This window comes from Mustela nivalis, assembly GCF_964662115.1.
Source record: "Mustela nivalis genome assembly, chromosome: 2".
Lineage (NCBI taxonomy): Eukaryota > Metazoa > Chordata > Mammalia > Carnivora > Mustelidae > Mustela > Mustela nivalis.
This window is the reverse complement of record NC_139021.1, coordinates 40,867,781-41,011,959: the sequence shown is the minus strand read 5'-3', so window position 1 is coordinate 41,011,959 and position 144,179 is coordinate 40,867,781. Positions and strand designations below refer to the sequence as shown.

The following is a 144,179-nucleotide window of genomic DNA, read 5'->3' as shown; positions in this document are numbered from 1 at the left end:
AGACCATTGCAAAGGCGTCCGGGTTGCATTCTGGTGAGCGCACTTTGGAACAGCACATTCTGCCTGAGGTGACCTCAGATCTGTAATCTGCTGGGTTTGCAGACACTGCAGACATGGGCTTGAAGTCAAAGGGCGCTGGTTTCCATTACTAATTGTGTAAAGGAATTGTTTGGTCTCTGCTTCCTCATTTTGAAAATAGAAAGATGATGATTTCTAAACTGATACAGTTTGTAGATGGTGGCCCTCAACTGGTAAGCCATGGATCCACTCTGAGCTTTTTGCAAACACATGTGCCCACGAAAAGGAACAGAGCAGTGACACACGCTGCAATATGGACGAACCTGAAAAGCGTGAGGCTAAGGGAAAGGAGCCAGACACAAAAGACCAGGTACTAGGTCGATTCTGTTCTCAGGAAAGGTCCAGAAAAGACAAATCTATACACATAGGGAGTCGATTAGAATTTGCCTGGAGCTGGGAGGTGAGTGTGGAGACAGGAATGAGGTTTCTTTTTGGGGTGATAGAAAGGATTTAAACTAAGATTGTAGTGAAGGCCACACAACTAATACTAATAACCACTGAACTGTACACCTCATTTTTTTTTAAAGATTTTATTTATTTATTTGACAGATAGAGATCGCAAGTAGGTAGACAGGCAGGCAGAGAGAAGGGGGGAAGCAGGCTCCCTGCTGAGCTGAAAGCCCAATGCGGGACTCCATCCTAGGACCCTGAGATCATGACCTGAGTCAAAGGCAGTGGCATAACCCACTAAGCCACCCAGGCGCCCTGAACTATACACTTTAAATGGGTGCATTTTATGGCATGTAACTTATGCCTCAATAATGCTTTTTAAAAGCACACATGCTTTTAAAAAGTACACACACATCACCCCCACTGCAATAGTCCTTGTGGGGGGTAAAATTCCGAAAGAATTTCTTCCAGGTATTTTTTCTACCTATCTTCCCTACCTCCACATAAGAATCATTGACACGAGGCTTTGCCCCTCCCAGAGGGGTCCATAGCGCCCGCCCCACTGGCTATCCCCTAGGAGCTGGTTGGAAATTAATCAGAGGCCCCACTGCAGAAGTATGATTGTGGCTTGAAACTGGTGAGCATATGAACCTCGAGAAGCAACTGCTGTCCCTGCAAACAGTAAGAGTTATGCCCTTGCAAGATCTTTTCTTTTGTCATGACTTTATCCTTTATGAATCCAACATTTGCTTAAGGAAAGTCCTCTCGCTTAAGGAAAGAGAACATTCTTGCCTTTCAGAAACCAGGTAATGTTTTGGGGGAGTGGTGGTGGAGGGACTCTTTTCAAATGAAGGTAATTCATTATTGGTTATCAACAACACTAACCAATGTTGCCTGCCTGCCTCAGAGCCTTGCCCAGATGTTTACCTGGGGTTGCCACCAAGGGCGGAACACCAGGCATCTGAGGAATGCAGGTTCTCATCTCTGTTTCTGGATGTACGTTAGGGAATCCAAATGCCCATTTGTTGTAGCGGTGAGTCTCCCCACAATCTGTCGTGTTGGTAAACTGCCCCACTGGTGTTTCTCTCAGTAATCCCACGTAGCACCGATCTCAGATGGCTGGCATCGCGCACAGGAAAACAGCCGGAACACGAGCAACATTTCCATATTTTGGAAATGTTGTGAATGATACAGCAGGGGCCTGCTTCCTAATTGCTCTGTTTCTGGCCTGGAGGACAAGCAGAAACTGGGTTTTGGAAGCTGTTTTGGGGCACTGTTAGTTGCAGAAGCTAAAGGCTGCCCATCCCCCCAAAAGACATTGGCATTATTTACATAATAGAGACTTTTCCTTGCAATTTCTACTTGAAAACATGAGAGACATTATCAGTTATGTTGGAGGTTCTGATAATCACTAAACAACAAAACCGTTTGGAAGCCATCACGTCCTTTAAGCATGATCATTTAAAGAGTCCTGTCCCCACTCCGTTATGCAAGGTGGCAATCCAGCCCGAAATTCACTCCTGCCTTTCTTTGGTCCCGTGGGTGTCTTCATTTTGACCAGTTTTTTCCTCATCAACACAACCTCCAAAAGAGGATCCAGAGACGGGAAAGATTACCAAGGCTGGGTTAGTTAAGTCCCTGTTCTTTTGAAGGTCTGGGGACAATAGTGGACTATATTTCCATTTTCCCTACGATGTTCCTCGAGTCAGACAATTCAAAATCACAAGAGAATTCAAGGTAAGATGACAGAAGAATTTTGAGCCAATTTTTTTTAAAAAAATCAAACATTTTAGAAATTGATACAAAAGTACATTGGCACTCTTTCCAATAGTGAGAAGTGCAAATAATTTTCTAAACTCTGCCCAAGTGCAAAAAGCTTTTTTCATGTACTGCCTTATTTATGATCGATGTGGGCAGAGAAACAAGAATGCATTCATGGCTTCTGTGGCTCTTGGGCCAAGGATGTAGAGACATAGCTTCAAAGGTGAAGGAAGAGGGGAGACAGTTTAGAGCTGGGGCAGGCTGACAATGTCTGACCATCTGTGGACATTGGATGAGGCTGCTCCAAATACAGCAGCCAGAGAGCAGCCTGATGATTTAAGGCCCTTGTGATGGCTTCTGCACACCATGAAAAGGACATGGTGTGCCTCTCATGGCCTAGTTTCATTTCCCAAGATCTGATAAGATACACACTTGTATGATGATGTTGAATGAGTGAGAGGTCTAGCAACCCAAACTCCCAGCCCTAAGAGCCCTTCCCTTTTTTTTTTATTTTTAGCATTTTTATTACTTTTTTCTTTTTTAATTTCTTGTAGTAGTAAACATACAGTGTTATGTTAGTTCCAGTTGTACAAGATAGTGATTCAACAATTCTGTACATTATTCAGTGCTCATCACAAGAAGTTTACTCTTAATCTCCTTCACCTATTTTACCCATTACCCTACTCACCTCCCCTCTGGCAACTACTAATTTGTTCTCTAAAGAGTCTGTTTTTTGGTTTGTCTTTTTTCTTTGTTTCTTAAACTCTATTTATGAGTGAAATCATAGGCTGTGTTTCTCTAATTTATTTCTCTTAGTGTCATGCCCTCTAGATCCATCCATGTTGTTGCAAAGGTCAAGATCTCATTCTTTTTTCTGACTAATACTCCACGTCTATCTATCTATCTATCCCACATCTTCTTTATCCATTCATCAATCAATGGACACTTGGGCTGCTTCAAGAGTTTGGCTATTATAAATAATGCTGCAATAAACATAGGGCTGTGTGTACCTTTTTGAATTAATGTTTTCTTATTCTTTGGGTAAGTATCCAGTAGTGGAATTACTGGGTCATATGTAATTCTATTTTTTTATTTTTTGAGGAAACTTCATACTGTCTTCCACAGTGGCTGTACCAGTTTGCATACCCACCAACAGTGCACGAGAGTTCCTTTTCCCCACATCTTCACCAATACTTGTTGCTTCTTGTATTTTTTTATTTCAGCCATTCTGACAGGTGTGAGGTGACATCTCATGATGGTTTTGATTTGGGTTTCCCTGAAGATTAGTGATGATGAGCATTTTTTCATTTGTCTGTTGGCCACCTGTATGTCTGTCTTCTTTGGAGAATTATCTGTGTCTTCTGCCCTGTTTTTTTTTTTTTAATTGGATTATTTGATTATTTTGGTGTGGAGTTGTGTAAGTTCTTTATGAATATATAATTTTTAAGATTTCATGTTTTTATTTGACAGAGAGAGATAGACAGACAGAGAGGGAACACAAGTAGGAGGAGTGGGAGATGGAGAAACAGGCTCTTTGCATAGCAGGGAGCCCAATGCAGGGCTCAATCCCAGGACCCTGGGATCATGACCTGAGCCAAAGGCAGACGCTTAATGACTGAGCCATCCACGCACCCCAGTTCTTTATATATTTTGGATACTAATCCTGTATTGAATATGTCATTTGAAAATATCTTCTCCCATTCAGTAGGTTGTCTTTTAGTTTTCTTGGTCATTTCCTTTGCTGTGCAGAAGTTTTTTATTTTGATGTAGTCTCAATAATTTACTTTTGTTTTTATTTTATTTTATTTTTTGCTTTTGTTTCCCTTGCATTAGGAGGTTTATCCACCTAACAGCCATTTCTTCTTTTTTTTAATTATGTTATGTTAGTGACCATTAATTTTTGATGTAGTGTTCCACAATTCATTATTACATATAACACCCAGTGCTCCATATAATACGTGCTCTCCTCAATACCCATCACCATTTCTAGCAGAGTCGGACTCTACCACCACCTATGTATTATTATGAAAAACAGTATTAAACCTATCAAAATCGATCCCAGAGATCACAACAATTACCAAAGATTTAAAAATAACTACACCCAAACCAGGGATGCCCTGGGTAATTTAAAAAAAAAAAAAAAAGTTTATCTACATACCATCAAAACCACATCCCATCATAAACCAGGTTTAGGTGATAGGTCCCACTTTAGTTTTATCTTCCTATAAGAAACATGGTACAGGGGCCTGGGTGGCTCAGTGGGTTAAGCCTCTGCCTTCAGCTCAGGTCATTGTCTCAGGGTCCTGGGATCAAGCCCGGCATCAGGCTCTCTGCTCGGCGGGGAGCCTGCTTCTCCCTCTCTCTCTGCCTGCCTCTCTGCCTCCATGTGGTCTCTGTGTCAAATAAATGAATAAAACTAAAAAAAGAAGAAGAAAAGAAAAGAAAAAAAAAAAAGAAACATGGTACATTACCATCTGTACCTGTTTAACATTATATATTTGACAACCAAAACCCGTAACTCTGAAGCAAGACAACAGCTTGGTAATTTATTTGCACATTGTCATTTCTCCAAGGTTAAGTGGGTTTGGTGGCACATAATGCAGCTGAAAAATTGTGGGGGAACATCTGCCGTATTCTCCATGATGAAGACAGGGAAAGAGTGTATTGATTAGTGACTACACTGTTTGTATTGGAAGCTTGACTTCCAACTTGGCCCAGAAACAGAGTTCAGATTCTAATTGGCCAGAACCAGACACACCTGAAGCCTGCTGTAACCACCCATAATATAGCCGGGGGCCAAAGCAGCAGCAGCTGGCAACGGAGGGAGCCTTTGGAAGGTCGTGAGAGTCTTCTCTGAGCAACTCAGAAGAGAAATGAACTTATTGGAATTTGGGGAGAGATAATAAATTGAATGTCAGTATGATGGAGTAAATAAAGGAACCTTACTGGGGCAAGTAGGTACTGATTATAACTAGAGACGTGAGGAGAAAACAAATTGCATTTGGCAGCATGAAGAGAAATGACTGTATGTGTCAAGGTTAAAGAAAAACCTGTTTGATGTGGGGATTTGCACTGGAACCTGAAGGGGGGCTACTACCTGGGTAGGAAAGAGAGAACATTATGAACTTAGAGAGTGAATGATCCCAGCTGAAAAAGAGAATTAATGTTGGAAACAATGAGAAAGCGGCTACGCAAGTGGGACCAGACTGAGGAGGTTGGCTTTTTATCTTCTGGTTATGATGATGTGAAAAATTTTATCGGGCAGGCCAACTTCATTTGCTAGGGAACGTCTGCCTAGAACACTAGGTGAAGGATTCTAAAGCAGTGTTTGGACTTTTGAGAAAGAAGCCATGATCAGGTGGTAGTGTCTGCCCTGGGAGTTGGATGTGAGGCCCAAGCTTCCTGTCTGCTGGCTTAGTCCTACAAGAAGGAGCACCATGAGAGGTTTGAAAGCAAAACTAACTCAATTAAACCAAGAGATAGTGTTGCTATCCACTTGCCTATTACAAGAGAAAATTTGCCCCTAAAATCTTAAATTTCAAAATTGTTTTGAAAAAAAAAAGATGCAATAAGGATTATTACCTTGCATTTAACTTGTTTATTGATTCATTCAGTAAGTATCCTTGTGTGCCTATCAGAAGCTTGGCACCAAGAATAAATTATAGGCAAGATGAATGTTTCTCTGATCCAGGAGTTCGCAGTCTAGTAAGGAAGATAGACAAGTAAACCGGTCTGAACTACAGAGGGATAAACTGAGGATACCACACAATAAGTTGAAAATGGCCACCAAAAGATATCCACAACCCAATCCCCAGAACCCGAGAATGTCAATTTATGGGACCAAAAAAAGGGGGGTGGAGTGGGGCTTTGCAGATATAATTAAATTAAGGATCTTGAGATGGGGAAATTATTATGGATTATCTGAGTGGGCCCTAAATATAGTCACACATATCCTTATAAAAGACAGGCAGAGGGAAATTTAACACACACAGAAGAGAAGACCATGTGGCCAGAGGGACGGAGACTGGAGTGACACAGCCACAAGCCATAAATCATGGGCTGACGAGAGCCATCAGAAGACAGAAGCTGGAAGTAGCAAGGAAGGGATTCTCCCTTTCTGAGGCAGCAAGGCCCTGCCAACATTTTGATTTTGGCTCAGTGATACTGACTTTGGACGTCTGGCCTCTAGAACTGTGAGAGAATAGAGTTCTGTTGTTTTAATCCACAAAACTGATGATAATTTGTCAGGAGAGCCATAACAAACGAATAGACACCCTGGGAGCTCATGAGAGAGTGGCTCATCCAGGCTTCCTGGGTCAAGTTTGGGAGCTAATCTGGTTGATTTAGGCAAAGAAAAAGTTTCCTTGAAAGGCTGTCAGGGGGCTTTCACAGGGGACTTGTAAGATCTAGAAAAGCTGGAGGAAGAAGCTCAGTGAATGGGAAGCACCTCAGAAGGCTTCAAACACCATGTGGGAGGAAAAATCCTTCCAAAAGGCAACGACACCCGCCACGGGAAATAGGAAATGACTTCTAGCCATCTCTTTTGTCTCTGTGTCAGTCACTCAATCCAAAATTCCAGAAAATAGGATCTGATTGGATAAGACTCGGACTGCCAAAGGAAGGGAGAGAAATCGTCCCCCATTCAGCTTCTTCCATGAGAAGAGGAAGGAATCCCACAAGTACTATACATTTGGGGAACTCTTCCCCAAATTCAGTAGGGGTCTTGGGTATTAACAACCAGGAACAACAAATATTCATACCAGGAGATATCTAATTCACTCTTGGGAGGCTCTGGGGGACAAGTGGTATTTAAAGCAGAAATCTGGGGCGCCTGGGTGGCTCAGTGGGTTAAAGCCTCTGCCTTCAGCTCAGGTCATGATCTCAGACTCCTGGGATCGAGCCCCACATCAGGCTCTCTGCACGGCGGGGAGCCTGCTTCCTCCTCTCTCTCTGCCTGCCTCGCTGCCTACTTATGATCTCTCTCTGTCAAATAAATAAATAAAATCTTTAAAAAAATAAAATAAAATAAAGCAGAAATCTCAAGGATCAGAAGAAGTTAGTCATGTGTGTTCGTAGAGTTAAATTATTTCTCTCCCCCCACGCCACACACACAACCCAAATTTGTTCCTGTCTCAGCTAACAGACCTACTAAGCACTAAACAGCACATCAGCGCCCTCTCCGATTCTCACTTCTATTTCACTCCTGATTACAAAGGGACTGCAGAAGGAGTATGGAAAATATGGGGCTCAAACCAAATGATAACATGTCTGAACCTTCCAGACCTCACTATACCTGTGTCCTCAGGACGTTAGCTTGGAATCCCCCCTACATCACAGCGCTGAGAGCAAACAACACCATTGCTGCTGCCATGAAGTGTGTATCACATTGCTTAGCAACCCCTCACTGTTTGTGTGACGAACTCTTCGCCTGGGCACATATGAATACATTTTGGCTCCCTGGGGAATGTAACTGAGTCACAATTCTGCTTTTATGAGATCAGGAAAGAATAAAAACATTATTTGCCTACGTGGTTGCCCACAACACAGCTCTAAGACCTTCAGGTGAGATGACTCAGAAGACTGAAAGAAGGATAATGGGAATGAATGTGAATGACAAGTGTGAAGAACAGGCTAGAAATAAATTTGATTAACATCATCCTTCTAAGGAGGCAGAATAAATCCAGGAGGGGATTTCTGTCAGCTAGGACACCCGTGATGTGAGCACCCAGGGTGGAGACAGTCAGTAGAGTCAGTAAGATTTATGTCAAACACAATCTCTGGCCATTGTTCTTAAACTGAGGTTTTATACCTCGAGGTTTCCTGGGAAGATGTAATACCCATGACCTATGGGTAAGATTAAAAGTGAATTTACTGAACATTTAGCTGAAGCACGTATAACTATTTATATACATCCTATACTACTTTTGCTATAAATGAGCCTCTAAGCAAGCAATTCCCATTTAGAACCCTCCCTTCACACCACAGCTGTTCCTGGTCCTCTCAGTCTAGGTCTATCCCAGCCTTGCCCTGACACCTTGTTTCATCATCAAAAGAAGTAAGGTCAGAGATGGGGGTCAAATGACCATTGTGCCACTTGTGGTTGTATACCAAGCAGCTATATAGCAGCTCTCCAAATCCCAGATTCCTTATATGCAAACTGGGCAAAATAACAGCAATTCATAGGGTTGTTCTGGCAACTAAATAAGATAAGCCTGGGTGGTTCAGTGGGTTAAGCCACTGCCTTCGGCTCAGGTCATGATCTCAGGATCCTGGGATAGAGTCCTGCATCGGGCTCTCTGCTCAGCAGGGAGTCTGCTTCTCCCTCTCCCTCTCCCTCTCCCTCTCCCTCTCCCTCTCCCTCTCTCTCTCTCTCTCTCTCTCTCTCTGCCTGCCTCTCTGCCTACTTGTGATCTCTCTCTGTGTCAAATAAATAAATAAAATATTTAAAAATAAATAAGATAATACAAATAAAGCATTCATCACCGCCTGAACGCTCAATAAATGGTAACTATATCGGATTGGAATCCTAGCTACTCCGCTTACTGTCTGTTGACCTTATATAAACAACTTCATCTTTATGAGCTTGCATTTTCTCCTCTGTAAAATGGTGATAGCAAAGCCTACCTTACAGAATTCCTGAGAGTATCAAATATGACATATATAAAAGAGCCAGCACAGAACAGTCAATAGTCCTTAATCTGTAGTAATAATGTTCCTATTTCTACCTATTGTTCCCTTTCATGTCGATTTAGCTAACGTTTGCATGGTTGGGGTTATCTGGCTCTTTCCTCCAAAAAAGATAAATTTCTCTAAGTTACTAAGACTTTTATAAGCAACTTAAAGAGAAAGACCATTTCCTCTATAGCTTGGTGTCCTTGACGCCTAACACAAGGTAGATACACAATAAAATTAAATTTAAATTTAAAAAGAATTTTTCCTCTGTCCCTGACTTCTTGCCTATTCCACAGCACTGTTTCTTGAGATTTTATTTATTGGTTTTAGGAGATCAGGGGTAGTGTCAGAAAGCACAATATTGATAACAAACATTAAATTCTGAAAATTATAGATCATTTCTACTCCCATGATTAGGATTAAGAAAATATTTAAAACCTCTTGCTTTAAACTAGTCAACTATTTAAAACATTATGTGAAGCTGGTGGGATTGGTTGGGGAGGGGAATTCATGTATCCCTAAAATATATAAGTTGATCCATTAGAGTATGGGAAAAAAAAAATATAAGAACTTCAGTTCAATTAGTCCAGTAGTAAATGTATATAGTAGTACATAAATAAATTCCACATCATAGGGGTACATACTCAAAAACTGTGATGGAATTACAACTTAAATAATCAAAAATGTTTAAAGATCATTGACTTAAGTTGTGTACTTAATGTCACAGTTTGCCATTAATCTTATATCCGAAACTTACCATAACATTTAAACTTCATTACTTTGGATGTGTAATTAGAGTTACCCACATGAAAACTACATATGCAGCTTTAAAAGTTCCTCTACCTTTATTTTACTAAGGGAGCAAGGGAGGGAAGGGAGGGGAGGGGAGGGGAGGGAAGATGAGGGGAAGAGGAAGGGGGGGGAGGGGAAGGGACCAGAACGGAAAGGAAGGCAAGGGACCAGCAAATTGAAATTTTTTTTTTTTTTATCTCAAGAGAATAACTTAAGCACTTCATGCATCCTGCTAGCATTTTTACAACTAACACCCAAGTGTTAGCCACTGTAGAACAATACACAAACAAAACCCAAGTTTTGTCAGCCAGGGTAGAACAATACACAAATACTTGGTCCAAACTGAGTCACCAGAGACCAGCTTTCTCCCACAGTAACAAAACTCAGTTGGTCCTGGCCAGATGTCTGATGTGCCCCACTCTGCCTGCTGGCCTCTAACCTGTTCATGGTCCTGGACCTGTGGCTCCTAAAGTTGTTTGTGATGATCTGCCTTATGGCACTCTGATGTCCATTCTTTTTTTTTTTTTCAGTGTTTTGTTTTTTAAAGATTGATTTATTTATTTGCCAAAGAGAAAGAGAGAGAGAGAACAAGCAAGTGGAGCCACAGAGGGAGAGGGAGAAGTAGGCTCCCCACTGAGCAAGGAGCCTCATTCGGGGCTCAATCCCAGGACCCTGGAATCATGACCTGAGCCGAGGGCAGACACTCAACCAACTGAGCCACCCAGGTGTCCCTGATGTCCATTCTTTAAAGTTTCGTGGGGTTTTTTGTTTGTTTGTTTGTTTGTTTTTTATCTGACAGATCACAAGCAGGCAGAGAGGCAGGCAGAGAAAGAGGAGGGAACAGGCTCCCTGTTGAGCAGAGAGCCTGATGCGAGGCTTGATCCCAGGACCCTGAGACCATGACCCGAGCCGAAGGCAGAGGCCCAACCCACTGAGCCACCCAGGTGACCCCTTGATGTTTGTTCATTAAAGAGGTATTAAATCATGGCTGCCCCAAGACTGCCCCAGGCTTATGTTGGGCAGGAGGCCATTAATTCAAATTGCCTAAACAGAGCAGTTAAAGGACACTCTCTTCTTAAACGAATGTTTTTTGTTCAATATTAAATATTTTTAAAACTTCCTCCATTTCATTATTGAAGCTTCTCATTCCCCTGTCTAGTCGTACAGCTATCAAAATTTCAGTACAGTATCTACTGTCTACAACTGCCTAGAGTGTGGTCGACACCCCCACTCCCATGGGCAGTTCTTGCCCCAACATTCAGGGCTACCAAGGCCTATTAAGTTGGTTTCTAGGCACACTCATCATCTGGGAAGTATTCCCTTTCTGTTAGCTGAATAACCGTTTATTAATAAAACAGGCCACTAATGAGTCACTCTCAGTCTTGATTGTTTGGGCAAGTCATGACTGACTAAATCACTTCTCAGACTTGTGACCCAAGGGTTCAGTGCCAACGTGGAATAATTGCTTTCTCTATTTTATCACTTCAGGGCCAAAGGCTTAGCCAGCTGGAATATAAAATTAACTAGTAAAAGAGATGAAATATAACATCATTTTTCAATACAAATAAGGTTTTTCATCTAAATGAAATTTCAAATTTTACATTATTGTTCAAATGCTCTTATAACTATTCAACAGTTCATTGAGGTTCTTCTTAACGACCTCCATATGTTCTCCTAACCAACCTCTTACACTTGGATTCACACTTTTCTAGAACGCTTCCCCTTTCCTCTGACACCTTGAATCCTGAAACATCTGATCCACTTGTCCAAACCTACAGTTGCTGAGGTCTAATTCACATCAAACATCCTCCTGAAGCTTTTGCTGAGGTTTGTAGCTCACGTTGATCTTCTTAACTGTAACAGCCTCATGTACAACCTGTCATTTATGTCACTCTGTGTTGTTCTCCAGTGATACAGGGAGATCCTGGATGAACTGAATAATTATAAGCACATTTGCTTTCATCACACTATAAAACTTAACATTCAATATCATAGTGTTTATGAAGCTATATTCAATATATTGAATATTGAAGCTATATTCAATCAGCAAATTTAAAACTTTGACCTTGAGGTTGCCTGTTTCTGTGTTAATCAGCGGAGATTACTCCCATGCAAAGAGACTTGGTGTGAAGGAAAGTCATTGTTCCTAGGAACAAAGCATGTCAGATTATTGGGTTATTAACCTAAACCTCCATATATATATATATATATATATATATATATATATATATATATATAGTATTTTTAAGTTTTTATTTTAATTCAGGTTAGTTAATATACAGTGTTATATTACTCTCAGGTGTACAATATAGTGATTCAACACTTCCATACATTACCCTGTGCCCATTACCAGTGTCCTCGGTAATCCCCATCACATATTTTACCTATCCCCTACCCACCTCCCCTCTGGTAACCATCAGTTTGTTCTCTATAGCTGTCTGTTTCTTGCTTTGTTTCTCTATCTCTCTATTATTTTTTTTTCCTTTTGCTTGTTTTTTTTTTTAATCTCTTAAATTCCACATGAGTGAAACATGTATTTCTTTATTTCACTTAGCTTTATCTCTAGTTCCATCTATGTCATTGCAAATGCAAGATTGCATTCTTTATGATGCTGAGTAATAGTCTATTATATAGACCTAGATTACATATCTACACACACACACACACACACATACACGTGTATGTGTGTGTGTGTGTGTGTGTGTGTATCACATATTCACAACATATCCGCTCATCGGTGGATGGACACAGGCTGATTCCATATCTTGGCTGTTATAAATAATGCTGCTACAAACATAGGGTGCAAGTATTCCTTTGAGTTAGTATTCTTGTGATTCTTTGGGTAAATACCCTGTAGTGTGAGTAGCCCTGTTTTTAACTTTTTGAGGGCCCTCCCTACTGCTTTCCACAGTGGCTGCACTAGTTTGCATCCCCACCAACATACACAAGGGTTCCCTTTTCTCCACATCCTCGCCAACACCTGTTGTCTCTTTTATTGTATTTCTAGTCATTCTGACAGGTGTGAGGTGATATCTCATTGTAGCTTTCATTTGCATTTCTCTGATAATAAGTGATCATGAGCATCTTTTCATGTGTCTGTTGGCCATCTGGGCATCTCCTTTGGAGAAATGTCTGTTCATGTCTTCTGCCCATTTTTTCATTGGATTATTTGGTATTTGGATGTTGAGCTGTAGTAGTTCTTTATATATTCTGGATAGTAACCCTTTATTGGAAACGTCATTTGCAAATATATTATCCCATTCCATGGTGCCTTTTAGTTTTATTGCTTCCTTTGTTGTGCAGAAGCTTTTTATTTTGCTGTACAGAAGCTTTTTATTTTTATATAGTCCCTATAATCTTGTTTTTTTCCCCTCACCTCAGGGGACCTATCTAGAAAAAATGCTATGACCAATGTCAGAGAAATTATTGCCTGTGTTCTAAGACTTTTACGGCTTCAGGTCCCACATTTAGGTCTTTAATCCATTTTGAATTTATTTTTGTGTATTGTGTAAAAAAATGGCCCGGTTTCATTCTTCTGCATGTTGCTGTCCAGTTTTCTCAACACCATTTGTTGAAGAGATGTGTCTTTTTCCCATTGGATATTCCTTTCTACTTCATCAAAGATTAATTGACCACATAGTTGTGGGCTTATTTATGGATTTTTTTTCTGTTGCATTGATCTGTCTATTTTTGTGCCTGTACCATACTGTTTTGATTACTGTAGCTTTGTAAAAAAAAAAAAAAAAAAACTTGAAGTTTGGAATTGTGATGCCTCTAGCTTTGCTTTTCTTTTTCAAGATTGCTTTGACTATTCAGGATCTTTTGTGGCTCCATACAAATTTTAGGATTGTTTGTTCTAGTTCTGTGAAAAATGCTGTATTTTGATAGGGATTGAACTAAATGTGTAGATTGCCTCGGGTAGTATAGACATTTTAATGATATTTGTCTTCCAATCCATGAACATAGAATGTCTTTCCATTTCTTTGTGTTGTCTTCAATTTCATTCATCAGTGTTTTATAATTTTCAGAGTACAGGTCTTTCATCCCTTTGGTTAAATGAATTCCTAGATATCTTATTATTTTGGGTGCAATTGTCAATGGAGCTGTTTTCTTAACTTCTCTTTCTGTCACTTCATTATTTGTGTATAGAAATGCAACATATTTCTGTATGCTGATTTTTTTATCCTGAAACTTTACTGAATTCACTAAACCTCCTTATATATTAAAAAATAACTAGTTTATGGGGCGCCTGGGTAGCTGAGTGGGTTAAGCTTCTCCCTTCAGCTCAGGTCATGATCTCAGGATCCTGGGATCAAGTCCCACATCGGGCTCTCTACTCAGCAGGGAGCCTCCTTCCTCCTCTCTCTCTCTGCCTACTTGTAATCTCTCTCTGTCAAATAAATAAAATCTTTAAAAAAAAATAAATAACTAGTTTATTGAACTTCTAAGTTTAAATATGATGGGTAATATTATAATACCTGCCATGTTTATTTCAGATTGAATTTTAGAGAAATACAATGTTAGAGGGGTACTGGAAATTCTTTTTTTCCCAGTCCCATTACTCTCCCTTCCGGGCCATTGGCAACTAATATTATAAATTTGTGTATCCTATGTTATGTTCATTACACATAAATTCACTCTCTCTCTCTCTCTCTCTCTCTCTCTCACACACACACACATACATACACATACACACACGGTGGTTCTCTGTTACATTAGTGGCCTATAATGAGCCATACCTCCCAGAATTCATATCACTGAGTAGACACCCTCCCTAGAGCTTGAGCTGGTCTGTGATGGCAATGACACTGGGCCAGTCCCATGCCTAGGCTTTGTCTGCTTCTCCTTGTGTACTCTTGGGAGCCCTGAACTGCTATGTAAGAAACACAGTCTATGTGAGAGACCATATGTAGAGTCCACATGTAAAGGCTACATGGGAATGAGAAGTCCCAAAACAACATGTAGAAGGAGAAAAATCCAGCTGTCCCAAGTGCCGCTGATGCCGGCTCCAGATGATGTATCGGCCAGCCACCAAGCGACTAGCAAAACCAGCAGAATTGGCCAGCTGAGTTGAGCCCAGATTGCAGAATTTTAGGCCAAAAATAATTTTTGTTGATTTAAGCCCTAAGTTTTAAGCTGGTCTGTTATGAAGCAATAGATAATCAAAACATATATATTCACAAACATTATATAGTAATATTCCATGTGAGTTTTTAAAATTCAACATGAGTGTCATCAGTGTGCATAACATTGTATCATTTGTTTTTTCTTAGTCAATATTATGCTCTTAGGTCTATTATTATTAAAACCATAGATCTAGTTCATTCATTTTAATTCCTGTATATTCCATTGTATGACTAATACAGCTTATTTTAAAAATTGGGTTGTTTCCAGTTTTTTTCCATTGCAAGCCAAGGAGCAATAGACATTCTCACAAAGGTCTCCTGTGCTTATGTGAGAGAATTTCTTTAATTTAAATATCTTAATGTTATTAAAGATTTTCCATGCACCAATATTATCCCCACTTTACCAGTGAGGAACCTGAGGCTCAGAGAATTTAAGTGACTGGTTTAAGGGCAGACAGCAAATAAGTCACAGAACTAGGATTAAATAGGTTTATTTGACTCTAAAGCCCACTTCTTCAACCTCTATACTGTTCTGTATACAAGTGTCCTACAGAGCTATGTCTGCTGATTTTGTTTCCCCACCAGAATTCTAAATCCTTTGAGGGTTTACAACTATAATTCATAATAATAGCTTAGTGTTATAACTTAATAGCTTAATAACAACTTGTTATATAACCACTATGGGCCAGATGTTGTACATAACCTTTAAAATATTATTTAATTTCATTCATTTAATCCTCATACAACCTGATGATTCCCATTTTATAAACAAGGAAACTGAAGCACAGTGAATTTCAATAGCCTACCCAGAGTTACACAGATAGACAATGGTCAAGATAGGAAGAGATCCTAGTTTTGCAGGGCTTAAAATTTATCCAGGTTGGATTAGGGAGGCTCTCAAAGAAATAGAATTCAAATATACAAATATAAAAGTAGGTATGAAAGTGACTATTCCAAATGAAATAGAAACCACCACTGGTTACTTGACTCTTAGATATGCAATTCCCTGTCTTGTGAGATAGATTTAGACAGTTCTTTTGGAATGCTTATATAGAAAATGTGTCCTAGCTGCTACTGGCTTTCCATCTCGAACACTCTGCTGCTTCCTTCACTCACAGGGCCTATGCAAGGGAGGGGCTCTGAGGCTGAAGCAACATTAACTCACGATAAATCTGCTTCCAGGCAGACCTAGGATTTAACCTAGACAAACATAAATGTTTGCCTTAACATTTGCCTTCTCCAAAGCCCATCTTAGGCACCATTTTGGATTCACACAGTCCAAAGGGCCTGGCACTAGCCCTCAGTATGTATTAGGGAGCCATGATCTTGTATACAACCCACCTCAGTCATTCTCCCTCATCTTACACCATTAATTTTCTTCACAGTATCTATCACTACCTGCAATTATCTTGATTGTGTGTTTGTGTGCTTATTGTCTATCCCACTTGAACATACAGCCCATAAGATGAGAAACCTTGTCTATATTTGTTCCACATTTTATCCTCATTATCTACAACAATGCCTTGGCCTCATTCATAGTATCAGTGAACATCTATGGAATAAATTAGTAAACAAATTCTAGCTGAATGAAGAAATTAAAATACTTTCACATTAAGATAGCTCAAAGCTTAGAGAAGTCATACAGAAAAAAAATTTATAACGGAGTTTGCAGTATTTGAAACGAGTTCATGCAATCTTCTTAAAACCAAATTTATATTTTTCACACATCAGGCATTATATTAAGCTCATTTTCTTCTGAAAATGTTAAATATTTAAATCCCAGGTACAATCCACAGTTCTTGAGCAAGAGTTATCCTTCCTCTATAGTAATTATAGTAAGATTGCAATAGAAAATAACAATACTCAAGAACTATCTTTATTAATGTGGTAATCAAGAAGTTCACACTGCATATACTGGGAATCAAATCTAAAAGAACTAACAGCAGCAGCTTCTTTTTTCAGTGAAGAAATGCAAATTTTGTCACTTCGTGGATGATTTATCTTAAGTTGGGAAATTATCAGGAAATTAAAAAGAAAGAGAAATGTTTGTTTCTTAACTATGAATCATATAAGAGAATTGCACCAAGTCTGTGTTTTTTACATTTTCACACTAGTCTACTTGAAAGACTATTTCATTTTTTAATCCTCATTTCTTGTCTAACATTATTAAAATTCAAAATAACAACTTTGTTTTGTTAAATTTCATAATTGTTATTGAGGAAAAAGTACAGACTACATAAAGTTATTGTCTGAGATAAATATCTGAGATTAAAATGTCTTTTGTTTTCTGTTCTTCTATTAAGTATGGCAAAAAAAATCCTCAAAATAACCATAATTAATGTTTCACTTGGGAATGGTTCACTTCCCTGTTGCCTTTCCAAACATCCCACAAACCTCTGTTTCTGTTTACTTTGGTTAATAAGATTTCCAAATCTTCTTCCAGCATTCTAATGAGTTTAAAAGTATGCTTTCAGTATCAATTTATTTACATTACTGCCAAATGTAAGGGATTAATGGTATTGGGACAAGTGACTAACCACCTAGAGAAAAATAAGTTAGATACCTCACCCCTTACTCCAAAAGAAATTCCACTGGAATCAGAAACTTAAACAGAAAGAAAGAGAAAGAAAAACAAAACAAAACAAAAAAAGAAACCGCAAACATACAAGGGAAAAAATATAGGGAACTTCTACTTCTTATAATAATAAGTTAAGTAATACAAGTGACTATCCTACTGAGAAAAACAAGGCAAAATATTTTTAAACACACCCCTACCACAGGATCCAACTAATCCATGCCTAGATATTTGCCAAAGAGAAATAAAACTTAAGATAATTATGCTGAAAGAATCCAGGGGGAAAAAAAGCAAATATGCCCATGCTTTCATTTATAGAGAGTTCTTAGAAATGCAAACTAGCTTACAGTGAAGGTAGATCAGTTGTTGCCTGTAGATGGGGAGTCGGGATGAAGCAGAGGGTAGGGAAGGAGGATTACCAAGAGACAGAAGGAAACTTTTGGGAGTAATAAATATGTTTATTATTTTAATTTTGGTAATGGTTTCAAGGTTATATACATATGTCAAAACTCATCAAACTCATCATATATTTACATATATGCAGTTTACTGTGTATGGATTATACCTCAATAATTACCTCAGCGATATTTACGACTTCAACAATATACCTCAACAAAGTTAGTCTACTTGAACTATTTGGAGATTGTAAGGAGGCTGTGAAGACTGACACAGCCAAGACTCAGGAAAAACACTCCAGAGGCTGAGCCTGGTATTTGGGGGCAATTTCTTTCTTTAGGAAGCCCTATAAATGTTTGCCTTAAAAAAAAATACTGAAAATGAATGGACAAAGTATTCAACTTAAAAGGTTAGAAAAAGAACAGAGTAAGCCCAAAGAAACAAAGATTAGGAAGTAAAATAAGAAGCAAAATTAATGAATCCGAAAACAAGAAGTTAATAGCATAACCAACAAAACCAAATATTGAGTGGTTTTCTTTTTTTAGACTAATAAAATAGACAGGGGACCCCTGAGTGGCTCAGCCAGTTGGGTGTCCAACTCTTTGGCTTCAGCTCACGTCATGATCTCAGGGTCGTGGGATAGAGCCTCACTTTGGGCTCTCTGCTCAGTAGGGAGTCTGCTTAAGGATTCTCACTCTCCCTCTCCCCCTCCCCCAGCTCACATGCTCTCTGTCTCTAAAATAAACAAAGCTTTCAAAAAAAATAGACTGTGGCAAGATTTATTAGGAAAAAAATAAAAAAGCAAACATACTAGGAATAAAAAAGGGGATAAAACTACAGAAGAAGTAGATATTAAAAAGCATAAAAATATACAACTTTTTGCCAATTACTTGAAAATGATCTATATTTGAAAATGAATTATAGAGAAATATTACTTACCAAACTGACTGAAGGAGAAATTTTCTAAACCTAAATAAACCAATAACCATTAAAGAAAGTGTTTCAATGTTTTAAAAATTCTACCCCTCTTAAACACACACACACACACATACGTGTGTGCCATCAACACCAAACCTGAGAGTTTCACAGGCAAATTCTAGCAAATACTCAAAGAAGGCAATCTCAATCTTATGTCCAGAGCAGAAAAAAATAAGACAAATTCTACAGTTCATTTAATGAAGCTAATGTAACCATTATACCAGAACTAATGAAAGAATATGACAAAGGAAAATTATAGACTAATCCCATTTATGAACATAAATACAAAAGTCTTAAAAAAATGTTTCTTACAAACTGAGGGCTGTGGAAAGGGAAGGGGGATGAGGGGTAGGACAACCAGGTGATGGGCATGTGATGTGATGAGCACAAGGTGTTATATGCAACTAATGAATCATTAAACACTATATCAAAAACTAATGATGTACTACTATATGTTGGCTAATTGAATTTAAATTTTTAAAAAAGTTTCTTGAAATCTGAATATGTATAGGCGCATGCCTAGGTGGCTCAGTCAGTTAAACATCCACTCTTGTTTTTGGCTTCGGTCATGATCTCGGGATGGTGAGATCAAGCCCTGCATGGGGCTCCATGCTCAGCACAAAGTCGGCTTGAGATTCTCTTCCTCCCCCTCTACCCCGCCCCACTAAAATAAATAAAATCTTTAGAATCTGAATATGTAAAAAATTCCTCTTGACTAAACTGTATTTATTCTAGAGAAATAAACATAGTATAATATTAGAAAATCTATTAATGTAATGTACCTCATTAACAAAGCAAAGAGGGTCACCTGGGTGGCTCAGTGGGTTAAAGCCTCTGCTTTGGCTCCAGTCATGATCCCAGGGTGCTGGGATCGAGGCCCGCATTGGGCTCTCTGCTCAGCAGGGAGCCTGCTTCCTCCTCTCTCTCTGCCTGCCTCTCTGCCTACTTGTGATCTCTGTCTGTCAAATAAATAAATAAAAATAAAAATCTAAAAAAAAAGAAAAACAAAGCAAAGAAAGTAATGCGGCTCTTTCAGTAGTTGCAGAAAATGCATTTCCTATAACTGAAAATACATTTTTTTGATAAAGAAATCATATTAATAATAATAGAAAAGAATATCCCTAACCTGAGAATGGGAATCAACCAAATACCTACAGCAAGTATCTTATTCATTGATAAATATTAGCTCCATTCTCTTTAAAGTAGAAAAAGGAAAGGATTCCCAATATCCCTGATTCTATCCAAAGTTGTACTGGAAGCCCCTGCTAACAGCAAAAACAAGAAAAAAATGATACAAGAGTTACAAATGAGTAACCAAACTGTCATTACTCATGGATGATATAACAACATAGATAATCCCAGAGAATTATAAACAATTAGAATTCAACAAGTTATTAGGATACAAGATCAACTGGCACAGATCAACTACTTTTCTATGCAACAGCAAAAAACAAGTAGCAAACAGTAATCTCTAACATCATGTCTTTCACAAACAATAAATGCTACCTGGTGCCAAGGGCTAAATCTACAATTTATGTGCAATATTTTTATGGGAGAAAAGTCACAAAACATTATTGAAGGAGTACATAAATGGAGAAGTATGTGATGCTTATAGATGGGGAGCCCCCTATCACCAAGAGAGCAAGTTTCCCAAAATGAATCCAGAAAAGCTAGTGCAAAGGCAAAATACCAAGAATATCCTTTGTTGGAACTTCACAAGCTAATTCTCAAATTGATAAGTAAATGCAAAAACCAAAAAATAGCCAATGTATTTGGAAGAAGAACACATTTGGACATTAAGCTATAGTGATTAACAACAGCATGGGACTGGTGCACAGATAGCCAAGTATATCAATGAGAGGTAGCAGAGAGCCTAGGAACATGAACATAAATATAAAAACTTGATATTTGTCAAAGATAACACTAAAAAATCATGGGAAGAGAATTAACTAGTCAGTGAATGGTGCTGGAATAAATGGTGACCCACAAAGGAGAAAAGAAAAATCAGATCCCTAGTAAACAACATGTATGAAAATAAATTTCAGGCAGATTAAATCCTTTAATATAAAAACGAAAACACTAAAATACAAAAAAATGTATTTATGACTTTAGGATAGGAAATAATTTTTTAACCAAATTAAAACCATAAGTAAGGTCTAAATTTAAAAACCTCTGTACACCAACAGATACTAGTAACAATGTGAAAATACAAGTCACTTGAAAGAAGATATTTCCTATTACAAAAGATTAGTATTCAGAATATGTAATCCTTATGTAATAAGTATTTATTGATATAATAAGTTTATTATTATTTATATATTATTTATATGTATTATATATTATGTTTGTGTTGTTATTATTATGTATATATTATTTATATATATTATATATTATCTCTATATAATTTATAATTAATAAGTATAATTACATATATCTAATGTAATTAGTATTCAGAATATGTAATTCTTATGTAATAAGAATTCGGATCAAAAAAATTGTTAAAAGGAGAAAGTACAATTTTACATTTAAAATGTTAAGTGGATTCAAAGTTTAAAGTAGATAATTCTCTGAGGAAAAAGTCTGAATAGTCAATAAAAATAGGATAATATACTCAGTTCCACTTGTAGTTAAAGGAATGCAAAGTTAAGTAACAATAAGAACCATTTCACTCTCATTTAGATTGATAAAAACCACTCTGCAGAGCAATTTTCCCATAAAGATGGACATATATTATAGCTGAGTGATTCCACTTTGAGAGAAAGTCTTGTTAATGTGTACAAAGAGACATGGACAAAAATAAATTTGGGAACATTGTTTATAAGAGCAAAAAAAAAAAGGGAACAACCTAAATGTTCATCAATAGGAGAAATAACAAATTGTGGTGTAGTCACACAATTGAATACTACTCGGCAACTAAAATGAAAAACTAGTGCTACTTGTGTCAGCATTCATAACTTTTTTTAATATGTAAAGTAGAAAGATTAGGTTGATATAAAGTTATATAAAGTTTTACAGCCTGTAAAACAACACTATAAAAACTTTATGGACAAATACATGTATGGTCAAAATATAAAAATATGTACAGACATGGTCAGCACCAAATTTAGGATATTAATCCTTTCTGGGAAGAAGAACGAGGTCAAAAGAGGGTTTACCATATTTGTTAGGTTTATTTCTTAAGGAAAAAAGATTTAAGCAAACACAGCAAGATGTTATGACTGTGTAAAGTTGTATGAGATGTACAGACCTATTACAATGTTGTACTATATACTTGGTTATGTTTTAAAGTATTTCATGATTTTAAAAAGGAAAAATTGTACCCACAAATGCTGAATACTAGTCCAGGGACAGAATGAGTGTTACATTTAAATCCCATTCTTTGTATTTATGGGAGAGTTCTCTCCAGTCCTGGAATCATGAAAGGTCTTTACACAGGTATCATTCATCAGCTCTGCAAGCTTGGAACCCGAATAAAAAGTCTCTGTTGACTGAGATTTTTGCTCATGGCCATAGGGCATGGCAGTGCTTCTCAAAATGGGGTTGATGGCACAGAACTCTAAAATTTCCGACTGAGTCAGTGGTGAAGGAACACAATGTGGCAATGCTACATGAAGGAGAAAATTGGATTCTGTTCTGGCTCCAATGAAATTCATTCCAAGGGAGACACCAAAATCCTCTCTGAGAGGGAATGAAGCTGAGCCAATCTGATTATCGGAACACTGAGAGTTCCCAGTAGAGACAAGTATAAAGCTGGGTCCCAGCAGAAGAGCACAACACCCCGCCCCCCAAAATTTGAATTCGGTATTTTCCTAGAAACATTTTGCCAGAACTTGTTTGTCTCCAGGTTCCCATGAATTTTATCCACATTATAAAGTATACTCCAAACATCATTAAAACTGCTTTTTTTTCTTTTTTCTTTTCTTTTTTTTTTTTTTTAATTTACTGGAGAAAGATACTGACACTGACCTGGACAGAAACTCCTAGAACACAAAACTACCCTGTCAGCACTTTAAGCAAAGTAGACGTTCTAAGCTTTTCTCTGGCATTTTATAGGTGTGTTCAGCTAGCAGGCTAACAGTCAAAGACAACAAAGTTACAGCATCTTACAGATGGAGAAACTTACCTTCCTGTCCAGAGAAAATGAGTAAACACTCATCCGAGATGTTAGGTATCTCAGAAACACTGACATTGTTTCACTCAAGATTTGAGAAAGACTTAGGTAGACCACACTAGGCAGAAAGATTACATAATATGCAGCTCAAAAGAATAAAACATCACAACATGATTTCAACTACAAAGATTTGGGGATGAAGAACATTGTGGGCTATTTTTAGAAAATCTCTATTTAAATAGCTGTAAACTCAGATTATAATTTATAACACATGGTGGGGCTGAGCTATTAGATGTTCAAAGATTGACTGAAGCAGAAGGAAGAAAAGAAAGAGGGTCAGAGACAAGTGTAGGAGTAGGGAGAAGAAACTATTCCAGCCAAGAAGAGATTACCAAGCTTATCATTAAAATATTAAGATTTAGGGGTACATGGGTGGCTCAGTTGTTAAATGTCTGTCTTCAGCTCAGGTCATGAATCAGGCTCCCTGATGGGCAGGAAGCCTGCTTCTCCCTCTCCCTCTCCCCCCACTTGTGTTCCTTCTCTCCCTGTATCTGTGTCAAATAAATTTTTAAAATCTTAAAAAAAAAAAAAACCCTCAAAACTTTTAGAAGAAATTATAAAACTTCCTTTATGACTTTGGGGCAAGAGGAGTCTCTTCAATAAATGAGTGAATAAGCAAGCAAACAAAAAAATCACATCCTCAAAAGAAAACACACATTTGGCTACATTAAAATTTAAGGATACTATATATAAAGAAATATAAATTGCTGGAAGAAGATACATTTGTAATTCATAAAACTGACAATTAATAATTAATCTAATCAATTGAACTTATTAATGTTGTTTATTAATTAGGGGCACCTCAGTGGCTCAGTGGGTTAAAGCCTCTCTTCTGCCTACCTCTCAGCCTACTTGTGATCTCTGTCAAATAAATAAATAAAATCTTTTAAAAATATATTGTTTATTAGTTAAATCAATAATAATCAATAATAAATTAAATCAACTATTTAAAGTCTTTTTTTTTTAAGATTTTATTTATTTATTTGACAGAAAGACACACAGCAAGACCAGAAACAGAAGCAGGAGGAGTGGGAGAGAGAGAAGGCCTCCTGCAGGCCTCCACCAAGCAGGAAGCCAGATACAGGGCTAGATCCCAGGCCCCTGGGATCATGACCTGAGCCAAAGGCAGATGCTTAATGACTGAACTACCCAGGTGCCCCTATTTAAAGTTTTATATATCAGTAACAGCAAGAAAAACAAGGAAATGGACAACGTGAATGAACAGGCAATCTATAAAAGAGGAAATCCAAACATCCTACTTAACACATGAAAATATACCTACCCTGACTGATAATCAGGAAAATTAAAAAAGTTTAGAAAAGGTTTCAGTTAAAACCCATTACATTGGAAACTTCAAAGTCAATGCTATTAACTGAATGTTTGTACCCCCAAAATTCATAAGTTGAAATTCTAACCCTCCTGTTAGGAGATGGAGCCTTTGAGAGGTGATTAGGTCGTGAGGGTAGAGCCCTCCTAAATGGGATCAGTGCTCTTATCAAAAAGACCCCAGAGTTCTCTGCTCTCCTTCCTGTGAGGATATAATGAGAAGTCGGTAGCCCACAGCCCCAAAGAGGATCTTCACCAGAAACTGACCATGCTTGCACCTTGATCTCAGACTCCAGAACAGTGAGAAATAAATTTGTTGTTTAGGGGCCACCCAATCTATGGCACCTTGCCATGGCAGCCTGAACAGACTAAGAGAGTCTCTCAGCACTAAGTGTTGTCAAGGATGTGTAGCAAGAAAAATTCTCAGACCTTGTTGGGGTACACCTACTCCACAGAGAAATTTGGCAACACCTAATAAAGATAAAGAGGTATAGCCAATCCACTTTCAACATGTACTAGTATTTTCAGTGCAGCAATGTATGTAATTGCAGAAGAACTGGCAACAACCTAAAAGTTCACCAGTAGGAGAAAAACAAATTGTGCTTATTTAGCCAGTATTAAAATGAAAGAACTAGCAATACAGATGTCAGCATGAGTAAATCCCTAGAATCTAATGCTGAGTGAAAAAAGATAATTTGTAAACATATATATGTATACATAGTCACACACATATATACATTTACTGATATTCTTACATACATTCTCCATGAAATAAACAAGAGCAAACACACCTGAAACTAATGTAACCTTGTGTCAACACAGTGTTTTCAATAGAAAATAATAAAATAAGAGCAAACATTTCTATATAGTGTTGATATTATATAAATATGAAGCAAAAGGACATGAACATTTATTTAAAAAAAAAACTTTGAATGTTGACTCAAAGAGAAAAGGAAGGAGAGGATTGGGGATAAATACAAAGCAGCCTTCAACTCTATCTATGTTGTTTTATTTCTCTAAAAACAAATCTGTAACAGATATGGCAAGATGCTAAAATTGGAAAGGGATGGGTGGTAGACACAATTTGGCCAACAAACATTCACACTAGAATGTGCCAGGCAGTGTTGCGAGCTGAAGGTACAACAGTGAATAGGATATCCAGTCTCCTCCCACACAATTCTGGTACATTCTACCAGTAGAGAAAGATCATATACAATGTAAAATAAATATTTACGTCCGTGAGTAAGAGTAAGTGCTATAAAGAAAATCAAAACAAAATAAAGAGTTATGGGGAGGGAGGAGGAGATGCTACTTCAAGAGCAAGGTTAGGAAGGCATCTCTAAGGAGTGAGGAGTGAAGACTAAGGGGAGATATGAACTGCTAAGGGAATCACCAATGTTCAGTGTTTTCTCCCATATAAACAAAACAACATACTTCCTAGGAACATAGAAGACACGACTATCTAGAGAGAAAGCCCATATTCCTGAATGAATACTGTAAAGATATCATTTTTTCCCCAAAATCAATTAGCAAGATAATTTTAGTTCACCCAAAAAATAATGGATATAGAATAACCAGTGAAATATTGAGAAAGAAGAGTACTATAGGGAAATTTGATCTTCTAACTACCAATAAACTTTGTAACTACATAGTAATTAAAAAGAAAACATAAAAGTCCAGAAATAAACCTACAGGATATGGGTGACATCGCACATCAATGGAGAAAAAAAATGGATTAAGTGTTGTCCCAACTGGCCATCTATTTTCTAAAACTTAGATTCTACACTCATTCCTCACACCAAAATTATATATGGCAGAAACTGCAGAAATGAAAATAAGCATCTCTGAATCTAGGTGTTCAACAAAAAACCTAGACTATCATAAGTTTTCAAAGCATGTAAGGAAAAATGAATGAATGAATGAATAAAACATAGAGCACCTTACAGAAGAAATGAAAGGAGTTCTCTTATATTCTATTATTTGCCTTACTCGGTCATCTCTTCATTTCTTTCACATGTGTTGAGCACTTGTCTGGTGCCATCAACACGTCAGGATATAGGAAGGATTGAAGGCTTAACATGAAATGCCAAGTCGATCACATTTTTCCTGTTAAATGGCTCCATCCAGATCCAATTCAAGCAGATCCTTTTTGCCTGCAAGGTACTCAAGGTCCTCTAAGCCTCAGTGTTTGTTTCTCTCATCAGAGGAGCCTAGGTGTGGTCTGCTGACTCAGTACAAATAAAAAAGTGGCTCTATTCTAGCCTTCTTCCCCAGCAGCACCACAATCAGAAACCAGGTTCAGGGGCGCCTGGGTGGCTCAGTGGATTAAGCCACTGCCTTCAGCTCAGGTCATGATCTCAGTGTCCTGGGATGGAGCCCCCCGCATCGGGCCCTCTGCTCAGCAGGGAGCCTGCTCCCCCCTCTGTCTCTGCCTGCCTCTCTGCCTACTTGTGATCTCTCTCTCTGTCAAATAAAATAAATAAAATCTTAAAAAAAAAAAAAAAAGAGAGAGAGAGAGAGAGAGAGAAACCAGGTTCAGGGGTGCCTGGGTGGCTCAGGTCATGATCTCAGGGTCTTGGGATAGAGCTCCCTGGGAGGAGTCCCTGCTTCTTCCTCTCTCTCTCTGCCTGCCTCTCTGCCTGCTTGTGATCTCTGTCTGTCAAATAAATAACTAAAATCTTAAAAAAAAAAAAAAAAAGAAAGAAAGAAAGCAGCCTCAGAGATACGGAAACTTACAGGACGAAGTCTCCCAGCAAGGAAGCAACACCCAGGTCAAAGTTTCACATTCTGACCACGCGAATCTTCTACACCTGGGCATCCGAAGACATTGAAGGGAGACAGCTCCTATTGCTGACCTGAGGCTTGCCTTCATTAAGGCTTAGAAACTGTAAATTTATTTATTTCTCTTTATGAACACTTCTTCAGGCATCAATAGAAAAACCAAAACATTCATTTGTCTTCTAGTGCTTATGGAACAAACATTAATGTTTCCATGTTTTCAAAGACTTCCGAAAGTCAAAAAATTCCTAAATAATGTTTTATGGAGAAAAACTGAAAAATCATTCTTGGAGGTCTCTCAACACATTCTCCATAAAACAAAAAACCTATCATCCTGTGCAAAAGTCAGTTTATGAAACCTATCTTCATCTTACCAAAAAATGGTAAGTTAATAACTAAGGTGGTGTTACTGATTTCAGTGGTCTAGTCCATCAGTTTTTAAAAGGCCTGCTCACTTCTCATTTAATTGAAAATTGAATACCCACCCCTTTTTTACCTCTTCTACCCACATCCTTCTAACCCTTGGGGTGGGTGGGGGAGGAACTCTGGTAATTCAAAATGTTCTGGAAAATAATCCTGTCAGTCATAGTGATAGCTGGAATGATTTGCCAATTTTTATAGCTATCATAACAGCAGCCTGTGATTTGAAATCTTATAAAAACAAGAAGCTCTGTGCTCTAAGACGTGCCTGGAATTCCAAGCCCAATAAGGGAAACTGCTGTGATCTGTTGCTGCCACCAGCAGGTCACGCTCACAGAATGACATTTTCCCCTTTGTTTGATTCCCAGCTCATCTATAGGTATTTCTTGACCACCAAATGCTTTAAGGACAAATGATTAGATCAAATAACAAATCTCATCATGGATATCCTCCATAACAATCCTTTTTAAAAATCTATGACAGGTAGCCGTTACTCTTAGAAATAGGCGTTATCTTTTTGTCTTCAATTCCTGTTTGCATTTTTTCTTTTTAATTATTATTTTTAGTTTTCTTTTATTAACATATAATGTACTATTTGTTTCAGAGGTACAGGTCTGTGAGTCATCAGTCTTACACAATTCACGATGCTCACCACAGCACATACCCTCCCCAACGTCCATCACCCAGCCACCCTCCCTCCATTCTTGCAGTCCCCCTGTCCCCCCACCACTCCAGCAACCTCCAGTCTATTTCCTGACACTAAGAGTCTCTTATGGTTTGTCTCCCCCTCTGGTTTCATCTTGTTTCATTTTTTTCCTCTCATAAAACCCCAAATTCTTGCTTTTTGAGATTTTTCTGATAAATGTATCTTAATCTGAGACTTAGTGATCCTGGCATGAAATGTAGAGGCCCATAGTCCATCACACTCATTACTACTACACAATATTCCTTAAATTTTCATTTAGCTTACACATTTAAGGCTGGTGCATACAAGTGAGTTCTAAGGCCACACTGACCTGGGATTAGATCCAGTTTCCACCACTAACCAGCACTGTACTCTTGGGAAGTATTTAACTTTTATAGGACTATGTCCCCCACCCCCAGTGGGGATAATATATTTGTCTTAGGATTGTCAAGAGGAATAAGTGAAATAATCATATAGAGCATTTAGTAAAATGTCTAACCCATAGTAATCAATAAATTATTCATTATTATTATTACCAGAAAGTGCAAAAATTAAGTGACTTCCATACCACCAGAAGCCAAATCAATAGGAGCATCTGACTAGAATTTCTAGATGGCTGATTCTCAAGCCAGAGCTCTGACAGTCACACTACAATAATACTGACTTCATATTTGCCCAATTAATATTAAGGCTCTGGATCCCTTGGGATAGGCACAAATGTATTGCAAGCATTATTTTTTAAAAGCGAATTCCTTCCTAAGCCCAGAATTATACCAGCCCTCTGGATGTCCCCCTAACACATGACACCAACTTTCTTTCCGATGGATGACAGAAGTGGTGTTTCCATGGCAATAGTTCTCATAAGAAGCAATTACATGTGATTTCTCTCTAAGCTCTGAAATTCCCTTCCTTTGTGGAGCTTCAAAGAAAATAAAAGAAGCTGTCTACTATTTGTTTCTCTCAGATGACACTATTAAATATATACATGGAGGAGTGTAACCATGAGAGTTGTTCCCCAGTGCAATTAGTGGAAATGGTCTCTAGTCTAGGCCAAGACAGTAACCAAAGCCATTGAGTCTCTTTGCTTAACGCTGACTGGAACTGAATCATTGGAGATCTCACTGAGGAGCTTTTGTGCAGCACAAGGCAGGATGATTTGAATTCTCATCTAGCCATGCTGCTAACAGTTTGTGGATTCAGGAGCGAGGGAAGACAAGAAATGCCAAAGAAGGTTTACTCTGCTACAGAGAGAATCAATAAGTCTCATTAAGTCACACGTGGGTATCTTTAAAATGGTCTCCTATGATTAGATTCTCATTATTTCTCTTTCTATTTGAATAGTAACATTCTAGAGTCACTGTCTCATCAAATGTCAAATTATTCTTATATCTGCACTTTTTTTTCTAAAATTTTATTTATTTATTTAAGAGAGAGCTAGTGAGCAGGTGTGGGAGGGGCAAAGGAAGAAGGAAAGAGAATCTCTCAAGCAGACTTCCGGCTGAGCACAGAACCCAACTCAGGACTCCCATCTCACTACCCATGAGACCATGACCTGAGCTGAAATCAAGAGTCAACACTTAACCAAATGAGCCACCCAGGTACCCATGCAAATACTTTCTAACCAGGGATCTCCAAAGGCTTTTCCACACTTTGGAGATGAGCTTACTGCATGGAAACTAAATATGGAGGTGATTGAGTTCTAGGACTAGGAAGGTAATTAACAGGGCTTGCCTCCCAAACTAATCTCATTAGACTAGAGAAGTTTATAACCAAAACTCGGGCTATTTATCTCAGTCCCATCCCAGCACACAGGCAACAGAGTCTTCTTGATTGCTCAGTATGTTTTTTAAGGTTCTAGTTCTCCACAGTTAGTAGTAGGTCCTAGTGTATGGAAACAGATGAACATCAGTGTTCTTTGGCATCTGGCCAAACTTCTCAGTCATATAGTGCTTTCTTAATTATCTTTGAAGAGTATACCACACCTATGAATTTTGTCTCCAGTAACAATATGGCAATCTAGAAGCAATTCTCCCAGCACCTTCATTACAAAGAAAGTCTTGGAACTCATCAAATGGCTTCTTCCTGTTCCACATTTCCCCTTGTTTCCATAGAAAATGTTAGATACCATTGGCCACTCCTTCCTTCAAGTTCCTAACCAGTTGCTGGCAGTCTATAGGCTAGACCCCATGGCACCAGGACAGAAGCATGCTTAGCATTCAAGGAACAGCAAGGGGCACTGTAGGAATGAAGTGTAGTTGGTGAGGGAGAGATGAGGTCATAAAGATAATGGTGCCAGAATATGTCAAACTGTAGGCCATTGTTAGGACTTTGACTTTTTCTTTTTTAAAGATTTTATTTATTTATTTGACAGAGAACTAGGAGAACACAAGTAGGCAGAACGCCAGGCAAAGGAGAGGGAGAAGCAGGCTCTCCGTTGAGCAGGGAGCCCGAGGCGGGACTCAATCTCGGGACCCAGGATCATGACCTGAACTGAAGGCGGACGCTTAAAACGACTGAGACACCCGAGGCGCCCAGGACTTTGACTTCTATTCTCAGGAACAATGATAAGGTTTAGAAGGAAAAGATAGTAATTTTTTTTCCTTTGATAAGAGCTAAATTACCAAATGATTAAAAATGGATGCCTCAGTGTTAACTACAATGTCTCCCTCACCCTGGGTATTGTCACAGGGGCTTCCACAGATACCACCTGGCACTATAGCCTTGAGTCAAAAGTTTAGAAAGGCCCAGAATCTGCTCTTATAAATTAGCCCACAGACTGGAATCTAAACAGGAGCTTTGGCCCCACACATCACCTCTTTCTTGCTTTCTTAATCTTGCCTACTCATCCTTCTTTCCCTACTCTCAGCTCCATAGGCTTCTCATCAATGATGAGAGGGAGCACAAGAGGGGCTGCTCTGTGGGATGAGCAAAGTCCCTTAGTCTAGCTGAAATGCCAGTGCCCTGGGCCCCTCCTCACAGCCTATGAACCCTGGTGTCCCTGTGAGCTATCTTAACCTAACTTTGTCTCTGAGTATAGAGAGCATAAAGGTCAGGAAGAAAGAAAAACATGGCACCCACAGCCGACTTCATGCGACCTTTCTTGCTAGTCCCTGAATTAGAGACTGTTTTCCAAAGCCAATCCAGGAGGAAAAGATGGCTACATCTCCCTCCTGACCCTGTTTAATGAGGCTTTATGAAGAAAACACGAAGCTGCTCCTTAATGGTTTTCCCCTACAGTAGAGGATCTGAGTGGGTAAAGTGAGAAAGACAAAAGAAACTGGTTTCATATAATAAAGCTAGCAGTGTCTGCTCAATCAGTGATTGAATTTTAAAATATGAACAGATTCAGAAGAGAAGGGTTAATGTGACACCCTGCTGCAACGGTTATTGCTAACAGTAGAAAATAGTCCTTAACATTTCCAAGTGCTGGTACAAGCCACAGGCTGTTAGTATTACTGCTGTTCTCGTTATGACAGATTAAATAGCCATCATATAAATAATCACACTCCGTCCAAAACTTGAAAATTCAACAATGCCTAAAAAGAAAAAAAACGCAGCTTATATGTACGTCAGCCCTTTTTTTTTTTTTTTTTTTTTTGCAAAGTCCTCTTATAAGTTACTTTTCCACAGTTTATTGGATACCACATTTCCCACCCTCCCTAGTTACTTACCGAATGGCTCTACATCTGTTGATGTTCATTAAGATTGTGCAGACTACCCATGATTAGGGGGCTGTGCTTCTTCCCCATCATTCCAGTGAAGAGAGCCCCAACTGATGTAACCCCTGGCCTCCCTCTGCCCCTTTACTCGCCAGAGCCCTTGGGGGAAGGACTGACTTACCTCTTCAGTACCTTTGTCAGGAATAGCTCCACCTTGGCATATGACTAGTTCTAGCCAATGGGATGGAAGTAAAAGTGGGTGTGCAATTTCAAGGCTAGGCCCTTAGGCAAAGGCAGGCTTACCTCCTTCTGGTCTGCTGAAGTGCAGAAAGGATTGCTAGAATAAGTCTGCAAGTTGCAAGTTGCCTAGGCTAGGCACCTATCCTGCAAGGTGGAAGCTGCCTAGTAAGAACAGAGGAGCAGCAGAGAAGCTGGGAGCCTGGGTTGTTGGTGACTAAAATTAGCACACCAGCCTACATGGCCAACCCAGACTTTTACTTAAGAAATAAAGCTAAGTATAATACCCTCTAGTTTCATCCACGTCGTTGCAAAGGGCAAGATAAAAATACATTATATGTTCATAATATTTTTTTAAATTAATTTTAAAAAAGAGGGGGCAATATTAAAAAAAAAGAGAGAGAAAGCTATGCCAGGGCTATGCCAGGGCCCTTGGATGGTTCAGTTGGTTAAGCAACAGACTCTTAATTTCAGCTCATGATCTCAGGTTTGTGAGATCAAGCCCCACACTCAGCACAGAGTCTGTCTGAGATTCTCCCTCTACCTCTGCCCCTTTCCCCGGCCTAGGAGATTATATATATATATATATATATTCAGAAAATGTCTTCAGTATTTTGTTGGCATTTCCTCAAAAAATAAAAATAAAGGAGTTGTTTGTTTTGGCCTGCTTTGTTGAATTTTCTCTATCTTTGTACTCAAAAAGGGATTTATGGGTATTATTAATAATCTAAAAAATTTCTTTATAAAGATTAAATTATACTTAACACTTCAGGTTTTCAAGTAAGTATAACAAACTCCAACAAATTGTTCTATGTCAGTAAGGATTATTCTTCCCCAGTTTTTGTTTGTTGGTTTGTTTTTGTTTTTAACTGTGAAGTTATATTCTGAATCGGTATTGATTTGGGGGACAATGAAGAATCTCAGGGATGAAAGTTTGTAATGGTGTGAAGCAACAGGCTAGCTATAGAAGAATGCCACAGGAAACTAGTCTAAACCAAAAAAATCCTGTAGTGTACAAGGCAAGAGGAAAATAACATCCCTTTGAGTCCTTCCTTCAACAAGAATAGCCTCGTCTACAAACCCCTCTAGGACCCAATAGCTTAATTTGGGACGAACTCGGAGAAACAGTGCCATCTGCTGATTATATATACTATTTGCTACAAATCACAGAATTTCAGTCTTGCCAATATACTACAATATTAAATTGCCCAGGCATTGTGACGTACCCAGGACTGCACCACTCAGAGAACAGCAGCAGGGTTTTTTGACTTGTGCCATTATTGTGCGCCCTGCTAAATGGACAAACAGGCTGTTGGCAAGTTGAATTCTGCTGATCGGAGCTGCTTGCATTTTAATTCATCGGTGGTGATTTGGCCCTAACGAGAGTATGGTTAAAATGTATTCATATTATCGTTTAAAGCCATAACATTTTCACATGAAGATGTGTCAAACGTTTATTTGTGTCATTAGAAGTGATTAAATATGTGACTCAAGCCATACCCATCGCATGGAGAGATTTTGTCAGCTCCTGCAGACTGAGATTTTCTCAGTCTTCCCATCACACTAACTGGCAATAACATTCCTCCTTTGGCTCAGGCCAAAAATCTTAGGAGTCACTCTTGATTTCTCTGTTTTTTCTTATACCTTGGATTCAGTCCACTCAGAAATCTTGTTGGCTCTGCCTTCAAAACTATCGAGAACACAACAATTCCTTCACACTTCACTGCTACCACCTGGTCTAAATCACCACCACCTCTTAACAAGATTATCCCAATAATCTCATATAATAACTCATACAATAACTCATATCCTTTCTCCCACCCGTGCTCTACCAGTTTGTTCCACCACAGCAATTCAGATAGGTCTTTCCCCAGCTGAAATCCCAGTGGTGGTTTTTCCATCTCCCTCAGAGTCAAAGCTAGAGCTCCCAAGGCCATCTTCAGCGCCCTCTAACATTTGAATTGCCCCACCACCTCTTTGACCTCATTTATTACTATTCTTCTTAATGTCTCCACAACAGCCTCTCCAGTGGCTTCTCTAACATGTCACACACTCCATCTATCTCAAGGCCTTTGCATCTGAAGCTCCTTCTGTCTGGAACATTTTTCCAAGAGAATGTCACTTTACCAAGAGAACCCCTCACTTTTTTCAGGTCTCTGCATAAACAGAACCCATACAAATAGCAATCACAGATCCACTTTAATATCTCTCCCTTGTTCTACTTATTCTTCACAGCACTTCTCATCACGTGCTATATTGCACATGTATTGCTCTGTGTGTGCTAGAATTAAAGCACTAGGGCAGAGACTGCCTGTTTTATTCATCGTTGTACATACAACCTGTAAGACAATGCCTGAGATGTGCTAGCTACTCAGTAAATACTTGTGGAATGACAAATGGATATAACCCATTTAATCAAAATTAAAGAAGGCAAGAGATTCAATAAGGAAGTGTTCACCAATATCTAATATGATAAAAAGCCAAGATAAAGACTGAAGAGTTCACTGCATTTATCATTTTGGAAATCATTGGGATAGAGGCCTTGAGTGCTGGGGGAGGGAGGCCAGTGGCTTTGGGTTGACAATGACCAGGAAGAAGGAAATGAAGACATCAAGAAGAGAACTCTCTTCTAGAAACGGATAGTGGGGATGATTGCACAACTCTGTAAATATACGAGTGGTCATTCTTTCTGCCTTCATGGGGTATGAAGAAAAACTTATACAATTTTTTAAACTTTCATGTTATTAGTTCATCTAATTAAATGATTTTTTGTCTCATAAGTATTTACAATTGAATGCTGTCAATTATAATTATTAAAATGCTTTTCTCCAGTGATACTCCAGAAATAGTGTCTTGGGTCAGCTTCCCTGGAACACATGTGGAGGCAGACCTTCTTGCAAGGAATTTATTAGTAAGTGCTCTTCAGGACAACGCCTTTGAGGGAGTGAGGGAAGCACGACTAAACAGGGAGGGCAGCTGCACCACAATGAAACAAGAGCAAAGGCCTCAGCTGAAGAGCTCTGGAGCTGGGCCTTTCCATCCTGCATCGATAAAGCACTGGATTCAGCTGAATCCAGGGAGGGAGCATCACCTCAAGTGGGGCAGCTCTTTTCAGCTCAGGGCTATACTTAGGCAGGGATTTGGCTAGGAGAAGTGACAGATAGCTAGGGAAATGGATAATCTGGAAATCCAAACAGCACCCTCTATCATCCACTACAATTTAAGGTAAACAATAAAGCTACTAGTCCCTAGCATATTTTTTAAGGATTTCACACCTGAGAATAATATCGTAGATATTGAAAGAAGTTTTATATGTAAAGCCCCATAGATAAGGCCTATACATAGGGCCAAGGAACACCATTTTTGCTTATTATTAGTTGAGTTCTTCCTCACTGACAATTTGGTCCCAGACTGCCTGTTCATGAATCCTAGATGTGGAACTGCCCAGTATGGTGCTAGAAAACTGAAGAATTCAGATTTGCTGATATATAATTGAATCTTCATTCATTCATTCATATTCAGTCTAAAAGAAATTTCCCAAATGGAAGCAGAAGCTGATTACAGAAGCTCCAATTGGAGACTAAGTAACTTGTCTTTGTAGACTTCAGCTTTCTAAAGCTCGTTTTGTACATTAAAACTTCCTTTTTAGGTCAAAAATCACTACAGACAACTGTTGACACGATGGTAGCCCAAACATTCCCTATTCAGAGTGCAAACGATGTCTGGTGGACACAGCTTTATGGACTGCCTGTCAGTCCCCATGAGTCTGAGGTTTCAGATTACGAACTAGTGTTCTGAAGCATCTCCTTCGTCTCCTGCCCCAACCTGCTGACCATTCTCACTCAAACTGCCCTGCAGCAACTCTTCCACTCAGCCTCTGCTAGTCTGATCTCTTTCTCCCTTGAGCTATAGTTGAAACTGATCTCACACATCTATGTCTAATATTCCTAAGTAGATTGGATTTCCCAAAGACAGGGACTAGGTATTTTACCTTTTTATATTCCTTATGAAAATTCCTTAATGGATATTTAATAAAAGTGCATTAATTATGAAATACTAATGAATAACTATATGATGACAGAATTATGTTTTTAATGTTTCAACATTGAAGAACACATACAAAAAAATTAAACAACTCAAGTTTAGGCTGTATCAAAACTATGATACATTTTGCAACAAAACATATTATAATTTAAATAATTCTAGTTTTCAAAAGTTATATTTAATTACTATGTTAACTTTTTTAAAGAAGGGAGCAAGGGAAGGTCATGAAGTAATCTTTCCTTATATAGCAGTACTTTGATTGGTTATATTCTGAAAAAAGAAGGAGACATTTTCTCTTATTCTTTCAAGAAAAGGATCTGCAAGATTTAAATGATCTCCAGAAAAATGTTTCCATTGTTTCAGCTGCGACATGGAGAGAGGTTTCAGAGAGTTGGGCTTCTGATGTGGACCAAGCTGACAATTTCTAGAGATAGGGAATTTTTCCAGTGAATCACCTGTGGTAAGTAAAACAATGAGAAAATCCTTAGGTCAATCAATACTTTGCTATAAATAATACTTTTTTATTTTATTACATAATGAGTTTATATGATTTATTACATTTTGGTCTCTGACTTCAAGGAACTTGTGATCTAGTGAGAGATGCATTAAACATCCAAATAATCATCCAAACAGATGTACTGCAGGTCCACAATCCCTTATCTAAAACCTTTGGGGCCGGATATGTTTCTCAATTCAGAATATAATTAGAATAATCTGGGACAGCACTCCATAATCAAACTCATTAATGTTCTGCAGCAAGTCACATGAATAGTCATGAAATGGGTTAATGACTACTGATAAATTCCCATCGATTTAGGTAAGGTTTTTGCCACCAAACAAATCTGTTGCAAATTTATGAAGAAAAGAACAACTTTTGGTTTTTCTAGATTTCAAAATTGAAGACAAGGGACTGTGGAATTGTGTTACAAATAGTGGTAAGGTTATGGAATTAAAATACAGGGAACTCAGCACATATCAGAAAAACTGACTTGTTTTATTAATATATGAAGGATTAGAAGGCAAGAACCGGATGGGGAAAGGAGGTAAAGCATTTCAGGAGAAGGACCTGCAAAGGTTACAGTCAAGGAACGGACAGGAGCCCAGTGCAACTAGAGCCCAGAGAGCAAAGACGAAGCTCAATAGTAAAGCGTGAGGTGTGTGTTCAAGGGCTGGAGGATGCAAAACACTGTGAGCAAATCAAGAATGGCAGAAGCGAGTAGTTACTCCATAATCCATATCTTTTTCCTCTAGGGCACTTAGCCACATTTCCCAGTCTCCCCTACAGTTAGATGCAACCACTGAGTCTGGCCTATGGAATGTGGCTAGACATGCTCTGTGTCACTTCTAGGTCTGGCCTAGAAAAATACCCCACACCATGTGGTTTTCTACCTTTTCTCTTCTCTTACCTGCTGGCTCCAAGAGACAGGGATCCCAGCAAGGAACTCTAAGGCCTAAGGGTATGGTAGAACCCAAAGAGGAGGAAGCCTGGATCACCAAATCACCTTAGAGAAAGTTGTGCCCTATGTTACTATTATGTGCCCTTCTACATGAGAAATATACTTCTACTGTGGTAGGCCACTGTGCTTTTTGAGTTTATAGCACTTAACCCCACCCTAACTAACCACTTTAAAGATTTTAGTCTCTAGTCTTAAGAGCAATGGAAGCTCTTGAAAGGTTTGTTTTGAAACATTTTACTCATGGGAAATGTCAAATATAAAAGTTAACAAGATAGAAATGTATGTACCCCACCTCAGGAACTATCAACTAATAGCCAATTTTGTTTTATTTAAACTCTGCTTTCTCTACTTCCATATTATTATTATGAAATAAATATGTAGTATATATCAGCTATAAATATTTTACTTTGCATTTCTAAAAGATAAAGACTTCATTTTAAATTTTATCACGCTTTAAAAAACTGTCTTTCCTTAATATCTAAATCCTGTCAATGTACAAAATCATTGAGGTCATAAGAGATGACAACGCTACTTTAAGAATCAAGAAGATAGTAGGATAATACCTTCAAAGTACAAACAAAACAAAAGCAAAAACAAAAAATCCTATTGACTAGAATTGTACACCTAGCAAAGACAGCATTTGAGAGAGAGGAAAAAGCAAATACACTTTGAAAAATCAAAGATTGAGAGTGAACCACTAGTAGGCCTTTGCTGGAAAAAAACAGAACATGAAAAGACAGAAGTGAATCAAAGTATGTCATTAATTATAATAAATGTAAACAGACTAAATGCTCTAGTTGAAACATGAGACTGGAAAAAAGAAAGTCCATCTTTATGCTATTAACAAGAGAAATAATTAAAACATAAGGACACAGACATACTTAAGACAAAAGAAGGGGAAAGATACACCAGACAAATACCATAAAGAAAGCCAGTATAATATACAAACTTCCAAGATAAATGAAAGCAAAAGGTATTAAGGATAAAGAAATCACTACCTATTAATAAAATAAACCATAATAAAAAAAAATTCACAAAGAAGATACAAAGTATGCAGAACAAATATTGATAGATTAGCAAGAAACTTTGATAGATCCACTGTCATACTGTAAGATTTTAACATATATCTTTCAATTACAGATATATCTAATAACAAATTAGGTTATTAATAGAAAACTGGGCAAATGATATTAACAGATGGTTCATATAAAGGAAGGTTCTTAAATATAAGAAAAAATGCTCAACTTCACTCATAATAAGAGGAAAGCAAATTAAAACTAGACCAATGCATTATTTTTTTACTATCAGATAGAAAAATTCAAACATTTGATAACGTACTCAACTGACAAAACTGTGGAGAAATGACCATTTTAGTCTATTGTTGGCGGGGTATAAAGGATACAACCCCCAAGGGAGGGCACCCATGATGAGCCCTGGGTATTGTACGTAAGTAGTGAATCACTAAATTCTACTCCTGAAATCAGTATTACCCTATATGTTAACTAACTAGAATGTAAATTAAAAATTGATACCAAAAAATAATAATAATAATAAAGGATACAACCCCCAGTGGAGAGCATTTTGGCACTATCTGTTAAAATTACAAATATACACATTCTGTGACCCAACAACACTGTTAATTTACCTTACAGATATACTTAAACATATGGAAAAAGATGTATGAATAAAGATATATGCTGACTGGAAATAACTTAATTAGTATACCTAATTATACCTATAATTATACCTAATTATACTTGTGGGGGACAGGTAAATAAATGATGGTATATAAATACAATGAAGGATTATAAAGGGAAAAAAAAGAATGAGAAATTTTCTATAATGATATGGAAAGATCTCAAGTACACTATTAAGTGAAAAAGCTACAAAACTATACCTATTCCCTATGCTACCCTTTATTGGTGGGAAAAGTAGGTAAGAATACATATTCAGAGTTCCTTGCATGAGCATAAAAACACATCTAGAAGGATACACAAAATACTAATAATGGTTATTAGATAAAAGGGCTAGAAATTAGGCAGATGAGAGTAATGTAGAAGGTTTTTTTTACCATACACATTTTATAAACAGTTGAACCACTAAATATATTAGCAATTTATAAGCTAAAATTGTAAATTTTTAAATCTGTAAAATAAGAAAAAATTTATTTGGCATCAGAAAATGTGACTAATATGGCATGACTCCAAACTAAGTAATTGAGAGAATACACATGGTTTTCATGCACAAAAGAAACATTTATGGGGTGCCTGGTGGCTCAGCCAGTTGGTTAAACATTTCACTCTCGATTTCAGGTTAGGTCACGATCTCAGAGTCATGAGAGGGCTCCTCACTCAGTGTGGAGTCTGCTTGAGATTCTCTCTCTCTTTCTACCCCTGCTCCTTCTCACCCCCTCACACATTCTCTCTCTGTCCCTCTCTAAAATAAATAAAATCTTTAAAAAAAAAAAAAAAAGAAAGAAAGAAACATTTACAAACTGACCACATACCATGTCTCTATAGTTACCATATTTCTGACTACTCTGTAGTAGCTAGAACACAATAACAAAAACTAAAACACATTTAAAACATACTTTTAAGTAATGCATGAGTCAAAGAAGAGATCATGATGAAAAATAGAAAACACTTAGAACTGCATATCAAAGTAATGAGATTCAACTTAGAGGAAAATGTACAGCCTTAAATACCTATTGTAGAAAAGAAGACTGAAAATCATCAAACTAAGCACTCAAGTTGAAGAATAAGAAAAAGAACATTAAAGTAAATACAAGGAAAATGAAAAGAAAATAAGAGCAGAAATTATTAAAATAGAAAAAGCATATGAATCAAATGTTGACTTGTATAAAATATGAATTCTTCCACCTCAGTCTACCTTCTTAAACCATTTTTCTTTTAAGATTTTATTTATTTATCTGAGAGAGACAGAGAGAGGAAGCATGAGCAGAGAAGGAGAAGCAGACCCCCTGCTGAGTAGGAAGCCCACCACAGAGCTCAATCCCAGAACCATAGGATCATGATCTGAGCCGAAGGCAGATGCTTAACCCACTGAGCTACCCAGGCGCCCCCTTTTTTAACCTTTTCAATGCAATTTACCAAGTGACTTTCAGGTACTAGTGACTACTTGTTCAAGTCCTATTCCCAATCCAGTTCCTATCTGAACAGTGTCAACTCTGGAGGGTTGGTGAACTCAGCCTCACTTGAGCAGCACTAGGAGTTTCTCAAGTAATGAGAAGTTCCATGTTAACTGCCTCAGAAAGGATGACCCCATTACGAATGAGTTCTACACAAAATTAACACACAGTAGGATTTTGTCAGGTGAAAGAGAAATAAGGATTAAGAACATTTTTGTTAATTCCAAAGTCATTATACCAGGTTTTGAAAGATTCTCCTAAACAAGTTAAATTGTTTACAACTAACTGAGAAGCAGCTAAATTGAGATAAATAATAAGGTTCTACTTAATATTTTCTCAAATACCCATCTGGCAGTAGGGTGCCTGGGTGTTTCAGTTGGTTAAGCAACAGCCTTCAGTTCAGGTTATGATCTTGGAGTCAGAGGACTGAGTCCCACATCAGGCTCCCAGCTCAGCAGGGAGTCTGCTCCTCCCTCGGACTCTCCCCACCGCCCATGCTCTCTGTCTCTCTCAAATAAATAAATGTTTTTTTTTCAAATAAATAAAATCTTAAAAAAAAAAATACCCATCTGACAAGTACCCTATGACATGAGGAAAAAAAGAAAACTAACAAATGCCAATGGTAAATATTTTAGTTACTCTGTATTTAAATGTTTTCAAATGCCAAAGAGAAAGAAATTAACTTCACCATCATAACACAATTAAAATACAACCAACCTGTACCTTCTTTGTCTCCTGTACATTCACAGTCAAGCAGGTCATGAGTAACACAATGTGAACTTTCATGTAAGGTGAACAAATTTTTTAGCTCCTCTACTGAAAACTGGATATGTTCAGATGTCTTGGTTAAGTCTACGACTGCCCCAGAAAGATCCTGCTTACTGATCTGTCTTTGATAAATCTTTTCTTCTATTGTACCTAAAGAGAAAGCATTGATTCTCCTTCAGATCTTTAAGTCTGTTAGTTTTGTAGGGTAAAACATGTTAGCATACTAGTTAATAAATAATATTCCTGATCTCAAAGCACAGATTAACCCCCCAAAAAATTTTTGTCTGATTATTCAAGGAGACTACATTTTTTTTCCACACTGAAGGGTTATTACCTGTGGTTAGGAGTCTGTAAATATGTACAGGATGTTTCTGACCATCTCTCCATACTCTAGACATCGCCTGTAGAAAATAAAAAGAGAATTCAGAGAGTACAGTAGGAACCAATAACCCTGTCCACATAAACAATATGTATTAAGACACCTAAGATTAGGAATTCTAGATCTTACTTAAAGCTTCAGAAAGCAAAGCCCAGCATACCCAAGCATTCCCCACCTCACATTTTTCTCCTGAGATAAATAAAGGGATGGGTAAACACACACTGTCATACTGTAAAATAGTTGCAGGGTGTCTCACACAACAGTGAGAGCATCTCTTTGCATCAAAGACTAGGACAGCAAGTGTGGACAGCAAGAATGCAAAGAACCAAGTATAGCGTGGATGTGGAGGGTTTCTTCCCAGTCCAAGTAGTTACTGACTTAATCCTAAGGAATCCCTAGGATACCTAATCAATTCAGGCTATCGGTAGATTCCTGTGGTTTCACAATTTATTAGTGATAGTGTAGAGAGCTAGTGTTCAAACCCCACACACTCTAAAGACAAGTCTCACCTTCCACCAGCTCCTGGGGATACACTCTAAGCCCCTGTGATAAGAGCAACTTAGTCAGTCACACTGGTACTCCAACCTCCAACAAAATCTCTGGACACCAAGACTTGAGCGAACTTCTCCAGACGGCAGTACTTCGACAGGTATCGTCACTCACGGATGCTGGCAGAATTAAGTATCATCCCTACAACGTCAGTGGATGACGACAGCTGGAAGCTTGCGCGTCTTGTGTCCTGAAATCCCCATGGGCCTTTTACCTTTACTGATTTTAGACTGTATCCTTTCACTGTAATAAACAATAACTATAAGGATAGCTGTTTTTCTTTGTTCTATGAGTCTTTCTAGTAATCACTGAACCTGAAGGTTGTCTTCGGGTTCCCCAACACAGACACCAAATGAGGTGCAAATCCATAGGTAGAAATCTGAAGGTACATGCCGATGGACTGTATTCTAAAGAAAACCAAAAGCTCCTTCTAAAATATTTTCCTACATAAGCTAGCTTAGTATCTTTACTATACCCTGCACAAACACTGATAATTGCATCTACAACACATTATTGCCTTTCCCTAGTAGTCATGGGCATCCCAAAGGCCCAACTGTGCAGTGAAGTACAGACAAGAGATACACAGGTTTGGGTCTGAATCCTGGCCCTGCCTCTCATAAGCTATGTGGCTCAGAACAAGCTTCCATCTCTTTATCTGTAAACTAGGTCTAATAATATCCACACTTGCAGGACTATGGTGAAGATTAAATAGATGTAAAGCATTTAGCAGAGTGCCTAAAAGAAAGTAAGGCCCTAACACACAGCAGTTATCACCATCCGCATCATACCTCCTAATCCCCAGCAGGAACAGGATCCCCAGTTTGCATTCTATACTGTTTCTCTAATGCACAAATAGTCATACCTGGATATCAGTGGCTGGATTCCAATCAATGTCATAGAGAATTAAGTGAGATCCTCCAATGAGGTTAAGTCCCACACCACCAGCTTTGGAACTTAACAAAAAAATAAAATCAGAAGAGTATTTACTATTGAAGCCATCAACAATTTTCTGTCTTTCAAAGACTGGTGTTTGTCCATCAAGCCTCGTATAAGTATATCCATGACGCTTGCATACTTCTTGTAGAATATTCAAGGTTTGTGTATAGTTGGATACCAACACCACCCTGGAAATCAAAAAGAAAGAGTCTTTATATACAATTTCAAAGCAATATTGGATTTTTTTTTTTTAAGATTTAATTTATCCATTTGACAGAGAGAAATCACAAGTAGACAGAGAGGCAGACAGAGAGGAGGAAGCAGGCTCCCTCTGAGCAGAGAGCCCGATGCGGGACTCGATCCCAAGACCCTGAGATCATGACCTGAGCCGAAGGCAGCGGCTTAACCCACTGAGCCACGCAGGCGCCCCGCAATATTGGATTTTTTAACTGAAGGAAAATACTACAGTGATACTATCAGTGATATTTATAAAACATGCAGCAATGACCTTATATAATTAAAACACAGGTTCTCCTTCAAATTCAATTTTTATATCAACATCTAAGAGACTTCCAACTTTAAAATATGGAATAAAGACCTTTCTGCTTTCTTCACCTCTCTGAAGCCACCCTAAAAACAACAAAATGAGAAAGAGAAATAACATAGCCTTTGATAAAACAAAGAGATATTTATATGTGAAAACAGAGAGAAATGGAATGGTGACCTGCTTAGGGAGTATAGAAAATGTAAAATCCAAAGAGGGAGATTCTAATTAAAAAAAAAAAAAAAGCGCAAGTTTATTCACATCGGAGAATCTTAAGACACCTCAGGAGGAAGGAGTTTAGACTACAGCTAATATTAGAGCACTGGAACCCATCCACTACTCCCATGTAACCAACAAACTATTCTTTCTCATCTAGTGTGTTTATTCTCTGAAGAAAAAAAACAAAAACAAACAAACAAAAAAAAAAAAACTGAGACCAGGGAACTCTAGAAGGAAAGGAAATAGTAACAGATCAAAATGAACATCTACATACGGAATGGTAAGATTGCAGTTCTCTTTTGTTGCCAACTACCAGAATACTTATAGCCTTGGCATCCCTCTCACATCCCACCCCCAAAAAGATGGTACTGGAAGATTCATCTCTGGGATGATTTAAATGACCACAGAGAAAAGGTCTAGCCAGCTCACCGCCTAATTACCCAGGGAGGGCCACCAGTCAACCACCCTGCCCCGATACACAGACTGTTCAATTAATGTTTTACTGCATCACACTTAAATATGAATGAACACCAAGAATCAACAACTATTTGAGGTGCGGCTCCAAGATGAAAAATAGAAACCAAAAGAAATAAACAGAAAAGAAGAAACCTGTATAAAACAGAGCAATGGAGGAAAGAGGAGACAACTTTAAGAAAATAATTAATATCCTCAAGTAAGAAACAGCATTCACAAGAAGAGGAGGCAATAAAAAAGAACCATCAAGAATCAGAAAGTATCTCAGAAATTTTTTAAATGACAACCAAAATAAAAATTTAACAGGAGAGTTGGAACACAGTAAAAAGAGATGATGCCAGGCAACAGATGAAAAAATGAAAAAGTGATGGAGCACATGGGTGGCTCAGTCAGTAACGTGTCTGTCTTTGGCTCAGGTTGTGATCTCGGAGTCCTGACACTGAGCCCCCACTGCGCTGCCTGCTCAGCAAGGAGTCTGCTTCTCCCTCTTCCTCTGGGCCTCTGCCCTGCTCGTGCTCTCTCTTTAACAAATAAGTAAAATCTTAAAAAAAAAAAAAAAAAAAAGTGATATCCATTAGGAGAGAAAAGATAAAAGAATTAGAGAATCAGTTAATGAGGTTCAATATCTGACAAAAATTCCAAAGAAAACAAAAGAAATTGTTTTGAGAGAAAGAAAATATTTCCCAGACATGAAGTCTTCAGATTGAAAGGACCTACTAAAGCACCCAGCTCAATAAGTGAAAAAATGATCCATATTAAGGCACATCAAGATTGTAACTCAAAGCACGAGAAATGAAAAGCTGCTAGAGCTCTCATGAAGAAAATTGGTGGTTGTGGTGGTGCCATGGTGTAGTGATTAGCACTCTGGACTTTGAAAACACAAGTCACATGCAAAGAATGAAAATCAGAAAGGCATCATACTTCTCAACCTGGAAAGCTAGAAGATATGTAAAGTACCCCCTTCAAAATTCTAAGAGAACACGATTTCACTTGAGAATTTTACAACTACACGAAGTTGTCAGTCAAGGACTAAGTTTCAGACACACAGGAAGTAAAAACGATTTACCCCCAGTAAAACCGATTTACCGCCCATCTCTTCTTTCTTAGGAAGCTACTACAGTGAAACCCAGGAAACAGCACTGAGCTGTCAACACACTGGGCGAGCCGGCCGTTGTACTGAGAAACTGGAGGCAGAGGGAGAAAGGAACTGGGGACTTCTGCTTTATTAGGAGCCTTTTAACATCTCAAAAAATAAAATTTTAAACCATAAACCATAAAATAATATAAAAAGTAAAACTAGTATTTATTACAATAACTGAAGTTCAATAATTAAGCAAAAATAAATAAATAAAGTCAAGAATATTTCTTCTACATATATACATTATTAGCAGTAGAAATCTAAAAAAATAAAACAAATTTTAAAGTTAAAATTTTTAAATGATCTATGCTATGAAGGAATGGATAATCCAACATTTTCAATTTGTATTTCTGTACCAGTTACTTTTTGCTACATAACACACCATCCCAAAATTCAGTGTCTTCAAATAAAAACAATTTCTTTTATATTTAGCTCACAAACTGTAGTATTAAAAAGAACACCCAGACCCAAAACAGCATCACTTAGGTCAAGACCCCAAGTCAGAAACCAAGACTTAATAACTAACCTAATTGCAGTTTTAAGTCCCTCAGGAATGTAACCTTCAACCAGTCTACACGGAATTTCCTGGTCTATACTAGGAAATTTACTGATAGATCCCTTCCCCTCCCCTTGGGATGGCAACCCTGCTTAAATAATGATTCCTTGCTAATAAATTCCTTCCCACCCCCCTTTCTGCCTTCAAAAACCTTTCATTAGTTAAGCTCAGCAGAGCTCTCCTCTACTTTCTTGCTAGATGGGATGCTGCCTGACTCATGAATAAAAACCAATTAGATCTTCAAACTTACTTGTTTGAATTTTGTTTTTTTGGGTGGCTCAGTCAGTTGAGTGTCTGACTCTTGATCTCAGCTCAGGTCTTAATCTCAAGGTCATGAGTTCAGGCCCCAAACTAGGTTCCACCCTGTGCATGGAGCCTATTTTTTATATATAAATAAATAAATATATAAATAAATAATAACAGGAGGTTGGCAATTTAGGCTGGACACAGCTAACAGGTTCCTCTGCTAGTTGTGGCTAGGCTGACTCAAGTATCTGCAGTGAGCTGCCTGGTCAACTGGGGACCAGCTGACCTTCTCACCAGGCCAGCCAAAGCTTAGTCACGTGGTGACAGAAACGCTCCAGGAACCCAAGGGAGGACGAGCCCCAGTGCACAAAATCTCTGCGAGTTCCTTTTTGTGCTACACTTGCCAACACTGCATGGTCCAATGCAAGTCATACGGCTGAGCTCAGAGTCACAGTGGGAAATCACTCAAAACTATCTAGCAAAGGAACATGGATACATGGAGGAGAACTTAGACAATTTTTGCAATCTACCACAATTCCTATACTATTATTTCAATCATTTTTTCTTCTTTTTCTTCTTCCTCTTCTATTACTGTTACAGAAAGCAGTTAGGCTTTAACAGGCTTTTTAGGTGCCTGGAGGCCAGCAAAGGTTGGAGGGAATGAGGAGGGTGGGTGGTGGTCAAGACTTGTTACCAGGAAAGCTAGTAACCTAGCAACATTCCACAAACAAAGCCACAAGAAGCCAGATCAAACCAGACAGGCCAAAACAAAGAAGGTCTGAGAACCTGACCAGGTAAGGGAGAAAAGGTATGAAATCCTGCTCCCAAAGAAACCCCCTCTCCAAATAATAAATGCTCCACCCCTCAGATAACAATTGTCAATAAAAGATAGAAATCCAAATTTCTCCCTTGAGCTCACCCACTTTCACATCTCCAGAGTGAACTCTCACTTTAAAAACTCTTTACTTACATTTTTAAATTTTATTTACATTCAACCACTTTTCATTATTTACACTTTTTTTCATTTACATTCAACTTTATTTACATTCAACCACTGTGTCTAGACCGTCCCAAATTCTTTTACTGTGACAAGACTGAGAGCCTCCGGTAACGTCCCAGGGTGGGCAAAATGGAGGCTTTAGGGCCTGAAGGTTTCCCCAGTTCACCTGGCAATAGTACAGGGATGAATAACACTATCTAAACATAGTTTTTTCTATATAACTTCACTAAACAGAAAAAAAATTGTGGCTTAATATTTTCCCCCAACAAGTTCTTACAAGGCTAGATGTAGATGGACAGGAGAGGTGACTGTCTTGGTAAAGAATTTCAGACGGACACACACATACACACACACACAAGTACATACCACTTTGAAACAAGGCTATTATTTTTATGTTCATGAGACTGTCCCCTAAAGCAGCTGAAATCTGTAGCCAAGGCAGTCAGGTAGAGTGCAAGGGGCCCCCAGCACAAGTCTCCCTCCAAGTGATGCTTGGAGGCTACAATGCAGCATTAACTCTGGCTAGCCAAGCCTTGAAGCCAGGTGCATTGAAGGCAACAACCAGAAGGGAAAATAAGTGTTTTTATAGTTGAAATTTCCTCTTCAAAAATTCTATAGGGGCACCTGGGTGGCTCAGTGGGTTAAGCCTCTGCTTTCTGCTCAGGTCATGGTCTCAGGGTCCTGGGATCGAGCCCCACATCGGGCTCTCTGCTCAGCAAGGAGCCTGCTTCTCCCTCTCCCTCTGCCTGCCTCTCTGTCTACTTGTGATCTCTCTCTCTGTCAAATAAATAAATAAAATCTTTAAAAAATTAAAATTCCATAAAACTTGGTCAAGAGTTCTCAGATATGCCTCCACCCAGTTCTAATACATCTTAACCTGCACAAAAACACTGTATGTGCTAGAAGAGTTCTTCCTGAAGACCTAAAATGTAACTGTCTGGTTCAAGTTAATGGTAACACAGCAGTTACAGCAAAGACTTAATACTACCCCTGAAACCAAACACCATTACTTTTAGCTACATATCTTTAAAGGCTTAGAATGTTTGTGCATAGGCAGCCCAGTCCTGGAAAGCCTGGTCTCTCTACACCCAGTTAGCCATAACTCACCACCTGAAAAGCAACTCAATTAGAAAATGGCAAAGGACTTGACTAAACATTTCTCCAGTGGAAATATACAAACGGCCAGCAAATAGTTGAAAAGTTGCCCAACATCACTCATCATCAGAAAAATGGAAATTCAAACCACAGTGCGATACCATCTCACATCCATTAGGATGGCTGTTATCAAAAAAACAGAAGATCATCATGTTTGTGAAAATGTGGAGAAATTAGAGACCTTATGCACCGTTGGAGGGAATGTAAAATGGTGTAGCTGCAATGAAAAGCAGTAGGGTGGTTCCTGAAGAAATTTAATTTTTTTTAAATTTTATTTATTTATTTGAGAGAAAGAGAGTGAGCATGAGAAGGGAGAGGATGAGAGGGAGAAGCAGACTCGCTGCAGAGCACCGAGCCAGATGCGGGACTCAATCCCAGGACTCCACGACCATGACCTGAGCCGAAGGCAAGTCACTTAACCAACTGAGCTATTCAGGCGCCTCCTCAAGAAATTTTTTAAAGAATTGCCAAATAACCCAACAATTCCACTTTGGGTATATATTCAAAAGAACTGAAAGCAGGGTCCTTTTTCTTTTTTTCTTAGAGCTTTTTTCTTAAGCTCTACACCTAGCATTGACCCCAGCACAGGGCTCAAACTCATGACCCTGAGATCAAGACCTGAGCTGAGATCAAGAGATGGATGCTTAACCAACTGAGCCATCCACGTGCCCCCAAAAGCCAGGTCTTGAGAGATATTTGTACACCCATGTTCACAACAGCATTATTCACAATAGCTGAAAGGTGGAAGCAACCCAAGCGCCCATTAACAGATGAATGGATAAACAAAATGTGGAAAAGACATACAATGGGCTATTATACAGCCTTTAAAAGGAAAGAAAATCTGATGCGTGCTACAATCTGGATGAAGCTCGATGATGTTAAGCTAAGTGAAATAATCCAGTCACGAAAGACAATATACCGTAGGACTCCACTTTTATGAGGTACCTGGAATAGTCAATTTCACAGAGACAGAAAGTAGAAGGGTGACTGCCAGGAGCTAAGGGGGAGGCAAGACTGGGGGGGTTGTTAGATACTAGATATTTGTTTTGCAAGATGAAAGAGTTCTGGGGATTGGTTGCACAACAACGTGAATGAACCTACCAGTACTGAACAATACACTTAGCAACAGTTAATATGGTAAACTTATGTTGTGTGTATCTTACCACAATTGTAAAAAGGGCATTGGGGAGAGGGGCTGTGGATCTCTTCAGATAATATAAAGCAACAGAACACCCAACCTCTGCCACTGATGGAAGTGCCTCAGCTTCTCCCATGGGACAAAGCAGGATATGGTTTCTGTAGGGACCCACAAGCAATCAAAATGACCCTGTCCCTTGGGAAACCTGGGTGGCTCAGTGGGTTAAAGCTTCTGCCTTTGGCTCAGGTCATGATCCCAGGGTCCTGGGATTGAGCCCCACATCAGGCTCTCTGCTCAGCAAAGAGCCTGCTTCCTTCTTTCTCAATCTCTCTTTGCCTGCCTCTCTGCCTACTTGTGATCTCTGTCAAATAAATTTTTTTTAAAAATTTTATTTATTTATTTGACAGAAATCACAAGTAGGCAGAGGCAGGCAGAGTGGGGGGGGGGGCAGGCTTCCTGCTGAGCAGAGAGCCCGATGCGGGGCTCGATCCCAGGACCCCGAGATCATGACCTGAGCCGAAGGCAGAGGCTTTAACCCACTGAGCCACCCAGGTGCCCTGTCAAATAAATTTTTTAAAAATCTTAAAAAAAAAAATGACCCTATCCCAACTCTACCTCTAAATTATGCTTTTCCTCATCATTCCTTTCTCCCCCCCTCCCAAGAAGGAAACCTTCCAACATTTCAAGGATAAATTTTCACACATATTGTCTTATCTCTTCTTGTTCCCTCTAAAACTATTCACTCATTATTCCTTGTCCAATGACCATCACCTGTCCCCTCCTCCTCAGAAGAAGGAAAAAAAGATCCAATTTTTAAAAATGCAAATAGTTAGGTCAGAGTAAAAGTTTACACTCATAAATTCAAACTAGATCAAAATCTGCACATATTTCTTTAAGATTTATTTATTTGAGAAAGAGAGAGTAAGTAGGGAGAGGGACTGAGGGAGAGAAAGAAAGAGCCTCAAACAGACTCCATGCTGAGTGTGGAGCCCGACTCAGGACTCAATCCTAGGACCCTGAGATCATGACCCAAGCCAAAATCAAGAGCTTGTTGCTTAATCAAATGAGCAACCCATATGTCCCCACAATCTGCACATATTCACATGTGAAATATTATCTAATAAAACATTTTAATTAAATGTATTAAACACTTCACAGAAAGTTTCCTTAATTCCTTCATTGTTATGAAAAATAAACCATCCATATCCACAAGTCAAACGGTATTATAAATGCTCTGAAGAGGTTAAGCAAGATCCATTAACAATTAAATGTAATTACTATTTTGCAATCTTTTCTATGTATTTTTGCCTTAATTCACAAACATAGTTTGGATACAAAGACAGATAAGACACAGTCCCTGTACTATAAGTACTGATAGATAAGAAAACTAATGATCATAATACAATGTGAGAAGAGCTCTGTAAGAGGCGGTTACAGGATACAAAGTGGGTACAGAAGAGGGACATCTGGGACACCTGGATGGCTCAGTGGGTTAAGCCGCTGCCTTCAGCTCAGGTCATGATCCCAGGGTCCTGGGATCAAGACCCACATCAGGCTCCTTACTTGGCAGGGAGCCTGCTTCTCTCTCCATTCCTGCCTGCTTGTGTGCTCTCTCTCTCTGAGAAATAAGTAAAAATCTTGGAAAAAAAAGAGGGACAGCTAACTCAGTCTGAGGCCAGGGTCTTCCAAAAGGAGAATGTATCTGAGCTAAGTCTTAATGAAGAGAAAAAGCTGGCCAGATGAATGAGAAGTGAAGGTCATGGAGGCACAGGCATCTGCAACAAGTGAAAGCAGACAGTGAAAAACCAGAGCCAGTGATGGTCAGTGTGGTATGACTGGACCACATGGTAAGTGTGAAGGAGTGGTAGGAAATGAGACCAGAAAATAAGGCATTCGCCAGATCGTGAAAAGTCTTGCCAAATGTGCTGAAGATTTTAGAAATTCCTGGAAGACAATTCGGAGTCTTTGAAGGATTTTGAGGAGAGTGATACGTTCACATTTGTATAGAAATGTAATTTAGGGCCATGTTGATATGTAATAAGGTTGAAAGAGGAAAGTAATTTAGAAAATACCATCATAACCCAAATCATTATTTACAAGAGTCAGAACAAAAGCCTTGGTACCAGAAAGGAGGTGGAGTCCACAATTAAGAAATGACAACCAGGGTCACCTGAGTGGCTCAGTGGGTTAACCCTCTGCCTTCGGCTCAGGTCATGATCCCGGGGTCCTGGAATCGAGCCACACATAGGGCTCTCTGCTCACTGGGGAGCCTACTTCCTCCTCTCTCTCTGTCTGCCTCTCTGCCTTCTTGTGATCTCTGTCAAATCAATAAATAAAATCTTTAAGAAAAAAAAAAAATAACAATCAATAGACTCTAGTGACTGACAATGTTGGGTAAGTGAAGAAGAAAAGTGAGTCTAGAAAAACTAGATTTCTGCATGGATTTTGCTGCCATTCATCAAGCCAAGGAATGATGGGAAAGGATCAGGTTTCCAATGGCAAATAATGATGTTGGAGATAACTGTAGCTTAAAGTCTGATATGACATCAAGAGAGATTTGGATGTCCACTGAACAGTAAGAAATGAGGACTCGGGAACAAGAAGGCAGGGCTGGACAAGAGATACAGACTTGGGGTCAAATACTGTATGTCTGAGAGGTGAAATGATGGGGAACAGAAGTAACCAAGAAAGGGTGTTTGCAGCGAGAACAAGGCTACAGAGAAACCCCAAAGAAGGGTGAACATTTGAAGGCCAGAAAAAAAGAAAGGATTCTGAAAGAGACTAAGGAAAAAATTAGGTGTTTAAATATCAAAAGATATCTCTGGGTTTTTGTGAATATTATGTATTTGCTTTAGATTTAGTTTTTCTTAAAAAAGACCATGACTCCAAAGAAGGAGGGAAGAGAGGAAGGAAGGTCATAGCCTGAGCCAAAATTCCATGAGCATTTATAAGCAAGTTTATTAAATTGACCTCTTACTTTTCAGTAGGACGAAGTTCATGGATAACCGCTAAGAGCTTCAACAGCACCTGTAGTTTTCCAGACTCTTCCTCGGTAAACATGAGGGGGTTGTAATCAGCAGGGAACACATCTACCAAGCCTTCATAGAGAGTCCTTTCTTCATTTCCATCCCAAGTTGAGCTATATTCTTTCTCCTATTCAAAAGGATAACTGTTAACACTGGTTCACGTTTGTTAATTAGGAGGGGGGAAAATGCTAAAATTATGGGGTTGAAAGTCAAGATGAATAGCTACCTGAGAAGACCAACCTAGCTATTATGTACATCTTTAGAGCTTACTGATTTGGTCATTTTTGAAAAAGGTAACTTGCCTCCCACTGAGTTAATTACAGAGCAACCCTGATGCAGTCCGCTAGTGCGGATGATCTTCACCCTACAAGGGCAGCGTTACTGCCCATGTGTTCCTTGGGAAGAGGAGAAGGGACAGCAGAGAAATAAAAAGGAGAGGAAAATGGGGTCCAAACATTGTATAACATTGGTTTTCTCCAAAACCCTGAGATTTCTCATCACCGGTGCTGCTTTTTTCTCTCTCCTCTCCTTCCCTCTGTTATTTTTCTTTCCGACATTTGTGAGCTTCTCACAGCACCTCCTGGGTTATATTCAGAAACCAGCATAAGAGTTTACTTAATCTTAATTTCTTCTGCACGAAGGAATAATTCTGCCTAAGTTAACAGAGATATGTAATCAGGTAATCTTACCTATACTATTTTTGTTTATATTACCAGCAGTTTTTAGAATAATTTTATTCCAAAGTGCTTATGGTTATCAGTATCTCTGAAGTTCCTCCTCCAAAAGTACCTAGCTAACATGTGAATACTTAACCAGAAATACACTTATTAATAACTACATCACTTTTCATTTATTTTTTTAAAAGATTTTATTTTTTATTTATTGGACAGAGAGAGACCTAACAAGAGAGGGAACACAAGCAGGGGGACTAGGAGAGGAAAACCAGTCTTCCTGCTGAGCAGGGAGCCCAGGACACCTGGATCATGACCTGAGCCAAAGGCCAACGCTTATCGACTTAGCCACCCAGGTGCCCCTACAGCACTTTTTAGATTAAATTTCTGAGACTGGCTGGTCTCCTCAATTTCTTCCACACTTACTGGATTTATCACTGTTTTTAAAACTTTGTTCAACCTACTCCACCTGTCAGGAATGCTTCCTCATTTTCCTGTCCAATTATCTCAATCCTGTAAATACTTAAGGATCCATTGCAAGTTCTACCTTATTATTTACAGCCCTTTTTTGGGGGAAGTGGCAGACACTTACTCTTAAACTTTATAGTTACAAAGTACACTTCGGCTTTGACCTTATTTGGGAAGTTAACTATATACTTTATTATATTTCCCTATGTTTTCATGTGTACTGTATTCCCTCTTTAATAATTCCAGGAACGGGGTGCCTGGGAGGCTCAGTCAATTAAGCATCGGACTCCAGATTTTGGCTCAGGTCATGATCTCAGGGTCCTGGGACCGAGCCCCACCTCAGGCTCCACATTCAGCAGGGAATCTTCTTAGATTCTCTCTCTCCCTTTACCCCTTCCCCCAGAGCCCCACCAACCACCCACCATCCACCACCACCCGGCTCACATGCAGGCTCTTTCTTTCAAATAAGCAAATCAATCTTTAAAAAAAAATAATAATAGGGGCACCTGGGTGGCTCAATGGATTAAGCCGCTGCCTTCGGCTCAGGTCATGATCTCAGGGTCCTGGGATCGAGTTCCGCATCGGGTGCTCTGCTCAGCATGGAGCCTGCTTCCTCCTCTCTCTCTCTCTGCCTGCCTCTATGCCTACTTGTGATCTCTACTTGTGATCTCTCTCTGTCAAATAAATAAATTAAATCTTTAAAAAAAATAATAATAATAATAATTCCAGGAACACCTTAAGGGCAGTGAATCCTCTAGTGTAAGATGCTGGGCACAAAGTACTAATTTTAATTTGGCTTATTCCCAAAATATAGTAATAGTTGGGTAAAGTCACCTGATTAAAAATACCTGAAGCCCTAAAATATTAATATTACTGGGATATAGAAGGGGAAAGAGACAGTTGCTGGCTGCTTCGGATTAGGTCTGCTAAAATGTCAACATCTTGGAGAGATCATCAAAGGACCACAGATAGACCCAGGATCTAGTGCACAAATTTTCATGTTCAGAAACTCAACATGCTTAAGCTCTAGGCAAATGAGCCATACTCATCAAATTAAGAAACTAAGAATATAAATTTATTGACCTTCAAAGGAGACCTGCCTATTTAAACCAATTGGTCTATGCATTCTGTTATATGAAACCACAAGGCAACCCAAATCATTAACAGAAAGTTGTCTTGTGAATATTAAATTAAAAGACAAGGAAGATGGTGATCTTATGGCACAAGTTGTTAACCAGAAACACATAACCAGAATCCCTTGGGGAATCACTTTTTCCATATCTTCATACTTGGGTCCTACTCTCAGATTCTGAATCAGTCTATATGTATTGAGGCCTGGACAAAAGTAGTTTTAAAAGCTTTCCAGATTATAACGCATAAGACCCCTAATTAAGAATCAACTAATAGATAATATCTTTATACTGGGACAGTCTGATGTATGAACTCCATCACAGGGATTTACCAGTCAGTCCTCTCACATCAGCTAGTCACAGCACTTGCTCTTCTGACTCTCTATAGTCAATACCCTTCCATTATCAGTTAGACTTTTTTTGGTTATAGTCCACTCACATTTCCTGAAAAGAAACCCATCACCTTGACTGAACTTGAGTGGGGGAAAAAACTAGTTTCAACTGGAATACATTTATAAAAGCACTGCTTAAAGGGTACTTATACATGTGGAAGGCTCATTTCAGCCATTTTCCATCAATTCTCATTTGCTTTGATGTTAGAGGAAAGGCTTTATTTGCCAGGTTGTAAATTATGTACCCTCTTTAAAGCTTGTAGTATCCTATGTCTGTTACTAATTAACTGATGCATTCTGGGCCACGATAAAGTCTACCTTTTAAGGAAGAATTTGGGGCTTCTATTTCTGCTGGGCGCCATGCCCAAAGGGTTTAATTTTTATAACTGTATATAAAATGTTTCTTAAAAAGGTGATTAATAATCCTACCTACTTAAGAGTTATAGACTTCTCCTATAAACTATGTAAATATAACTCATTAAGGATAAACTTGAAGAATTCTGGTAGAACACTCCATTTTCGAAATATGAAACTAATGACCTCAAGCATAATGCAGCACCCAGAGGTTTTCTTTCGTTTTGTTTGCAAATTACGATTTTACTATTTAAAGAAAAAAAATAAAAGAATAAAGGTTGTTTTTTGTTTGTTTTTATAAAAGTTGTTTTAATAAAGTGTTAAGAATGAGCTGGGGATAAGAGAATATTAATAGTTACTGTGTAACTTCGATGGCCAGGCATTCTGCTAGGTTCTTTCCATACTATTTCATCAAGTTGCCACAATAACGTCAGGAAGTTATTATTGTCTCTGCTTTAGAAATAAGAAAAATAAAGGCTCACAGATATAATTTGACCGTGATTAAAATTTGCCCTTAAAGAACTGGTAAACAGCAGAGCGGAGACTGATACCCAGTTCCAACTCCAAAACAGAAAACTCTCACTATACTGAAACTGCCTTATGTTTGTTAACTATTCAAATACTAAGTTCAATTATACAACCATTAAAAATCATACTTGGAGTTAAACCTCGCCTCTGCTCGGGTCATGATCCCGGGGTCCTGGGATTGAGCCCTACGTCGGGCTCTCTGCTTGTCAGGGAGCCTGCTTCCTCCTCTCTCTCTCTCTGCCTCCTCCTCTCTCTCTCTCTGCCTGCCTCTCTACCTGCTTGTGATCTCTGTCTGTCACATAAATAAATAAAACCTTAAAAAATAAAAATTATTTGTTCCCAAGTGGAACAAATAATTCTAAAATTTATATGGAACCAGAAAAGACCTCGAATAGCCAAAGGGATATTGAAAAAGAAATCCAACGTTGGTGGCATCACAATTCCGGACTTCAAGCTCTATTACAAAGCTGTCATCATCAAGACAGCATGGTACTGGCACAAAAACAGACACATAGATCAATGGAACAGAATAGAGAGCCCAGAAATAGACCCTCAACTCTACAGTCAACTAATCTTCGACAAAGCAGGAAAGAATGTCCAATGGAAAAAAGACAGCCTCTTCAATAAATGGTGCTGGGAAAACTGGACAGCCACATGCAGAAAAATGAAATTGGACTATTTCCTTACACCACACACAAAAATAGACTCAAAATGGATGAAGGACCTCAATGTGTGAAAGGAATCCATCAAAATCCTTGAGGAGAACACAGGCAGCAACCTCTTCGACCTCAGCCGCAGCAACATCTTCCTAGGAACAATGCCAAAGGCAAGGGAAGCAAGGGCAAAAATGAACTATTGGGATTTCATCAAGATCAAAAGCTTTTGCACAGCAAAGGAAACAGTTAACAAAATCAAAAGACAACTGAAAGAATGGAAGAAGATATTTGCAAACGACATATCAGATAAAGGACTAGTGTCCAGAATCTATAAAGAACTTAGCAAACTCAACACCCAAAGAACAAATAATCCAATCAAGAAATGGGCAGAGGACATGAACAGACATTTCTGCAGAGAAGACATCCAGATGGCCAACAGACACATGAAAAAGTGCTCCATATCACTCGGCATCAGGGAAATACAAATCAAAACCACAATGAGATATCACCTCACACCAGTCAGAATGGCTAAAATCAACAAGTCAGGAAATGACAGATGCTGGCGAGGATGTGGAGAAAGGGGAACCCTCCTACACTGTTGGTGGGAATGCAAGCTGGTGCAGCCACTCTGGAAAACAGCATGGAGGTTCCTCAAAATGTTGAAAATAGAACTGCCCTATGACCCAGCAATTGCACTATTGGGTATTTACCCTAAAGATACAAACGTAGTGATCCACAGGGGCACGTGCACCCGAATGTTTATAGCAGCAATGTCCACATTAGCCAAACTATGGAAAGAACCTAGATGTCCATCAACAGATGAATGGATCAAGAAGATGTGGTATATATACACAATGGAATACTATGCAGCCATCAAAAGAAATGAAATCTTGCCATTTGCGACAACATGGATGGAACTAGAGCGTATCATGCTTAGCGAAATAAGTCAAGCAGAGAAAAACAACTATCATATGATCTCCCTGATATGAGGAAGTGGTGATGCAACATGGGGGCTTAAGTGGGTAGGAGAAGAATCAATGAAACAAGATGGGATTGGGAGGGAGACAAACCATAAGTGACTCTTAATCTCACAAAACAAACTGAGGGTTGCTGGGGGGAGGGGGTTTGGGAGAAGGGGGTGGGATTATGGACATTGGGGAGGGTATGTGCTTTGGTGAGTGCTGTGAAGTGTGTAAACCTGGTGATTCACAGACCTGTACCCCTGGGGATAAAAATATATGTTTATAAAAAATAAAAAATTTTTTAAAAAATTAAATTAAATTAAATTAAAATTAAAAAAATTAAATTTCTCTAGAGACAGATTATATATATGCATACTTTTTAGTCCCTGTTCTCTCACCATAAAACGGGGAGTAATAAAATACTTATTCCGCAAAGTTTTATAAAAAATATGCAAAATAATATGAGAAAAGCATTTAATTTGTTACATGACAAGTGCTTATTAAGTACTGGCTAAGATTATTAATATCAAAATATGGGTTTTTTTCTGGCTAGAGAGCTTTATTTCTTTATAATAAATTCTTAAACATACTGCCAAGACCACAAAACATATACAATGTTAAGTCTTTGATATATATTGCCAACTATTTGGGGCACCTGGGTGGCTCAGTGGGTTAAGCCTCTGCCTTTGGCTCAGGTTGTGATCTCAGCATCCTGGGATCGAGCCCCGCATCAGGCTCTCTGCTCAGTGGGGAGCCTGCTTCCCTCTCTCTCTGCCTGCCTCTCTGCCTACTTGGATATCTCTGTCAAATAAATAAATAAAATCTTTATATTGCCAACTATCTCTCAGCTGTACCAATTTACGTTCTAACCAGCAGATGACTTTAATTTTCTTCTGATTTTCTGAATTTTGTAAATTTCATACAAATTGTATGTATCATGTGTTACTTTTATAAGGGTAAAAAATTAAGTTATTTTCAATGGTAAATTTTGTATGTGTCTGCACCAAACAAAACTGATTGGCTATATAAAATAGGGAAAGAGGGGCACCTGGATGGCTCAGTGGATTAAAGCCTCTGCCTTCAGCTCAGGTCATGATCCCAGAGTCCTGGGATCAAGTCCCGAATCGAGCTCTCTGCTCAGCAGGGACTCTGCTTCCCCTTCACTCTCTGCCTGCCTCTCTGCCTTCTTGTGATCTCTGTCAAATAAGTAAATAAAATCTTAAAAAAAAAAAAATAGGGAGAGAAATCACAGCAAATTATTAGACAAGTACCAAAGGGCATGGGGCAAACTCTAAAAGGCAGTGCCTCACATCCATTTCACTCCTAGTTCTGTCCAGTATGGACAGTCTCTCAACAAATAGAAGACTGGATAAGCTGTACAGATGAAAAATACAGGAGAAGCCGTAAAGTTTTTGGAAAACCCAAAAATGCAATCTCCTGGGATTGGCCCAATCTACCAATCAGATTCATGTGATACAAAACCCTGAGCTTATATTCTTGACACAGTCTCACATGCTACTTACCTTTATAGAGCTGAACAACAGGCAGGGGTGATTGCACAGTTTTTTAAGAGCTCCTATACATATTAGATGAGGACTATTTCCCAACAATCCTCGAAGGCAGAATTTAACAGATTGAGAATTCAAGAGCTTTCGATAAAGTTCAATCTGTAGTGCTCCTGGTCGACAAAAGACTACATTCTCTATTTTAGGTGGAAGATATTTATTAATGACTTCTTGGGTTCTTCTAAGGATAAAGAGTCCAGTAAGGCAAGTAAGTTCAGCTGCTCTTTTCTCTCCTAAGTCTTTTTCTTCCTACGAAAAAATTCGCAGACTTAAAAGTGTTATAAACAAACAGTACTTGCAGTTAAAAGGGATATTAAACATCTTATAATAATAAAACATTTACTAATTATGTCCCTTCAGATTTTTTTTTTTAAATATGAGATAGAAAAACCAACCATCATCTCTTTAAATGTTCAGCATAATCATTTAATTAAATGAAACCAGTCTCCTAAATTCTTGTTTGGCTATTGGCACCATTGAGAACCATCAGAAATCAACAATCCACACACAAAAATTATTCTAAAAGTAAGCTTTTATATGAAGATTGTCATGGTACATAATCTTAAAATCATCAACAAAGAACTAGTTCAGCAAATAGCAAATTCTTGGAAGCAAGTATTTTGACACGTTATTGATCCTAAAATTAAAACTATGATAAATCACTGACAAAAGGCACAGCTAATTCTTTTAAAATCATTACACATTGTTCATTAGAAATGTTAGTTTCTGATGAAAGACCTCATTGTGAGACAGGAATCCATCAAAATCCTCGAGGAAAACATAGGCAGTAACCTCTTCAATATCAGCTATAGTAACTTCTTTTAAGACACATCTCCAAAGGCAAGGGAAACCAAAGCAAAAATGAACTTTTGGGACTTCATCAAGATCAAAACCTTCTGCATAGCAAAGGAAACAGTCAACAAAACAAAGAGGCAACCCATGGAATGGGAAAAGATATTCGCAAATGACACTACAAAGGGTTGATACCCAAGATCTATAAAGAACTTCTCAAACTCAACACAAAAAAAAAGATAATCAAGTCAAAAAATGAGCATGAAGACATGAACAGACACTTCTTCAATGAAGATATACAAATGGCTAACAGACACATGAAAAAAAAGTTCATCATTAGCCATCAGGGAAATTCAAATCAGAACCACATTGAGATATCACCTTACACAGCTAGAATGGCAAAAGTTAACAAGGCAAGAAACAGCAAATTTTGGAGGATATGGAGAAAGGGAAACCCTCTTACGCTCTTGGTGGGAATGCAAGTTGGTGCAGCCACTTTGGAAAACAGTGTGGAGGTTCCTCAAAAAATTAAAAATAGAGCTATCCTATGACCAGGCAATTGTACTACTAGGTATTTGCCCCCAAGATCAGATGTAGTGAAAAGAAGGGCCATATGCACCCCAATGTTCATAGCAACAATGTCCACAATAGCCGAACTGTGGAAAAAGCCGAGATACCTTCAACAGACGAATGGATAAAGAAGATGTGGCCCATACATACAATGGAATATTACTCAGTCATCAGAAATAATGAATACCCAACTTTTGCATCAACATGGATGGGACTGGAAAAGATTATGCTGAGTGAAATAAGTGAAGCAGATAAAGTCAATTATCATATGATTTCACTTACTTGTGAACATAAGGAATAGTATGAAGGACATTAGGAGAAGGAAAGGAAAAATGAAGGAGGGTAATTGGAGGGGGAGATTAACCATGAGAGACTGTGGACTCTGAGAAACAAACTGAGGGTTTTAGAGGGTAGGGGAGTGGGAAATGTGTTCACCCGATAATGGGTATAGCACATACTGCATGGAGCAGTGGGGGTTATATATAAACAATGAATTTTGGAACACTACATCAAAAACTAACGATGTGACTAACATAATCTAATAATTAAAAAAAAAAAAAAAAAAAGAGGGACGCCTGGGTGGCTCAGTCAGTGAAGCCACTGCCATCAGCTCAGGTCATAATCCAAGGGTCCTGGGATTGACTCCCACGTCCAGCTCCTTCCTCAGTGGGGAATCTGCTTCTCTCTCTGCCTCTGCCTGCCACTCTGCCTACTTGTGTTCTCTCTCTCTCACTCTCGACAAATAAATAAATAAATAAATTCTTTTTAAAAAAATGTTTGTTTTCAATTTGTCTATTTCCTTTAGTTTCTAAGTTCTTACCACAGTACCTCAAGTCAAAATACAATATAAGTGAAATATATGTTTAAATTCTCTTTTGAGCATACATAACTTCACAGTGAAGCTTAAAATAAATCCCATGTGTAAAAAGTCATAAAAAATTCCCCTGTTAAAACTATTTTCAACTTTTATTACAAAATAGGATCAGTGGAGAAAAGTCAGAAAATATAGTTATGTAAATTAAGAAAATTAAAACCAACTTTAATCAAATAGAAACAACCACTGCTGTCATAACTTTTATATCTATCTCCCAAGTCTTTTTTCTTTGTCAATATATAAATGTATTTCACACTTCATTTTTATTTTTATTTCCTGTTTGTAACAAAACAGGCTCTCTATAGTTTAAGCTTCACGGGAACAAGGCACCAGTCAGTTTGGCTCTTCACTGTATCCCCTAGCATCTAACACTTTGCATCTGGCCCGCTACAGGTGTTTAACGTATAAGTGTTAAGTAAATAAATGAATGTGATTTTACTTTCAAATAATGTATGATGGATATTTTCCATGCTATTAAATATATTCATAAGTTATTATTTTGTACAGTTCATGGGAAATGCTCAATAAATATTTGCTGAGTATCTTATTTTATTAATTCTGAGACATATATTTTTTTACACTTTAACTTCTCTGATATAGATTGCTTTTTATAAGCAATGACTTCTTATAACTACAATTGATAGCATGTTTTCCTTAGTGGTTCATAAAATAAAAATGCATCTTAGAATTGGTATTATTTTGATTCAATGAAGTATTGTGTATACAACATGAAGACTCTGCTTTAACCATTTTCCTACCTTTAAAAATGTCTGTTTCCAATTTGTTTCCTTATACTTCTTTTTTTCTTTTTAAGATTTTATTTATTTATTTGACAGACAGAGATCACAAGTAGGCAGAGAGACAGGTGGAAAGAGAGAGAGAGGGGAAGCAGGCTCCCCACTGAGCACAGAGCCTGATTCGGGTCTCAATCCCAGGACCCTGAGATCATGATCTGAGCCGAAGGCAGAGGCTTTAACCCACTGAGCTCCTCCTTATACTTTTTTACCCTTACACATCACAGCTAAAATCTTTAAGCACATCTACGATTATTTCTCTATAATAAATTCCTAAAAGTGGTATTGCCACACCACAAAATATATACAATTGTAAGGCTTTTGATACATGCTGCTCAACTATTCTCCAGTTGTACAAATTGACATTCCCAACAGTAGAGGACAGTATTTTCATCTTTACTTGCTATTCCTATGTAAACTGAGCCAACTAAAACACCAGTAGAAGAATATAAAAGTTATTCTATTATTATTTTGGTGTATTTTTTTCAATACTGGTAAAAATGAATATTTTTGTATATGTTTACTACCATTTTTAATTCTTTGTGAAGTACCTAATAAAGTACCTACTTATGATTTTTTTTAATGTGGTATTTTCTAAAGTAAAGAATGCAGGAAGACTCAGCTGAAGGATTGTGGGAAAAGTAAAGAATTCACTAATTTAATTTTTTCTGAATTAAATAATGCCCAAGTTTGTGGATGACCTTCCTGGGCATACTGCTTTTTTTTAACCTTTTTTATAACAGTAAATTATACCTCAGAAGCAGAAGGCTGTCTCGATATAATAATGGGTTCTTCGTATATTTTTCTGTAAGACGACAAAGAACCTAATATTCCTGGATTTACAAAATCAATTAGTGCAAAAAATTCTTGAAGATCATTCTGAACTGGAGTACCTAAAGAAAGAAAAAAGTGATGAAAGGTCAAATTTGTGTTTTACAGTCACAGATATTTATTGAAAGTTGTACTCTCCTCCCTAAAAGAACTAAAATAAAGGCTTTAGCACTGAGAAAGAGCAGCCAAATCCAGTGGAACAAAAACTATTAAGAACCAAATAAATTTGTAACTCTGGTTTTAACTGTGTACTAAATTCAGCAATAGCGGCTGCATACAGGCTCTGGAGTCTGACTAGCCTGGGATCAGATCCCACCTGTATCATTTACTCTCTGAGTGACCCTGAGTGAGTCACATACCTCAGTTTATTTCTATAAAATGCAGCTCCTAGGGTTGTGAAAATCAAATTATTGATCCACATACTAAGAAGAATACCTAAAGCACAATAAATGTTCTATAACTTTTAGTGATTCTTAATATTATTACAACTGTGTGATTCTGGACAAGCTTCTTAAGTGCTTCTTTAAGTTAAATTCAGAACTTTTTCACTTATAAAAGTGGGAAGATATCAATTTCCCAGTAGTATTACAGTGAAAGGTAAAGACAGCGTATGCACACTATAGCATAGTATTTAACATTTAGTAAGCCCTCAGTGAATGGCACCTATTACCTTTCAAAGGTTTCAGATCAGATTGATATCTTCACTAATCCTAAAGATTGACACAAATGGATTAACATACACTGCATATACTGCATACTCAATAACTTTTGCTAACTAATTTTTAAAGAAACATTGGCATGTTTCAATAATTACATCCAAAGAACATGTAAATTAGCACAATCCAACATTGTAATTTCAGATGGCCATTCAAATAATGGACTAGAAAAGTTGCCCATGGGACGCCTGGGTGGCTCAGTTGGTTAAGCAGCTGCCTTTGGCTCAGGTCATAATCCTAGGGTCCTGGGATCGAGTCCCACATCGGCCCCCTTGCTCAGCAGGGAGCCTGCTTCTCCCTCTGCCTCTGCCTGCCTGTGCTTGCTTTCTCGATCTCCCTCTCTCTGACAAATAAATAAATAAAATCTTAAAAAAAAAAAAAAAGAAAAAGTTGCCCAAAAATATAAATGAGATAATATAAGAAGTGAATAAAAATGCACTTCTTCATTAACACAGACAACATAAATTTCACAATGCCGGAGAATTTAATGATTACTTGCTTCAAAATTAAGTGAGTCAACCCCAGGACAAATGCTTATTAATTTTTTTAATACATCTAGTTAGTTCTAAATTTTTGGACCCAAAGTAGAAAGAATTAGAGGAAATATATTTATGTTGGTATATATTTTGTTAGTAAGCCTTTAAATGAACATCCATGATGATGACTAACAAAGATAGGCAGAATGAGGGGGACCTGGGTGGTTCAGTGAATTAAGCCTCTGCCTTCGGCTCTGGTCATGATTCCAGGGTCCTAGAATCAAGCCCCACATCGGGCTCTCTGCTCAGCAGGGAGCCTCTTTCCCCCTCTTTCTCTGCCTGCCTCTCTGCCTACTTGTGATCTCTCTCTGTCAAATAAATAAATAAAATCTTCTTTAAAAAATGAAAAAAAAAAAAAGATAGGCAGAATGAGAAAGGCAAGAAAGAAAGAGGGGAAACAAAGGTATAAGGATCCTATGGCTGGCTTCCAGATATTCATCCAACCCCAGCTAACTCATGCAAGCCACTCATGATAGTCTGATCCCATCTGCCAATAATCAATGCAGGAAAGGATTTGTGTCTTAGATTGGGTTCTCCAGGAGCACAGTCTGAGACAGGGATTTGGCTATACATTTATGGAGGGAGAGCTCTCAGGAGAAAAAGAATAATGGAATCAGAGAATAGCAGGAAAAGAAACTAAGGGAGGATGGCTCAGAATATAAATTGTACCATAAAGTTGGTCCTGAAATTACCCTAAAGCAAGGGCTCTGGCATTTTCCACTTACCTCCATATGAGTCAACCATTGACCAAGTTGCAGGGGAGAGTGGAAGCTCTCCTTCAAACAAGGATAATTCTCCAGAAATTGGAAGGGCCACACAAGACCAAAGTGAGGTATGGGAGGAAAGCTAATCAGGCCTGATTCTAATACAGGCTAAAAAGAAGTGAGTAGAAAAAGATTCTTGTATTTACATATGGGCCATCCCACCTTTCCAGACAGCTTGGGCCAGCAAGTTTGATCATCAATAAATTACGTGCATGCAGCATACACATATAAAAACAAGAGATACTTATATTAAGCATTTACCATGGGTCAGGTAATCTTCCAAGAACTTTATGTGAATTAACTCCTTTGACCTTCACAGTAACTGTTAATAACCCTATAATAAAGTATTATAATCCTTATTTCACAGATAAGGAAACTGAGGCATAGAGAAGTTAAATAACTTGCCCAAAGTTGTACAGCTATAAATATCATCCTTAGGAACCAAGCAGAGGTAGTACAGACCCATCTCCTACATTCTTTACCATGATACCACTGTATTTATTTTTCAAAACCTCCAAAATCTAGGATGCAAAAAATTACATAGGGATTTGAAAATTCAGAATCCTACCAAGACTCAATGACCATAGGTTTATTAATACGCACCTCATCCAGCACCACCAATTCTTTGTATGCCAAGCATATTACAAATCTTGTATAAGTAGGCAAAAATTCTATCATATCATCCCCAGAGTAAATACTGACCAGTTAGAATTATTCTTTTCTCACAGGAGAGGCTCATGAGGGCTGTAGTTGTCTTAATGGCACTGTTCTTCAAACGATGGCCCTCATCACAGATTAGAAGATCAAATTTTATACTCTTAATTTGATCCAAAGAACGAAGTAACATTTCATAACTGATGATAAGAACAGAATAAAATGGAGATTTAGTGAATTCTTCTACTTTGTGGTCCTAAAAAAAAAAAAAAAAAGACAATATTTAACAAATTATGGGCTAAAACTATAAAATCAAATTTAAGCAGCATATTCCTGACAGAAATTAATTAGAATATGTTAACTCAAAGAGCCAAATTATAAGCCAAGATGTTTTTCTGCAAAGGTTGGGGAGTTACATGCATTTAAAAAACTACCCTACAGACAGTGAAAACTGCAGTGTTGATTTCAAAAGCATAGAGAGGGGTGCGTGGGTGGCTCAGTAGGTTAAGCAACGGCCTTCGGCTCAGGTCATGATCCCAGAGTCCCAGGATCGAGTCTCACATCGGGCTCCCAGCTCCATGGGAAGTCTGCTTCTCCCTCTGACCTTCTCCTCTCTCATGCTCTCTCTCACTCTCAAATAAATAAATAAAATCTTAAAAAAAAAAAAGAAAAGAAAAGCATAGAGATTTAGAAAATGACCAAGGCTGAACTGTGATAAGTCTCTTACCTGATCAACAGGAAATATTTTGATTCTTTCACTTCCTAGCCATTTTTGAAATTCCTTCTTCCAATTATTCACCAAGCTTCCAGGTGTGACAATAAGCGTCTTCTTTATTACTGGCTTGCCTCCATAGGGTCCCTGACACTGCAGAGTCCAGATGAGCGAAATACATTGCAATGTTTTCCCTAAACCCATTTCATCAGCAAGAATAGCTCCACATCTGCCATTCACTCTGTTAGAAATAATTATACTTCTTTTAGTCACAATAGGAAAATATTTTATGCCCCTAATATCATTGGTTATTATTAGTCAAGAACCAAAAGCTGGTATTTTGTAATTAGGACAAACTCTACCCCGTGCCAAACCCTTTTTCCAGTTTGATGCAACTGATTTACAACACATCTCTCTTTTGAATCTTTGATAATTATATTCATTATATATTTACTGTCAATTAAATTACTAAAATAAATCTGAAATTCGACAGTTGAATCCAAATCATGTTACTTTCATATGCATATATTTAGAGACTAGAAATATATCCCAATTTTATACCTACATTAGAATAATTTAACTATAACTGTGCTTCTCATCACTAATAGTTGAGCAATTTTTATCAGGTTCAGCACTAGACATCAAAACACTAAACTACATTGCAGTCTTAACCAGAAAGATCTGTTGAGCTGTATTTATGATTATCTGGCAGTAAATGAAGTCCTCAATCTTAGAGCTCCTTGCACTGTAAGGAAAAAAGAAAAAACTATATATTGGTCTAATACATGTAACTTGGTTACAAATCTTATGTTACAAATCTACTCAGTTAATGCAATTTAAAATTAAATATTATAAGGAATGTTATTTATAAGTGGCATGTTTATATCACTTCATAGCTTTTGAAGTTTTGATATATATTTATATATTTTTTATTTTTTTAAGATTTTATTTATTTATTTATTTGAAAGAGAGAAAGAGAGCATGCATGGGCAGAAGGAGAGGGAAAAGCAGACTCCCCACCGAGCAGAGAACCCGACTCAGGCCTCAATCCCCCAACCCTGGGACCATGACCCAAGCCAGAGGCAGACACTTAACCAACCAAGCCACCCAGTCATCTATTTATATATACTTTAAGTTATACAGTCCAAAGGAACTAAGCATAGTACCAAAAATAAGTATGTGTTCTTTCTCTGACTTATTTCACTTAGCATAATATTCTAAATCCTTCCATGTCATAGCAAATGACAAGATTTCATTCTTTTTTATGGCAGAGTAATGTATTCCATTGTGTATATACATTACATCTTCTTTATCCATTCATCATTCAATAGACACTTGGGCTGTTTCCATAATTTGGCTATTGTAGATAATGCTGCTATAAACATTGAGGTGTGTGTATCCCTTTGAATTAGTATTTTTGTATTCTTTCACAAATATTTGCTTCATCATAAGGTAGTTCTATTTTTAACTTTTTGAGGAACCTCCATACCGTTTCCCAGAGTGGCTGCACCACTTTGCATTCCCCAACAATGTAAGAGTGTTCCTATTTCTTCATATCCTCTCCAACACCTGTTGTTTCTTGTGTTGCTGATTTTAGCCATTCTGATAGGTGTGAGGTGGTTACCTCATTATAGTTTTGATTTGTATTTCCCTAGTGATGAGTTATATTGATTCATATGTGGAATTTAAGAAACAAAACAAACAAGCATGGGGGAAGAAAAGAGAGGCAAACCAAAAAACAGACTCAACTATAGAGAACAAACTGATGGTGACCAGGCCTGAGGAGGGTGGGGGAATGGATGAAATAGGTGATGGGCATTAAGGAGGTACCTGTGATGAGCACCAGGCATTATACAGATGTGTTGAATGACAGGGGCACCTGGGTGGCTCAGTGGGTTTAGCCTCTGCCTCCGACTCAGGTCATGATCTCAAGGGTCCGGGGATTGAGCCCTGCTTCCGGCTCTCTGCTCAGCAGGGAGCCTGCTTCCCTCTCTCTCTCTGCCTACTTGTGATCTCTCTCTCTCTCTGTCAAATAAATAAATAAAATATTTTAAAAAATAAAAAATAAATTAAAAAAAAAAGTAGTGTTGAATGACTAAGGGTGCTTGGGTGGCTGTCGTTAGGCATCTGCCTTCAGCTCAGGTCAGGATCCCAGGGTCCTGGGATTGACCCCCTCATTGGGCTCCCTGCTCAGCAGGAAGCCTGCTTCTCCCTCTCCCACTCCCCCTGCTTATATTCCTTCTCTCACTGTCTCTCTCTGTCAAAAAAAATAAAATCTTTAAAAAAACAAAAAATAATGTTGAATGACCCAATTGTACACCTGAAACTTAATACTACACTATATATTAACTGGAATTTAAATTAAAATAAGTACAGTTTTATTATAGTTTAACCCATTTTCTTATTAGTAAAAATAATATCCAAAAATCAACTATGCTTTCCATTTCAAAGTACAGAAAAAAAATCACAAACATGAACTATAGCCATTATTATCATTTTTTAAAATGATTTTATATATTTGCCAGTGAGAGAGAGAGCTCAAATAGGGGGAGCGACAGGCAAAGGGAGAAGCAGGCTCCCCACTGAGCAAGGAGCCTGACACAGGGCTCAATCCCAGGACGCTAGGATCAGACCTGAGCTTAAGATAGACACTTAACTGAGTGAGCCAGTCAGATGCCTCTATTATCATTTTTTTAAGATTTTATTTTTTTTAAGTAATCTCTACACCCAACATTGGGGCTCAAACTCACAACTGTGAGATCAAGAGATGCATGCTCTACCAACTAAACCAGCCAGTCAGGCACCCCATTATTATCATTTTATATCAACAATGTGACAGTGCAAGACCAAATGCCAACTGAGATGTAGTGAGTGGCAGAGAAAAAATAGTAATCCATCCTTCGACAGTGGAAGGAAGAAAGCAGAAAGGCTTCGTTAAAAAGATGGCCCTTTTCAAAGCTGAAGGGTCAACATAGTTGGAGCTTGAACTGAATTCCAAGCAAGGAAACACAAAGGCTATGAACCTGGCAAGACAGGAAGAGACTAAAGACGGCAGGCATACCTACTCTTGAAAGTTCGACTGCATCTTGCAGGTGTCTCCCAAACACCACTAATTTTGCGATATGTGATATCATATGTGTTATCATCTATTTTTAAGTCAACTTCTTTTTATTTAGATTTATTTTAAAATTCCAAGGATAATAAATCCAGGAAACTAAGGACTTAATATGCTACTTTTTTCTAATAATTCACTAATTAAATACTATCGGAATTTAAAAACAAGGTGTGGGGCTCCTGACTGGTTTGGTGGGTGGAGTATGCAACTCTTTATCTCGGGGTTGTGAGTTCGAGTTCCACATTAGGTATAGAGATGACAGACAGAGCCACCTGGGTGGCTCAGTCAGGTTAAGCATCCGACTCTTGGTTTCAGTTCAAGTCATGATCTCCGGGTCATGAGATGGAGCCCCACATCTGGCTCCACGCTCAGCAGAGCCGTCTCTCTCTGCCCCTCTCCCCACACACACTTGCACTCTCTCTCTCTCTTTTTCTCTCGACTAATAAATAAATCTTTTTTAAAAATTGCTTAAAAATAAAATCCTTCAATTTTTTTAAATAAAACAAAATAAAATAAAAAACAAGGCTTGTCCATGTCTACCTAAAATGATCCCACATCCCACCAGTGAAGTGCATATAATACATCAGGAAACACTGCTCTCAGTTCTGAGAGTCTGAAACATTTTAAGCAAAGGGATGCCATGTTCAGAACTGCTTTTCAGAAAAATCAAGCTAGTAGCAATAAGTAGAATGAATTTGAGGAGCATCAGAACCAGACATATAAGTACTACTGCAAAAATCCAGACAAAATAAAATTGTAGGACATCAGGTACCAGCACTGCTGCAGTGGGGTGCCAGAAAAGATCTGGAATCAAAGATCTTTAAGAGTTCAAAATAATTAAAAGTTCAGGTTTGATTACATTGAAAAGTAAAAGAAAAGAAATTAAAGATCCCCTCCCAGTCAAATGAGACAAAATCTCCAAAAAGAAAAGCATATTTTGAGAAAGAACATGAGTCTACGAAGTTTCTGGGATTTAGTATTCCCTTAACCTGTCATCAAAAGGTTCTTCATTAAGAGTTTGGGGAGGGGGCGCCTGGATGGCTCAGTCGTTAAGCATCTGCCTTTGGCTCAGTCAGGATCCCAGGGTCCTGGGATCAAGCTCCACATCAGGCTCCCTGCCCAGCAGGAGCCTGTTTCTCCCTCTCCCATTCCCTCTGCTTGTGTTCCCTCTCTCGTTGTATCTCTCTCTGTCAAATAAATAAAATCTTTAAAAATAAGAGTTTGGGGGAATTTATTATCTCAATTCCCTATTAAATGGTCAATTTAAAAATCAAGGTCTATGCATTAAAACAAAAGAAAAAGAACTAGAAGGAAATATAACAAGATGTTAGCAGATTCCTTTGATTCTTTTTTACTTCCTTTGTCTGGCTTTTTTGTGTCTATGTATATCCTCTAAAGTATCTTTAAGAGAGGACACCACAATTCTTTATCAGAAAACTCTATTTAAAAGGGAGTTGGGGAGGGTGCGTTACATATAGTGGCTCAGGGTGGCTCAGTTGTTAGGCGTCTGGCTTCTGTTCAAGTCAAGATCCCAGGGTCCTGGGACAGAGCCCCACATCGGGCTCCCTGCCCAGCAGAAAGCTTGCTTCTCCCTCTCCCACTCCCCCTGCTTGTGTTCCCTTTCTCGCTGTATCTCTCTGTCAAATAAATAAATAAAATCTTTTTAAAAAAATAAATGAATGAATGAATGAATAATTAAATAAATGGAAGTGGGGGAGGGGCACCTGGGTGGCTCAGTTAGTTAAGTGTCTGCCTTTGGCTCAGGTCATGATCCCAGAGTCCTGGAATTGAGCCCCACGTCAGGCTCCCTGAGACTGCTTCTCTCTCGCTTATGTGCTTGCTCTCTCTGTGTCAAATAAATAAATAAAATCTGAAAAAAAAAAAAATTTCAAAAAAGGGAGTTGGGGAGCTCTTTTTTTTTTTTTTTTAAAGTAGAAGTGAGACTAGAAGAAAATGTTTTTTCCATAAGCAGAATTAAAGGCTACTTCCATTTTGCCCCTATAACCCTTTCTCATACTAGTAAGCTCTTATTGTACCATATTCAGGTTGATTATATTTACCTATTCCCTCAAATATTTTAAAAACTACTTAAGGGTAGGGACCATGGCCCTGACTCCTATATGCTCAGCTCCTAGCAGGATGTCTGGCACAAGGCCTCCTCAAGAATCACTTTTAGAATAAATGCACACTGGCTGGGTTATGGACATTGGGAGGGTATGTGCTATGGTGAGTGCTGTGATATGTGTAAGCCTGATGATTCACAGATATGTACCCCTGGGGCAAATAATACACTATATGTTAATTTTTTTAAAAAAGAATAAATGTATACATTAAGTATTATTCATGATGTACTAAGACTCATTATATCAGGTTTTTTCTAGAAAACCATTTTTTTTAAGTTTTTTATTTATTTACTTGACAGAGAGAATGAGGGGGGACATGGGGGGTGGTCAAAGGGAGAAGCACACTCCCTGCTGAGCAAGGAGCCCAATGCAGGACTGGATCTTGGGATCATGACCTGAGCCAAAGGCAGATGCTTGACAGACTGAGCCATCTAGGTATCCGTAGAAAACCATTATGTTACAGGCTAAATCAAAACTCACATCAGGGGCACCTGGATGGCTCAGTGGGTTAAAGCCTCTGCCTTCAGCTCAGGTCATGATCCCAGGGTCAGGATCGAGCCCCGCATGGGCTCTCTGCTCAGCAGGGAGCCTGCTTCCCTTCCTCTTTCTCTGCCTGCTTCTCTGCCTATCTGTGATCTCTGTCAAATAAATAAATAAAATCTTTAAAACAAAACAAAACAAAACCTCAGATCAGACTAAGGGTAGGTACCTGCCTGGTTGGTTCAATCAGTAGAGCATGTGACCCTTGATCTCAGGGTTATGAGTTCAAGCCCCATGTTGGGTGGATAGATTACTTAAAAAAAATAATAATAAAATCTTTAAACAAAAAAAAGCAAAAAACTCAGATTAGACTAAACAAATAATTTATTTTCCTACCTCATTCCCATTACACATTCATAAAGGAATATGATTCCTTCTCTCTGATGTGGTCGAAGATGATATACAAGGTGAGGATCTATCACCACATCCACAATAGGAAAACAATTCTTATTGAATGTCCACTGGCAATTATTGTTGGGTCGTGACATTACAAGAGAATCTTAAGAAAAAGATGAAAGTTTAACTATTAACGTATGGCAATTTCACTTTGTCAGTAACTATATTAACTTGCTTTAATTACTCATAGCCTATAATTATTTGCTATCATTTGTGGGGGGGGGGGAAGCTGGACATTTAGTAATACTGATAGTAGGCAAGAAAAGAAAATTTAAAAATAATCTCATGTCTTATTGATGTAAGATTTCAGGCAGAGAATTTCAAAGAGCTTTCTAAACTTCATATGCCTCAAAGTACTTCAAAACCAATGAAATTTACTATTGTTTAGTAAAGAATTCAGTAAGCCATAACATTTAATAGTTCAGTATTCAGAGCAAAGAGAACTATCTCCAACTGAAACTACAGGTTGGAATTTTGCCAAGTTGCAGCTGCTAATGCTCACAGCTTCTTATTTTAGAAAGGTACCCCAAATTTAACATAAGGCTTCCATTATCTTCATTTCTGTTCACACAAACAATGACTATTACTTCTATTAATCAGAAGAATTAAGAAAGGATGACAAATTTTCCATTGACTTTGCCATAATTATTTGCTTTAATTACTATGTTCATGAATGTCAAACTCCTGAATCTTTACAAAGCAGCAAAAAAAAGTAACTGTAGAATAATAAGGTAATTCAGTAGAAATATACTAATACAATTTAAAGGATTTATTAAAATATCACCAAAAAATACAAATTCAAATTCAAATAACTGGAAAGCAGTTCTCAATAAATCTAAAGTTAGATAATAAACTCATCAAAATTATTTGGGGGATATACTTATATGTCTACATTGTAGTTAAAAAATGTAATAGACTTTCAAAATAAAACAAAAAGAAAAAAGAAAAGGACAGAAATGAGAAGGGAAGATAAAGAAAATAGGTTCCAGGAAATTAAATAAATATCCACCAATGCAGAAACACACAGTCACAGGAATGAGAGTTTGGTCACATTTAACCATTACCAATCACCTAGAGGAAAGTTTTCTGTGGATCTAGGGTTTCTGAGCAACTAAAAGGAACTCCTATTCTTGAGGTCACTTCCTGGCAGTAGAGGATTAGGGAGAGTGAAAATGGAAAATTCGGCCCTTGGCATTCCCTGTATTCTAGTAGCAAAGCAAGAGTATATTCCTTGTTGGTTCCTAACCAAGAAATGGGCCCATTTTTTTTTTCTCTTTTGAAAAACACAAAGGGAAAAAAGGGAAGACAGAGGTGAGGATAATTCACTACTGAAATAAGAAAGACTATAGAATCTAAACCAACTAACAAAACATCCATCTTTAAGAAAGATAAAACTTAAACCACTACAGTAATGGGACACCAGTCCAAATTTTAAGATGCCTCTCTCTCTACCTTCGCAATAAGGAAGCATCACTTGGTGATTACAAAATCTTTCATGTTTTCATTTTAAGCCTAAAACCTAATTCTACCCTTGGCAAGATAAATAAATGAGAATCATCAACTACTTATTAGCATTTACACAAAGGATTCTTAATTATATTACACAAACACACACATCCATGTATATATAATCACTATAAAACTTCATTCAGTCAACAAGTATTTATTATACATAGCATATAGCAGCACTCTGTGCCTCTATGGTAGTAATTAGAACCCACATTTTATACTGGAGAAGACAAAGCCAAGAGAGAGGTGACTACCCCAAGAATTAAAGAACCAGTTAGGTCAGTGGCAAAATCAGGACTCCAAGTCAGATCTTTGAATAAGCACATCATTCTTTTGGTTCCCCACATCCCTGTATTATGTAATAGGAAGGCAAAGAAAAAGGAGAATAAAGGAGAAGGAAGCCTGTTAAAAGAGATGGCAGGACAGAAAAAAAATGTGGATAAAAAGAAAAATCAGAAGCAAAAGCTTTCTGTTCTCTGCTTTCTATCTTTCTGTCTTTCTCTTTCAATTAAGTCTCTGATAAGCTCACATAGAGCTAGGAACTTTTAATTTGGGGTTTTTAATCCCGAATTTATCACTAATTATTTGAATTTCAACAATTTCAGTTCATCTTTCTGACCTCACTTTTCTTCAAACACAAAGAGACTGAACTAAATGATCTCAAAGACTCCTTTATTTCAAAAATTCTATCTCCATAATACTTACAAAAAATACTTAATTATGTTGCTTTATGTACTTTTAATTTTACTACTAATATGAAAGCAGCCTACTCTGTACCCCGACTGCAATAACCACACTACCCTATAATTCAAATTTACTTGTCTGTCTCCTAAGTAAATGGGAAGATCTTTGATAACAATTTACCTCTGGGCTCAATGCAAAAAAAGGCACTGAAGAAATTCCTGTTGAGTAAGCAATTAAAAAACAAACAAGAGAGGAGATGTTTTATTTTTAAATGTGATTTTTAAATTAGATTCATTAATGTGAAAATTAATTTATTAAATTGAATTCTCATGATAAAATTTAAATTCTTGACCCGAGATCACACCATTCAACACTTTAATACACTAATGCATGCAATCAAGGCATACAGTCATCAAAAGAAAGTATAAGCTTAATCCTGACTCATGAATTGACTAATATTTTTTTGCTGAAGATGTCAGATATTACTCAAAATCATATATATATGTATATATGTATGTATGTATACCTCTCCAATTTGTATATTTTTCCTTCAACACAAATATGACATTCTCATTACTATATTCTTAGAATTATACATTTATTTTTAAATGATTCCCAAACTATATTATACAACTTCAACATTATTCCTTATTTGAGTTATATACCTGAAGAATAATACATACTTTCATCTGAAAACTTTAAACAAAACTTAAACTTTAAATTCACATGCCAAATACTTTTTGACAGTAAAAACAGAATATTTAAATTATTTTTTACATCTTACTTGGAGCATATGGGTCATGGCGTGGTCTACAATCTTGGAAGCCATTCAGTCTATTTTCCTTTGAACTTGATTTACAAACACTTTTAAAGGGGTTAGAGAAACACTTCTTGGCAGCTTGAGAAGAACTTGAAATAGCAGAGCTTCCTCCTCCACGCTGAAAACATCTGCCACTATTGAAATCATCTGGAGAGATTATACCCATGATTTCTACTTCTTTTCCACCAATCATCAGTCTGTGGCCCTCTTCAATCTTTTCAAGCTCTTTGAATTTATACGCAACGCCTTTAAATTGAGAAGGGAGAATGTGAATTCCATTTACTGATACCATAGTCACCTTCCCATAACTCTACAGAATGAAAACTGCGTGTTGAATGCAAATAGCCTTGTATAACCCATTAGCCAGAATGAAAACATAATTTATCATTTTGTCTTTAAAAAAAAAAACACTAAAAATCAGAAGGAATAAATAATAAAGCTATAAAAATCAGCCAAGCTTTAGAGAAAGCAAGGCCTTCTTTAATTATTGAGAACATAGCTTGGGGTGCTTGTTGGCTCAGTCTGTAGAGAAATGACTTTTTTTTTTTTTTCCCCTTTTTGAGAGAGAGTTGGGGCGGGGGAGAAGGAGAGAATCTTAAGCAAGCTTGCCCAGCAAGGAGCCCAATGCTGCACTCAGTCCCATGACCCTGAAATCATAGTATCAGCCAAATCCAAGGATCAGAGACTTAACTGAATGAGCCACCTAGGCACCCCTCAATATTTTTATAATGAAAAAATTCTGCTGCAGATAATTCAGTTCAGCCTCAACTTGACACTCTTGTCACTCACTGACCTTCACATAATATAAAAATTCCTGAAGGGTGCCTGGGTGGCTCAGTGGGTTAAGCCGCTGCCTTCGGCTCGGGTCATGATCTCAGGGTCCTGGGATCGAGTCCCGCATGGAGCTCTATGCTCAGCAGGGGGCCTGCTTCCCTTCCTCTCTCTCTCTGCCTGCCTCTCTGCCTACTTGTGATCTCTGTCAAATAAATAAATAAAATCTTAAAAAAAAAAAAAATCCTGAAACACTGAACCAGTAGTTTTAATTCTCCCCTGCTTTTGTGCCTTTGTATATATTATTCCCTCTTTTATATGCCCCTTTCTCATATCCTACAAAACTATTTATCCTTCAAATACTTCCCTAAATAATTCTTATGAAGCTTTCCCCAGCCTCCTAGGCAGACCTAAATGGTCCTTCTACCTCCTACTGCATGGAGTACAAATTCTCATTGAAACAATTATTATACTGCCTCCTAATTATCATTATAATTACATTGCCCTATCCCCACTAAACTATAAATTATATCCATTTATATGCTAGGAGTTACTCCTAGCATAGTGCCTGGCACTTAACAGTTATATACTATAAAGTATGATATTATTAAATGAATGAATGAATGAATGAATGAATGAACATATAGGATGAATTTTACAGTAATGGGCCATATTCCAAACTGAACAATAAGATAATGATAAAAAACATGGTCGGTGTTAAGTGTTCTGAATTTGTGAGCTAACTTGTATCAGCACAAATCATCCTGACAACATTTTATAATACAAATAATGACAACCTCCAATTTAGATGTATTAATTTAGATCATGTCTTGCCATATTTTTTCCCTTGTTATTTTTTTCAAATTTTTGGGGGGTATCATTGAAATTACATAATATTCCACTCGTGATATCAACATCTTTCTAACTTTAATTATTTAGCCTTTGGGGGGTGAGTACACTAAGACAAACAACTTAATCTCTGAAAAATACCAAAATAACCATATATAATTATTTCATGGGATGAGATTTGCTTCAGAGTTAGTGTTCATAAGACTCTTAGACTAACTATTATGGAGATAATTTAGACATGCAAGTCAATTAAAGAGCATCTTAATCTAACTAACCCTTTATAAAATCCAATCATTTTAATTATGTAACCTCAGATATATACTAGTTGTAGGCCAAATCATAAACATCAGGTAATATCACAATACCTCTTCCAATGTCTTTGCCTTCCAAATCCTTTAATGTAAATGACTTTCCTTTTACAATGAGAACAGCATCACCTTCCCACTTTTTGTGTTTTTTCTTTGAAGCCTTACACCAAAGAACACTGAAATATTTAACTAGGCTATGAGGTTCTTCCTCTTCTTGTCTCTTAAACACTGTTATTTCTTTAGGGGCTGCGTGAACTAGAATTAAAAAATAAAATAAAATAAAAACCACATTGTTAGAAATGGTCAACTTTAAGTAGTAAGGTCATTGGAACAAAAATAAAAGCACAAGAAAATTAGATGGTATTAAAATTATGAAAGAATATTTGATCATACTCTTGTTAGTATTTTATAAATTAAGAAATCCAAATGTCAGGACTAGCATTACCAGGAGAACAATGAATATAAACTTATCATCTCAAAGTCATATAAATCAGTTCAAGAAGAATAACATAATTACCATAAACATTTCAAAACTCTAGAAACCAGAGATATTCAACATCCATGGAAAAAATATCTATTTCAAATTCTGAATTTTGGTCTTTTCCCAGGCTAGCAGGCTAATCCTTTCTTGTGAAGCTGGAAAGCAGCAGCTAGCCACAACTCCCTGTCTAACATGAAATCATGAGGCTGAACAACTGAAACACTCACAACTATTCTGTTTCTCACTGTCACTATTCAATAAACTACATGAGATGGTTAATACTCTATTGCAAAATAGGGTTGTTAAATGATTTTGCCCAATTGTAGGCTAATGTAAATGTTCAGAGGATACTGAACACTGGTTGAGCTAAGCTATAATGTTCAATAAGCTAGATGTATAAATGCATTTTTTTAAAGATTTTATTTATTTATTTGTCATAGAGACAGCACAAGCAGGCAGAGTGGCAGGCAGAGGCAAAGAGAGAAGCAAATTCCCTGCTGGACAAGGAGCCGGATACGGGACTCGATCCCATGACCCTGGGATCATGACCTGAGCCAAAAGCAGCAGCTTAACGGACCGAGCCACCCAGCGTCCCTATAAATGCAATTTTGACCTACGATATTTTCAACTTATGGTGGGTTTATTGGGACATAACCCCATAAGTCAAGGAAGATCTGTACTCCAATCTAGCTTACAGTCCAGTCCCCCCCAAAACCACCCTCATTAAAGGTCATTAAGGAGTTCCTTGCCAATATTTATTGGTATTTTTGTCTTGTCAGAGTTCTCAAAAGTGTTGGACAATGTTGACCACTTCCTCCTTGAAATACTGGACCCATTTTTAAAGCTTTCCTAACACATTTCAATTTTTCCTTTTACTTCTTTGGTTGCTTCTTCTAAAACATCTTTGCCAGCTCATCAAACCTGAGTTTTAGACCCTCTTCTCACAGTGCCCTTCTCCTTACATTAGTTCATCTACTCGCATGAATTTAATACCATCCTTGCATATTTTTTTTTCTCTAGCCCAGATCATGACTCCAGATCTGTGTATCTGTACATAATTGCCTCTCAGACCTGTCTACATGAATGTCTCATAAACATCTCAATTCATCATGCCCACTTATCTTCTCTCCAAAAATTGTTCCTCCTTCAGTTTTCTCATTTCTCAGAGTACCATCACCCTCATTCATGCCAAAAAATTGGAAATTATGCTTGACATCCTTTACTCTCAGTTCCACAGGCAATCAATCACAGATTCAGGTGATTCTAGCCCCACATGGCTCCCAGAGCTCTGTACTGTTTGCCTTCTCCCTCCTCTCTTCCTCAAATCACCGTCTCTGATCTGAGCTACCGTACTACTACTGTAGGATCTTCCCAAGAGACCTATTGAAATCTTCTCTTGCCACCTCTACTCCCTAAAACCATTTTCCACATTCACTATATTTTTCCATTTTTAATGTAAATCTGATAGTGTATCCTTCTTAAAATCCATAAGTCTTAATGGTCTTCAAGAAAACATACTACTTCTAGCCAAAAGGCCAACTACCTCTTCCTCCAAAATACTATTCTAAATTACCTTCTGTTCACACTGCCATACAATTTAAATTTCCCTTACTGCCCAGCTAGATCCTGCTTTATTATTTCAGCATTACCTCAGCAGTTAATTATGTGACAAATTATTTAATATTAGCCATCCCAACTAAACTAGTCAAGGTTTGATCTTGCTCATCACCATATGCCCAGAACAATATGGTACTTTTCAAAACTGCCATTTTGATTCAAAGAACATTTGACTTTATGCTTAAAATATTAAAACAGAATCATCTTAAAATTAATTTTCATGAGAAACTAGCTTTAGAAATTGACGTTGAGGGCGCCTGGGTGGCTCAGTGGTTTAAGCCGCTGCCTTCGGCTCAGGTCATGATCTCAGGGTCCTGGGATCGAGTCCCACATTGGGCTCTCTGCTCAGCAGGGAGCCTGCTTCCTCCTCTCTCTCTGCCTGCCTCTCTGCCTACTTGTGTTCTGTCAAATAAATAAAAAAAAAATCTTTAAAAAAAAATAAAAATTTAAAAAAAAAAAAAGAAATTGACTTTGAACTCATCTCCATTGCTGTCCATTTTTAGTTTCATTTTTATGAACTGTTACTTTCAGGATTATCTTCCATGTAAACTTTTTAACAAAGATTTGATTCCTCAGTCACTTTTTTATGAATATTTTACTGACTATAGCTTTTGCGAACATGAGTTTTTAAAACCATAATTTCTACCAAATGCAGTTTTGCTAAGTCAAATTTTGAATACATAAATATTAACAAAAGTGTATTACTCCATCAGTTTCTAGTCAAGAAAACATCCGTTTTTAGATAACTGGTAGTTGTCATTTGTTGATCACTTTTCTTTACCAGCTTTGAGTTTCCCAGATAAAGTCTTACAGGTTCTTAGGATGAACAAAATAGATGGGATGCTCGATCAGTTTTTGAACTCTAAAAAATTTTAGTGTGCAATTTTAGCCAACTTTAGTTTTGTCTTTGCAGTATTTCTACCAGTAGTAGTCAATGTGCATTGAATGACTGATAATACCATTTTGCATTTTTAAAAATCTATTCCTTTCTTTTATTACATTATCCAAGAAAACAATGTGATTGCTGAGGATTGCTGTAAAACAAGAGTAAAAAGTATGTCTTCATCAAAATGGCTGGAAAAACATCCAGTCAAATACCCTGTTATATTCACAGAGCCGAAAGAGTTGACTTGTTATGTCCAGGACCCTCCTTGTGCCAAGAAAAAATAAACAGAACAAAAGACAATAAACTGAGAATTCAGAAATTACTTATAATCAACTTTGAAATACCACAGATTCTCAGATATACTCTTTCTTCTGAAGAACAGTAGGAGGAGGAGAAGAGCATGAACTAATCTGCCTGTGTTTGAATCTTGAGTTTTCCCACTTATAAGCTAAGTGACCATGGACAAGTTACTTACCACTCTATGCCAGTTTATGAATCTGTAAATGAATGTAATACTAATACCTACCTCACAGGTTTGTTGTAGGCATTAGATTAGCTATTATACGTAAAACCCTTAGGACAGTACTTGACATAAATATTCCCTAAATGTTAACTGCCATCATCATCATCTGGTCTTGGTTCCTTTCCTATTTAGTCCCATTTTAAATGTATGCCATTAAGGCAGGGAAGAGAGAAAATTTAAAAAGTAGAATAAAGATATTGGAAACTGAACACATAAGGAACAAAACCCTCCCTCATCTAGACTACTTGTAATACATAAAATATTAATTTGCTACATTCTAATTACCCCTAACAATTCCACTCCAGCTGTAATTTTTAGTTCTAAACTTGGTTCTGATCTATTTTACCCTTGGCCCTGTAAGGTACTTTACAAATCAATACCAAAAAGACAGTCTGTATAAATAAGAGACTTAAATGTCTATTAGCAAGATTCATAAGTAAGAATGTTCAAAATCATGCTTTGATAAAAGAGGAAGAGGGAGATACTGCCATTTTAATACTGATAGCAGATATGATCATCTTAAAAATTCCTAAGCATAGTTACTCTACAGCTGGATGGCTTAATTATACATTCCATATATCCAAGCCTTTAGTATTTTCTTTTCTTGGGGTGCCTGGGTGGCTCAGTGGGTTAATCATCTGCCTTTGGCTCAGGTCCTGGTCCCAGAGTCCAAGGATCAAACTCAAATCAGGCTTCCTCCTCAGCAGGGAGTCTGCTTCACCCTCTCCATCTGCCTGCTGCTCTGCCTACTTGTACACTCTCTCTGACTCAATAAAAATCTTTAAATGTTTTTCTTTCAAAAATTCCAAATACATTGTTTTCAATAGAACAAACAGAATTGAAAATGTCTCATCTAGGGGCGCCTGGGTGGCTCAGTGGGTTAAGGTCTCTGCCTTCAGCTCAGGTCATGATCCCAGGGTCCTGGACTCGAGACCCGCATCAGGCTCTCTGCTCAGACGGAAGCCTTCCTCCCCCTCTCTCTCTGCCTGCCTCTCTGCCTACTTGTGATTTCTGTCTGTCAAATAAATAAATAAAATCTTAAAAAAAAAGTCTCATCTAATCAAATTCAACAAATAATGTAAATACTCTCCCAAACTGTATTTAAAAATTACTAAAACATACCAGAATTTTAATATACATTATCATATAGATGTAATATAAAGTTTGAAACATAGCTTTTATTACACTAAAAAATTTGCAATCATTAATACACAAATTCTTCTGAACCAGTTTTATCTTTTTTTTTTTTAAAGATTTTATTTATTTGAGAGAGAAAGAAAGCGCAGGCTCACATGCACACACGAGCAGGTAAAGGGGAGAGGAAGAGGGACAGAGAATTTCAAGCAGACTCTACACTGAGCACAGACCGCAACCTGGCTTGATCTCAGCACCCCGAGACCATGACTTGAGCCGAAACCAAGACCAACACTTTACCAACTAAGCCATCCGGGCACCCCCATAGTTTTCTTATCTAATAATTAGAGAGATTTAATGTCATCTAAGTATCATTATGAATAAAATAAACCTAAAAGATCTTTCTTGGCATTAAATATTTTCAGAATGATACTTTATGAACATGGCAGGGACTATACATTTCATCACATTTCTCAGTACCTCTTGTCAAAGCATATATGCAGTGAAGTCTAAAATAGGGGAAAAACATCAATAAAACCACAACATTTCCAGATATCAAAACTATCTGCTTAGCATTTTTTTTATTTTATTTTCTACTTAGCATTTTAAACTCATCTAAAAAATTAGAAAAGTTATTAATTTCAATTCTGACATTCCAATCGTTGAGCATGCACAGGTTTATTAAAAAAAAAAATACAGTTGATGCAAGCGTAAAATGGTACAATCACTTTGGATAAACGCCTGGCAGTTTCTTAAAAACTTAAACATGTAGATTTTCCCTAATCCAGCATTATGACCACAACAAATTTATACAAGAATACTCAGAATCTTTATACATAATAGCCATAATCTGGAAATAGCTCAGAAGTCCATCAAAAAATAATGGATACATAAACTGAGGTATATTTATACAAGGGAATACCATTCAACAACAGAAAGCAATAAACTACTATAAAAGGATGAACACAGGTATTAAAAACATTAAGACAGGTAAAAGAAAAGAGAAAGGGTATACACTGTATGATTCCAATAATATAAAGTTCTAGAACAAGCAAAACTTATCTATCATTTTTTAAAAATTAGAACAATGGTTGTCTGAGGTGCTAAAGGATTGATCAGGAAGGGGCAAGAGAGAACTTTCTAGGGTAATGATAACGGTCTAAATCTTGACAAGGATCTAAGGTACACAGGTAGAGTCACCTGTCAAAATTCATTGACTTGTACATTTCATGTCTGCAAATCTTATCTCACACACACTCACACACACACATATTGAATTCCAGTTGATGATACTTCTGCTGAAGTGTTTAGTGAAGTCTTCAACTTGTTTTAAGTAACCGTTTTATTTTTTAAAACGAATTGATGGATAGATGGATGGATGGATATATGATAAAGCAAGTATAGCAAAACAGTAACTGCAGAATTTAGGTGGTAGGCATATGAATGTTTTTTTCTATTTGAAGAGTTTCTTAATCTTTGTAAGGTAAATTTACATATAATTTTAAAACATGAAAGATATACTAACAAAGTGTAAGTCTAATGATATATCTATTTTAGTTGAAATTTGGGGGGGTAACTTGGGTGGTATTTTTTATTGATTTGGTTTTCCACTACTTACAAAGCAACTGAAAACTAAAAATAATATAAATTCAAAGTATAGTTACTAGTTTAATCAATTTAAGGTATATAAAAATATACTTAATGAATTTCTTAAAATCATATGCAAAGATTTAGCATGACCATTAACATTTAATTAGGCTGTATATCTTAACAATTTACTTTTTTGTATTTGTTAAGTATGACACCCATATTTCCACTCATTATTTTTAACTATTTACTATCAAATTCATCATCAAATACTTAATTGATTTTGAGAATTTGTGATTTTTAACATTTGAAAAAATGTATTATGGTAGTTAGACATGGTACATTTAGTATCTTTTATAAACAATTATTTAAACAAAATATACTTCAATTGTGCCTCCTCAAAAAATTTTACTTCAGTGGTACCAAATTCTTAGTCTTGTGGCACATAAAGAATACACACAGCAGTACAATGTATTACCCTGTATTTAAAAGAGTATGTATTAACAAAGCATTTAACCACCATCATCTACAGTACATATTAAATACAATTTATCACACTATAAATTATTTAAAAATGTCTATTTAAAATTTAACATTACTCTAAAAGAAGGCACATGGAAAATAAGTCATTGTCTAAACATTTTCACATAAGTAAAGATACAATAGGGTAGAGTAAAATCTTTCAAAAATGAAGTAAAACCAAGTTTATGTCTCATACCAAAAAAAAAGTACTTAATATGAATATTTAAGAAATCTAATGGAATTTTTATTTTTTCAATTTTTTAAAAAAAGATTTTACTTATTTATTTGACAGAGAGAGACAGAGCACAAATAAAGAGAGGCAGGCAGAAGCAGAGAGAGAAAGACACTCCCTGCTCAGCAGACAGCCCAACATGGGGTTCGATCCCAGCACCTGGGGATCATGACCCGAGCCAAAAGCAGACGCTTAACTGACAGAGCCACTCACGTGCCCCTCTAACAGCATTTTTAGCAATGAAAGATCTTCGTTAATTTTTTTGGGATGCCATTATAAATCATACCTAGTTTAAAAGAAAATCAAGTTGTAGAAATAACAATGTGTTGTAGAAGTTCACATGGATAAGAAAAGATAAGAAGGTGGCAAAAATAACCTATCTTAGATGAAATATTTTGCCTTAGCTTATTTTTCAAAGTTAATATTCTTTTACAGAATCAAGTCTACATTTTAAAGATAAAATCACTCTTCCCTATGTGTTCTGACATTACATTTCATAGGTAAAGTTCATGGCATTTAAATTTCTGCAAATTAAAATTAAATAAGATTGACTTGGAAAAAATGGGGGCAGTAAACTCCCTGAAATAAGTACAATTCTGGTAATTAAACATATGCAAAAATAAAGTTTTTTATTCTATTCAGTCCCTAAATGCTAAGAAATCTGTCACCTGATGCAACCAAAGAAAAAATAATCGTGAACAAAACTGGAGGGAAAAATGACAGTAGAAGACTATGTTTACTCTATCTTACGGAAAGCAAAAAAACTTTCAAGGGCAATCTTTTATGTACATTTTTACCTTCCACACTGATTTTAGAACCTATCCACACAAATGTGTGTTGTACTTTTTCTGAACACAGAAATCTCCTAGAAACATCTCATGGAATTCTTGTTCCACAGAACAGAGTTTGGAAAACTGATGTAGCCACACAAAGTCAACATTCAAATTGAACATTCACAACAATTCTGAGGAGTAGCATGCTGAGGTTATAATATGAATTTCATTACATATTAGTAATTTGCTTTCAGTAATTTCATAAAGTTAAAACAGACTACTTCAAAGATGTATTTACTAGAATTATATTGTAAAAACATTAAATTAGAACTATAAGATTCTAATCTCTTGAGTCCAGTGTTTAGGCTCAAAGAAAAGTTATAACAAAAAGATGAAAAGTACCAAATACAGATATATTATATAGTCAAGGCATTTTTATAATAAAATATTTAACTCTAATAGCAGATATAAAATGCCAATAAAATTAAGCAATTAGAAAGACCATTTTATTTTTATTCTATTTCAATATCCATAACCTAAATTCTGGATTTAATTTCCTCTCACTAAATGCCCATCCCATAAATGCTATTATAACACTAATTCAGAACTCTAATTTATATTCCTCTAATAATCAAAAGCCTCCAATGACTTCCCATCGTACATTCAACTGTAATTATTTTAAAACAGCATTCAGTGTAATCAATAATGTGGCACCAACCAACTTCTAAACTGATGTCCCTCAATTCATCTTCACCCATGTCTCTTTTCAGTACATTTTTTCTGAGACTGAAGTATGAGTTAGGCACGTACCTACATTCCAAATACTCTGTTCTAATAGTTTTCAAATATTAGCTTGCATCAGAATCTCTAAAGGGTTTATTAAGACAGATTGCTGGACTACACCTCCAGAGTTTCTGATTCAAAAGGAATGGATTTACATTCGTCAAAAAGTTCTTTCAAGTGATCTTGATGTTACTGGTCAGCTCTACTCTTGGTCAACCATTCCTCTACCCCAAAGGCCACAAACTGGAAGCCCACTGGCTGAATGAGGCCCATTCACATGCATGTAGTGTTTTTAAAACATTTTGAATTATTTGCAAACATTTTTAAGTTGAAAAATTTCGCATAAAAATGCAAACTTCTGGCTTACTCCTGCATGTAAAAAATCTGCTGGAGCTAAATAGTAGCTACTAATTTAACCCTAGTATACAGGTAACAAAGGCTTAATTGGCCCTCTCCACACCCACTTAAAATCACCTGGCCTACCACTGTATTTGTGCTTGTACACCCTGATTCACTGTTCCCCATTCTCTATGCCTTTTTCCACATTGCTCCCTCTGACTTAAACATCCTTTTCCACTATACTAAAATTCTGAAATTCTATCTACTCCGTTCTAAAGGTTGGCTTAAAAAACTCCTTCCTCAACAAAGCACCAGCAAAAATGGATTATACATATTGAAGATTTAACTTAAATTTAATGTGTGCTTAAGAATTGAGATTTTATTTATTTCTGTAAATACTAAAATAGCAGTATTTATAATGGTATTAGATTAAATCATAACTATTTTTTGCTATTTCTATGTAAAATTTTAATTTTATTCATTAAAACATTTTTACTGTGACTTTTACTGTAAAATAAATGTCTTTCAGAATAAGACATTAAAAATAAATTAGGACATTTAATCTTATAGCCAAAATATATAACTATTCTAACAGAACATTTATTTTGCTGGACAAGAAAGGAAAGAAGGTTGGGGGTAACTGATACAAGTTCCCTGGTTCTGTAACCTAAGAATCTTTAAAAGCAATTGTAATGAAATAAACACTTCCATAATTTTTTCATAAGGAAGACATTTTACTTCTATGGAATAGCAGGGGGGGAAACTACAAAGAAACAAAATCTGAGTACTGGTCCTTGCTCTGCCATAAACGGCTCTGTTATATCAAGTCACTAAGCTCTCCCTGGACCTCAGTTTCATTACCTCTGAATCGAAGAGGTAGAAAAAAAGTGATTTCCAAGTACCTTTCATCTCTAAAATCCTGTCACTTCTTCAAAAACTGAAAAGCATAAAAATCAATGTTTTATAGGCAAGGTTCTGTTAATCAGGCTAGTATTGCTCTAAATTAGACTGACTTTAAAACCTTGAACTATAGCTTTCAAAGCTCTAATTTAAAATGTCAAAGACTCAGAACTTTGAAAGAATACATATGTTTGTATATCTATTTATGTGTGCTCTAATTTAATGATCAAAATAAGAAATCTTTTGTAAGGCCAACAATCGAACTTCTTAGAAAAAAACCGAAGACAAAATATATAATCATGCCAACCAATCAATAAGTTTTAATATATCTCAAAAGAAAATTAAATAATTAGAAAATCATGTCAAAAAAGTTTTTTTCACAATTGAGATTAATGCACTTTTAAGAGTATGTATTCTGCTCCCAAATGAAAATAATTTGGTCAAAATTAAAATCATCAAATTGCAAGACTGAAAAAAAATATTAGAGACTATTATATTCAGGCAGATCATGCCGTAAGCGAACTGCTTTCAGCTTCTCCACTTCAATTTTTGCTCTTAGCAGCTCTTCCTCTAGCTGCTGCCTTCTTTTCAATCCATCCCTCTTCTCCTGAACATACAATCCAAAATTTTTTTGATTTTCTAAAATTATCTGATGCTCCTCTTTAAGCATTTGCAGAATCTGAGGATCATACCCTAATTGTGACCTAAAGTGTTCTCCACGCTCATGCCGAAAAAAATCATCTCTCCTTGGGATAGAAGATGGAGACGATGTCATTCTCATATCAACAGAGGAAAGTGACGGCGACAAAGATCTTTCCATAACATGTACTAATTCATGGTCTTCTCTTTGTTCTAAAATATCACTCTGTTGAGAACTTAAAACCAGTGGAGGAGGGGGCTTAATGTCTTCTTCTTGCTTCACCTCCACTGTAATAGCAACTGGATGGTGATCCAACATTACCTGTAGTGAACTCGTACCAGCCTGTGCTTCCTCATCCAAGTTTGCACTACAGCACACAAAAAAGCATTGTAAAATGTAAATCAAATGAAGACAAGAGTATATTTATAGCATAATTACATATTTTGTATACATCAAAGTGTCAAGCTTTAGAGCTATAAAGAAAATTATGAAATAAAAAAATTTAATCCTTGGAATAACTACACTTAAAACTTCAAAAATGTATACATACAGCTCTTAACCATCCTTAACTTTAAAAATGAGTTCTTAAAAGGACAAAAAATTACAAATATTACCCAAGGCCAATGAGGTAAATAAAAAGAAAACCCTTTGTTAATGCTTTCAAAGACAGCACATATTCTTACTAGCCTGATATTCTTAAATGGTATAAAGGGCCATTTACTACACTTTGGGTTTGCTATCCTCACACCTTAGCCCTAGAACCCCTGCTTCTGCTCTCCTAGACTGATTAAAAATCTAAAAATCACCAAGGTCTAGGATTTCTAGGAGAGTGGATAGTTATCTATGGGAGGTACTGATTTCAACATCTGTCCAAAAAAAGAAAAATAAAAATCAAGTTTTTGTATGGCTTTGGATACATATTCCCAACTATCAGGGTATCATCCTAATACGCAATTCAGATACCATGGCAGTTGTCCTTTACCTATTCTAAACCACTGATTCTACTGCCCTTTCAGTCTTTCAACCATAGTCAGGTAAAGTTCACAGGGAAAGGGTTCAAATCCACCAGTCTAGCTCCAGCACCTAGCATAATATACTGTACTTGGAACCTCATAGGTGCTCATCACATGTTGAATGACTGAAAAAAAATTTTTTTTAATGAAGTATTTTTAACTGGCTTATAGACTATATATTGAAAGTCTGTTAAATTTACAAGTGATTTCCATAAAATATACACTTCTATTAGAGAAAACTAGTTTCAGCGTAATTTAAACTTTGACGTACCATTATGGGTTATGACATAAACACAATGTATCTTAAAATTCTACTTTTTAAAAAAAGAATTTCATAAATAACATGAAGCTACTAATTAAGAATATATAATCTTGTTTCTTGAGGGTTTTCTTTATAAATTTATGCTTCTGCCTAACTCAAAAGTAAGTTATAAAGGGAAAGAGATTATTGGAACATTAATGAAAAAATGCTATACTTAACATTAAAGAACATTTTACAAATGATAAATAAATAACAGTTAAAAATACATTCATTCTACATAAATGATTAAAATGCTGGAACAAGTTCAAGCAGAACATAAGGAAAAAAATCAAAACTCCCTATATATCACTTACTACTGGCATTAAATTGCCAAAAATATCAGATATTTATGAGATAACAAAAAATAATGATATATTATGAAAAATCTATTTGTAGATTACATAAATTCCTTAATTTCTATTCTTTTTGTCATCTTACACTTTTCAAAAGAAAAATAATAGAGTATCAATGTAATTCAAAGTAGAAAGGTTTCCCTTTATTAACATCCCTAAAACCTGGAAAGGAAAAAGTTAAAACTACAAATAAAAATTAAAGTTTTAAAAATCTACATAATTAATCCAAATTAGTATGTACAATGAAGCATAAGACTCACTATTAGACATAGACATTATACTCCCATGTAAATTTTAAAATGCCTTTTATCTGAAATATCCCAATCCATTTTCAATGGAACATTACAAGTAGGCATAACAAAGTAAAAAAAAAAAAAAAGTTTTAGAGACGGTCACAAAAAGGGATAAACAGAAGGACTTCTAAAATTTATGAATTTTGAAGATCAAACAGACTCCAAAAACACATAATATAATCTGATACTAGAGAGAGGTAAACATGAAGACATATATCAATGCACTATAGAGGCAGCCTTACAATATAGGTATATATCTTTAAATACGTTAAATACAGTAATACTTCCTTAGTAAGAATGAAGAGTTCGGTGAGATTAACAGGCGTATTTATACAGAAGCATAATTAAGATTATCAATTATAAACTTCTGAGAATTAAGATTCAAGATGATATCAATCAAAGAAGTAATAAGTACATTAAATATGAAAATGCTAATATAGAGAAAATGGCAATTTGGACCCTAACACAAATAAGCATTTTAAGCAGCCTATTTCTAGTATTCTTTTCTTTAAAGTATGAAAAGTTGCTCTTGCTTAAAGAGCAGGTTTTGTGATGTATAAACTAAGTAACTCATTTTATCAGGGCAATGTTGTTATCCCAAAAGGCTGATTGTAAATATGGTTACAAATAGTCAAAATGTAAACAGATACTTGTATATTATTTCTCTTCTATACTCACTGTATTTTTAAAACATACAACTAATTAAAATTACAATTTCTCTGTATAGTTTTCAAATTATAAAAGCCTATACTTAATGCCCTAACGGAGTTTTATACCTGTAATGCAAAAGTCACTTTTCTCTATGATTTGAAGGGGACACATTTTTAATGAGTAGTACTGTATAAAAGTTGTACTGTGGAGTTTTCTGGAAACCCAGCAAATAAGGATTTAATTGTTTCTCATCACAGAGAACATTTTTGGCACTGATGAATTAATATACTATATCCAATTCCAGATTCCCACTGGTGATTTTTTTTTTTTTTTTACTCTGTTATCTACTAGAAGTAAGCAGTATATTGTAGAAAACTGGTCACAAAAAAATTATCCTAGTAAATTATAAAAATGACAAATAAGTTTGGCTAAAAAGTTTTTCTCTTCTCTTTTGCTCCTAACTTCAAAAGGATTTCACAGGTAATCAATAATTTTTCTTATATATTGACTCTTCCATGAAGAAGAAAACATTGTAAACGTTTGTTTGAAATATCCCTTGACTAATAAGTTTACAACGTGTTTAAAATAACCCTAAATGGTTCAGAAAAAGAATGCAGCTGCCATTTTTATCTTTTGCCAGGGGTTAAAACCTGAATTAGTAATAAGTTTGGAAGATTCCCAGGCAAGTAGTTAAGTAGGGCATAAATTTAAGAAAACAAACAAACAAAAAAAAAAACTTTCTAACCCTATAAGAACTTAGTTGCTTATTCATATATTAAAATTCATAGTTTAATATCTTTGCAAAATAGTATGGGAGAGCTTATCCCTTTTCTGTATGACTAAGATCAAAGTGAAACTAGACCATTAATGAATAAAAACAACAAAAACTTTTTATTAAGTAATCTGAATCCCTAATGATGCATTAAATTCCTTTCCTTCTATTTATCTTTTTCACTTTGAATATGCTGGAAAATAATTTAAACTGTCTAAATATATACAATGATGCCATTAATAAATGTACTAAATTATTGATTTTAGGTTTTTAGCTCAGTTAATACTCACTAAGTGTAGACAGTAACAATTCATTAAAAAAACAAGAGTGCCATTTCTCCTGAAACTGCTAACTTTACATAAAATTGAAAATTCCAGTGAAATATAATCTTAAATGAAATAAGAGAAAGATATCTCTCAGAAGCTAATTAGCAATTTAAATTTAAAGCTTAAAAAGTTTATTATGAGATTATGTTACAAATTTCATCCCATTTATTCCTCCCTAACCTTTACTTTTAAAACTACAGAGAGAGAGAAGGGGGAGGGGAAGACAATAAAAAGTGGCTTAAATCAAATGCAGCAGAAAAATTCCTTATAGCCTCACATTTCTTTTTTAAAAAAGCAAAACAAAGACACTATTCATTGCTCCCGTAGTGGGGATGCTTACTATGCATATCTCTATCACAACTAAGCCAGAGCCCAATAGATAGGAGGCGCCATAATTTTCCACAAGAAAATAAAATAAAGCTTACCTTTGTATGTGGTTCCTGTCTCTTACCAGGCAAAAACTGGAAATCTGGGGAATCATCTCCATAACTTTCTTGGTTGGCTCAGAAATATTGCCTTTAAAATCTGATTGGGTCTCTTTTTGCTGCAATAGCTCCTGTTTGGCATATTCTTTGAGCCTTTTGTAAAGAGTGCGTAGGCCCTGGGCTGTTCGAGGAGGGCGATCTACTCCAATTGCATTATAGTTTACAGCTATGATATCCCAACATCTATTCTTTTCCACTATTACTGAATGTTTATTAGTGTGTTCTTCGAGAATTTTAACATATGGCTTCACAAGCTTTAGCAAATCAAGCTTTTCAGATAAGGTAAAATTGGAAGATCTAGCCTTTCCTACCATTGTTCTTTTCAAATTAAGTAGGCAGTTTCTGAAACCACCATGCAGCAGCCTTCAGCTCTGCTCAGCTCTTTTCACAAACAGAAAAAGATCAGGCTTAACTAGGCTAGCCTCATTTAGGCCCACGCCTACAGGGGAGGGTTTATTAAAATTCCTCCAGCTTAAGCTGACGCAGGTTCAGGAAATCTGCTTAAGCCAAGCCTGACCTACATAAAGCTTCTCACTGAAGAAGACAGGAAGGCACAAGCAAAACACACTTGTGTATAAAGAGAACAGCTCGAGACAGGATTTAATAAACAAAGGTCTAGAGATAAACATGGAACACAGCTAAAATTTAGCTAATTTAGTGAGAATATCCAATTTTCACACATGTATGCCTAGCTGATAGACTGAAACTGCATTGCAGTATCACTTTAATAAAAACAAAAGAGGAACTGTTTTGTGCTATTTGTTTACAAATCCAGTAGACAGGAAAATGAAAAACTAAAGATATGAGTGATGAATGTAATGATTCCTAACAGAGCCCCTAATCACTGTTTTCTGAGCTGCTGTTCTCTCTTACCAAATCTGCATAATGCTGGTCCTGCTGTCAATCAGGAATTGCATATCCTCTAGCTAGTTAGGTTACACCCAGACTCAGACTTCACAGTAAAGCTAAGCTTCTCCTTCATTTTACAGTCTATGGTAGCCACATTTTTTTCAGTTGCTTAGGAAAAAAATTTTGTTCTGAAAAGCAAATAAAAATTATGTTTTTAGCAAGGGATTATTCTAGCTATAATGTATGTGAATATGCTAGTCTCCTTTATCATGTATAAAAAACACCATTCACAGTGAGAACAGAATAATCATGCCTTAAGACTGTACACACACACACACACACACACACACACACACACACAAATGGCATTTGCTATTAAAGAGCAGGATTTTTATTTAGCTATATTCATAAAATTTGGACTATTTAAAAATGAGACACCAGGTTCAAAATGGAGTTACTCATGCTAAGTCCCACCTCACCTGAGACTTAATTAGTTTTGGCTCTCCCAAAAATGGAATCTTAAACCAGTTTATCAAGAACGAGGTGATCAGCCCTAGTGAGGTAATCTGCCCAACAAACTCCCTCCATCTCCTAAAGGAAAGTGAACACAACCAACCCACTCTTTGCCAGGATAATTTCCTTGTGCCCACTCACTTCTGCCTATGGAAGTCATTCATTTTGTAGAGCTCCTTTCTACCTGTTAAATGGGATGCTGCCCAATTCACAAATCACTGAATAAATCCAGTAAAATCACAATTTACTCCATTAAATTTTGTTTTTTAACAAAAGTAAACAGCTAGTCTAGCCATTAACAAGGCCACCAGTTTGCAAACTTAGAATGTATTTTCTAATTCCTGTCTGAAAAAATAAATGTATGCATAACAATATGTAACAATGTAACATAAACAAGGTTTAAAAAAAAAAGCCTATTTTCTTCTCATACACAAGTGTAAGGCAGGCCCACAAAAATGGGCCACTTTGGCAAGAAGATTACTTTGGGTTCAAAGCAATCAAAATCCAGCAGATTCAGGAAAAGCTTTTAACCTTCCCCCACAGCTGCCTAAATTTTACATTAGAAAGGACCATATACCAGGAAGAATGCTAATAGAGACTGCTCCTTACTTAAGAAACATACCTACTGTATCTCTGTAACAGTGCAACCTTTGTTTTCCATACATAATCCCTCACCTTCCTGCTAAAGGTCTTGCTCCCCCTTGTAGCCTAATACTCCTAAACCCCCTCCTTGGCTCAGGATGTCATATAAGCCTCAAGTTCCCAGTCTTTGGAATCTCATGTTTGTGTGGATTCCCTGTATGTACAAAACTAAATTTGATTCTCTCCTGTTAATCTGTCTCATGCCAATTTAATTCTTAGTCCAGTTAAAAAGACCTTGAAGGGCAGAGGATATTTCTTCCTCTCTAACATAGTCTTTAAACAGTTTTAGTGCTCAGTAAATTACAGAAAATAAAAATGCAAATGATGTTTGTCCATAGAAATGCAAACTGAAAACTGACCCACCCCAACAACCTGACCAAAGTTACTCAAAGGAAAGCAAAAACACAGGATATATACTGTCTTTAGAAAATGCTTCGTTATTTTTGGAATAAATAACTGGTATTATATTAAAAATGAGATATTAGGGCACCTGGGTGGCTCAGTGGGTTGGGCTGCTGCCTTCGGCTCGGGTCATGATCTCAGGGTCCTGGGATCGAGTCCCGCATCAGGCTCTCTGCTCAGCGGGGAACCTGCTTCCTCCTCTCTCTCTCTGCCTGCCTCTCTGCCTACTTGTCATCTCTCTCTGTCAAATAAATAAATAAAATCTAAAAAATAAATAAATAAATAAATAATAAAAATGAGATACTAGTAAAAATATGAAAAACCATTAAATCTCACTAATTATCAAAAATGTATACTAAAGGGGTGCCTGGGTGGCTCAGTGGGTTAAGCCGCTGCCTTCGGCTCAGGTCATGATCTCAGGGTCCTGGGATCGAGTCCCGCATCGGGCTCTCTGCTCAGCGGGGAGCCTGCTTCCCTCTCTCTCTCTCTCTGCCTGCCTCTCCATCTACTTGTGATTTCTGTCAAATAAATAAAATTAAAATCTTTAAAAAATATATATATACTAAAAGTGATTTTCATCCACAAAGATTGGCAAAATTCTTAAGGACTGAATATGTCAAGTGGATTATGGTGCAGGACAGAGTTCTCTTTGGTACTATTCATGGGAGTGTAAAATGGCATTTTGGATTGCGGTCTAAGAGTATTAATATTTTGCATGTGTAAAACCTTCTAAAATAGCAGTAATTTTACTTCTCAGAATCTAACTTAGAAAAATATTTAAATAGAAGGAAGAACAAAGCATTCTATGAAGCTGCATAGTATTGACAGCAATCTAAGAACACATCAGGTGGAGACAATTAAAATCACTAGCATACACCCATACTATGGTCTACTCTAGGCAGCACTAAAATAATAGAGGCAGATTTCGTTGTATTGATAGAACAAGCTCCAAAACACATGGCAGATGAAATGAGCAAGTAAAAGAAAAATACACACAAATATAATGCCATTATGTTTACCAAAAACAAGAAAAAACATAAAAAGTTACAAAATGTAGGTAGGGACATACATATGTATGAAAACGCACTCCCAAAACATCTGGAACTCCATTATCCTAATACAGTAGTGCTAAGAAAAGAAAACCACAGGCCCTAAACAGTGTCACAAAGATCAAGTTCCCAAATTGGGGCTTAATACCCAAAGTAACTGCAGTTTCAAACTCCCCCAAACATTTCAGTCAGGAAATTTTTCTTTCCACCAGTGCCAGTGAGTCTGTCATCTGGGTCCTCTCTCCCCTAAAGAAATATGAGGTACTCTCCATAAGACCCGCTCCCATAGAAAACAGCCTTCTCAATCCTTTTCTTTTGCTAGTAACTTTCTTGCCCCACTCTCCTAAAAAAAACCTTCCATTTTATATAATGACTTGGAGTGCTTCTCTCAACTTGCTAGGAGGTAGTGCCCAATCCATGAATTCTTTAATAAAACCAATTAAATCTTCAAACTTCCTTGGTCAAATTTTGTTCTTTAGCAGTAACCATGAGCCATGTATGGCTACTGAGCATTTTATATGTGGTTAATGGAACTTGGGAGGTAAATTTTAACTTTTATTGAATTTTAATTAAGGTAAACTTGAAATTTTTATACTAAAGCAGCTAACTTTACTATTTTGGTAGGATTACTGATCATATACGATACAACTCTTCCTAATATTATCAAGATCATCCCCTTTGACGAAACTTTAGTCAGGCTGTTCAGCCCTCTTCTCAACTAGGTTCTGGCCTTGGCCTAGGCAACATGCCAGGCTCAGATGTGGCAAGAAACTCCTCTGGATACCTAACCAAATCCCTCACTACCTCCACACTGATCCACTCACTCTCTTATCCTGCCCACTGGCTATAAAACCCTGTTGTATTGGGAGTTAAATTCAATCTCTATTGCAATATTTTGAATAAAGTCTTCTTGCCTATTTTACTTGTCTAATGCAATTTTTCTTTGACATTACAAATAATCACATCATGAGTGTAGCCCATCTTTTTCTTTTTCTTTCTTTTTTCAAGTAATGTCTACATCCAATGTGGGGCTTGAACTTACAACCCCAAAGATCAAGAATCTACCAACTGAGCCAGCCAGTCACCCCTCTAGCAGTGTAGTCAATCTTAAACCGATTCCATCTGAATGATTTTTTTCCTATGCACTGACATAACATTTAATGGACTTGTTTGAATACTTTATGCAGACAGTACAAATTACAATGATATGCTGTGTAAACTGTAACATTATTAATCTGAAATACTACAATTTTAATTGCATTACAGTTAAATTATTTTTCTAGCCAAAAAAATGAGAATGAACAAATTCTTTAATATAAGAAAATATACTACTGATGCAGAATCAAGTGGAGATGCATAAACTAGTACTCTTAATGGAACAATGAAGAAAAAAAGACTGAACTAAGTCATTATCACACACTTTACATAAGCATTACAAAACAATTTGACACAGGAGAATAATAAACTGTTCACTGTGTAAAAGAATTTTAAAGGTTATACACTAGACAATAATAGGAGACATTGTCAACAAATACATAGTGAATCTAATAAGAAGTTTCCTCTCAACAAGAATGGATGAGGTTTAGTCACCTCAAATCAGAATTAAATATCCAGAAATATTTTTAAATAATATGTAATAAGGTCTGAGCATACAACTATGGCCTGCCATTAAATGGCTTGGTTTCTTGCACAAAAAAAGAAAACAATTTTTAGATGAAGAGCTGGTGAAAAAAAATTTTATTTTAGTCATGGAAATGTCATTAGAAAAAAATTTTTTTGTTAGGAAAAAATAAAAATAAATTAAATTAAATTAAATTAAATTAAAAATAAAAATATTTTGGGGGCACCTGGCTCAGTCAAAAGAGTATATAACTCTTGATCTTGGGCTTGTGAGTTCAACCCCATGTTGCCTGCAGATTTACTAAAAAAAAAAATAATAACGGCCTACAGAATATAAGACATAACACCTACAGAATATAAGACATAACACACCAAATATTAACTGATTCAATGATTCAATATTTTTAAAATTACAAGTACTTTTCTTTAGATGTAAATGAATTGTACAATAAAAGAGAGAAACTTTCTCATGAATATTTGAATTGGGTCATATTTTATCTCAAAGGATTTCCAAATTTACAAAGAAATGCTATCAATTTATGGCCCAATATCCATGGCATAGATATTTTTGTATCTTCTATGTCTGTTGAAGAATTTAGTGAGATGTGGAAAAAAAAATTCTACAATAGATGGTGCTCGTGAGGTTAAAAAGCCTGAAATTTATTGAAATTTTAAAACAAAAAACTAAAGTTTTGGGGCACCTGCCTGCTCAGTCAGTAGAGCATGCGACTCTTGATCTTGGGGTTGTGAGTTCGAGCCCCATGTTGGGTAGTACTTACTTTAAAAGATAAATAGGGTTGCCTGGGTAGCTCAGTTGGTTAAACAATGGACTCTTGATCTCAGCTCAGGTACAGATCTCAGGCTCATGAGTTCATTCAAGCTCCATGTTGGGCTCCACACAAGGTGTGGAACCTACTTTTTAAAATAATTAATTAATTAACTAAAATGTGGATTTATAGAATTTAATTTCTTTTAAAGATTTTATTTATTTATTAGAGAAAGAGAGATCACAAGTAGGCAGAGAGGCAGGAAGAGAAAGAGGGGGAAACAGGCTCCCTACTGAGCAGAGAGCCTGATGAGGGGCTCAATCCCAGGACCCCGGAATCATGACCTGAGCCGAAGGCAGAGGCTCAATCTACTGAGCCACCCAGGTGCCCCAGAATTTAATTTTTAAAAGAAAGAAACTAGGGGCACCTGGGTGGCTCAGTAGGTTAAGCATCTGACGTTGGCTCAGGTCATGATTCTGGAGTCCTGGGATCGAGCCCCACACCCCTGCCAAGCAGGGAGCCAGCTTTTCCTTCTCCTCTCCACTCATGCTCTTTCGCGCTATCTCTGTCTCTTTCTAATAAATAAATACTTAAAAAACTAATGCTTCACTTATTACTTTGTTCCACAAACATTACAAAAATATTGTACTCAATTTTTGGAAGTAAACTCTATGAAAACTATCTTGAATATTATTGTTAAAGTCATTTGGAATATGTATGTAAATGCTATGATCACTGCCAATTTACTGAACTGGTAAAAGAAATAGAACACAATTCACTTAATGATTGTTTTTGTTCTTCACCAGTGCTCACTGGTTGAGTCATGGAAGGTTTTATAAAGAATTATTGTATTATTAACTCCAATTCAATATTTTTTTGAAAGAAAAGGAATGCTTGCCAAACATTCAATAATCAAAGACAAAAAAATGGTAATACAATTTGCATTTTCTAATCAATATCACACTGTTATCTGAATGAGCTAAATTTGTAGTTCTGAAGAAAAGAAAAGTATATTTGTGAGCTGGTTAGATAAATAAGAAAACATGTTTAAAGTGAAGATTTTCATGATGCAAATCTGTGAGCATATAGATTTTTCTAATATGAATCAAAAGAAAATTTCAATTAAGAGTGATATTCAAAATGCATGCAAAAGCTACAAGAAATTTTTGAAAAATACTTTGTTGATATTGATAAATTAACTTATGATGTTGATATTTATAAATTAACTTATACAATGATCATTTGAATTCAATGTTAATAATACAGATTTGACATAGTACATTTACTTAACTTGGAAAGACATACTTTTGAAACACATGATTTGCTTCCAAGTCAAATTGATTCTTCTAAAATAGATGAACTAGTTTTATAGATGTAGATTTGAATATAAACAACAATTTTAAAACTCAAGATAATGAAAAACTTTTAGCTATGTTTAGAACTTGGGTATACAAATCTATTTTTCCAATTGTATTATCAAACCTAAATACTGATCAATAATTCACAATTAAAACTCAACATCCAAACCGAGATGTATATATAAATATATACCAGCCTTCTAAGAGTTAGTACTAATAGTAACTTTTGTATTAATTATACATTGAGATGATATATATATTGAGTTAAATAAAATGCATTTATAAAAATTAATTCCATCAGCTTCATTTTACTTTTTCTTAATGTGACTACTAGAAAATTTTACAATATATCTACATGATATAGATTATATATAGACAACAGTGGTCTAGAAGGATATATACCAAATTATTGACAATAACTAGTACTGGAAGGAAACTGACTTGAAGGAAAACAGTAAAAAACTATTAATTTAGTTGTATTAGTATAAAAGATTTTTTTTAATATTTTATTTCTTTATTTGACAGAGAGAGAGAGCACAAGCAGAGGGAGAAGCAGGCAGAGGGAGAGGCAGAAGCAGGGTCTGGGATAAAGCCCTGCAAGGGAGCCCAATGCAGGGCTTTATCCCAGGACCCTGGGACCATGACCTGAACTGAAGGCAGATGCTTAACTGAGCCACCAGGCACCCCTATTACTAGAAAAGGCTTAAAAATATACTCATGTATTACTTACGTAACCAAAATCAAGTTGTAAATAATTCTTACAAACTAAGAAAAACAATGCTATAGAAGGATATAGAAAAAAAAAATTTTATGAATAAAAGAATATCCAGTATATAAAGAGCTCAACCTCACAAGTAATTAGGAAGACAGAAATTAAAAGATCACAATAGTTTTTACTGATTCAAATTGCAAAAGTTTAAAAAGTTTAAGAAAAAAGTTAAAAAGTTTTAATAGCATGTGTTAAAGAATGTGGGGAAATACATTCCCTCATACACTAATGATTTTGGAAGGCAGTTTGGCAGACCATATTAAAAAGTAATGCAAACACATTATGATCTGCCAACTATTTGCCTATGTTCATAAGACTATATGTACAATGATACACACTACAAGATTGTTTTCAATAAAAATCCTAAATAAACTATGATATAGTCATACCATTGTATACTCTGCACCAATTAAAAGAATGAGTACAAAAAAAAAAAAAAGACTGTGTACACATTCTAAAATTAAAACAAAAATCTCCAAAGCATACTAGTGAAAACTGCAAAGACTCCTCAGCACAGAACAAAACAAAAAGGCAACCTACTCAATGGGAGTAGAGATTTGCAAATGATACAGCTGATAAGGGATTAATATCCAAAATACATAAAAGAACTTCCATAACTTAACACACAAAAAAACAAATAATACAATTTAAAAAAGGGCAGAGGACCTGAATAGACATTTCTCCAAAGTAGACATAGAGATGGCAAACAGACACGTGAAAAGATGCTCAACATCCCTAATCATCAGGGAAATGCAAATCAAAACCATAATAAGGTATCATCTCACACCAGTCAGAATGGCTAGTATCAAAAAGACAAGAAATAACAAGTGTTGACAAGGATGTAGAGGAAAAAACCCTCATGCACTGTTGGTAGGAATGTAAATTGTACAACCACTGTAGAGAACAGTATAAAGGTTCCTCAAAAAATTAAAAATAGAAATACCGTATGATACAGTAATTCCACAAGAAATTTACCCAGTGAAAACAAAAGCACTAATTCAAAAAAAAAACACAAGCAACCCTATGTTTATTGCAGGATTATTTACAATAGCCAGGATACGGAAGCAACCTTAGTGTCCATCAATAGACAAATGGATAAAGATGTGGTATACCCGCACACATACAGTGTGTGCATGCACAACCGACTATTACCCACCCATGAAAAAGAATGAGATCCTGTAATTTGCAATAACATAAATGGACACAGAGGGTACTATCTTAAGTGAAACAAGTCAGAGAAAGACAAATACCATATGATTTCACTCCTATGTGTAATCTAAAAAACAAGAGAACAGAAACAGACTCATAAATACAGAGAACTGGTGGTTGCCAGAGGGGAGAGGAGTGAGGAAATGGGCAAAATAGATGAAGGGGATTAAGAAGCACAAACATCCAGTTATAAAACAAATCAGTCACAAGAGATAAAACGTACAGCATGTGGAATATAGTCAATAATATTGTAATAATGTTTTATGGTGAATATATTTTATCATGGTGAGCACTAAGTAATGTATAAACTGTCAAACCACTATGCAGTACCCCTGAAACTAATCTAACATGTCGACTACACTCTAATAATAAAAATTTCTTTATTTCATTTCTAAAAAGTAAGATAGAGTGGGGTGCCTGGCTGGCTCAGTCAGTAGATCATGTGTCTCCTAATCTAGGGGTTGTGAGTTCAAGCCCCAGGTTGGGCACAAAGCCTATTAAGAAATATATATATATATATATATATATATATATATATATATATATATATAAAATAATATTTAAAAGAAATCAGATAAACTGATAAATGAATAGATGGATATACAACAAAGCAAATATAGTAAAATTCTAATTGCAGAATCTTGGTGATGGGCATATGGGTGCTCAAAGTACAATTCTTTCACGTTTCTTCATGTTTAAAATTCATTTAATGTCCAAAATTATCCTTAAAAATAAAAATAGCGGTTAATATATTTTAACTCTTTAGCCACTAAAAATGTAGTAAGAATAAATTTCTAAAATAGAATTAAGATAATTACATCTATTAAATTTAACCATAAGAAGTAACATGAAGTAGGGGGGATTTTTTTCCATGAATTTTTTCAGGCAAGAAGAGTACTGCTGTGACTACTGAAATTATTTCTAGATCTTAGGACAGTCCAAAAAAAAAAAGGTAAGAATTTATGCCTTATTAATCTGTCTTAGCCCAAATTCTCTGGCAAACAGAATCTGAAACAATGATTAGAATGCTGATGGATTTATTTTGGAGTTGCTTACACAGGATATCAAGGGTTTTTTTTAAAGGGAAACTTAAGCAAGGATCTATGTAAAGCAAAGTGCTGGCTACCACTTTATAACAAGCTATGAAAAGATATAGTAGGTCACTTGGCAAATGCATCTACTTGGAACTCTCCTTGGAATATCACCTAATGGCCTATAAAAACTAAACAAAACAGAAATAAAAAAAACTTTACAATAGTCCACATAGGAAAAAAAGAGGAATAGATCCGGAAGATTCTCTCTTGTCTCCTATTTCCCACTAGTCAATGTTCATCCCACTAACAATAAACTTCACTTCACTTCCAGACTGTCATCCAGCCTCCACAAACATGCAGGGTGCTACCCCTAAGTCCCGTGATGTGATGTTTCATCCAACACCATTTCATACAGGAGGAACAGACTCTCTCAGACTATGCCTCATTAGCCTGGCTGGACCATAGTCACCAAGAAGTAGGGCCCTGCTGCTCTAATTAAGCAATAGATCAGCCTACAGAGAGCAGAGCAGTCTAGGAGGCAGGGGGTATCAAGAGAATCTGAGGAGGCACATAAGATTATGTTTAATATTTCACAGTGCAACATGTGAGTTAGATGAATCAAACAAAAAAATATGCCAAACAAAATAGGGTAAAAACCACGGTGAATTCAAACCTGAAGCATCATTCTGCTGCAGCATTTATACCTCATACTTCATTGCTGTGCTTTGGTAAGGATATTCTGTGATATTAAGCACTTGAGACAATCAAAAAAGGGATTTCAGGTGCCTGGGTGGCTCAGTTGGTTAAGCTACTGCCTTCAGCTCAGGTCATGATCCCAGAGTTCCGGGATCAAGTCCCGCATCAGGCTCCCAGCTCCACTGGGAGTCTGATTCTCACTCCGACCTTCTCCCCTCTCATGCTCTCTCTCATTTTCTCTCTCTAATAAATAAATAAAATCTTTTAAAAAATAGATTTCAGAGATCATAGTCATCCTTACAGAATTGAAGGAGTCTGAGTTAAACAAACAAACAAACAAACAAACCTCAGTCCTCCTCTTGTGTTACTCCTTTCTCTTGCACAACTACCATACTCACAATACTTCTGACACAAGATGTGGGGAGGTTTTCCACACACCAAACAATTCTAGGTGTCCCACAATTTAACTCAATTCTAACACTATCTACCTGGAGATAGCATCAGATCCCACAGGTTAAGGGTTCAGTCCCATAAGACAGGGCCCCTCCCTTCAAATGCCAATCGTGAGTTGTTACCTGTGCTTCTGACCAAGAAGCTATAAATCTGAGGCTCCCACAGCCCCAGAAATTCAAATGATTCGCTAGAGCATCTCACGGAACTCAGGACAACAGTTTACTTACTATTTGCCAACTTATAAAAAGAAATGACAGGTGATACAGATAAATATGGAAGAGATATGTAGATCAGGTTACAAGGGAAGGAACACACAGCTTCCATGCCCTCTCCAGATAGCTAGTCTCCCAGCATCTCCACATGTTCACCAACCCAGAAGCTCTCCAAGCCTCATACTATTTATAGAGCCCTCCTCATGTCATGTATGATCTATCATTTAATTCCATTTCCAACCTCCCTTCCCTCTCTGAAGGATGAGAGTAAGGCTGAAAATTCCAAGCTTGTAATCATGATTTGATCTTCCCGGCAACCATCCCCCATCTAAGAACCTACCAAGAATCACCTCCTTAGAATAAAAGAAACTACTATAGCCCAAGAAATTCAAAAGGATTTAGTAGGAACCTTATGTCAAGAAACGGAGTTAAAGACCAAATACTAGAACAAAAACATGCTCAGTTATCACTGAGGAGATTAGAAGGGTTGTAGGAGCTCTATGTCAGCAACTAGAGAGAGACCAATAAATATACTTATATTATCTCACAGAGTCAAATTATAAAACTTACTGCAATCATGCTACATGAATCAGACCTACTCTATATGGTCTAGATTTACATACATCTTCATACATCAACCAACTCCCTATTTGGCCAAGTTTTGTTATGGGGGTAACATATTATGAATGAGGGGCACCTGGATGGCTCAGTAGGTAGAGCAGGCAACTCTTGATCTCAGGGTTGTGAGTTTGAGCCCCATGATGAGTGTAGAGATTACTTAAAAACAGAATCTTTAGGGGTGCCTGGGTGGCTCAGTGGGTTAAAGCCTCTGCCTTCGGCTCAGGTCATGATCCCAGGGCCCTGGGATCGAGCCCCGCATCGGGCTCTCTGCTCAGTGGGGAGCCTGCTTCTTCTCTCTCTCTCCCTCCCTCCCTCTCTGCCTACTTGTGATCTCTGTCAAATAAATTAAAAAATTTTTTAAAAATTTAAAAAAAAAATAGAATCTTTAAAAAAAAAACTTACTTTGAACTAAAGGAACCTCTGCCCCAGAAGCTGGTTGGCAGGAACCTAGCATTTAAATTTTGTATACTAAAAATATGGCTACAGCACTCATGTTTATTTCAGCCATCTTTTCAATTAATCATTTTTCAGCACAGTTAACATTATGGATGTCAGTGGTGTCCTACTAACATCCATTCCACTCTATTGTGCAGCAGCCAGGAAATTAGGATGAAATAGCTCTCACTTCCAAGGACAGGGCTGAAGAATGTGTGTCTGATTGGTACACTGATGATTATCAGAAACCCGTAATTCTTCTTTACAGTAGTAATATAGGTCTAATGTTAGGAAACCCTTTTCTAATGTTAGGAAAGTGGCATAATTTCATAATTTCAGAATGAAATTAAGAGATCTTATTTAATGATTATGAGTATGGAGCATCTGCCTTCCATCAGATAAATGAGGAAAAGGAAGTATACAGCCCCAATGGTTGTTGAAATCTATCACTTAACATGAGGGGAGCCAGTTTAACAATGAAGCCAATCCTATGGAGAATGACAGATGAGAAAAAGAGAAAGACACTGAGCTCATGAGGATATCCTTTAGACTGCTATACCAGTCAACCCTGAAGCCTGAAATTTCAATAGCTATACATGCCAATAAAATTCAATTATATAAGCCAGTATTTTTATTAATACTTACACTAAAAGCATATTAACTGATATTTAAAATTGTGCTTTCTTTCCGTTGTGCTTATCCCATTTGCTTATTTTGTCTTGCTTAAATCACCATTTCACATTTTGTGTTTAAGACTGACATACATACATTGATTGATTGATTGATTGATTGTGGGAGGAAAGAGAGACAGCATGAGCAAGAGGAGGAGCAGAGGGAGAGGAAGAAAGAGAATCCCACACAGACTCTGCACAAGCACGGAGCATGGCGCAGGGCTCAATCCTGACCCTGAGATCATGATCTGAGCCAAAATCAAGAGGCAGACACTTAACCAATGGAGTCACCCAGTCACCCCATATTGTTTTTAAATTAGGACTCAGAGAAGAGGCAAAATACGAACACAATTCAGTCCCCCAAAAGTAGAAGCTGAACACCGTTATTATTTCAATTATTCTACAGGAGCCCTCCCAAAAGCATAAAGCAGATTTCCAGATTAAAGTTCTGCTCCAGGGGTGCCTGGGTGGCTCAGTGGGTTAAGCCTCTGACTTCAGCTCAGATCATGATCTCAGGGTCCTGCAATTGAGTCCCTCATCGGGCTCTCTGCTCAGCAGAGAGTCTGCTTCCCCCTCTCTCTCTGCCTGCCTCTGCCTACTTGTGATCTCTCTCTCTGTGTCAAATAAATAAATAATCTTAACAAAAAATAAAAAAATAAAGTTCTGCTCAAACAGGAATACTCCCAATTCAAGCAACCGAGGAAGTGTAGACCAAACTTAACATGCTTAATATGCTAATATGCTAGCATTAACATGCTTAATATGCTAGCATTAACATGCTTAATATGCTAGGCAATGAAGAGGCTTTCCAATAGACCTTAGTAAATACATCCCACAAAGTTTATACATCGATAGTTTATAGCCTTGGGAGGAAGGATGGCAAGAGTTATAAGACTATTTGAGAAATTCAGTAAAGCTCCTTAGGAAAATGCACATGTCTCCCTCTGTTTTAACTGTCTCCCTGTTTACCTAGCTGGTGAGAAAGGATTCCTGTTCTAGAGTTACAAGGATGGCCAAACACACAACACCTGATACTGGACAGGTACAGATCAATAGCAGTTACATACACTCACGGAGTGGGGGAGGAAGACCGCCACTCTCATGGAAGGCCACAGAGAGATTACCTTCCAAAACAAAGTGAACCAGTAGGGGTGCGGGAAGCAGACTTTGCAGTACCAAGAGGGTGAGGTGTCCCTTGGCTCCTAGAAGATGTGACTGACTTGTTTAAATAATTCTGCAGCTGGCAGGGAAATGAAAGCTGTTATCCACAGATAAGCAGAAACTGTACCTGATCTAGTTAGTAAGAAGCGTTGTTTAGCTAGGGGATCTTATCCTCAGGAACAGAGTAGGGAAGAGAACTTTTAGTTAGGCATTTCAAGACCCTCCTAATTTCATCAGGCATCAAGGAGCATATAACACTGATTTAATTTTTGGCATTACAATACACCCTCCTCTATAGACAGACAGACACACACACACATAAAAGCACACCCCTCTCGAATCCATATCCATATTAAAAACCACTGTTCAATATGTATATCTAATCGTTGCCTTTCCCCATGCACCCTGTGTCTTACAAAAGAGTAGGCAATGCTGGATACCCAGAAGAGAATTTGGTAACTCAACCTCCTACAGATATGGTCCTGGATAATACCTAGTAGTTTCAAATGTGCTTCAAGATGAATCTGCAAAAATTAATGGACAAATAAATGGGGAGAAGGAAAAGCTCTTGCTTACAGCAGAATGCCAACTAAAAAATACAGATGGAATTAGAAAATCTCAACAGTCATGATTTAAGAGAAAGATAAAACTACTAGGTGAACAAATAAAAAATATTGGCACCGTTTCAAAGGATCTCCCCACAGATACTTATTAAGTACAAAAGCAAAAATAATACCTTTATACTGAAGAAACTTGGCAGATACTAATTTATTTAAATAACTGAACTTAATATCACTAATAATGGAATAAATTGACATCATATGCCCCCTAATGTTATACCAAGAATTATTTTTTGATATTCCTGCTGAAAATATATACCTGAATCTATTCATAAGAAAACATCATAAGGAATTAGCTATTCATAAATCAACATTCTATAAATGATTGGCCTCAGGGCACATGGGTGGCTCAGTCAGTTAAGTATCTGCCTTCAGCTCAAGTCATGATCCCAGGGTCCTGGAGTCAAGCCCTCTATCCAGCTTCCCTACTCAGTGGGGAGCCCGCTTCTCCCTCTCCCCTGCCCGCCATTCCCTTGTTTGTGCTCTCTCTCTGTCAAATGAATAAATAAAATCTTTAAAAGTAAATAAATGAAAAAAATTGTTCTGGATTTAAAAAGACTAAAAGGACATGACAACTAAATACAACACATAAGCCTTGACTAGTAGAAAAAAATGTTTACTTATTCCTTTTTTAAATTCATTTTTTATATGAAGGACATCACTGGGACAAGAGGAAAGAGTTGAATAGGATCTGTGGATCAGAGGGTAATACTGTATCAAAGTAAAATTCCTGATTCTGATGGTTGCACTCTTGTACTTTATTATATACAAGACTGCTCTTGTTTAGGAAATACAGACTGAAGAATTTACAGAGTGATGAGCATCATGTCGGCAACTTATTCCCAACTGGCTCAGAAAAATTACACACATGAATACAGTAAAATTTGTGGAAGTTCTTTGTACTATTCTTAAACTTTTCTGTAAGTTTGAAACAGTCTCAAAATATAACATTAAAAAGTTTAACTTAAAAGGTACAGCAAGCTCAGCTAGTTAAGTGTCCAACTCTTGATTTTGGCTTAGGTCATGATCTCAGGGTCTTGAGATCGAGACCCGAGCTCAGCAGGAGTCTGCTTGAGATTCTGTTTCCCTCTCCCACTGCCCCTTCCCCGTTCCTGCATGTGCACACTAAATAAATAAAGGCACAACAAACTGACATTTTTTGACAATTAGATTATCAAATACCAAAAAGTAGAAGTATATATTCATATACAGATTGAGCATCACAATAAATAATACATGCATTGCTCATACATTGCTGGTGAAAGGATAAACTTCTAACCTCTTTAGAAGGCACTTCATCACTATCCATCAAAATGATAAATACACATACCTTGAAACCAGTACCCTACTATCCTACAAATATATTCTCACATATGTATCTAATATACAGACATTAACTGTAGCTTTGCTTGTAAAAACAAAAGATACGAAATAATATAAATATTCTTTAATAAAACACTGGCTAAGTATATATGGCATATCCATAATAATGAAATATTAGTAGCTTTTCAAAACCATAAGGGAGTTCTATGGGGCACCTGAGTGGCTCAGTCAATTGAGCAAAGAACCCTTGATTTCAGGTTAGGTCATGATCTCAGGGTCCCGGGATGGAGCACCATGTATGGCTCTGTGCTCAGCAGAGGGTATGCTTGAAGACCCTGAGATCATGACCTGGGCTAAAGGCAGACACTTAACCAACTGAGCCACCCAGGCATCGCTACAAGCTTTTTCTTCAACAGGACATACAATGGATCAATTGTTTGATCATCTTCTTTTTTTTTTTTTCTTTTAAGACTTTTTTTTTACTTATTTGAGACAGAGAGAGGTAACAAGAGAGAGCATGAGCAGGGAGGAGTGGGAGAAACAGACTCTCCACTAAGCAGACAGCACGATGCAGGGCTCAATCCCAGGACCCTGAGATCATGACCTGAGCTTAACCAACTGAGCCACCCAGGTGCCCCAACTGTTTAACTATCTTAAGTAAACCTGCATTTGATAGGAGTATAACACTAACACATTCTGTCCACCTCTGTTCTCATTTGAAGACACGAAAATTTATAATAATTATAAGGTGGCCATGCAAAAATACCAGCATATGCTTTTATGCATTTATTCGTATCAGCTAAAAGAAAACAAAAAATCCTAAGCTTCTCCAAGAATTTATAAACCGGAGAAGGCAACCAAACATTCCCAAAGACCTCAATTCCAAATGAAAAATACTTATCTAATATCCACAAAGAGATTTTATCACTCCCTTTTTTTATCCTTCATCTTCACCTCTTCACTACATCATTCCTTACAGCCTATAACATACTACTAACAGGGGAGCCTGGCTGGCTCAGTCAGTATGGTGTTCAACTCTTGATCTCAGGGTTGTGGATTCAAGCCCCATGTTGGGTGCAGAGATTATGTAAAAAAATAAAATCTTAAACAACAAAAACCTCTCTGGTCCCATGCTCTCTCTCAGGATACTATTCTTTCCCTTCACAACCAAATTTATTTTTATACTTCATTTATTTATATTCAGTGACTCCATTTACCTGTTTCCATTCATTAATTATCTATTACAATATGACTTTTGTTCCATTTTTTGAAACTGTTTCCTCAAATATTACCAAACCCTGAAAACTATAATATTCCAGTAGCTTATTCTTTTTTTTTTTTTTTTTTTTTTTTTTTTTTAAAGATTTTATTTATTTATTTGAAAGACGGAGATCACAAGTAGGCAGAGAGGCAGGCAGAGAGAGAGAGAGAGGGAAGCAGGCTTCCTGCAGAGCAGGGAGCCCGATGCGGGGCTCGATCCCAGGACCCTGAGATCATGACCCGAGCCAAAGGCAGCAGCCCAAACCACTGAGCCACCCAGGCGCCCCTCCAGTAGCTTATTCTTGACTACTTGACTTCTCTGAAGCATTTCAGAGCCAAAGGACTTACCCAAGGGACTTAACCACAAATTTTCCAAGATCCTTTCATTCAATCATAATTTTTTTTTCTAATTCATACTATCTGATTTAAAACCTGAAAAAGGGAAAGTCCCTGCCTTCGTATTCACACTTTAGTCAGGTAAATAAATAAATTACAAAACAAGAGTGTGGATGAACAGTTTGAGAGAGAATGAGAAGGAATTAGAAAGAATGAAACAATTTCTGTTTCTAAAGAAAGTAAGTATTGTTCTGAATATTAAGAGGACCAAGGCTTCCTGTATCAGTTTCTGAGGACTGCCATAACAAAGTACCAAATACTAGGTGGCTTAAAACCACAGAATTCATTCTCTCAAAATCTGAAGACCAGAAGTTCAAAATCAAAGTGTCGGCAAAGGCTTTCTCTCTCTGCAGATTTCAGAAAAGAATCTTTCCTTGCCTCTTTCTAGCTTCTGGTGGTTGCTAATGGTCCTTGGTGACCCTGGGCTTGCAGCTGTATTACTCCAATCTCTGACTTGATCATCATGTGGCCTTCTCACCTCATAAGTACACCATCCATTAGATTTAGGATCCACCCTAACACAATATGGCCTTATCTTAAGTTGATTACAACTGCAAAGCCCCCATTGCTAAATAAGGTTGCATTCGCAAGTACCAGAGGTTAGGTTAGGACTTAAAACCCATCATTTTAGGACACAATTAATTGAACCAATTGTATTTCTCCTTTAATTTTCTCAAGCCAAGGCAAAGAGTAGAGGCTGCAGACAAGACCCAAAAAATAAAAAAAAAATTTTTTTAAGTTTTTTTAAAAAAGACAGAAGAGAGCCCTTCTAGCACAACCTCCAAAAAGGCATTTACCCTGAGCCATGGATGAAATCATTAGTGGTAGGCCTGATGTGAAATGGTGGGATCCAGGAGCAGTCAAGAAATAATTCTTGAGATGTCTTTGATGCAAAAAGGTGGTTTTATTAGAGCACAGAGACAAGATCGTGGACAGAAGGAGCTGCAATGGGGTTGTGAGGAGTGGCTGATTGTATACTTTCAAGATGGAAGGAGTTTAGAGAGAGTGTAATCTCTAAGGAATTTGGAAGCAAGCTTGCCAGGACCTTGAAGGGCTAGCTATTATTAAGAAAAAGTCATTTACTACTGTCTAGTATAACCTTAGTCATGAGACCCTTCAGATGTACATCGGCGGGCCACATGCATGGAGGATGATTGCTAACATATATCTTGGCAGGTGGGGGTTAAGAAAAAGGAAGTTTCCAAACAGATTTTTATGTATTAAAGACTTACAAGATCCTGGAGGTAGGGCTTATGCCAAGCTAAGGTTGCCTTTTGCCCTTAGTAAAGTATTAACATTGAGGCATTTGAGTTCCTTGAAGAACGTCACTCTACCTGTCCCAAATACTTGTCAGTGGGCTGTAAGCTGTAAGGGAATTTAATCTTTTTTTTTCTCCTGCCTTTGTTCTCCACATCAGACCTACACCTTCATTCTCACACAAGGACTATTACCTGCAAAGGTGCTGGGTTATAAAGAGACCTGAAATGCCCAGTGAAGTTCAGTGGAATGAAAATATACTCATTAGGGCACTTTCTGTTGAAAAAGAAACCAAACTTAAGCAAGCTTAGGCAAAAATGATATTACTGGGGCGCCTGGGTGGCTCAGTGGGTTAACGCCTCTGCCTTCGGCTCAGGTCAGGGTCCTGGGATGGAGTCCCATATCAGGCTCTCTCTGCTCCGCGAGAAGCCTGCTTCCTCCTCTCTCTCTGCCTGCCTCTCTGCCTACTTGTAATCTCTGTCAAATAAATAAATAAATTATCTTTTTATTTATTTGAAGTGGATATTAAGTATTATGTATTATTAAGAAATCTTAAGAAATACAGGCTGGAAAAAAAAAAAAAAAAACAGGCTGAGGGGTGCCTAGGTAACTCAGTCGTTAAGCATCTGCCTTCAGCTCAGGTCATGATCCCAGGGACCTGAGATCAAGCCTTGCATCAGGCTCCCTGCTTGGCAGGAAGCCTGCTTCTCCCTCTCCCATTCCTCCTTGTGTTTCCTCTCTCACTGTGTCTCTGTCAAATAAATAAAATCTTAAAAAAAAAAAAAAAAAAAAAAAAAGAAAGAAAGAAATACATGCTGAAGTATTAAGGGATAATATGGCATAACATCTGCAACTTATTTTCACATGATCCAAGAAAAAAATGGACATATGGGGGGAAGGAGAAAAGCAAAATGTTAACAACTATAGTATTTAGGATGATAATTATTCTTTCAACTTCTCTACATGTAGGAAATTTTTCAAAATAAACAGATGATGAGGGAAAATGAGGACATAGTTTAACTGGGACAAACAGGCTTGGACCCCACTTCGGGGAGGAGGGTGGATCTAGGATTAAAAAGATGTAAAAAGGTGGGGGCGCCTAGGTGGCTCAGTGGGTTGGGCTGTTGCCTTCGGCTCAGGTCATGATCTCAGGGTCCTGGGATCGAGTCCCACATCGGACTCTCTGCTCAGCAGGGAGCCTGCTTCCCTCTCTCTCTCTGCCTGACTCTCTGCCTACTTGTGATCTCTGTCTGTCAAATAAATAAATAAAATCTTTAAAAAAAAAAAAAAGATGTAAAAAGGTGAATTATACTACACAAATCTCTCATCTCCATACTTTTCCTACAAAAAACATTCCTCTCCAGTAATCCACCATAGAAAGCAAGATGTTTCTCACAATGTTCTTTTCCCCAATTAACCTCTCTCTGAATGCGAGGCAGGAGGGTGTCAGGAGATTGGCAAAGGTCCCCCAGTCCAGTAAATGTATTAAATCAGAGAAGGGATTAAGGGATTAAGAGTTGAGTAAATTAACTCCCTCTTCAATTTATCTTAACTCTTAACTCCCTTCTCATATTTAGCAGGTTAAAGAGTGAGAAACTATAGAACAAAAATACAGCAGCAAATCAGTAACAAGGAATGTATTACAACCTAAATATCATTCCCTAGTGAAGAGATTAGCCACCAAAATAGAAAAAGAAAGAGAAATAGATGGATCATTATCTGTCACAGGCTTGGCAGTAGAGAAGAAAACCTGGGAGAACAGGATATTCATTTAACAAAGATGGAAGAAAAATAAAAGGAAGGACAAGGAAAAAAAAAGTAAGGAGAGAGCAAATCAATGAGACAGTGCAGCTGCTAAACTGCCATACCCAGAGCTGTCTTTAGGGATCTCAGATCCCTAAAAAGTGCTTCTCAACTTTGTCCTGACACCAGTCACAGCTTTTGAAAAATTATAAGGAACACATAAACAAAACCAGGAATCCTAGTCAGTTGGGAAAATAGAAAATTCTTTTCTCCCCCAACAAGAAATAAACCCATTCATAGGTAAAATTTATTAATCCTCAAAAATCTCAAGAACTTCCTTCAAAATGTTAAGAAATCTTACTGATTTGTACTGGTATATTAAGCATGACAATTACTCTTCTGTAGACCAGCAGATGGGGCTCTCTCCCTGAATCTGTTTAATCAACCAAAAAAATGAATGTTATTTGGAAAAATCTAGTCTTATGTTGTCTTTCGAAGGCCAAATAAACATCAGTAAACAACCCTATTTATTGTTTTAATTACTTCTAAAATATTAATTTCTAAGAGATAAAAAAAGAAACAATCATTATTTTAACTCAATTCAACAAAGCAAGGAGGAAGCTCTGTTAAATCCTTGGTTCTCCTTCAATTATGTACCCTTATAATGCAAATCTAACTGATCTGAAGGTATTCCAAGAACTATTATTAATTAACAATTTTACTCATTTCAAGTTCACCTCTACAACTTAGTACTGTTAACACAGTTTTTAATTTTTTTTTTTAAATAGGCTCCATGTCCAATGTAGGGCTTGAACCCATGACCCTGAGATTAAGAGTCATATGGTCTACCCCAACATGGTTTTTATAATTTTTTTTAACAAATCTTTTTTTTTTTTTTTAAGATTTTATTTATTTGACAGAGAGAGATCACAAGTAGATGGAGAGTCAGGTAGAGAGAGAGAGAGGGAAGCAGGCTCCCTGCTGAGCAGAGAGCCCGATGCAGGACTCGATCCCAGGACCCTGAGATCATTACCTGAGCCGAAGGCAGCAGCTTAACCCACTGAGCCACCCAGGCGCCCCTTTTTTAACAAATCTTTAAACAGATTTTATTTTGGTACTTGAGGAACATACCATACTTGACCAACAAGTTCACAACGAACAGTCTCAAATATCTATTATAAAGTAGATTTGAACTACATGGCTATTAACCCAATCACTAAAGAAATTATGACCAAAAAAATCTGAATTGCCAACAATCTAGAGGTTTTACAACACTTCAATATAACATTCATTCTTGAAACAGTCAATTTAAATAATACTACACTACAACTGGTCAAGTATAAACCTAATCAATAAAAAGAAGTCTTACCTGTATGAGGTGGATCTAACGTTGCCATTACAGATGCTTCAGAATAGTGTTTTCCACTGTTATTATGCCCATGATTAATTTCTCTAGCGCTTCCGTCGGTAGGCAGATTTGAACTGCATATTCTGGGATTATTTTGGAACTGGAGAAAGGTATTCTTACTTGCAACAGCCTAAAAGAAGAGAAGATATATTTTATGCAAAAATTAAATCTAATTTCCCATATTTTTACACAGCAGATTCCTAATTTAAAATATAAACTACCAGTTTCTCCATATTTTAATAGGGAATAGATATTTTAAAATAAATTTAGGGGCACCTGGTTGGCTCAGTGGGTTAAGCCTATCCCTTTGGCTTAGGTCATGATCTCAGGGTCCTGGGATCGAGTCCCATATCGGGCTCTCTGCTCAGCAGGGAGCCTGCTTCCCCCTCTTCTCTCTCTCTGCCTCTCTGCCTACTTGTGATTTCTCTCTCTGTCAAATGAATAAATAAAATCTTTTAAAAAAATAAATAAATAAAATAAATTTAAAACCCAATTTTTAGGGGCACCTGAGTGGCTCAGTGGGTTAAAGCCTCTGCCTTCGGCTCAGGTCATGATCCTGGGTGGCTGGGATCGAGCCCCTCATCAGGCTCCCTGCTCGATGGGGAACCTGCTTCTCCCTCCCCCCGATCCTCCCTTTGCTTGTGCTCTCTCACTCTCTCTCAAATAAATAAATAAAACCTTTTAAAAAATAAAATATTTTTTAAAAAAATAAAAATTAAAAAATCCAATTTTTACTATTAAACTAGTTTTAAGGGACGCCTGGGTGGCTCAGTGGGTTAAGCCACTGCCTTCGGCTCAGGTCATGATCAGGGTCCTGAGATCGAGTCCCACATCAAGCTCTCTGCTCAGCAGGGAGCCTGCTTCCCTCTCTCTCTCTCTCTCTGCCTGCCTGTCTACTTGTGATCTCTCTCTGTCAAATAAATAAATTTTTTTAAAAAAATAAATAGTTTTAATTATGTTATAAAAGCTGAAACACACAACAGAATGAAAATTATGCTTATAATTATAGTGTATGTTACACAACATAACAGGAGAGTTTTTAAACATGTCGTAATATGCCATTTCTCAGAGACAATTGCTCTCTTTTGCAAAGTTTCTCAATATTAAAATCAATACTTAAATATTCTCCATTTTTTATGTGGGATAGTGGTACTGTCACTGCGTTTTTTACAGAGACAAATATTAAACTGTTTACAAATAAAAAGATATTCCTGGGATTGGCATCAAAATAATGAGTATGTTGCACCAAAAATAATGAGATACCTAAGGATAAACCTAACCAAAGAGGTGAAAGACCTGTACTCTAAAAACTATGAAAGAAATTGAAGGGGACACAAAGAAATGGAAAAACATTTCATACCCATGGATTGGAAGAACAAATACTGTTAAAATGTCTATATTACCCAAAGTAATCTACATGTTTAATGCAATCCCTATCAAATACTGACACCATTTTTCACAGAACTAGAACAACACTAAAATTCATATGGAACTACAAAAGATCCCAAATAGTCAAATTAATCTTGAAAAAGAAAAGCAAACTTGGCATCACAATTCCAGACTTCAGGTTATATTACAAAGCTGTAGTAATCAAAACAGTAATGGTGCTGGCACCAAAAAAGACACATAGATCAATGGAACAGAATAGAAAATCCAGACATAAAACCCCTAACTATATGGTCAATTAATGTTCAACAAAGCAGGAAGGAATATTCAATGGGAAAAAGACAGTCTCTTCAACAAATGGAATTGGGAAAACTGGACAGCAACATGCAGAAAAATGAAATTGGACCACTTTCTTACACCATACACAAAAAGAAATTCAACATGGAGGGGCACATGGATGGCTCAGTCAGTTAAGTGTCTGACTCTTGATTTCAGCTCACGTCATCATCATCTCAGGGTTGTGAGACTGAGTCCCCCACTGGGATCCATGCGGCGCATGGAGCCTGCTTAAGATTCTCTCTCCCTCTTCTTCTATCCCTCCCCACCTCAAAAATGGATTAAAGACCTAAATGTGAGACCTGAAACCATAAAAATCCTAGAAGATAGCACAGGCAATAATTTCTCTGATATTGGTCATAGGAACTCTTTCCTAGATAAGTCCCCTGAGGCAAGGGAAACAGAAGCAAAAATAAACTTTAGTCCCAATAAACTGGGACTAAATCAAAATAAAAAGCTTCTCCACAGCAAAGGAAACAGCCACAGAACTAAAAGGCACCCTATGGAATGGGAGAAGATATTTGCAAATGACATATGTATTAAAGGCTTAGTATCCAAAATATATAAAAAAAACTTATGCAATACCCCAAAAACAAGTATTCCGATTAAAGAATGGACAAAGGCATGAACTAACATTTCCCCAACAAAGACATACAGGTGGCCAACAGACACATGAAAAAGATACTCATCATCACTCACCATCAGGGAAATGCAAATCAAAATTACAATGAGTTATCACCTCACAATTGTCAGAACAGCTAAAATCAACAACATAGAAACAAAAGATGTTGGCAAGGATATGGAGAAAAAGGAACCCTCTTGCATTATTGGTGGGAATGCAAACTGGTGTAGCCACGGAAAACAGTATGGAGGTTCCTCAAAAAGTTAAAAACAGGGGTGCCTAGGTGGCAAATTTGGATAAGCGGCTGGCCTTCAGCTCAGGTCATGATCTTGGGGTCCTGGGATTAAGCCCAACATTAGGGTCCACACTCAGTGGGGATTCTGCTTCTCCCTCTCCTTCTGCCCGCCCCCCATGCTCACACACGCACATATACTCTCGCTCTCTCTCAAATAAATAAAATCTTAAAAAAGAAAAAAGTTAAAAATAGAACTACCCTGTGATCCAGCAATGGCACTACCAGGTATTTACCCAAAGAATACAAAAACATTAATTTAAAGGGATACATGTACTCCTCCATGTTTGTAGCAGTCTTATTTATGATAGCCAGGATATGGAAGCAGCCCAAGTGTCTATCAACTAACGAATGGATAAAGATGATGTGGTATCTGTGTATATACATGGAATATTATTCAGCCATGAAAAAGAATAAAATCTTGCCATTTGCAATGACATGGATGGAGACAGAGTATAAAGCTAAGTTAAATAAGTTAGAGAAAGACAAATATCATATGATTTCACTCATATGTGGAATTTAAGAAAAAAATGAGCAAAGGGGAATAAAAAGAGCAAGAGAAAAACCAAGAAACAGACCCTGAACCATAGAGAACAAACTGTTACCAGAGGGGAGATATAGAGGGATGGGTTTAAAATAGGAGATGGAGATTAAGGAGTATATGTCATGATGAGCACTGAGTGATTAAAATAAAAACACGGGGACGCCTGGGCGGCTCAGTTGCTTAAGCCACTGCCTTCGGCTCAGGTCATGATCTCAGGGTCCTGCATCAGGTTCCTTGCTTGGCAGGGAGTCTGCTTCTCTCTCCACCTCTGCCTGCTTGTGCATGCTCTCTCTCTCTCTCACACACAAATAAATAAATAAATAAAATCTTTAAAAAATAAAATAAAATACAAGGGGCACATGGCTGGCTCATTCAGCAAAGCACGCAACTCTCAATCTCAGGGTTGTAAATTCAAGCCCCATGTTGGATGTAGAGATTACTTAAAAACAAAATCTTTGGGGCATCTGGGTGGCTCAGTGGGTTAAAGCCTCTGCTTTCAGTTCAGGTCATGATCCCAGGGTCCTGGGATCAAGCCCCGCATCAGGCTCTCTGCTCAGTGGGGAGACTGCTTCCCCCCTCCCTCTGCTTCCCTCTCTGCTTACTTATGATCTCTGTCTGTCAAATAAATAAATAAAATCTTTTTAAAAATCTTTAAAAATAAAATAAAAACTTAAAAAAAATGAGTAGGGAGGAATTGGGCAGGAAGTCGAAGAAGTAAAAATGAAATAAGATTGGTCATGAATTGACATCTGTTGAAGGTACATAAGGGTTTTTTTATATAAACTATTTTCTCTATTTTTGTATATTTGTTTTCTATTGCTGTTGTAAAAAGCTACCACAAATTTAGTGGCTTAAGGCAATGCAAAATTATCATTTTGTAATTCTGTATGTAAGAACTCTAACTTGGGTCTTACTGGGCTAAAATCAAGATGATCAGTAGGGATGCACCCCTTTCTGGAAGCTCTGGAGAGAATACATTTCCTTGTCTTTGCAGACTTCTAAGTCATTTTTTGGCTTGTGGTCCCCTTCCCCTATCCTCAAAGCCAGCTACTCTGCATCTCTCTGACCCTGCTTCCCTAACCACATCTAACACTCTGTTCTGTCTCCCTCTTATTGAGCACTTCCAGATAATCCAGGATAACCTCCCAATCTTTAACATTAAAATGACTTAGTCTAACTTCCTTTTGCCATATAAGGTAACATATTCACAGGATTAAAATATGGATGTTTTTGGAAGTCCATTTTTCTGCCTACCAGACTATGTTTAATTGTTTTCTTTTAAGATTTGAGAGAGAGCATGTGCATGCAAATGGGGGTAGAGGGAGAGAGAGCATCCCAAGAAGACACCCACTGAGCAGGGAGCCCAATGCAGGCTTGACCCTGAGATCATGACCTGAGCCAAAATCAATAGTCAGTCATTCAACCACTGAGCCACCCTGACACCCCTGAATCTTTTAAATATAACTCAGAAAAATAGACACAGTTGTCATATCCCTATAAATACTTATTAAAATAAATTTCAGAGGCATTCAAAAAACCTATCTTGTAAGATTTTACAGTAAGTCATAGTAATATACTAATGAACACCATAATTTTACTTTTACATAATTTCAAACTTAAAGAAACATTATAGAAATAAATACAAGGAAATCCTAGATGACATTTGCCAAGATTTACCATTTGTTTACATTTTCTTCATTTGTTTTCCTTTCCTCCCTTTCTTTCTTTGTGTGTCTGTCTATATGTGTTTTGGGCCCAGCACACTTCCACTGCATGACTCTGCTTGTCTGTATATGTCAATATCTGAAATTAAGCTGGAGACAACTGTGCTCCTTTACCTCTAAATATTTCAAGATGTGTTTACAAAGAGCAAAGTCACTCTTCCACAATCACAGTAAAATTATCAAGATCAGGATTTCTTATTGGTATATTATTTAACCCACAGTCCATATTCAAATTCAGTCATTTTTCCCAATATTATCATTTATAGTGTTTTCCCTAAGCCAGGATCCAATCCCAGATGACATATTACATCTAGTAAGCATATTTCTGTAGTCTCTAATCTAGAATAATTCCTTAACCTTTACTTGTCTTTTGGGACTTTGACACTTTTTTTTTTTTAAGATTTTATTTATTTATTTGACAGACAAATCACAAGGAAGCAGAGAGGCAGGCAGAGAGGGAGGGGGAGCAGGCTCCCTGCTGAGCAGAGAGCCTGATGCGGGCCTCGATCTCAGGACCCTGAGATCATGACCTGAGCTGAAGGCAGAGGCATTAACCCACTGAGCCACCCAGGCGCCCCGGGACTTTGACACTTTTAAAGAGTATAGGCCAATTATTTCCTAGAATATCCCAAGATGGACTGTCTCGTGTTCCCTTATAATTAGCTTCAGGTTATGCCATTTGGACAGAAATAGTTGGTCATATCAAGACGCATATAGTATCCATTTGTCCCATTACTGTAAGTATATACTAGATAAAAGTAGTATCTGCTTAGTCTCCCTGGAAAGTCAGTATTTTTCCCTTTGTAATTTTTAAAAAATATATAGTGAGGAGATGGTTGAGTCTATTCAAATAACCTGGGGAGCTTGGGTAACTCAATTAAATGCCCGAGTCTGGATCTCAGTTCAGGTCCTGATCTCTAGGTCGTGAGTTCAAGCACCACACTGGGCTCCACACTGGGTGTGGGGCCTACTTTTAAAAAAGTAATTAACTAGGGGCGCCTGGGTGGCTCAGTGGGTTAAGCCGCTGCCTTTGGCTCAAGTCATGATCTCAGGGTCCTGGGATTGAGTCCCGCATCGAGCTCTCTGCTCGGCAGGGACCCTGCTTCCCTTTCTCTCTCTGCCTGCCTCTCCATCTACTTGTGATCTCTCTCTCTATCAAATAAATAAATAAATAAATAAAAATCTTTTTTAAAAAAGTAATTAACTAGATTAAGGTGTGTGCGTGTGTGTGTGTACACATATATATATATGTATATATATATGTGTGTGTGTACACATATATATATGTATATATATATATATATATACTATTAAACATTCACCCACTAGTTTTGGTATCTACTGAATTTTTTTTTTTTTTTGACAACACAAATGACTGTCTAATGCCAACAACTGCTGCAGAAAGCAAGACAGGTGAGTAGGAACATAAGTGGTTCTAGCCAATGTCCATGTATCTAGGAAGTAGTGACATTTATGGTTCTCAAACTTCCTTCTAGAGTTCATACTGACCAGTCCCTTAAATTGTTTTTTTTTTTAAGATTTTTATTTGTTTATTTGACAGACAGAGATCACAAGTAGGCAGAGAGGCAGGCAGAGAGAGAGAGAGGAGGAAGCAGACTCCCTGCTGAGCAGAGAGCCCCATGTGGGACTCAATCCCAGGACCCTGAGATCATGACCTGAGCAGAAGGCAGCGGCTTAACCCACTGAGCCACCCAGGCGCCCCCCTTAAATTGTTTTAAGAATTACAGATTCTGTTCCATGGATTGAGAACTAATATGTAAACTCTTTGTTACAGAGTGCACTAATATTAAATGTCTTCATTCCATTTTAAAATCCTAGTATATTGTAGGTGGGTAAGTGTTCCCATATAACAAATATGCAACTTAAAAGCCCTCTTTTAGGGGCACCTGGGTGGCTCAGTGGGTTAAGCCGCTGCCTTCGGCTCAGGTCATGAACTTGGGAGTCCTGGGATCGAGCCCCGCATCGGGCTCTCTGCTCAGCAGGGAGCCTGCTTCTTCCTCTCTCTCTGCCTGCCTCTCTGCCTGCTTGTGATTTCTCTCAATAACTCTCTCTCAAATAAATAAAATCTTTAAAAAAAATAAAAATAAAAAAAAATAAAAGCCCTCTTTTAGGAGGGTATGTGATATGGTGAGTGCTGTGAAGTGTGTAAATCTGGCGATTCACAGACCTGTACCCCTGGGGCTAATAATACATTATATGTTTATAAAAAAATAAAAATAAATAAAAAATAAAAACCCTCTTTTATCCCCAGAAATAATTCATAAGCAAATATTGTTGTGTGCTAACAAGCTCCTTTAATTGGAATATCAAAAGCAGTTTTCTCTTCAGCCCTGGCTTAAAGATATCCCTATATTTTTTTAATTGAGTTTAATTGACATAAAACATTAGTTTCAGATGTACAACAGTAATGATTCAGTATTTGTATACATGGCAACCTGATCACCATAATAAGTTTAGTTAAATCCATCACCATACACAGTTACAAAATTTTTCTTCTTGTGATGAGAACTTTTAAGATCTATTTCTTTGTAACTTAGGGCATCCACTGATATCTTCTAACACCATCACTTCCATTATTATGATTTAGCATTACACTTTAAGATCTTAGATTACTCTTCTCCCCATATATTTTACTTATACTAATATAGATTGAGACTCCTGTATAATTCAATTAGCATATTTATTTTGACACTCATTTTTGTTCCAGATTTTGTATCAGACCAAACAAATAAAAACCCCCGAAGTTATCAAAACAATATTATTTTCATCTAAGATGAGAAATAATTTAAGAACAAAAATTTAGGAATGGGCTAGACTAAGGAGAAGTTTACTAGAGTGAACTGCTAAGGCTTCTCAAGTTGCCTTGCTTAAAACAGCTGTACAATTTCAAAAATGCCTATTTCAAAAATGCCTAGTTTTTAAAAATAACGATTTAGTTTCCTGATAGAATTAAAAGAAGAAAAGAGTAAATCAATGGTTTTGCTCTCAAATTAGTCCTTAGAAACTACATTAAAAAATAAACCTTAAGACAATGGTGTCAAAATGATTAATGGTTAAAGAAGAATCTTTTTAACATCCTGGAACAACACAGTATCCACGTACAAAAGAATGAAGTTGGACCCCTACCTCACACCACATACAAAAATGAACTCAAAAATGGGACAGACTAAAATGTAAGAACTAAAACTACAAAATTCTTAGAATACATGAGACAATGGGGAAAAATTCTGTATGTACAGTGACAGATGATACTTACACTTATTACAGTAATCATTTAATAATATCTACAAATATCAAACCATTATGTTGTATACCTGAATATAATGCTGTATGTCAATCACACCTCAATAAAAAAAACAAATTAGTTTGTTTTGTTTTAAGATTTTTAAGTAATTCTCTACATCCAACATGGGGTTCAAACTCATGACTCATCAACACTCACATGCTTTACTGACTGAGCCAACTAGGCACACCAAAAAAACAAATTAATTTTAAAAATAAATAAAATACAGGGGTGCTTGGGTGGCTCAGTTTGTTAAGCATCCAACTCTTGGTTTCAGCTCAGGTCTTAATCTCAGGGTCACAAGATTGAGTCCCTTGTCTGAGAGTGGAGCCTGCTTAAGATTCTCTTTCTCTCTCTCTCTCCCTCTACCACCTCTCCCTCTCTAAAAAATAAATCAATTAATAAAATCAGTTACAGGCGTAACTCTTCATGACCTTCTTAAATAAAATACCAAAATCATAAGTACCAACACCAAAGAAAATTAGATAAATTGAACTTAATCAAATTTAAAACTTCTGTGCTACAAATGATACTATCAAGAAAGTAAATAATCAACAGAATGGGAGAAAATATTTGCAAATAGTATATCTAAGGGACCTGTAGCTAAATATATATATGTATTATTTTTTTTAAAGATTTTTATTTATTTATTTGACAGATAGAGACAGCAAGAGAGGGAACACAAGCAGGGAGAGTAGAAGAGGAGAAGCAGGCTTCCCACTGAGCAGGAAGCCAGATGTGGGGCTCGATCCCAGGACCCTGGGATCATGACTTGAGCCGAAGGCAGATGCCCAATGACTGAACCACCCAGGACCCCTAAAATATATTTTTTTAAAATAGCACTCTTGGGGTGCCTGGTTGGCTCAGTTAATGAAGCATGGGACTTATGATCTCAGGGTTGTGAATTCAAGCCCCATGTTAGATGTAGGGATTAATAAAAAAATTAAAATTAAATTTAAGTTAAGTTTTTAAAATATCTTAAAAAAGAAAAACTCTTACAACTCTAACAAAAAGTAAATAATACAATGTTACAAAGGTCAAAGGATCTAGGGGCACCTGGGTGGCTCAGTTAAACATCCAACTCTTGCTTTTGACTCAGGTCATATCTCTGGATCCTGGGATCAAGCCCCACACTGGGATCTACGTTCAGAATGGAGTCTGCTGGAAAATCTCTCTCTCTCTCTCCCCTCCCACCCCGCCCTTCCCTGCTCTCTAAAATAAATGAATAAATCTTTTAAAAAACACTCAAAGTTCAAAGGATCTGAATAGTCCAAAGAAGATATCCAAATGGCCAATAAGCACATGTAAAGATGCTCAACAACATTAGCCACCAGTGATGCACAAATCAATACCACAAATGAGATACTACTTCGCCCACTAGTAGACTACAATCAAAAAGATAAGAGTAAGTGTTGACAAAGATGTGGAGAAATTGAAACCCTCATACATTGATGGCAGGAACAAAAATATGGCAGCCACCTTGGCAAAGAGTACAGCAGTTCATCAATGAAAGGTTAAACACAGAGTTACATGATCCAGCAATTCCATACCTAGGAATGTACTCAAGAAAAATGAAAACACATGTCTACACAAAAACTTGTACACAAATGTTCACAAGCATTATTAACTCATAATTTGAAAAGTGGAAACAATCCAAATGCCTGTTAACTGACTGATAAATAAAATGTAGTATACTAATACAACATTATACAGTAAGGTAGGCAGACCAATGCTTCCCAAAGATGTCTATACTAATCCCCAGAACCTGTGAATATGTTAAAAGAAAGGCAAAAGAATTTTGTAGATATGATTAAGATGTGCTTAAAGTAATCTCTCCTGAAATGGAGACTGTCCTGGTTTACCCAGGTTGGCCCAGTCTAATCAAATGATTCCCAGTCTGAGGGAACCAGAGACATAATAACATGGGAACTGAAACTGTCATTACTGGCTTTGAAAATAAAAGGGAAAAAATAAAATGCAGGTGGACTACTGAACCTAAAAAAGGCAAAGGAAACAGCTTCTCCCCTAAATGAATGCATGCAGTTCTGCCACCACCTTTTGCAAGTATCTTCTCCCATTCCATAGGTTGTTTTTAGTTTCATTGATTGTATCCTTTGCTGTGCAGAAGCTTTTCATGTTGACAAAGTCCCAATAGTTCATTTTTGCTTTTATTTCCCTTGCCTCTAGAGAAATTGATATTGCAGAAGTCAAAGAGGTTGTTGCTTGGGTTCTTTTCTAGGATTTTGATGGATTCGTGTCTCACATTTAGGTGTTTCACCATCTTGAATTTATTTTTGTGTATGGTGTAAAAAAGTGGTCCCATTTCACTCTTTTGCATATTGTTGGTGTTGTCCAGTTTTCTGAACACCAGGTTAAAGAAACTGTCTTTTTTCCAATGGATATTCTTTCCCGCTTTGTTGAAGATTAGTTGACCATAGAGTTGTGGTTCTCTCTCATTTCTAGGTTCTCTATTCTGTTGCAATGATCAAAGTGTTTGTTTTTGTGCCAATACCAAACTGTCTTGATGATTACAGCTTTGTAATACAGCTTGAAGTCCGGAATTGTGATACCTCCAGCTTTGGTTTATCTTTTTAAACAATACCTTGGCTACTCAGGGTCTTTTCTAGTTCCAATACAAATTTTAGAACTATTTGTTCTAACTTTGTGAAAAATGCTGGTGTTATTTTGATAAATATTGCCCTAAATGTGTAGACAGAATAGACATTTTAACAATATTTGTTCTTTCAATCCATAAGCATGGAATAATTCTCCATTTCTTTGTGTCTTCAATTTCTTTCAAAAGTCTTCTATAGATCTCAATGTAGAGATCTTTTATCTTTTTGCTTAGGTTTATTCCTAGGTAGGCTATGGTTTTTGGTACAATTATAAATGGGATGGATTCCTTGATTTCTCTTTCTGCTACTTCATTATTGGTGTATAGAAATGCATCAGATTTCTGTACATTGATTTTATATCCTGCAACTTGGCCGAATTTATGTATCAGTTCTAGCCATTTTTCATGGAGTCTTTTGGGTTTTCTATACCAACACATAGATCTTAGCCCGGTGAGACCTATTTTGGACTTCTGACCTACAGAATTATAACAGATTTGTGTTCTTTTAAGCCACTAAATTTGTGGTGACTTGTTAATAGAAGCAACAGAAAATTAATAAATTTGGCAATAAAAAGAAATAAAATTATTGATACATACTAAACCAAGGGTGAGCCTTGAATACATTATGCTTACTGGAAAAAGTCAGTCACAAAAAGCTACAAGTATAAACGTATGATTCTATTTATATGAACTTCCCCAAGAGACAAATCTACAGAGACCAAAAAAAAGATTAGTGGTTGCAAAGGGCTGAAAGACTTGGAGAAAAATGGAGAATAGCTGGTAATATATATGAGGTTTCTTTCTGGAATGATGAAAATGTTCTAAAATGGACCTGGTGATCACTGTAAAACTGTGAATATAATAAAGACCAATGAATTTTATGGTATGTGAATTGTATCTAATTAAAGCTGTTTTTAAAAAAAGAAACCTTGAATAAAATCTTTAAAAAAAGAAACCTTGAGGGGCACCTGGGTGGCTCAGTGGGTTAAGCCTCTGCCTTCGGCTCAGGTCATAATCCCAGGGTCCTGGGATGGAACCCAGCATAGGGCTCTCTGCTCAGAAAGGAGCCTGCTTACCCCCCCTCTCTCTGCCTGCCTATCCGCATACTTGTGATCTCTGTCAAATAAATAAATAAAATCATTAAAAAAAACTAAACTAAAAATAAAAAACAAGAAAAGATACCTTAGGATGCCTGGGTGGCTCAGTTAAGTACCTGCTTTCGGCTCAGGTCATGATCCCAGCATCCTGGGATCAAGTCCCACAGTGGGCTCCCTGCTCAGCGGACCCTGCTTCTCCCTCTGTCCTTCTTCCCCTCCCCCAGACTTGTTCTTGCTTTTTCTCTCTCTTAAATAAATAAAATCTTTTAAAAAATGAAAAAATAAAAAATAGGGGCACCTGGGTGGCTCAGTCATTGAGCATCTGCCTTCAGCTCAGGTCGTAATCCTGGGGTACTAGGATCGAGCCCCACATCAGGCTACTTGCTCAGCGGGGTTCTGCTTCTCCCTCTCCTTCACCCTCTCCTCCACCCTTCTGTTCCCCCACTTATGCACACTCTCTCTTTCTCAAAATAAATAAATAAAATCTTTTTAAAAATAATTTAAAAAAGGAAAAAGAAAATAATTAAAAATAAAACAAAAAAATAAATCTTACTAAAAAACAGAAACTTGTACTTTCATCTTACATTGTGGCCAGAATTCTAAAGAAATGTAGGCTAAAACTGGGGTGGGGTGCCTGGGTGGCTCAGTCATTACCCATCTGCCTTAGGCTTGGGTCATGATTCCAGGGTCCTGAGATTGAGCCCTATATGAGGCTCCCTGCTCAGCTTTTCCCTCTCCCACTCCCTCTCCCACTCCCCCTGCTGTGTTCCCTCTCTCTCTGTGTCTTTGTCAAATAAATAAATAAAATCTTAAAAAAAAAAAAAAGAAAGAAAGAAAGAAATGTAGGCTAAAACAAACACACACAGACCAAAAAAGCAGAGTTAAAAACCAGCAGATCCTTTTAACAACAAAAAGACAATCAATTAAAACAATCCATTAAAAACCAGGCAAAGAGTGGGGGGCACCTAGGTAGCTCAGTTAAGTGGAGCAGCTGCTTTTGGCTCAGGTCATGATCCCACGGTCCTGGGATAGAGCCCCACACATCAGGCTCTGAGCTCAACAGAGAGCCTGCTTCTCCCTCTCCCTGCTGCTCTGCCTACTTGTGCTCTCTATCAAATAAATAAATAATAATCTTTAAAAAAAAAAAAAAAAAAAAAACGGGCAAAGAGCACTTGGTTGGCTAAGCTGGTTAAGTAATTGCCTTTGGCTCAGGGTGTGATCCCAGAGACCAGGAATCAACTGCTGCATCAGGCTCCTAGCTCTGGAGGGAGTCTGCTTCTCCCTCTGACCTTCGACCTTCTCCTCTTTCATGTTCTCTCTGTCTCTCTCTCAAATAAATAAAATTGTTTTTTTTTTTTAAAGATTTTATTTATTTATTTGACAGAGAGAGAGATCACAAATAGGCAGAGAGACAGACAGAGAGAGAGATGAGGAGAAGCAGGCTCCCTGCTGAGCAGAGAGCCCAATGTGGGACTCGATCCCAGGCCCCTGGGATCATGACCTGAGCCGAAGGCAGAGGCTTAACCCACTGAGCCACCCAGGTGCCCCATAAATAAAATTGTTAAAAAAAAAAAAAAAAAAAAAAACGGGCAAAGAATTTGAATAGATATTTCTCCAAAGAAGATATACAGATAGGCAATAAGCACATGAAAGGATTCTTAGCATCACTATTCATAAGAGTTGCAATTCAAAACCACAATGAAAAACCACTCATATCTTCTAGGATATCTACAATAAAAACTAAACAAAATAGAAAGTAACAAGTGGGGCGCCTGGGTGGCTCAGTGGGTTACGCCACTGCCTTCGGCTCGGGTCATGATCTCAGGGTCCTGGGATCGAGTCCCGCTTCGGGCTCTCCGCTCAGCAGGGAACCTGCTTCCCTTCCTCTCTCTCTGCCTGCCTCTCTGCTTACTTGTGATCCCTCTCTGTCAAATAAATACATAAAATCTTTAAAAAAAAAAGAAAGAACGTAACAAGTATTGTTGAGAATATAGAAAAACTGGAACCCTCACGCATTGCTGGTGGGAATGTAAAAGAGTGCAGCAGCAGTTGTCAAAAACATTTTGGTAGTTCTTCAAAAAGTTAAATGTAGAAATAATATATGACCCAGCAATTCCAGTCCTAGAAAAATGAACATAGGGACTTAAACAGAAACTTGCATGCCCACACTCATAACAGCACTATTCACAACAGCCAAAAAGTGAAAATCCAAGCATCCATCAAAAAATGAATGAATTAAAAAAAAAACAAAAACAAAGAATGGATAACTAAACTATGGTGTATACATAGAAATGAACGGGATTCAACCATACAAAGTTATGAAGTTCTGACACATACTACAACACAGATGAACCTTGAAAATACTATGCTAAGTGAAATAAGCCAGAAACAGAAGGGCAAATATTGTATGATTCCACTTATATAAGGTAACTAGAAGTCAAATTTATGAAGAGAGAAAGTAATATATGTTTACAAGGGCGTGGGTGAAGGAGGAAATAGGGAATTACTGTTCAATGGTGGTTACAGGGTTTGTCTGAGGTAATGAAAAAGTTTCCAAATGAAAATAGTAGTGATCCCTGTATAACAGTGTGAATATAATTACTGCCACTTATTTTGCAAACTTAAAAATGGTAAAATAGCAAATTTTGTTATATTTTACCACAATAAAAAAAGGAAAAAAATCTGCTGACAGATGGTGACTACATATAAGCATGACATACCATACGTAACTGTCAGATCACTATGTTGTACATCAGAAATATAATATTGTATGTCAACTGCAACAACCAAAACGGAGAGGGAAAAAGAATTTGAAGACTTTAATCCCCATACCATGAATGGTTCAGAAAACTGTAGAGCAGAGGAAACGTGGATTGCCAATTTTATATACCTTCTAATACCTTTATATATCATCTATATAAATAAGACCTTTGGTTTTAGAAAACCAAAACAATCCTTTTTTTTGTAGTAAAAAACAAGACTGCTGGGGAGCCTGGGTGGCTCAGTGGGTTAAGCCTCTGCCTTAGGCTCGGGTCATGATCCCAGGGTCCTGGGATCAAGGCCTGCATTGGGCTTTCTGCTCAGCCAGAAGCCTGCTTCCTCCTCTCTCTCTCTGCCTGCCTCTCTGCCTACTTGTGATCTCTGCCTGTCAAATAAATAAATACATAAATCTTAAAAAAAAAAAAAAAAACAGGGGCGCCTGGGTGGCTCAGTGGATTGAGCCGCTGCCTTCGGCTCAGGTCATGATCTCAGTGTCCTGGGATCGAGCCCCGCATCAGGCTCTTTGCTCGGCGGGAGCCTGCTTCTCTCTCTCTCTCTGCCTGACTCTCCGCCTACTTGTGATTTCTCTCTCTGTCAAATAAATAAATAAAATCTTTAAAAAAAAAAAAAAAAAAAAAAAAAAAACCAAGACTCTTTTAGGAGTACCTGGCTAGCTCAGTCAGTGGAGAACACGACTCTTCATCTTGAGTTCATGAATTCAAGCCTCACATTGGACATAGAGCTTACTTTTTTTAAAAAAAAAAAAAAAGGTGCGGGGGGCACCTGGGTGGTTCAGTCCTTGGGCATCTGCCTTCCGGTCAGGTTGTGGTCCCAGGGTACTGGGATGGAGCCCCGCAACAGGCTCCTGGCTCCCTGCTTGGCGGGGGGGGGGGGGGCAAGGGAGGGGGACGCTGCTTCTCCCTCTCCCACTCCCCCTGCTTGTGTTTACTTTCTCGCTGTGTCTCTCTCTGTTAAATAAATAAATAAAATCTTGAAAAAGAAAAAGGGTGCGCGGGGGTGGGCACCTGGGTGGTTCAGTTATTGAGCATCTGCCTTTCGCGTGGGTCATGATCCCAGGGTCCTGGTATCCAGCCCCAAACTGTGCTCCCAGCTCAGTGGGAAGCCTGTTTCTCCCTCTCCAATTTCCCCTGCTTGTGTTCCCTCTCTCTTTCAAACAAATAAAAATCTTTAAAAAAAAAAATGGGGGTGGGCAACTACTTTAAGCATTTACTTTTTATAGATAAAAATTTAAGGAAACAGGGGCAAACTGGCTGGTTCAGTCAGTGGAGCATGCAACTCTTGATCTTAGATTTGTGAGTTCAAGCCCCACAGTGGGTGTAGAGATTACTTAAAAAATAAAATAAAATCTTTAGGGGTGGGCACCTGGGTGGCTCAGTGGGTTAAGCCTCTGCCTTCGGCTCGGGTCATGATCTCAGGGTCCTGGGATCGAGTCCCGTATCGGGCTCTCTGCTCAGCAGGGAGCCTGCTTCTCTCTCTCTCTCTCTGCCTGTCTCTCCATCTGCTTGTGTTATCTCTCTGTCAAATAAATAAATAAAATCTTTTAAAAAAAAAATCTTGGGGCACCTGGGTGGCTCAGTGGGTTAAGCCGCTGCCTTCAGCTCAGGTCATGATCCCAGGGTCCTGGGATCGAGTCCCACATCAGGCTCTCTGCTCAGCGGGGAGCCTGCTTCCCCCTCTCTCTCTCTGCCTGCCTCTCTGTCTACTTGTGATCTCTCTCTGTAAAATAAATAAATAAAATCTTTAAAAAAAAAAAATCTTTAGGGGTACCTGGGTGGCTCAGTGGTTTAAAGCCTCTGTTCAGGTCATGATCCCAGGGTCCTGGGATGGAGCCCCACATCAGGCTCTCTGCTCAGCAGGGAGTCAGCTTCCCCCTCTCTCTATGCCTGCTTCTCTACCTACTTGTGATCTCTGTCAAATAAATAAATAAAATCTTTCAGGGTGCCTGGGTGTCTCAGGGGGTTAAGACTCTGCCTTCGGCTCAGGTCATGATCTCAGGGTCCTGGGTTCAAGCCCCATGTTGGGCTCTCTGCTCAGCAGGGGGCCTCCTGCTTCCCCACCCCCACCCCCTGCCTGCCTCTCTGCCTACTTGTGATCTGTCTCTCTCTCTGTCAAATAAATAAATAAAATCTTTAATAAATTAATAAATAAATAAAATCTTTCAAAATAAATTAATTTAATTAAATAATATCTTTTTAAAAAAGGAAATGTCCAGAATTGTGATACAAATTACTCAAATACATTTACTCCTTAAATCACCTTATCTAAAGTTTCTTTTAAGATTTTATTTTTAATGTTTTATTTAAATTTAATTTAGTTAACATATACTATTGGTTTCAAGGGTAGAATTTAGTGATTTATCAGATGCATATAACACCCAGTACTCATGACATTAAGCACCCCCCTTAATGCTCATCACACAATTACCACATCTGTCCACCCATCTCCCCTCCAGCAACCCTCAGTTTGCTCCCTATAGTTAAAAGTCTCTTATGAGGGAGGCCTGGGTGGCTCAGTTGGTTAAGCAGCTGCCTTTGGCTCAGGTCATGATCCCAGCATCCTGGGATCGAGTCCTACATTGGGCTCCTTGCTCAGCAGGGAGCCTGCTTCTCCCTCTGCCTCTGCCTGCCATTCTGTCTGCCTGTACTCGCTCTCTCCACCCCCTCTCTGATAAATAAATAAAATCTTAAAAAAAAAAAGTCTCTTATGAGAGACTCCCTGTTTTTATCTTATTTTTCCTTCCCTTCCCCTATGTTAATCTGTTTTGTTTCTTAAATTCCACATATGAGTGAAATCATGTGGTATTTGTCTTTCCCTGACTTATTTCGCTTAGCATAATGCCCTCTAGTCCAAGCCACAAGATTTTATTTTTAAGTAATCTCTACATCCAATGTGGGGCTTTGAACTCATAACCCCAGATCAAGAGTCACATGCTCTTCCAACTGAGCCAACCAGGTGCCCCTTATCTAAAGTTTTCACTTATGTGGTAACTTTAAAAAGAACACTGATTAAAACAATTTATTTTTACAAGAATATCCACCTTGTCCCTCACAGAGGTATTTTTTACTGTTAACAGACATTTATCCCATAGATCCAACAGCAAGTCATTCCCTTAAAATATATATATACATGTATGTGTGTGTATATATATATATATATATATAAAAAATACACACACACATACACACATACACACATACGTGTGTATGTGTGTGTGTAATGATTACTCTAAGGTTTTTGGAAAACTTTGTTAAAGATACTAAAAATTCCTTCAGGCAGTAAGCGCTATTAACCTCTTAAATGACATGTTTTTTTTAAAAATGCATGCTTTTCTATATTACGTCTTTTTTTTTTTTTTTTTTTTTTACCTCAAGTAATTTTACATCTGGACTCTTTGTATTCTCTTCATCTAGACTTGGATTACTTCTCCCTGGTGGTATAAATTTTAGTTTTTTGAAGGGATTCCCCTGCAACTGACTTGGTGCGGCAGATCGTCTCATATTCAGCAGGACTGACCTAAAAAATACCCAAAACAGAAATCACCCATGAATCTGATAGAATTAACTCCAAACTTGAAAACAACTCATCACTACAACCATATCTTTAAAGAATATAAGAAAATAAACCTGTAAGAAACCTTAGAAAACAAGTTTCGAAGCCAGTGAGATTTTATTTTCATCACAATGGGTTACTGAAAAGAATCTAAGGCTTAAGTTGAACGGGTAAACTGGAACATATAGATTCTGATAATACAATAGATTAATGATAATGTAGTCTCTGAAGGGTGCAACCATTAAACTGGGAGGGAGCAAGAACATAAATAAAACAGCCAAGAACCAGCAACAGACCTGCTTTTTCCGCTTCCAACTACCGTAAGTAGCGGTCACACTCCGTGACTTAAGTCGCTCCTTCGACTTTGTGACCCCGCTAAATGTGCCTACAGACATCACCTATTAATTAACCGGCTAATACCGTGCAGGATAATGTAGATTAGTCCTGGTGCAAGCCCAAACACCACAGAAGAAAAGCAGGCGGACCGCTGAGAGACCACTGCCCATAGTCTCCTCTCCCTGGGACCTTCCCACCACAAACGCACCCCTACCGCCAGCCTGCGCACCAGCCACCCCGGGGCGAACCGTCCCTCACACTTCAAGTAGCCATCCCCCGCTGCCCGCGCCTTTCCACCGCCTCCCTTCCCTCCTCTCCCAGAGGCCTGCTCCGGCGCCTCTCCCTACATTGTCCCGCACGACCCCACAGGCTGCCCAGCCTCACAAGGCTTCCCCTCCAAGGACTTACCCGCAAAGATCCGACAAAGGCCGAGCGCCCTGAGAGAAAACTCGGATAGACAGGCAACCCCTCACCACCGGAGGAGGTTAAGGCTCCCGCCTTGGCGCAGCCTATAGCAGAAGAGCAAACCGCGCATGCGCACTACTTTCAGTGGTTGCGCCTCGCTTGGGCTAGCCCGACTCTGATTGGACGACCTTAACTGCGCATGTCTCTGCGTTTCCCTTTAAGCCTCTGTAGTTACATTCAGATTTATGATTCAATTACTCTTAATCTCACAAAACAAACTGAGGGTTGGGGAGGAGGGGGGCATAGGGAGGATGGTTGGGTTATGGACATTAGGGAGGGTATGTGCTATGGTGAGTGCTGTGAGTTGTGTAAGCGTGACCATTGACCCCTGTGGCAAATAATACATTGTATGTTAATTTAAAAAAATAATAATTTTTTTTAATTCAAAAAAAAAGTATTTACTTGGAAAAATATTTGCTTTTGTTTGTTGGTTTGTTGCCTATTGTCACATTCTGTAGGTGCTGATACAGACCTCATTTTAGAACATATGATGTATACTTAAATCTAAGAACATCTACGTGGATGTGTTTAAGCAAGTAGATGGTCTGCATAATAGTATGTGCTTGGAAAAATAGTATGCAAATGTACTTTACCAAAAAGCTCTTAAATTATGCAGCATTTTAGGAATGAAGTGACTTTAGAAACATTGCTAAAATAATATAGGCTTTTAAAGTACCTGGCACAAATAGGCAAACTAAGGTTTTAGAAGTGTTCTGACACCTTTTAATACAGTGACAAGGCAGAGAAATATATGGGTCATAGGCCTTTTAATGTAAAGTTCTCTCCAGGGGCACCTGGGTGGCTCAGTGGCTTAAGCCTCTGACTCTTGGTTTTAGCGAAATCTCAGGATCTCAGAGTCCTCTCTGAGATCTGAGTTCATGCTCTCTCTCAAATAAATAAATAAATAAATAAAATCTATATTTTTTAAAAAGTATCTCCAAACCAGATCACTGTCTGCATTATATATAAAAATATTCCAGTTTAAACAAAACACTTAGAAATGCATGAGTAGGGGCATCATGACTCAGTGGGTTGAGCTCTGGACTCTTGATCTCAGCTCAGGACTTGATCTCAGCATCCTGAGTTCAAGCCCCACCTCAGGGATGCTGGGTGTGGAGCCACTTGAAAAAAAAAAAAAAAAAATGTGTGAATAGAATAATTTTCATAATTTAGCCTGATTTTTAAAAGCCATTAATTCTAGGTTTGCCTAGGTGTTTCAGTTGGTTAAGCATCCCACTAATGATTTCAGCTCAGGTCATGGTCTCAGGGCCCTGAAATCAAATCCCACAGTAGAAGCTCAGCCTGGAGCCGGTTTAAGACTCTCTCCTCACTTTGCCCCTCCTTGCTTATGCTCTCTCTCAAAAACAAAACAAAACAAAAAAAAAAGCCATTTATTCTAAAATATATGTGAAGATTTAAGGAATATTAAATTTTACCAAACTGTGGTAGACTGGGTATCATTTTTTAAATATTTATTTTGTTTTATTTTTTAAGTAAACTCTATGCCCAATGCGGAGCTTTAACTCAGACCTTGATACCCAGAATCACATGCTCTACAACTGAGCCAGCCAAGGGCCCCTTTATCATTTTTTTGTATACAAAAATGTGACAATTTTGGTATTTTAGCAAAACTAGTGTTTTAAATAAAGATGTTACGAATTGTATAACAGCAAACTTTGGGGTTAATTTTCTACAATGAAGAGAAGAACAGGGGCACCTGGGTGTCTCAGTTAGGCATCTGCCTTCAGCATAGGTCATGATCCTGGGGTCCTTGGATGGAGCTGTGCATCATGATCCCTGCTCCACGGGGAGCCTGTTTCTCCTCCCTCTGTCTGCTGCTCCCCCTGCTTGTGCTCACTCTCTGTCAGATAAATAAATAAAATCTTTAAAAAAAAAAAGATAAGGACAAACAGTAAAATTATAACTTATGGGTATAATATAAATGAAGTATAGTCTTATTTATAACACAGCAAATAAAATACTTTTCTTTGAAATGGCAAATTTCAAAAGGTTTATTTGTATTTTATAGGAATTATTTATGACAGGAGAAATCAATCACACTTTTTATTCTAACAAAAATAATCATCATGTTTATTTTACTTCACTAAATTATTTTATGGTAGTAGATAAAGAAGGACTAGGAAAAAAGGATAGGCCAGAAAGATATCAGTCATTTTAGTCAGAAAGAATACAACTATTTCTCAATACTAACATATCTTATTACATAAATAAGTGATTTGTAATTTTCCACATTTCAATCGCAAAGTCTACCACTTGTATCCAATGATAAAGAAGATAAATGAGTAAACTATATAGTGTTAGATAATAAAAAGTGGTAAGCAGAAGAGGAAAGCACAGATGAAAGGTATTGAAATTCTAGGTAGGGCAGCCAGGGAAGGCTTACTTGAACAAAGGTCCTGTAGCAATAACGCACTGAAGACCAGTAGGAACGGTCAGAACGTGGTAGCAGTTGAAGCAAAGTGAGCTCGGAGAGTAGTAGATGAGGTCAAAGAAATAACAAGGACAGGTGAAAAACCTGTGGGTGATTGTAAGAACTCCAGCTTTTATTCTGAGGCCACTGAAGGGATTTGAGCTAAGTTAGGAAGCTATTCCTTGGTTGGAAATTTAGAGGAATCCATATGTAGAGATGCTATTTAAAGTTATACACTGAATGAAGATTCTTTTTTTTTTAATTTTATTTATTTATTTGACAGAAATCACAAGTAGTCGGAGAGGCAGGCAGAGAGAGAGAGAGAGAGAGAGAGAGAGAGAAAGGGAAGCAGGCTCCCTGCTGAGCAGAGAGCCTGATGCGGGACTCGATCCCAGGACCCTGAGATCATGACCTGAGCCGAAGGCAGCAGTTTAACCCACTGAGCCACCCAGGCGCCCTGAATGAAGATTCTTCATCCAGGATACAGATATCTTTGGAAACAAATATTCTGATAAATTTTAGTTCATTTCCTTCCCTTCTTTAATCATTGAGTAAGTACTAAAACGTTTCTACCACTAAATACTTTTTGTAAGGACATTATACTGTGTTTGCAGGGTCAGTTAACATTGAATCTATTAGTGGTAAAAACTTCTGTAACCCTTGAGTACTGAGTAATGTATAGAATGTTGAATAATTATATCGTACCCCTGAAACTAATATAACTGTATGTTAATTATGCTCCAATAAAAATTGTTCTAAGCTTTTGTAACTCTTAATTTTTAATAAATTTTGAATTAACATTATTGGTTATTGGTAGTATTGGTTAATTGATTAGCCAACACCAACATAAGAGCTGAACATTTCTCCTGGGGTAAGAGTGGAGAGGAGAAAGAGAATTTGGAAACCTCCTTTTAGTGTGGTTGCCCTCCTTTTTTTAGTTGTGCTTATTTCATCAGTCTTTATTTCATTTTTGTAGCCAATACATTTCATCAATTCTGGACTGCTACTTTTTACTTTAACTCTACAATAAATATCTGTGATAACATTTCTCTTCTGACTCATACTCTCCTCCACATTGCACACATTCTGACTTCTATTTTATATTTCATAATATATGAGAGAACAGAGATCCACCAATGATTTAATTTGAATCACATAGCAAGTTAATAAATGGGAAAGCCAGGATCTTCCCCTAAGTGGCCTGAAGTGATCTCTGAAAATGGTTCACTATTCACTTGACCCAGTAAACCCTACAAAATCATGCAAATTAAGATATTCAAATCTTTGTGTTCACTTTTAGAACACATGTGAAACTGACTAGGCAACCAATGGTTTGCACGTCTGAAAAGCTATCAAAGTAATCTGAAAGATTCACTCTGCAGAAGCAATGTGTGCCATTCCCTAATTACAATGGTGGAGTTGGTAGGTGTGCCCAGGCCAAACACTGGGACTGCACACAGGATCAGTGGCCCAAAAAGAGAGTTGAATTTTTACTGCGGATGCTTAAAAATGCAGGCAGTAATGCTGAACTTAAAAGTTTACTTACTGCCTTCTGCTGGGGTCATGATCCCACCGTCCTGGAGAGGCTGAGAGAGTGCTCAGAAGAGAGTCTGCTTCTCCATTCCTGCCCCCTGCTTTTGCGCTTTTTCTCTATCAAATAAATAAATAAAATCTTTTAAAAATAATTTTTTAAGGATTTTAAAAATTTGACAGAGAGATAGAGAGATCACAAGTAGGCAGAGGCAGACAGAGAGAGAGGGGGAAGCAGGCTCCCTGCTGCGCAGAGAGCCCGATGCAGGGCTTGATCCCAGGACCCTGAGATCATGACCTGAGCCAAAGGCAGAGGCTTAACCCACTGAGCCACCCAGGCTCCCCTAAAAAATAAATTAAAAAAAAAAAAAAAGATTTTGTTTGTCAGCATAAGCAAGAACAAGGAACCTGATGTGGGACTCAATCCCAGGACCCTGGGAACATGACCTGAGCCAAAGGCAGCTACCAAATAAATTAAAAAAAAAAAAAAGCCAGCGGGCATCTGGGTGGTTCAGACTGTTAAGCTTCTGCCTTCAGTTCAGGTCATGATCTCAGGGTCCTGGGATTGAGCCCTGCATTGGGCTCTCTGTTCAGCAGGGAGCCTGCTTCTCCCTCTCTCTGCCTACTTGTGATCTCTGTCAAATAAATAAATAAAATCTTTTTTTTTTTTTTAAATGAAAGCCAAGCAACTCAGCATTATTTTTTTCAAAATTAATACCTCAAAACTTTATTCCATTTAAAACCTATGAATATATGATAAATATACTAGCCAGAGGAGGCTCATTAAAAAATTACACCTCAGGATGCCTGGGTGGCTCAATCAGTTAAGCTGCTGCCTTCGGCTCAGGTCATGATCCCAGGGTCCTAGGATCAAGTCCTGCATTGGGTTCCTTGCTTGACAGGGAGCCTGCTTCTCTCTCTGCCTCTACGGCCACTCTGCCTGCTTGTGCCTGCACTCACTCTTGCTCTCTCTCTCTCTGACAGATAAATAAATAAAATCTTTTTAAAAATTACACTTCAAGGATACTTGGGCAGCATGAAGCAATGCAGCATAGTTAAGAACATCTTTATGTTTTAAATTAATTAATTGGAGAGAGAGCGTGCACAAGTGAGCACAAATGGGGGTAGGGGCTGAGGGAGAGAAACCCTCAGCAGGACTCCCATGAGCGCAGAACCAAACCTGGGGCTCAGGACTCAATTCCACAACCCCTGAGATCATAAGCTGAGCTGAAACCAAGGGTTGGATGCTTAAGCGACTGAACCATCAGGCACCCCAAGAACATACATCTTAAATACTAAAGAAGTAGACAGAAGAACTTAGAATATATTATTCAGAAATGCAATTTTCAAAGCAATCTGTAGTCAAGTATGGAAGCACAAAAAATGTAACTAGATTCTACACATCTCGTCTAGTACCACAAAAGTAAAGGCAAATTTTATTTATAATATATTGGGGAGGGGATGTCTCTGTTATACATAGCTTTTAAGCAATTTCTCTTCTGTTCCCCACCAAACTGAAAAAATACTCATTGCCTATTTCTCACTTCTCAATCATGCAAAGAACAGAATTACGGATTTTGTTTACCTTCCTCCAAATTCACACTCCCAAAAAAAACTGCCATCGCAGAAGTTAGAGAATCTTTCCAATTGTCAAATCTTTTCATCTTCACCTTTTGAGATCCTTTTGAAACATTTGGCACTACTTACCACCACCAAACTTCAGGTGTCTTCGGGTGCTTCAATCTTTTCCGAAATGCTTTTTTCTCATTCCCAAACAGCTGTCTCTCCCTTCTCCCACCAGAAAATTCTTTCAGAGCAGTAACTGCTTTGTACCAACTCATGCCATCTAATGTCTTAATAGAATTCTAGAGTTATTACAGTATCTGAGAAATATCTTTTGTATTTGATCCTTCCATTTCCATTACCAGTATCTTAGCTGAGGACATTACTTTTCATTTGGGTCACTGGATCCAAACCTGGTTATCAGAATCTCCTAAAAAGCTTTTTAAAAACAGATTGGGGGCACCTGGGTGGCTCAGTTGGTTAAGCCTCTGCTTTCAGCTCACATGCTCAGCAGGGAACCTGCCTCTCCCTCTCCATCTGCCCCTCCCCTCCTCCTTCTTGTAAATAAATAAAATCTTAAAAATCTTTTAAAAGTAATACAATCTTTTAAAAAAAAGAACAGATTAGGGTGTCTGGGTGGCTCAGTGGGTTAAAGCCTCTGCCTTCGGCTCAGGTCATGATCTCAGGATCCTGGGATCGAGCCCCACATCAGGCTCTCTGCTTAGCGGGGAGCCTGCTTCCCTCTCTCTCTGATTGCCTCTCTGCTTACTTGTGATCTCTCTCTCTGTGTCAAATAAATAAAATCTTTTCCATAAATAAATAAATAAATAAATAAAACAGATTAGTAGATCCCTGCGCTCCCTCTAATAAATAAATAAAATCTTATTTAACAAAATTAGTAGGTCCCTGGAATTTGCACTTTTAATGACCTTCCCAAATGAATTCTAAATTTAAAAACCACTGATACACATCAGTGGGTCTCAAACTGTAAGGTGCATCAAATTTTAGCAGAATCATATACAGGGCTTGCTAAAGCACACATTTCTGGGCCCCGGTTTCAATGTCTTAGGTCTGGGATGGTGCCTGAGAATACACATTTCTAACAAATTCCCAGGCGATGCTGAGCTGCTGGTCTGAGGACCACTCTGAAAACCACTGCTTTAGATCTTTGCTGTAATTGCTTATTTGCTCTTTGCTCTTTCTGCTCAGGCTCTTCCCTCTCTAATCCATCCTTGCTGCACCAGAGGAGCTGTCCTTGATTATGATTAATTTATGGAAAACACCTCTCACAGTCACTGGTCACAGTCACCGGTCAATTGTAGATGCTTATAAAGGTGTGCCAAATTTGAAAATGCCGTTCATATTAACAACAAAAATATTTTATTCTTATGGCTGAGCATAGCAAATAATAAGTCCTTCTGTAATTTAGCCCCAATCTCCAAATATACCTTCCCTCCACTTCCTCTACCCCCATCCCTGCATCCTACATTGGCCAAAGTAAACTACTCACACTATTCCCTCATATTCATATCATCTACCACCTCCTTATATGTAAAAATTATTACAACATCCCCATAAGTATCCCAGGAATTATTAGAAACTGAACTATCTTCACTTAATCTATGTTATAAGACCATTATAAAAGTGTCCCCAAACATAAAATCTATTTAAAATCTATATCAAAATCTTTTAGTAGAACTGGGAATTTACCCTAAAGATAACAAATGTAGTGATCTGAAGGGGCATGTGCACCTGAATGTTATAGCAGCAATGTCCCAATAGCCAAACTATGGAAAGAACCTAGATGTCCATCAACAGATGAATGGATAAAGAAGTTGTGGTATATGTATACAATGGAATACTATGCAGCCACCAAAAGAAATGAAATCTTGCCATTTGTGACAACGTGGATAGAATTAGAGGGTATTATACTTAGCGAAATAAGTCAATTGGAGAAAGACAACTATCATATGATCTCCCTGATATGACGAAGTGGAGATGCAACATGGGGCGTTTGGGGGGTAGAAAAAGAATAAATGAAGCAAGATGGGATCGGGAGGGAGACAAACCATAAGAGACTCTTAATGTCACAAAACAAACTGAGGGGGGTCTGGGGGAAGAGGATAGGGAGAGGTGGTAGGGTTATGGACGTTGAGGTGGATATGTGCTATGGTGAGTGCTGTGAAGTGTGTAAACCTGGTGATTCAAGACCTGTACCCCTGGGGCTAATAATACATTATATGTTTATAAAAAAATTTTTTTAATTTAAAAAAATAGTAAAAATGCTTTAGTAGAGCTACAAATTGGTATAACTCTATTCCCATAACTTCCTCATTATTTCTCAAGCAGGCATTAATTTCTAGGACTTCAGAAATAACAAGTATGTCATATTTAGCATATTTTTTTCCAGGCAGTAGAGGTTCTCATTTAAAATGATATTGCTTACACATTGAAAAAGAAAAAAAAATCAAATACATGATTTATTTAATCTTCAAAACCTAGTGAGGTAGATAAAGGCAGATAGATTTAGGACTAGAGGTTAAAGTTTATTAAAGTTGCACAGCTAGTAGATAATAAAGCTGGTTCTCAAATCCAGGCTTTCTGGTGCCTAAGAAATCTAGCATTTAGCATCATGTCCTATTATAGATTTACTTGGTAAATTTATCATCTCAAATCAAAGTAAGTTTTTATAGTAAACCAGTTCCAATTTCTAAAATAGCATTATCAAACTCTTCAGGATAGAACCCTCTGGCCATATTTTGCCCTGATCTTGCATTTGGCTCAGATAATGTTATTAATTGCCACATGTGAAAACTGTTTACACAATAATCCAGATTTCTAGCTTCTCTTTAAAATAATCAGAAGTACATCCATTAGCATAGCTACTATCAAAAATAGTTTTTAAAAAACACAGAAAATAACAAGAGTTGATGGGGATTGTGAAGGAACTGGAATGCTTATTGATAGAAATGGAAAACTATACAGGTACCATGAAAAACAGTATCGCAGTTCCTAAGAAAATTTAAAAGGGAATTATCATATCATCCAGCAATCCTACTTCCATGGATATACCCAAACAAATTGAAAGTAGGGTCATAAGCAGATATTTGTATATCTATGCTCTTAGCAGCATTATTTATAAGTCAAAAAGTAGAAGCAACTCAAGTATCCATTGACAGATGAACAAAAAAAAGTATATACATACAACAGAATATCATTCAGCCTCTAAAAGGAAGAAAATTTTGACATACTACAAGATGGATAAAACTTGAGGGTATTATATTAAGTGAAATAAGCCAGTGACAAAAGACAAATACCACTGAGATTATCTAGTCAAATTCATAGAGACAGAAAGTAGAATGGTGGTTTCCAGGGGCTGGAGGAAGAGTGGACTGAGTTAAATGGTATATATAGTTTCAGATTTGCAAGCTGCAAAAGTCCTGGATATTGGTTATATAACATAAATATACTTAACACTACTGAACTGTATACTAAAACCCAGTTAAGATGGTAAATTGTGTTTGACCACAAATAATATTTTTAAATTATAACATAAAATTTAAAACATTTTTAAAAAAGAAGTCAGAAAATGCATCAACATTGGACCTACTTTAACACTGCAAGCAGCCTCCAGGGCCACCTGGTTCAACTCTCCCAATTTTCTCCATGGTACTGAGGCCAAAATGCCAACTGACAACTCCTCCAGTTTTCACTGTCAGTTCTTCAGCTGGTTCTCACATTTCTGTTACAGCCCAGCCACTGCTAGTAGTTGAGTTTGCATCCTTTTCTCTAGCTTATGAATCTACAGGACCCTTATAAAATCTTGTTAATTCCTAATCTATCCTATGAATTTAAAAATAATCACATTTTTTCACCTTAACTAGTCTTTATACAAAAACAATTCCAAAGATGTTATTTATAGTCTAACATACAATTCTAATGTCAAGTCTTTCTTTTTTTATTTAGCTATTTTAAAAATAGTTACTTTAGGGGCGCCTGGGTGGCTCAGTGGGTTAAGCCGCTGCCTTCGGCTCAGGTCATGATCTCAGGGTCCTGGGATCAAGTCCCACATCGGGCTCTCTGCTCAGCAGGGAGCCTGCTTCCCTCTCTCTCTCTGCCTGCCTCTCCGTCTACTTGTGATTTGTCAAATAAATAAATAAAATCTTTAAATAAATAAATAAATAAAAATCGTTACTTTAAAAACCTCCAGGTTTAAATGCACTGATTGGATTATTCAAAAACTCTTGAGTTGTTCTATGTTTATAAACTCACCTATTAACTTTACTTTAAAAAATTTTTGTTTATATGTGTGCTTCCTCCATTAGATTGTGATCTTCTGGAGGGCAGAAAATAGATTTTATTCATCCTTATATTCCCTAGGCTGTCCTAGGGTGTATGGAACACAACAGATACTCAGGAGACACCCTCATTCCTACATTCTCAATCTGCAAGTTTTTGTTTTTGTTTTTAAGATTTTATTTATTTGTCAGAGAGAGAGAAAGAAAGAGCACAGGCAGGCAGAGGTAGAGGAAGAAGCAGGCTTCCAGCTGAGCAATTAAATGGGGGTGCCTGGCTGGCTCAGTTAGTAAAGCATGCACTCTTGAAGTAGTAGGTTTGAACC

At 37.4% G+C, this 144,179-nt stretch overlaps 1 protein-coding gene across 6 annotated transcripts; it reads right to left on the bottom strand.

Moving 5' to 3' along the window:
• Window positions 1-36,116: 36,116 nt before the first annotated feature.
• LOC309860596 (DNA repair and recombination protein RAD54B) lies at window positions 36,117-134,093 on the bottom strand. Of its 6 annotated transcripts, none has more exons than XM_082722860.1 (15): window positions 133,978-134,093; window positions 133,050-133,197; window positions 114,946-115,114; window positions 77,963-78,160; window positions 75,942-76,223; window positions 72,905-73,067; window positions 66,806-67,031; window positions 66,127-66,334; window positions 63,331-63,470; window positions 59,506-59,796; window positions 52,773-52,948; window positions 43,252-43,513; window positions 41,796-41,862; window positions 41,411-41,611; window positions 36,117-36,543 (listed from the first exon to the last, which is right to left on the bottom strand). In XM_082722860.1, exons 2-15 carry the CDS (start codon window positions 133,179-133,181, stop codon window positions 36,329-36,331), a joined length of 2,730 nt encoding a protein of 909 aa, XP_082578986.1. In that variant the 5' UTR covers window positions 133,182-133,197; window positions 133,978-134,093; the 3' UTR covers window positions 36,117-36,328. The 6 variants fall into 6 exon arrangements, with proteins under 6 accessions (XP_082578986.1, XP_082578988.1, XP_082578987.1 ...); XM_082722862.1 differs by having other exon boundaries at window positions 41,417-41,611; XM_082722861.1 differs by having other exon boundaries at window positions 52,773-52,945.
• Between the last annotated feature and the right edge of the window lie 10,086 nt (window positions 134,094-144,179).

Coding starts and splice junctions, on each gene's coding strand:
- LOC309860596 (XM_082722865.1), bottom strand. CDS start 92,830: ATGGTAGGAAAGGCTAGATCTTCCAATTTTACCTTATCTGAAAAGCTT. Junction 88,690..92,456: donor GACAGGAACCACATACAAAG/GTAAGCTTTATT, acceptor TGTGTGCTGTAG/TGCAAACTTGGATGAGGAAG. Junction 78,161..88,546: donor GGTTTTAAGTTCTCAACAGA/GTGATATTTTAG, acceptor TTTTAATTCTAG/TTCACGCAGCCCCTAAAGAA.